The sequence below is a fragment of the Loxodonta africana genome, chromosome 3 (assembly GCF_030014295.1).
Source record: "Loxodonta africana isolate mLoxAfr1 chromosome 3, mLoxAfr1.hap2, whole genome shotgun sequence".
Classification (NCBI taxonomy): domain Eukaryota; kingdom Metazoa; phylum Chordata; class Mammalia; order Proboscidea; family Elephantidae; genus Loxodonta; species Loxodonta africana.
The window spans coordinates 208,317,348-208,427,980 of NC_087344.1; the positions used below are offsets into that span (position 1 = coordinate 208,317,348).

Here is a 110,633-nt window from a genome sequence, read left to right on the forward strand (position 1 = left end):
AAACTGATGAATGTCTTCCAGGGCAGTAGGCTGTAACCTTTGGAATTATCTCTTAAATTAGAGGGAAATCATTTGTATCTCTATTGAATATAAACCTACAAGTTGACATAACTTCACAGGGTCTGAGTACCTAATAGTAAACAGAGAAGTCAGCAAATGGTAACCCTGCCTAGAAATTTAAATAATTCTTGGAAGGACTGTTAAACTGTGTTTCAGTGTGACATTGAAAGGACAAGCAGAAGCGTGAGTGGGTAACTTTCATTTAACCTGCCTATCTGTTGCGCTCTAACTTTAGGGTGGGGTGACAGTATAAAATGTGTGGTTAAGTACAGGGACTCTAGAGGGAAGGTCTGCCAGGGCTTGATTCATGGTTCCATTTCTTAGGAGCTGTGTGACCTTGGGCACGTTATATAACCTTTCTTCCTCAACTTCCTTATCTGTAAAATGAAGGTAATAATAATAATAATGCCCATCTCACAGGGCTACTCTCAGGGTTAAGTGAGTTACTGTATATTAGGTGCTCAGAACAATGCCTGGCACATAATTAGAACTGTACATATAATAGTGGTTAAGTGTCACTTGGAAAATTTGTTAAATTTGAGGCCTTACCCTGAGAATGATTTAGGACATCTAGGGTGGGACCTGAAGGAACTGAGCCTTCTGGAGAGGGTAGGGTTAATAACAACTCTTTATTAACCCTAGTTATGAGCTGGGGAATTGACTGCTGGTGGTGTAATCATTAAGCACTTGGCTGCCAACCAAAAGGTCAGCAGTTTGAACTCACCAACTGCTCCACGAGAGAAGGATGTGGCAGTCAGCCTCTGTAAAGATTTACAGCTTGGAAACCCTATGGAGCAGTTCTACTCTGCCCTACCAGATTGCTGAGTCAGAATGGACTCGATGACAATGGGTATGAGCTGGGGGAAAGCAAAGACAGAGGAGATGATGAGAGTCTTGTCAGATCCAGGCATACATGACTCATCAAGAAAGTATTCTAGGAGGAACTCGGGATTTAGGAAGTGCTTAGTGAGCGTATCAGTGGGAACCAATTCATGCTTCCCGCCTGTCTCAGTGATACCAGGCCAGTGGCTAGAGACGTCAAAGGGTGCTAAAGCAAGCAAGCTTGGGGATTTTCTGAGAATAGATGACATGGGACCACTCTGCTTGATAAATACAGGGAAATATGCCGAGCACAATTCTCAGATGATCATAGTGAAGGGGAACAGAACCTGCTGTAGAGAAGTGAGGGTTGTATGCATTGAAAAGTAGGTCCTGAAGTTAGAAGAACAAGGGGAAACAGCAAAAATTTAAATTATCAGTGACTAAGAATTAAAAAATGCATAAGGACACATGAAAAGATGCTCTGTCATTAGCCCTTAAAAAAAATTTTTTTTCTTAGAGAGACACAAATCAAAACTACAATGAGATACTACTTCACCCCTGCTGAAATGGCACTGGCAAAAAAACCAGAAAACAACAAATATTGGCAGGGATGTGGGGAGATTGGAACACTTACCCACTGCTGGTGGGAATGTAAAATGGTACAACTGCTGTGGGAAACAGTATGGCAATTTCTCAAAAAATTAAAAATAGAACCACCGTATAACCCAGCAATTTTACTCCTAGGTATATACCCTAGGGATCTAATAGAAGAGATGTGAACAGATACATGCACGTCTATGGTCATCACAGCACAATAGCAAAAAGATACAAACAACCTAAGTGCCCATCAGTGGATGAAGATGAACGGATAAACAAAATATGGTACATACATACAATGGGATACTACTCAAGTATAAAGAAAAATGAGTTCCCGAGACATTTTGCAATGTGGATGAAACTGGAGGACATTATGCTGAGTGAAACAAGTCATTTATGAAAGGACAAATATTGTATTATCTCACTTTTATGAAACGACAAGAAAAGGTATATATACAGAGACTAACGTTCATTGACATTTACCAGGGGTGGGCAAGAGGGCAAATCATTCTCTAGACAGTAGTCACTTTTTGTTTATGATGATGGGGAAGGTGGCACCAAATGTGAGTGAAGTAAGCACAGCTTGACTAATGTAACTGATACCACAAAGTTGTACACAAGAAAAAGGATTTATTGGTAAATGTTACGTAATATGTAATTTTACAATAATAACAACAACCAAATATATGTATATAAAATAAAAAAAATAGGGGCTACAGATGCTGATACTTCTTAGATGTAACTGGTCACCTTATGAGATTAATTTTCTTGGTTTGAAGACTTTGGATCATAGTCTCGTGGGACAACTCAGTCAACTGGCATAATATAGTTCATAAAGTTTATGTTCTACATCCTAGTTTGGTGAGTAGTGTCTGGGGTCTTAAAAGCTGGGGAGAAGCCATTTAAGATATGGCTATTGGTCTCTTTTCATCTAGATCAAAAGAGAAAGAAGGAAACCCAAGATCAGAGAAGGAACCAGATTACAGGGATGTCATAATTGTCTCCATGAACCACAGTCTGTACTGCGGGCCAGAAGAACTAGATGGTGCCTGGCTAACCCTACCCAACAATAGATGTATCCTGATAAAAAGGGAGAAAAAATGTAGAACAGAACTTCAAATTCTCCAGGAATCCAAACTTACTAAGCCCACTGAGACTGGAGGGATCCCTGAGGCTATTGCCCTGAGATACTTTTTAAACCTTGAATGGAAACTAGCCCCTGAAGTTACCTTTTAACTACATAGCAGGTTAGCTCAAAAATTAAAGAATGTCACCCTTGAGCACTGTGCTGTTTTAAAAGCTATCTGTATGAGACCAAAGGGACAACAGTTACTCTAAAGCACAGATGAGAAGGTTGGGGGGCAATGAGACTAAGTCAACGGGAATGGAACAACTAGAAGGAAAATGAGAATGCTGACACAATGTGAAGAATGCCACTGAACATTATGTGTAGAAATTGTTGAATGGAAACCTGTTTTGCTGTGTATACGTCCACCAAAAATACAATAAAACATTGGGAAAAAAAAAAAAAAAGGACCTTGGGGAAAGAGAGGTTGTTAAGGGTAAGATGTTCCGAGAATGTAGAAGACCTGATTGTGAGTCCTTGCCCTGCAGTGACACTGGAAGATTTTAGGCAAATCCCCTCCTCTCTTGGACCTCAGTTTCCCCATCTGTAAAATAAAGGAAGTAAACATGCAAAAAAAAAAAATGTAAAGGATTTACACACACACACACATAAACCAGGAGGGCATGGATAGACGGAGAAAAGAGCTAGCTCAGTTAAGTGAGCAAAACAAGGAAGTAGTCTGCCTAGCCCCCAGATTATCCAGTGATACACAGCAACAGCATATAGATGCTAATAGTAAGTGAGAAAGTCTCTACACGATGTTTGGCCGTGACAAGATTTTATGACATTTTCTTCACTAATCTCACAGTCCTGATCAGCTAGACTCAAACAAGGGGAAAGCCATTCTAATCCTGAAAAAGACTACCCAGTTGCATCTGGTAATGAAAGGGTGAGAAAACCCAGATATGGCAGGGTGGAATGGAGTAAATATGACATTTACAGATTTCTAAGACTAGGTATTTTCAATCACCTCATGTGCGTGTGAAAGCTGGACAATGAAAAAAGGAGAGAGAAGAAGAATTGGTGCACTCAAATTGTAGCGTTGGTGAAGAATATTGACTATACTGTGGACTGCCAGAAGATGGAACAAATCAATTTTGGAGGAAGTACAGCCAGAATGCTCCTTAGAAGCGAGGGGGGTGAGACTTTGTCTCACTTACTTTGGACACGTGATCAGGAAAGACCAATTGCTAGACGAGTTTGGTGTGATGGTTAAGATTGTGTGTCAGCTTGGATGGGCCATGATTCTCAGTGTTTTGGCAGTTGGATAATGTTGTGATCACTTCCCTGTTGGAATTTGATATGTGATCATCCCATGATGAAATCTGCCGAGTGGTACCGGCAGGGGTGGGGCCTGTGGTGGCTCACCACCTCCTCAGCCTTCATCTCTCTGCCTTCCCTAGCCTACTTCCTTTCTGCTCACCTTGCAAAGGTCGTTGGCTTGTTCTGGATCCAGCAGCTGCCTCTTGTCTGACCTCTGGTTCTTGGGACTTGAACTAGCGGCTTACCTGTCCATCTTGGGATTCATTGATCTTCATGGCCTGTGAGCAAGAGTCCTGTTCCCCGATCTGCCAATCTCGGGTTCACCAGCCCCTGCAACTACGTCAATCAGGAGAAACCTTGCAGTCTTGCCTGCTGACCTTGGGGATTCCTGTACCTTCACACCCTTTGAGCAGAAGCCCTGCTTTCTCACCTTCTTATCTTGGGTTCACCAGCTTCTGTGGCTCCATGAATTGGTAAAGGCCTCTATCCTGATTAGGACTTGGGATGTTCCAACCCTAGCAATTGCACAAGCTGTTTCCTTGATATAAATCTCTCTATGTATACATTTTGCTTTTCTGGTTTTGCTTCTTTAGAGAACCCAGCCTAAGACAGTCAGTAAAGTTGAGGGTCAGCAACAATAAAGGGAAACCCTCCACGAGATGAATTGCCACAATAGTTGCAACAATGGACTCAAACTTAACAATTGTGAGGATGTCGCAGGATCAGGTAATGTTTCCTTCTGTTACACATAAGGTCACCAGGAGCCAGAGCCAACTTGAGTGCAACTAACAAGATTAGCAAAACAGGATCTGTTTATAGATAAAACTGATTTAAAAATGCACAGTTGATTCAAACACTCTCTGGTGATGGGAAAGTTATTTAGGAGGAATACGAAGATTTTAAGATACAGAACTAAGGCCTGAGGCATGGGGAACACCTGGGGGCGGGGTGCTGAGGCTGAGAGCAGCCCTTTCTGGCAGCTTGCCTACCCTTGTCCCCTCAGGCAGCAAGCATGAAGCACGGATTCTGCACTTGTTACTTCTCCAGGATGCTCTGAGTTTGCCCCAAAAGTTGCCGAACCGCCTGCACATCGAGTTCAGCAGGACCTGCTGCCCCTGTGGACTTGCTTGATGGGTTGGTCTGAATGGTGCCTGAGGTGTTGGTGTTGGGTGGGGTTTTGGAGGCAGCAGGGAGCAGGTGGTAGACGGGGCGCTGGGGGGAGCAGGGAGTAGTAGGTGGGGTTCCTGGTGGGCCCAACTCCAGGCAATGGCCCGGAATTTCTATCTTCAGATGTAATAGAAATTCTGTTCATTTGTGGTCAATATAGCCTGTTAGTGCATCCAAGCTAAATCTAGTGTGCTCCTTCTTTGTCTTAATTTGAATTACTTGTTTTGAAAAAGTTTGATTGGATTTGAATCCATTCTCATAAAAATCTTTCTGAGGTTACATTGATCAAGGAAAGAAAAGGAAGAACTGTTAGATTCTTTAAATAACTCCACTGCTGTGATTTTTTGAATGGCTGTGAAATGGTTTTATATTATTTTCATACCAACTTGTGCCAACTTGAAGAGATCATCATTAAAAACCTTAATTAGGAATTAAACGTACAATTTCAAGAGTAAAATCTGACCTAAAATGTTATGCTCAGAGAAGCAAGCTCAAGTTTTAATTAAAAGCTGAAAATTTATCTGAAAGTGTATTATAAATTGTACATTTAATATCTGCCTTAAAATTTTATGAGTTTTTTCTGAAAATAATTATAAAATGGAAACAAATATAATATTTTTCCCTGTGCCCCTCCAGTTTATTCCAGTATAGGACAGATATTATCATTGCTTTCTACATGTGTACCAATGTGAACAATGTTGGAAAACACTGTTCTAACATACCTGCCTGAGGAGGGCCTTTGTACTTGATCTTCCTGGTGCCTGAAAGCCACCCTTTTGTGAAATATTCACATGGGTTGTATACTCACTCATGCAAGCTCTACTAAGGACATTTCAAGGTCACTTCTTCAAAGAGGCTTTGTCTGCACATCCTATTTAACCCCTATCACTCTCTGTCACTTAATCGTGCTTTTTTTTTTTTTTTTAATAATTTTTATTGTGCTTTAAGTGGAAGTTTGCAAATCAAGTCAGTCTCTCACACAAAAACTCATATACACCTTGCTACACACTCCCAATTACTCTCCCCCTAATGAGACAGCCTGCTCTCTCCCTCCACTCTCTCTTTTCATGTCCATTTCGCCAGCTTCTAATCCCCTCTACCCTCTCATCACCCCTCCAGGCAGGAGATGCCAGCATAGTCTCAAGTGTCCACCTGGTCCAAGAAGCTTACTCCTTACCAGCATCTCTCTCAAAACCCATTATCCAGTCCAATCCATGTCTGAAGAGTTGGCTTCGGGAATTGTTCCTGTCCTGGACCAACAGAAGGTCTGGGGGCCATGACCACCAGGGTCCTTCTAGTCTCAGTGAGACCATTAAGTCTGGTCTTATGAGAATTTGGGGTCTGCATCCCACTGCTCTCCTGCTCCCTCAGGGGTTCTCTGTTGTGTTCCCTGTCAGGGCAGTCATTGGTTGTAGCCGGCACCATCTAGTTCTTCTGGTCTCAGGATGATGTAGTCGCTGGTTCATGTGGCTCTTTTTGTCTCTTGGGCTCGTAATCACCTTGTGTCCTTGGTGTTCTTCATTCTCCTTTGATCCAGGTGGGTTGAGACCAATTGATGCATCTTAGATGGCTGCTTGCTAGCGTTTAAGACCCCAGACGCCACTCTTCAAAGTGGGATGCAGAATGTTTTCTTAATAGTTAATCATGCTTTTTTTTTTAAAAGGCACTTATCGTTATCCAACATTTCATTTCATATTTTATTGTTTTTGCCTCTTACACTAGGTTATAAATTCCATGAGGTCAAGGACTGTATCTCTTCTTATCACTGCTGTACCCCCATGAACTAGAATATTGCTTGGAACATAGTAAATGCTCAATAAACATTTGTTGAATGAACAAATGAATGAACTGAGCATTAAAAATGTATTTTTTCTCAAACACATATTCCTGCTCAACAGTAGAGTCTACTCTGGATGTCATTCTTACCTCTGACATGGATGTCTCTGACTGTATGATGTTGCAGATTGTACAATACAAACCAAAGGCAAAGTGAAATTGCAAATCCTGCAAAATAAGTATTTCATGATGCTGACGAAGGTACTATTAAAGCACTGCGATCCACCCGCAAATCAGGGTTTACCCGTCGCCATCAATTCGATTCTGACTCACAGCGACCCTATAGGTCAGAATAGAACTGCCCCATAGAGTTTTCAAGGAGCGCCAGGTGGATGTGAACTGCCAGTCTTTTGGTTAGCAGCCTTAGCTCTTAACCACTAAGCCATCAGGGTTTGGCAGAGTTAAATCATGTAAAATTTTAAGAATGAAATAGAGAAAACTGACAAGGATGAGGACGTGACAGGAGTTTCAAGAGACAATGATTTAAATATTTAAAAATGATTAAAGAATTAAAAGAGGTAGTTGTTAAAATCAATGAGTGCATCAAATATATGTACAAAATGGTCAACTTACGGTCTTGCTTTGAAAGTCAAGCGTGAAGTAAAGAATATTTTATCAGGTGGAGCATGTTTTATGTTGCTGTCATATAAATTGTCAATTAGGCAAAAATCTTCACGTCAACATTTTATTCATTGTTTGTTCTAGTGATTAGGACCCAGTTGCAATTCCTTAAAAAATTTGTTAAATAAAAGGCAAAACAAAGTTATTTTCATAATTTCTGGTTTCATTTCTCAAGTTGAAGTCTCGATCAAACCTAATTTTTTCCCCTTACTTGCTATGAAAATTTGATTTCCATTTAAAATCGACTCATTTACAGTTGTCTTTACCTGAACTGGGCTCATATGATGTGAAAGTACAAGTCTGTACAAAGTGTAAGGAGCCCTGGTGGTGCAAAGATTAAGTGAACTGCTAACCAAAAAGTTGGTGGTTTAAACTCACCGGTGACTCCACAGGAGAAAAGACGTGGCGGTCTGCTCCCATAAAGATTACAGCCTAGGAAACCCTATGGGGCAGTTCTACTCTGTCATATGGGGTTGCTATGAGTCGGAATTGACTCAAAGGCACACGACAACAACATTCAAGGCATAGAGGCAGCATGAAAGAGGAGGAATGAGCAGGGAAACGAAGGCTTCCTGGAGGAGGCGGTGTCTAGGTTGGGGCATCATGAACAAGCAACTTGAGGTGGAAGGGAGTAAACAGAGGAGTTGTCAGATGGGGCAACTCTTGAGGCAGCCTGGAATTTAGGGTCACGTGTGTTTGAGATCGAACCCCTATTGCGTCTCTTACTTGTGTAAACCAGGGCAAATTACTTAACTTCTCTGAATCTTTGTCTTCTCTTTTAAAAAACAGTACATAGAAAAACTAGCGACATTGCAGACCTAAGTTATTATGAACTAAAGATATTGCTGTTCTAATTTTGCCCTGAAGAACTTGGGTATATAGATAGCTTAAACATGTTGCTTCTGTTGGTCAGCTTTAGTTTAGAAGATTTGGAATTAGGTGCCCCTTTTACTAGGGGATTGATGGCATTAAAAACCCAGACACATCAACTAATCATACCAGGAGAGGGACTTGAATTGTCTTCCCCCCAAATTATGCTGTAATCTTAACCCCTGTACCTGTTAATATGACCCTGTCTGGAAACAGGGGTTTTATTTTGTTATGTTAATGAAGTTATACCAGTGTAGAGTGGGTCCTAAACCCAGTCCCTCGTGAGTGGTGTCTTATAAAAAGAGCAGAACACACACAGACACACACAGGGGAAGGCCAGCATGTGGAGAGCCCTCTACAAGTAAAGGAACACCAAAAATGCCCAGACCTACTAATAAGGAAGGACCCTGCCCTAGAACTGTTGCCCTGATTTGAACTTCTAGCCTCCAAAACCATGAGACAATACATTCCTGTTCTTTAAAGACATGTACTTGTGGTGTTTTTTTGTTATGACAGCTGGTAACTAAGACAGGGACACAAGGACAAAAGAGTGATCTTACCTGGTAAGTGCTACCAGAGAATTCATGCAACACAAAGGCCATGCTTTCTGATTAGGCAACAGGGAACAGAGCCTGGCCACAGTTTTCAAGTCTTTTAATTCAGAGAATAGAAAATGTCCCCAGTCTTAGTAGTAATTAATAGTTAATTTACTGTGTACCATACACCCTGAATTATCTCAATGTTCTCTTCAAGGTAGGTACTATTATCACCACCGTTTTTCAGGCGAGGACTTAGAGAAACTACATAACTTGGCTAAAGCCACACAGCTAGTGGCAGGGCTGGGGTTGTAATCCAGGTTTGTTTGCTTCCAATGCTCTTAACCAGCACTCTGAATTCCCAGTTAATGTGTACTTATATTGCCTGCATTTTCCACATGGTTTATTTTTTACTTATAAAATTAGCTATTTTTGGACTGTCTTTATTCATTTATGTGGCTGAGGTAATCTGAGGTAACTTATCGTGGTGCCAGAAGAAAAGGACATGAGTAGAATAGGACAGACAAGAAATGCCAGCAGTGAAGCTACTGTTCATTCATCAAATATTTATTAAACAGTACTTTCTATCAGGCAGTGTTTTAGATGAATCAGACACGGTTTCTCTTACGAACTCACAATTTATGAGGAGACGGATGAAAAAAATTTATATAGTAAGAGAAGAACAACAACAGAGGCGTACAAGAGATACAGTGGTTACATAGAGGTGATCAGCTCTGCCTTGGAGAGTCAAGGAAGGCTTCTCAGAGTGAGATAATGAAGCTTCCTCTTGAAAGAGAAATAGAAGCTCACCAGTCATGCCAGGTGTGGCATTGCATCCCTGACAGAGGCAAACATGTGGAGGTATGAAACAATAAGTCTGGTATTGCTGGATGGTAGGGTTTGCAGGCAGGGAAGCTACAGGAGAGGATACTGGTGACCTGGGTGAAGGGACTCAGATCATGAAGGGCCTCCTGTGCTCTGCTAAGGAATTTGTACAATTATCTCTAATTAAGGGAGAAACTTTGAAGGATTTTAAGCTGGAAAGGATGAGTGCACTGGATCCCTTCTGTTTGTCCCTCCATATATACTCTCGATCATCTTCGCTCTGCTTAGTGCCCTAGGAGGCTGAACTCTATGAACCATATCAGTTGGCAACCTTGCCCTCTGACTTTTGGTTTGCTTTGGCCAATGGCAGGTGATCAGAGGGAGGGACAACAGTAAAGTTAGGCAGTTCATTCCCCTAGCTCTCTACTTTTGGAGTCACCCTGGATTGTCTTCGTCGGTCTGCTGAAAGTCATAACTCTTGTTAGGTGGTCTTCTCTACACAGTTCTCTCTCTCCCTCTCTCCTTCATAATTGCTTTCTCACCTTGCCTCATTGGGTATCTCATTGCAACTAGTCTGGGGGTATTTCATTATGCCCATGATTTCCCTAAACCCTACCAAGCCTTTTGAAATAATCTTTGGTATTAAATTTTCCACACATTATCTAATTTGAGTGTACCATCTGGTTCCTCCAGGACCTTGACTGAAACAATGACCATATTTTCATTTTAGAATTATCACTTAGGGAGTAGAGTAGAATATGGATTGGGAACGAGGACAGAAAAGAAATAGACCAGAGAGGAAGACAATACGATAATTCAGAGAAGAGATGGTTGGCCCTGAACTTGGATTACAACAGTTATGATAGAGAGTAGAGGACAAGATATTTGGAGATAGAGTTAACATGACTTGGTGCAACCCTGCAAACTAACCAGATTCATCTTCACCAAATATTTATTTGGTAAGGGGAAATTCTATCCTGCAGTTATCTCTCAACAATTTACAACAAAGTGAAGATTTACAGAGAAGTAGAAGAGAGGCAAGTAGGACAGGTGTCCCCCAAACTTTTAAATAATGTGAAATGGAGGCAGGCTTGGAGGAGTCATGAACAACTCGAGTTTTTAAGGGCTTCAGTGCCCTGTCCCACTGGGTCAGGATGGCATTTCTGGCTCCATTCCATTTTCCAGGACCCATTAGACGGTACTGGTAAGGAGTACATGGTCCAAAGAAAACTTCCCAAGCTAGTCTGGGATCCTTGAGAAACAAAAGTGGTACATTGGGCTTTGAGCCTATGCATGCAGCAAGGTCGTCCAAGTAGGAAATGTAGTTGAGTTTGTCTTCACTGGTATCTATAATCAAGTTCCTAAGAGGAAAAAAGATGGAGCACTTTTCATGAATCTCCCCCTGACCTGTGTTTTTTAAGTAATAGGAACCATCCCTCCTCCCACCACTGAATTACTTTTTTTTTTTTTTTAACAGAACAAATCATGTTTGGGGATTTTTTTTATGGTGTACAGAAAAAAATAAGAGGAGTTTGCCTAGAGAAATAAGGGCAATTAAATTGGTTAAAGAAGATGGTAAAAGAAGGCAACTTGGGAGAAGCGCTTTAAATAATGTTTTAGGTTTTTGAATTTGATGTGAAGGTTAAGTCTGACCAGTCCAAATATAATAGTTGTTGAATGAATGAATGAGATCAAAAAGCATCACATACATGGGCACCTGAATTATTTTTGATATCAATTGTGAGTTGAGAGGGATATACTTGGTGTGCCAGTACTGAACATGGCACAGATACGAGTATAATGAATCATGAAAGACAAGTTGAAGGCTTTATTCATACCTATTTATGTTGTTAGTAAACTTTCATGATGTCCTAATGTTATTCATTCTTTCAAAAAATATTAAGTGTCTATAAAAAAAAATTTTTTTTTTTTTATCACCTGCCAGACACCATTCTAGGTGCTTGGAACCAAACAGTGAACAAAACAAAGTGCTTGTTCTCCAGGAGCTTATATTCTAATGGGGAGGGATCAGAAGACTACAAAAAAGAACAAACAGAGGCAGAGCCAACACGGCATTATAGATGGAAGCACCATGCCTTTCCTCTACAACAAAGACCCGAAGAACTAAGTAAAACAGACACAAACATCAATCCTGGGACCATAAGTGTCAAATGAAGGGATAAAGAACTCGATCGAGCACCAGACGGAATAAAAAACTGACAGAGAACAGGGAATGAGGAGAGCTACAGAAGAGAGGTCCCTTACTAGCTAACGTGGCACAGATTTGCCATCTTGGACTTCAGCCACCAAGAATGGCAGACAGGGAGTACAGGAAGGCAACTTCATGGAGCTCCCAACAGGAGACAGAGTACCCGCTAACCAGGGATACTTGCTTTCCCACCCCCCTCTCTTCTTCCCTTTACACGGTCTCTGAGTGACACCAGAGCAAACCACTGGACCCTGGCCTGCATTGCCACCCTGTTGGCTCCATTATATGCCACACATGACTCGTTCCTGCCACTTCCTCCCTGCTGGACCTGCCTTGCTGCACCATAGCTGAGTGGCTGGCCCTGCACAGCCAGACAAGGTGGTGAAAGTATCATGCCCACAGGAAAGCAAACAACAAAGCACGCCCAGCACATATGCCCAGACATAAACAAATAAAAAAGGACATAAAAACCAAACCAAACTTATAAGAACTATTAAAGAGATTCCATCAGTTAGAGAACCAACATCAGACAACAACCTGAATCTAGGACACAAGACAGCATCAGCCAGATACAACCTAGGTAATGAAACCTCAAGGATAAAACAAAATTAAAAAGATTTACAACAGGGTACCAGAGACGTCAATCTGTAGATGACAACAACGTCAGAACAATGAAAGAGGGAATAAATGGTGTAGGCATAGCACTTTCAAATGGAGACTAAGTCAAGGCAATATCAAGTCATAAAAGACTGGTTTCAACTTAGGAAGATATGTATAAACTTCAAGATAACCACAAAGAAAGTTAACAAACCTACTCATCAAAATAAAGAAGAAAAACATAAAGTCTCAGTAAACATAAAACCTACAAAAACAAAAGAAAGAAAAAATATCCACAAACAGAGGATTCAGCACAGGAGAGTAAGGGGAACAAAGAAAATGTCAGTACCACGATGAAAACTACAAAATGACGGCAATAAACTCACACCTATCAATAATCACACTGAATGTAAATGGCTTAAATGAACTCACAAAGAGACAGAGAGTGACAGAATGGATAAAAAACATCAGTATACTGTCTATAAGAGACATGCCTTAGAAACAAAGACATAAATTTACTAAAAATCGAAGGATCTAAAAAATATATATCAAGTAAACAGGAACCAAAAAAGAGTGGCTGTGGCAATACTAATCTCAGGTAAAGTAGACTTCAAAACAAAATCCATCATAAAAGACAAGGAAGGAGATTATATAATGATTAAAGGGAAACCCACAAAGATGACATAACCATAATAAATATGTGCCCAATGACAGGGCTCCAAAATACATAAGCTCTAACAGCACTGAAAAGAGAAATTGACAATTCCACAATAATTGTAGGAGGCTTCAACATACCATTCTCGGTAAAGGGCAGAACATCTAGAAAGACTCAACAAAGATACAGAAGATCTAAAGGTCAGCCAACTTGACCTCATATACATATATAGAACACTCCAGCTAACAGCAGCAAAGAGCATATTCTTTTCAAATGCACATGGAATGTACTCCAGAATAGACCACATCTTAGTTCACAAGCAACCCTCAACAAAATCCAAAACATTAAAATAATACAAAACATCTTCTCTAATCAGACTGCTGTAGAAGTAGAAATTAATAACAGGAAAAGCAAAGAAAAAAAAATCATATACATGTAAACTGGATAAAACCCTGTTTAAAAACCACTGGGTAATAGAAGAAATCAAAGATGGAATAAAAAAATTGCTAGAATCAAACAAGAGTAAAATCATGTCATACCAAAACCTTTGGGACACAGCAAAGACAGTGCTTAGTGGTCAATTTATAGCAACAGATGCACACATCAAACAAGAAGAAAAGGACTATCTTGGTTATCTAGTGCTGCTATAACAGAAATACCAAAAGTGGATGGCTTTAACAAAGAGAAATTTATTTCATCACAGTAAAATAGGCTAAAAGTCCAAATTTAGGGCATTGGCGCCAGGGGAAAGGCTTTCTCTCTCTGTTGGCTCTAGTGGAAGGTCCTTGTCCTCAATCTTCCCCTGGTTGAGGAGCTTCTCAGGCACAGGGACCCCATGTCCAAAGGATGCACTCTGCTCCTGGTGCTGCTTTCTTGGTGGTATGAGGTCCCCAACTCTCTGCTTGCCTCCCTTTCCTTTTATCTCTTGATAGATAAAAGGTGGTGCAGGCCACACACCAGGGAAACTCCCTTTACTTTGGACCAGGGATGTGACCTGGGTAAAGTTGGTGTTACAATCCCACCCTAATCCTCTTTCGCATAAAATCACAATCACAAAATGGAAGGCAACCACAGAATACCGGGGATTATGGCCTAACCAAGTTAATACACACATTTTTTGGGGGACACAATTTAATCCATGACAAAGACAAAATCAAAACATTAGCCATACAACTCAAAAAAATAGAAAGAGAACAGTAAAGCAGACCACAGCCATCAGAAGAAAGGAAATAATAAAGATCAGAGCAGAAATAAATGAAATAGAGAATAGAAAAGCAATAGAAAGAATCAACAAAACCTAAAGTTGGTTCTTTGAAAGGATCAACAAAATTGATAAACCAGTGGCCAAAATGACAAAAGAAAAACAGAAAAGGATACAAATAACCCAAATAAGACATGAAATGGGGGACATTACAACAGACCCAACTAAAATAAAAAGTATCATTAACAGAGTACTAAGAAAAAGTATAACACATTTGAAAATCCAGAGAAAATGGACAAATTTTTAGAAACACATTACCTACCTAAATTAACACAAACCGAGTTTGAAAACCTGAACTGATCCATAACAAAAGAAGAGACTGAAAAGGTAATTACAAAAAGTTCCAACAAAAAGAAGTCCTGGCCCAGATGGCTTCACTGGAGAATTCTACCAAATATTCGGAGAAGAGCTTACACCAGCACTACTCAAACTATTTCAGAACACAGAAAAGGAAGGCATACTTCCAAATTCATTCTGTGAAGTCAGCATAACCCTAATGCCAAAACCGGGCAAAGACACCACAAAAAAGAAAATTACAGAACAATATCTCTCATGAATATAGATGCAAAAAATCTCAACAAAATTCCATCCAATAGCATTCAGAATCATATAAGAAAAAATAATACACCCCAACCAAGTGAGATTTATACCAGGTATGCAAGGATGGTTCAACATTAGAAAATCAATCAGACTAATCCACCACATAGATAAAACAAAAGAATCAGATGATCATCTCAACTGCTATAGAAGAGGCATTTGATAAAGTCCAACACCAATTCCTGATAAAATCTCTCAATACAATAGGTATAGATGGGAAATTCCTTGATATAATAAAAGACATCTAGGTGGCTCAGTGGTTAAGAGATTGGCTGCTTAACCAAAGGATAGGCAGTTCAAATCCATCAGACAGTCCTTGGGAACCCTATGGGGCAGTTCTACCTTGTCTTATAGGATTGCTATGAATTGGAGTTGACTTGAAGGCCATGGGTTTGATTTTTTTTTTTTTAATAAAACTAACAGCCAACATCATTCTTAACAGAGAGGCTGAAAACGTTCCCTGTAGAACGGGAACAAGACAAGGATGCCCTTAATCACAACTCCTATTTAACATTGTGCTCAAAGTCCTAACTAGAGCAATAAGGCAAGAAAAAGAAATAAAGGGTATCCCTATTGGTAAGGAAGAAGTAAAACTGTCTCTATTTGCAGATGATATGATACTATACATAGAGAACCCAAAAGACTCCACAAGAAAAGTACTGGAACTAATGGAAAGATTCAGCAGTGCAGCAGGATACAAGTTAAACATACAAAAATTGGTTGGATTCCTATACACTAATAATAATAAAAAAAAAAACTACAAAAAGGAAGTCAGGAAAGCAATACCATTTATAACAGCCCCTAAAAAAAATAAAATACTCAGGAATAAATCTAACCAGGGATGTAAAAGGCCTATACAAAGAAAACTAAGAAACACTACTGCAAGAAACTAACAGAGACCTACATAAATGGAAAAGCATACCATGCTCATGGACAGGTAGAGTCAACATTGTGAAAATGTCAATTCTACCCAAAGCAATCTGCAAATACGATGCAATCCCGATCCATATACCAACAGCATTCTTTAACAAGATGGAAAAACTAATCATTGACTTTAAATGGAAAGGAAAGAGGTCTCAGATAAGTAAAGCACTACTGAAGAAGAATAATGAAGTAGGAGGCTCACTGTACTACCTGACCTCAGAACCTGCTATACATCTACGGTAGTCAAAACAACTTGGTACTGGTACAATGACAGACACAATGGAACAGAATCGAGAACCCAGATACAAATCCATCTGCCTACAGTCACCTGATCTTTGACAAAGCCCCAAAGTCTATTAAGCGGGGAAAAGACACTTTTTAACAAATGGTGCTGGCAAAATTGAATGTCCATCTGTAAAAAAAAAATGAAACAGGACTCATAACTCACACCATACACAAAAACTAATTGGAAATGTATCAAAGGCCTAAATATAAAACCAAAAACTATAAAGATCATGGAAGAAAAAACAGGGTCAATGTTAGAGGCCCTAATACACAGCATAAATAGGATACAAACCATAACTAACAATACACAAACACCAGAAGATAAGCTAGATAACTGGGATCTTCAAAAATTAGGAGACTCATCAAAAGACTTCACCAAAAGAGTAAATGAGAAACTACAGACTGGGTAAAAATTTTTGGTTACAATTAAACAAATTTCTAATCTCTAAAATCTGTGGGAAAATCCAACACCCCTACAAAAAAAAGACAAGTAATCCAATTAAAAAATGAGTAAAGGATACGAACAGACACTTCACTACAGAAGACGGCAGCTAACAGACACATGAGGAAATGCTCGTGATCACTAGCCATTACGGAAATGCAGATCAAAGCTACAATTAGACACTATCTCACCCTGATATTACTGGCATTAATTAAAAACGAAACAAAACAAAACAAAAGCAGATGATAACAAATGTGGGAGAGGCTGCCTGGAAATTGTACCTCTTATGCACTGCTGGTGGGAATGCAAAATGGTACAACCATTTTGGAAAACAATATGGCACTTCCTTAAAAAGCTAGAGATAGAAATGCCATATGATCCAGCAATCCCACTCCTAGGAATATATTCTAGAGAAACAAGAGCTGTCACATGAATAGGCGTATGCACATCCATGTTCATTGTAGCACTATTCACAATAGCAAAAAGATGGAAACAACCTAAGCGCCAATCAACAGATGTATGGATAAACAAACTATGGTACATAAACTCAATAGAATATTACTCAACGATAAAGAACAATGATGAATCTTGGAAACATCTCACAACATGGATGAACCTGAAGGGCATTATGCTGAGTGAAATAAGTCAATTATAAAAGGACAAATACTGTATGAGACCACTATTATAAAAACTCATGGAAGGTTTATACCCAGAAAGAAACAATCTTTGTTGGTTAGGAGTCAGGGTAGGGGTGAGGAAGGAAAAACACTAACCAGACAATAGATAAGTGGTAACTTTGGTGAAGGGTAAGACAGTATACAATACTGGGAAAGTCAGCACACGTTGACCAAGGCAAGGTCATGGGAGCTTCATAGACACATCCAAACTCCCTGAGGGACCGAATTACTGGGCTGAGGGCTGGAGACCGTGATCTCAGGGGGCATCTAGTTCAATTGGAATAACAGTTTTATAAAGAAAATATTCTATATCCTAGTTTGGTGAGTAGAGTCTGGACTCTTAAAAGCTTGTGAGCGGCCATCTAAGATACTCCATTGTTTCCACCCTTTCTGGAGCAAGGGAGAATGACGAAAACCAAAGACACAAGAGAAAGGTTAGTCCAAAGGACTAATGGACCACAACTACCACAGCTGCCACCAGACTGAGTCCAACACAACTAGGTGGTGCCCAGCTAAGACCCCCAACTGCTCTGACAGGGATCACAGTAAAGGATTCTGGACAGAGCTGGAGGAAAATGTAGAACAAAACTCTAACTCACACAAAAAAGACTAGACTTACTGGTCTGACAGAGACTGGAGAAACCCTGAGGTTATGGCCCCTGGACACCCTTTTAACTCAATATTGAAGTCACTCCTGAGATTCATCCTTCAGCCAAAGATTAGACAGGCCCATAAAACGAAATGAGGCTTAGTGGACACACCAGCCCAGGGGCAAGGATGAGAAGGCGGGAAGGGACAAAAAAGCTGGTAATGTGGAACCCAAGGTTGAGAAGGGGAGGGTGATGACTCGTTGTGGGATTGGCAACCAGTATCACAAACCAATATGCTATTAATTGTTTAATGAGAAACTAATTTGCTCTGTAAATCTTCACCTAAATACAATAAAAAAAGAACAAACAGATATGTAATATATCAGGTGGTATTATGGAGAAATATAAAGGAGAGTAGCACGTATTACACAGCATCACCCAAAAAGATATGCTGAAGTCCTAACCAGTGCTACCTGTGAATGTGACCTTGTTTGGAAATAGGGTCTTTGAAGATGTTTTCAGTCAACATAAAGTCATACTGGAATAGGGTAGATACTGACTGACTGAGTGATGTCTTACAAAAGAGAAGAGAAGGGGGAGGAAAACAAAGACAGGTGGAGTTCTGGGGCCATGTGAAGACAGGACTGGCCATCTGCTGGGGGCAGCCGCTGTGTTCCACTGGAAAGCCTTGGTGCCCCATGTGATGTGTCGAGGGCAGCATATCCAGCTGGAGGCAGAGTTAGGACTAAAAAATTCTTCTGATTCTACAAGCAGAGTTATTTCCAACCTGCCATACTTCTTCTCTAGGAATGGCTTTTAATTAAGACTTTTTTTTTTTTAATTGAAATATATAGTATTGCTAGGTTTTCCCTGTAGCAAGCAGTATTTCATACCTTTTTATGAGCTCCTCCACTTTAGTGGCATCAGCCATCAATTTTTGGGATGGCGGTAGCTTACAGAGTCCTATGAGAAAAATCGGAAATAACAATAAAGTCACATGTAGCTTTCCCTTAAGTTCTCCTCCCACTAATTTCTGACCTCCCACTGCCCTGCCTCAGAACACATGACAGTCAAAGCTTAGAATGCAATTGGAGATCAGAGGGTAGTTTCTGGAAGTAAGTTTCTCTTCCAAACTCACATAACTGGGCACTCCACTCTCAGAATTGTGAGAACGCCCCAGTGGCCCAGCCCTCAGCCTGCACCATGCTCTCTCCGCATCAGCACTCACCACCCAAGATGGCCGGCCCTGGCCTTCTTTCATCTGCTTTCACTGCGAAGCATGCCTAAAGGACTCCATCTGCTGTCACCAAGAAGCATGCCTAAAGGGCTCCTTCATCTGCTGTCACTAAGAAGCATGCCTAAAGGGCGCCTTCATCTGCTGTCACCAAGAAGCAAGCCGAAGGGGCGCCTTCATCTGCTGTCATCAAGAAGCATGCCTAAAGGGCTCCTTCATCTGTTCTCACCAAGAAGCATGCCTAAAGGGCTGGCAGAAGGCACACAGCCCCAAGTTCTAGGACACGGTGTGCATTATTCCAATACTTATCTTTGGAAATAATATAAAATTCTGTTTCTAGAGTAAATGGGAAGACCTGGAGCAAATAGAATAGAACACAATAGACTAGGGTCCTGAGGCTTCTAATAATTTCCATTAATCTGGGAAATCTGATTTTATTCTGTTGCCCAGATTTATTCGATTCAGAGTTCAACCTCTTTATCCAATCAGTCACATTGAGTGACATGGCACGCCTAGCATTAAAAAAAAAAAAATTACCTAACATATATAAAATTAATTATTCATTTTTTGGATATGTTTTATGTTACTTTAGCACACATCTGTTTGGTTTTAAATAAATAAAAAACCTGTTGCCATTGAATTGACTCAGACTCATGGCAACCCCACGTGTGTCAGAGTACAAACGTGCTCCGTAAGGTTTTCAGTGGCTGTGATCTTACAGAAGCAGATTGTCAGTCCTTTCTTCCATGGTGCCACTGGGTGGATTCAAACTGCCAACCTTTTATTAAATGGCCAAATGCAAATCATTTGCACTACTCAGGAAAATAACAGGGCATTTATTTTAAGATTCAGTTAATCAAATAGGGCTTTCAATAGAGTCCAGGTACCTTTGAACACTCTCGTGGCCCACCGTGCTTGGAGTTCTGTGCCTGGTAAGATGGATCCTTGAAGGCCAAAGAAGCCAATGATAGCTAATGTTGCCTTTTCTAGGTTTGAGGGAAAGACCTTCTTGTATAGGAATATCTTCTTTGTACAAAGGCTTTTTAGAGGTTCTTCAAGAAAGGGAAAAGAAAATGTATATCCTGTGGCGAAGATCACAATGTCTATGTTTTCTTCCATTGTCCCATCTTCAAAGAGAGCCGAGGTTTCTGTAAACTCCTTCACGCTGGTTTTCATAGTGACTGTCCCACAGAGGATACAGGTTGGTAGTTCATCATTCACAATTCTCTTTGATTTTTTCCTTTGACACAGAGGAGAAAATTATCCTCAGTAGGTACATACCCAAGACACTTAAGCAAATGACTTATTTGATCAATTCAGGAAAATTATGTACCAAATCAAGGGATTAAATTGACCAATTTTTAATTTAAAGTTGTTTACCTGCCACTGTTGTTTTGTTTTATTTTTAAATATTTTATTTTTGGTGAAAATATACACACCAAAACATACACCCACTCAACAATTTCTGCATGTATAATTCATTGTTGCATTCTTCACGTCATTCTTGTTATATCTACCCAAATTATCTTGCCACTATTGAGTTAGATTTAAACCAAAAAACCCATTGGCATTTAGTCAATTCTTATTCATAGTGACCCTACAGGACAGAGCAGAACTGCCCCCTAGGGTTTCCAAGGAGTGGCTGGTGGATTCGAACTTCTGGCCTCTTGGTTAACAGACAAGCTCTTAAACTTCTCACCTATGCTTTAGAGTTATTGTTGTCAGTTTGATATCTGTTATGGATTGAATTTTGTCCCCCCAAAATACGTGTTATAGATCCTAACCTCTATGTCTGTGGTTATAATCCCATTTGGGAATGGGTTGTCTTTGTTATGTTAATGAGGTGTGATTAGTGTAGGGTGTGTCTTTAGTCAATCTCTTTTGAGATATAAAAGAGATTAAACAAGCAAGCAGAGCAGAGACAGGGGAAGAGAGGTGCCAAGCCACATGAAGATCTCCAAGGTACCAGGAAACAAGCTAAAGAGACAAGAACTTCCTCCAGAGATGAGAGAGAGAGAAAGCTTTCCACTAGAGCTGGCACCCTGAACTTGGACTTCTAGTTTCTTAAACTATGAGAAAATAAATTTCTGTTTGTTAAAGCCATCCACTCGTGGTATTTCTGTTATAGCAGGAGTAGATGACTAAGACAGAATTTGGTAGTGAGAGTGCGGTGCTGCTCTGATACTGCGCTAATAGTTACCTACGATGTTGAGGTGGTTTTGGCATTAGGTGATGGGTAGAGGCTGGGAGAGTTTTAAGGGGCCTAATAGTAAAATTATTTAAAAATCTGAATTGACTTGATGGCAATGGATTTGTTATTTTTACTTTATTTTTGTTTAATAGTAAAAGCCTAGATTGCCTTGAAGAGACTGTTGGTAGAATTATGGATGTCAAAGGCAATTCTGGCGAGGACTCAGAAGGAAGTGAGGAGCGCTATAAAATCTCTGCCGTCTTAAAGAATACATATGGCACCAGCAACACGATGCTGCTCGGAATGCGGTCACTAAACGTGCTTCTGGCGAGGCTTTAGAGGAAAGTGATGAACATGTGACTGGACGACCAAGGAAGGGCGATGCTTTTTATGCAGTGGCAAAGAAATTGTCTGAATTATGTTCAAATGTTTGGTGAAAGGTAGAACTTGTAAGTGATGAACTTGGATATCTGGCCGAGAAGATTTCTAAGCAAGCTCATAAAGGGGTTGCATGGTTTCTCCTTGCTGCTTATAGTAAAATGCAAGAGGAAAGAGATGGACTTAAAAATGAACTGTGCAAAATGAAGACAGAACTGAAACATCTGGAAAATTCTGTCATACTTTTTGAAACCTAGGAGGCTGTGGCTGCCACCCTTTGAGATCTAGGAGACCGTGGCCCCACACTTTGAAACCCAGAAGGCCCTGCTTCCTGTGCTCCTTCCAATAGTTCTGCTGATCTCGAGCTTCTCCAGGGATGGTCCTTTACTTTTCTTGGAGGACAACACATGTAGCCCCCCTTGGAGTGTTTCCTGCCTACAGAATTCCAAGAGGTAGACAGCACTCTTTCCTTTTGTTCTTTCTCCTGCCCCTTCAGTCTAAGCTGATAGGTTTTCTGCTGTGGAAGTTGGTTATATCCATCATCAGCCACAGGCTCAATTTCTTTAACAAAAGATTGTGTAGCCATATCTCTGGTGAACATTCTAGGACACGTGTTCTTAGTTTGTCAACAGAATTTTCCAAATCTTTAAGCTCTGTTTTCATTCTACCAAGAGTCTCTTCAAGGCAATCTAGACTTCACTATCAGGTACCTTAAAACTCTTCCAGCCTCTACCCATTACTCAATTCCAAAACTGCTTCTACCTTTTAGGTATCTGTTAGAGTAGTGCCCCACTCTTCCAGCTAGAAGTCTAAATTCAGGGTGCCAGCTCTATGGGCAGGCTTTCTCTGTCAGCTCTGGAGGGAGGTCCTTGTCTCTTCAGCTTGTTTCCTAGTTCTTTGGCAGTCTCCATGTGGCTTGGCATCAATCTTCCCCCATCTCTGCTCTGCTCACTTGCTTAATCTCTTTTATGTCTTACAAGAGATTGACTCAAGAGACACCCTACACTAATTCTGCCTCATTAGCATAAAAAAGATAACCCATTGCCAAATGGGATTATAACCACAGGCATAGAGGTTAGCAATTACAATGCATATTTTTGGAGGGTTCAATTGAATCCATAACACTTGCCATTGTGCAGCTCCATACAGGTATATATTGAAGTATATCATTCCAGGAAATCTTTTTGGAAATTCATATCTCTAATCACTCAGCCACAGCAGACATTTATTATAGTGTGGTGAGAGCTGACCACCTTCGTTCACTGATGCTACAAATATTCTATTTCTCCAGTTGCTATTGAGTCGATTCCAACTCATAAAGACCCCAGGTATTGCAGAGTAGAACTGTACTCCATAAGGTTTTCAAGGTTGTGACCCTTTGGAAGCAGGTCACCAGGCCTTTCTTCCAATGTGCCTGTGGGTGGGTTCAAACCACCAATCTTTCTGTTAGTAGTCCAGTGCTTAACTGTTTGTGCCACCTAGGGACTGCATTTCTAGATGGTAGCAATTTCAAGATTCCTCTAAACCAATTTAAATTTCTAGATTTTCAAGCTGGGTATGAAAGTTTTTCACCCTTCATTCTTCTCTAGCCTCATGAGTCACTACTTTTGTTGCCAGACAGAAAATACTCATATTTCAAGAACCGCTGTGTTATGGATATTGTCTTAAGGAAGTAAACTTAGAACAGGATAGTAAAAGCAATGCTAAATTACATAACATTTTGATTTCTGAATAAAATAGAGCAAGAGATAATGATTTCATCATTTTCCATTAAATAAAAAAAATTCAAGTACCCCTTTATAATACTTAATCCATAATTCTCATGGTTAAATATTTTATTCATCTGCCTCTCTTGAATCCATTTTAGTACACATGAAGGTAGCATTTGTTTAATAAAATTATGAGATCTTCTTATAGCCATCATAGACAAAGGGTAGCCCCCATGTGAAGATCGGCCAGTAACCCAGGTACCAGTTCTAGTGCTGAGAAGTACCTAAAAGGTAACACAAGAAGGATAAATGCATCATTCAGTTATTTTGTAGTATTTTTGTTCAATGTGCTTCAAATGGTCTTATGACAAAAATTTGTACATAGATTTATAAATGACTATCTGTTCCTATTGCTGTTGTTGCTTTCACAAATCACTCTTACCTGATCTATATACCTGTTAAATTGTTCATCATATTTAATACAAAGAATGCAGTACTTGTAATGCATAGTATTGATCTGGCAGTTTATTATGGAGAAATAATATAGAATTTAAAGTGAACGTTTGGAAAACAATTGTTAATTGAATTAGATAAAAACCTATTCTTACTAAATATAACCTTTGTACTATAATTTATGCTAAATTGGAATAGATTTCTAATTTGTGAAACTATGCTTGGACTCTCTAAAATTGTTATGTATACTTCTTGGGCCAAGTATGGGTTGTTTTATTTTAAACCAAAGTGTTGATCTGACTTCTAATAGAAAATTGGGAGGTGTTCAGAAAACATCCTCCCATTTCTATCCTTACAAAATAACAAAGGCAGAGTATAAGAATTTGTCTATAGAAAGATAATTGGCCTGGGTGGAGCCATTTGCCCATTTCGCTTTGTTCCTGAGAACACCTTTGAAAAAAGCCTAGTGGTCTGGTTTCCATGAAACTTTCCTGGACCCTTCTCAGAGATGGTTCAATTCTGTAAAGTGTGGATTCTTAAATAGCTCAGGAAAGACCACAAGTGCCTGTAAGAGTTTCAGGGTTGTTCATTTACCATGAGCTGCTGTAATTATGCAATTGGTCAGAGTGTTTTATAATCTTGAATACTTACTCTGGCAACCAGAAATGGTGATGGGGCGGGGTGTGGATTCAGAGGTGGTATACCTGAGCTGCTGTTCGGCTGAGCTCCACTGCAATGTCCCCTCCAGTGTTCCCAAGACCGATCACTAAGACGCGTTTGTCCTGAAAGCCTTCTGGGATCTTATACTCTTGACTATGTAGGACATGGCCTTTAAACTTATTGATTCCTGAAGGGAGGGAGGAATTGGAAAATTAGAACTATCTAGGAAACCCTGGTGCTGTAGTGGTTAAGTGCTATGGCTGCTAACCATGAGGTTGGCAGTTCGAATCTGCCAGGCACTCCTCGGCAAATCTATCGGGCAGGTCTACCCTGACCTATAGGGTCACTATAGGGTCGCTATGAGTCGGAATCGACTCGACGGCAGTGGGTTAGAGCTATAATTTCCCATATGTAGGGACAGAGTTTGTGGAACAAGGGGAAGTGAGCGTGGCGAGACTTCATCTCACGTACTCTTGGACAGTTATCAGGAGGGACCAGTCCGTGGAGAAGGACATCACGCTTGATAATGTAGAGGGTCAGTGAAAGAGAGGAAGACCTGTATAATATGGACTGACACAGTGGCTGCAACGATGGGCTCAAGCAAAGCAGTGATTGTGAAGATGGGAAAGGACTGGGCAGTGTTCTGTAGTACGTAGGTTCGCCATGAGTCAGAACCGACTTAGCAACACCTAACAACAACAATAGCCTTGGTAAATATATAGGAGAACTTAAACCTCTATGAATGTTCCCTTTCAAAGCCATTACTTAAGGGACTGCCCCACAGCGTTTCCAAGGAGCACCTGTTGGATTCGACCTGCTGACTGTTTGGCTAGCAGCCGAGCTCTTAACTGCTGTGCCACCAGGGCTCCAACAACCCCATAAGGTAGGCAATAGTATTAAATTTTATTAATGATGACATTGAGGCACAGAGGTTAAGCAACTCGCCCAAGGCCATACAGTAAGCAGCAGAGTCCAGATGGGAACTCAGGCCACCTGACTCTGGAGCCCAGTTCTGAAACATTATACCGTACCACCTCCCAGAACAGCAGGTGTTACGATGGCTCCAGTGGGGCATCTGGCCTAGACTGAGCCAGGGGAGGTTTCCTGGAGGAAGTGATGTTTTCTTAATGGAAGAAATTTGAAGGATGATCAGGAATTGGAGCAGGGAGCATTAAGAAGTATCCAGGAAATGGGAACACGGTGAATTGGATACATTAGAGAATGGAGCATGGAGCCACGTAAATTCCTCGGTTACTGAGGTTTTGCTGGAGAGAATCTTTCTTGAGGACTCAGCCTTGGCTCATAGATTTTTTATCCTCCATGTTTTTTTTTTAATGTTACCTAACACAATACCTTGCAAATTACAGGTTTTCCGTATTTGCATGTTTGAGCAGGGGACCCAGGAAAAAGGTAGAATATGTAGGTAGGTCAGAGTCAATGATTATGTCAAGGCAGCACCAAAACAAGAAATCTATTTGCTAAGTCAAACTATTAATCCAGAAAAAAAGAAAATTCATTTAAATAAAAAAGGGGCATGTTTCACAATTTGTTTTTTATTGTGCTTTAGGTCAAAGTTTACAGCTCAAGTTAATTTCTCATACAAAAATTTATATACATATTGTTTTGTGACATTAGGTGCCATCCCTATAATGTGACAGCACACTCCCCCTTTCCACCCTGGGTGGGTTTCTTGTGACCATTCAGTAAGTTCCTGTCCCTTCCTGCCTTCTCATCCTGCCTCCGGACAGGAGCTGCCCATTTGGTCTTCTGTGTCTGATTAAACTAAGAAGCCCACTCCTAACTAATATTATTTTATGTTTTATAGTCCAGTCTACGTCTGAAGACTGGGCTTTGAGAATGGTTTTAGTTCTGGGTTAAAGAGCGTCTAGTCTCAGTCAGACCATTAAGTCTGGTCTTTTTGTGTGAATTTGAGTTCTGATCTGCACTTTTCTCCCACTCCATCCCGGACTGTCTGTTGTGCTCCCTGTCAGGGTGGCCACTGGTGGTAGCTGGGCACCATCTAGTTCTTCTGGCCTCAGGCTGATGGAGTCTCTGGTTTGTGTGGAACTTTTGTCTCTTGGGGTACTATTTTTCCCGTGTCTTTGGTGTTCTTCATTCTCTTTGCTCCAAGTGAGTTGAGACCAATTGATGCATCTTAGATGGCCGCTTGCAAGCTTTTAAGACCCCAGACGCCATTCACCAAAGTGGAATGCAGAACATTTTCTTAATAAACTTTGTTATGCCGATTGACCTAGATGTTCCCCGAAACCGTGGTCCTCAGACTCCAGCCCCAGCTACTCTGTCCCTCAAAGTGTTTGGTTGTGTTCAGGAAACTTCTTAGCTTTTGCTTTAGACCAGTTGTGCTGACTTCCCTGTATTATGTGTTGCCCTTCCCTTCACCTAAGCTAATTCTTTTCCACTTTCTAGTTAGTGAATTCCTCTCACCCTCCCTCCCCACCCTTGTAGCCATCAAAGAATGTTTTCTTCTGCATTCAAACCTTTTCTTGAGTTCTTATAATAGTGGTCTCATACAATATTTGTCTTTTTGCGACTGACTAATTTCACTAAGCATAATGCCTTCCATATTTATCCATGTTGTGAGATGTTTCACAGATTCATTAATGTTCTTTATCGTTGCATAGCATTCCATTGTGAATATATATCATAATTTGTTTACTCACTCGTCTGTTGATGGGCACCTAGATTGTTGCCATTTTTTTGCTACTGTGCTGCAATGAACATGGGCATGCATATATCTATTTGTGTGTCGGCTCTTATTTCTCTAGGACATATTCGAAGGAGTGGGATTGCTGGATCCTACAGAACTTCTATTTCTAGCTTTTTAAGGAAGTGCCAAACCGATTTCCAAAGTGGTTGTACCATTTTACATTCCCACCAGCAGTGCATAAGTGTTCCAGTCTCTCCACAAAGTCTCCAACATTTATTATTTTGTGTTTTTTGGATTAATGCCAGCCTTGTTGGAGTGAGATGGTATCTCATTGTAGTTTTCATTTGCATTTCATCTAATAAGCTAATGATTGTGAGCATTTCCTCATGTATGTTAGCTGCCTGAATGTCTTCTTCGGTGAAGTGCCTTTTCATATCCTTTGCTCATTTTTTAACTGGGTTATTTGTCTCATTGTTGTTGAGATTTTGCAGTATCTTATAGATTTTAGAGATTAGACCCTTATCAGGTACGTTGTAGTCAAAATTTTTTTCCCAGTCCGTAGGTTCTCTTTTTACTCTTTTGGTGAAGTCTTTTGATGAGCCTAAGTACTTGATTTTTAGGAGCTCCCAGTTATCTAGTTTCTCTTCTGGTGTTTATACATTGTTAGTTATGGTTTGTATTCTGTTTCTGCCATGTATTAGGGTTCCCAGCATTATCCTTATTTTTTTCTTCTATAATCTTCATTGTTTTAGATTTTATATTTAGGCCTTTGATCCATTTTGAGTTAGTTTTTGTACGTGGTATGAGGTATGGGTCTTGTTTCATTTTTTTGCAGGTGTTTCACAATTTTTAACCTTCAGATTATTGTAGTGACACCTGTAGACAAATTTTGTGTTGTTTTAGACAAACTTTTCCTATTGATAGGGTAGTAATAGTCCTGGTGCTAGCTACAAAGAGAAGAGTTCAGGTTCATAAGCAAAATACTCATTTTCGAGGAAGTCTTAATTTTTTTGTGAAAGATACTTTGGAGTTGGTGGAAAGTAGAAAAGAAATCTTAAAAAGAGTGGAACCATGCCAGATTTCAGGGTGGTTTTGAGGACATTTTTAAACATTATTCAAACAGCTGTCCCTCTTTAGCACTCTGTCATAAACCAAGATTGGCAGAAATTACTAAATCTACTCCCAAATTGGGTTTTGCCCAGGGCTTTGTCTTCCAATCCCTCACCATTTCCTTGAAGGAATCATACGGCTATTTGATGTCAGTTTCTGGATTGCGGAGGAACTTGAAATATTTACCACAGAGGTATGTGTTTCAGGGTGCATATGTACACGGTGGAGTTTGTTTTAGAAGGAAAGAGATTTCAATCTCAGAATAAACTGAGGACAGGGATCCTTAACAGATCCAGGAGTCATTTTCCACAATAGTTTTAATAACATTTATAGAGTGCTTGGAGTCCCTGGGTGGTGCAAATGGTTAACACACTCAGCTGCTAACTGAAAAGTTGGAGGCTCAAACCTTCGAAAGGAAGGCCTGGCAATCTACTTCTGAGAAATCTGCCAGGCAGCAGTTTTATTCTGACACATATGGGGTCATCATGAGTCAGAATCAACTCAATGGCAACTTTTTTTTAAAAATTTAATATATATTGTTGACTCATTGTTATGGATTGAATTGTATCCCTCCGAAATGTCTGTCAGCTTGGCTAGGCCGTGATTCCCAGTATTGCGTGATTGTCCATCATTTTGTTATCTGATGTGATCTTCCAATGTGTTGTAAATCCTACCTCTGTGATATTGATGAGGCACGATTAGAGGCCATTGTGTTGATGAGGCAGGACTCAATCTACAAGATTGGGTTGTGTCAATCTCTTCTGAGATATGGGGGAAAGAAGGTAGCAGAGAGACAGGGGACATCATCACCACCGAGCAAGAACAGGCAGAAGCTTGTGTCCTTTGGACCCAGGGGTCCTACATGGAGAAGCTCCTAGACCAGGGGAAGATTGATGACGAGGACCTTCCCTCAAAGCCGACAGAGAGAGAAAGCCTTCACCCGGAGCTGGCACCCTGAATTCGGACTTCTAGCCTCCTAGACTGTGAGAGAATAAATTTCTGTTTGTTAAAGCCACCCACTTGTGGTATTTCTGTTATAGCCGCACTAGATAACTGAAACAGTCATTAACATTGAACTCCACAGGAACTGGTAGTACTGGTATAGAGTACTGGCATAGATTTTCTCATCACAACCCTTTGAGTAGACATTTTTACTCATATTTTGCAGATGAGGAAACTGAGGTTTGGGGCTTTTAAGTGACTTTTTTTTTTTTTCCTAAGGTCACACTGTCAGTAAACAGGGGAGCTGGGATTTACTCCTGGGCATGCTAATGCAAGATTCTGAACTTTTAACATTTATGACTACAATAGCAGTTCTCTAATTGCTTTATGTACAGTATTGTACTGTATTGTTAGTTTACTCCAAGAATGAATTCAAGTTATACCAGAAGCTACCTTTTACAAAACATCTTTATGGAGTGAGCCAATTTTATCAGGTGTTTTCATAGGTAATCTCTCATGTAAGGATCTTAATCCTCCTGGGGGCAGACCTTTTTAATGCCCATTTTACAGGTAAATCCATTGGTGCTTAGACAGGTTAAGTGACTTTTTAAAGGCCATACAGCTAATAAAAAAAAAAAAAATCACTTTTTTTTTTTAAAGGCCATACAGCTAATAGGAAACCCTGATGGCACAGAGGTTAAGTGCTATGGCTGCTAACCAAAGGGTCGGCAGTTCGAATCCGCCAGGCAATCCTTGGAAACTCCATGGGGCAGTTCTACTCTGTCCTATAAGGTCGCTATGAGTCGGAATCGACTCAACGGCACTGGGTTTTTGGTAGGTATACAGGTAATAAATGCCAGAGGCAGGGTTTGAGCTCAGGTCATATGACTTCAATTCCAGGGTAGTTTGCACTACTTTATAGTTTTTTCTTTTTCAGATGACTTAAATGATTGAGTTTGTTCAGGAAATAGCAATGGATAACTATGTTCAATTTGATACCATTGATTCATTTTTTTTTTTTTTCTCCAAGAGAGAGGGCAGAATTTTTTCATATCAACACTTGCTGCTAACTCGTCCTGAGTACGCACTCTGTGCCTGGTCCTGTTGTGGGTACTCCATGGTCGTAGCTGATTAGACCTGAAGCAGTCCTGGGAAGAAGACACTCAATTTACTTGAATTTACAGCTGCAGAAACAGGGACTCAGAGTATGTGATCCTCCCATTGGCTAACACATTTTGGAGCCCCAACTTGAACCCAGGTCCATCTTAACCACCAGGCCTTCACTTTGGGCTATGGAAATGACTCTCAAACTTTAGTTTGTCCAAGAATCACATTGCTGAGGACTTGGTTAGACGTTCGGACCCAGGATCCCACTTCAGAGATTCTGTGCGTGCTGCATTAACCTGCTTTTAAAATAAGTGTCTCAGGTCTTGGCGGTGGTTGGGGTGAAACACGAGGTTGCAGTGATAGTCTATACCGATCATTACACTCATTCTTTTCTTTTTCAGGTTTTTTTCATAAAAGACTTGTAGGCATCTGCTTTTATTCCACGAACACATACTGAATATCTATTATATGTTGCAGTGAACTTACATAAAAGTTCAGCTTTCATTTTAACCTATTTTCCTTTTTATACCTCACATTAGTGAGGTCAGGGAGGCAAAAGAATTAGCGATCTACGGAGTGCTTCCAGGGTCCCATCCTCTCATTTTTGAGAATTGCAATGCCATATAATAAATGCATTACTTGATGCTGGGAAATACAACATTCTAGAGAGAGGAATTTTCAGATAACTGGACCATTTAGCACAGAAACATCAAAATTTTATGTTCTTTTTATTGAAGTCTTTCTGAAGTCTGCCTTAAAAGTGAAACACATTGATAATTCAAGATCATCTTTATTAGCTTCAATTACTGTACTGTGCCCTTATACAGTGAGACCCTCAGGGTCTGCTGAGGATAACAGGGCTTAGTTTGCCGACTCATAGCAACCCTATAGGGCAGAGTAGAACTGCCCCATAGAGTTTCCAAGGAGTGGTTGGTGGATTCGAACTACGGACCTTTTGGTTAGCAGCCAAGCTCTTAACCACTGAACCACCAGGGCCCCTGTCCTAATGCTACATGTTGGAAAATGCTTAGCAACTACCTTATGAGAAGGAAGACCAGGCATTTGAGTACCATCTGCGATGCTCTGAAAATTTAAGAACTTTAAGTTATTAATAATTGATCAATATAATTAGGCAATTGTCATCACCAATCTGTAACTAATGATCACAACTGATGTGTCTTTAGAGACTCTTACACAACTTCTGTGTGCGGAGTAGACTGGAATGAAGAGGTGTGGCCTGCAGTAGGACTAAAACCTATCCCAGATTCCCTTAGGAGATATGGAGGAGCTACTACTAAGAGGTTGAATGGCTGCCGTGACTGGGCTATAATTTACTAAAATAATTTTTGATCCAGTGGAGTCTCATGCCTCTTAGCGAGCAGGCTCTGTTGAACAATTCTTAGAAGATAGTTAAGAGTTAACACTGGGTCATGATGCATAACAGTAGTAGTTAATGGCTATAGAGTGCTTACTCTGTCCTCTGTACTATGCTAAATATTTTGCATGGATTATCTCATTTATCCTCATAACCACTCTATGAATGGGAACTCATTTCCGCTTCGTTGGGATTTAGAGAAGGAAAGTAATTTAACCACAATTATGCTACCAGAACTAGGATTGGATCCAGCCGTCTGACTCCAGAGCTTTGTTCATCACCACGGTGCTAAATGCCACCTGTCAAAGGCCATGGCCCCAAGGGGACTGTAGCAGACCAGGCTCCCCGGACACTTCACAGTTTACCCACTCACCGAAGCCCCTCATTCTGAGAACAAAAAGAAAATTGGGATTAATCTGTCCTGTCCGGTGTTCCTCTGCAACAGACCCTTCTGAAGTCTGGCTCATAAACCAAAACCTCCTTAGGAGTAGTATGTGGACACTATATGTGTGGGCTTCTTCCTTCTCCGTAATCTGGGTTTTAGAGCAAAAGAAGGGGCACTCCAATATTTCTATTGCAATTATTATTTTTTTCTCAGAGGCCTCTAAGATATGTAGAAATGTTTACTCTCAAATGAAACGATCCAACTACCATGCTATTCTGTTGCTGTTGTTGGGTGCCACTGAGTCGGTTCCAACTCGTAGCTACCCTATGTAGGATAGAAAGAAACACTGCCTGGTCCTGTGCCATCCTCACAATTGTTGTTATGCTTCAGCCCATTGTTGCAGCCACTGGGCCAATCCATCTTGCTGAGGGTCTTCCTCTTTTTTCACTGACCCTCTACTTTACCAAGCATGATGTCCTTTTCCTGAGACTAGTCCTTCCTGATAACATGTCCAAAGTATGTGAGATGAAGTCTTGCCATCCTTGCTTCTAAGGAGCATTCTGGCTGTACTTCTTCTGGGACAGATTTGTTTGTTCTTCTGGGAGTCTGTGGTCTATCCAATATTCTTTGCCAACACCGTAATTCAAAGGCATCAATTCTTCGTTAGTCTTTCTTATTCATTGTCCAGCTTTCACATGCAGATGAGGCAATTGAAAACAACATGGCTTAGGTCAGGTGCACGTTATTCCTCAAAGTGACATCTTTGCTTTTTAACTTTTTAAAGAGGTCTTTTGCAGCAGCTTTGCCCAATACAATGTGTCCTTTGATTTCTTGACTGCTGCTTCCATGGACGGTGATTGTGAATCCAAGTAAAATGAAATCCTTGAGAACGTCAATCTTTTCTCCATTTATCATGATGTTGCTTATTAGTCCAGTTGTGAGGATTTTTGTTTTCTTTACGTTGAGGTGCAATCCATACTGAAGACTGTGGTCTTTGATCTTCATCAGTAAGTGCTTCAAGTCTTCTTCACTTTCAGCAAGGAAGGTTGTGTCATCTGCATAATGCAGGTTGTTAATAAGTCTTCCTCCAATCCCGATGCCTCATTCTTCTTCATATAGTTACAGCTTCTTGTATTATTTGCTCAGCATACAGGTTGAATAAATGTGGCTATAATCTAGGTTTAACTGATGGTAGTCAGGAATAAAAGGTAAGATGTCACACATCTGACTGGACAGTAAATTTTAAAATTACCAATTTTTTGGGATTTACAACAGATTTTCCCATAGAAACATTGTTGCAAGAGGTGGTTTTATATTTCTTTAGTATTGTATGATTATGTATTTAGCCCCTAGCCCAGCAGCAATCCTGAAGCCCAATCACTATCTACACTATTTCTTCTTTGCAAAATCATGTATTGAGTCCCAACTCGATTCCTAAACACATTTTGGGGGTGGAGAGTATAAGATATTTTGTTTATTTGAGATTGAGTTTGTAAGACTTTTTTTTTTTTTTGGCCAAAGTTTTCAGTTTTTTCTTCACATTTTTCCTTCCTTAAAAGTTATTTCAATTTCCTGAAGTTTTGAAACTTCACTGACTGAATTGCCTTTTTGGGCCACTTAGAAGTGATAGAAGAATAGCAGCTTTACTACATTGTAGTAATCCTCGTTGTGGCTGACACTGTCTCCCTCACCTGAATTTGAATAGCTCTGGGCTTTTCAAATCAGTGTGGACCTCAGAAGACGGTGATGTGACGATTGGGAATACATCAAGAAGGTGGTGATGGAGTCAAAACAGTCCCAAAGGGAATTGCTACAACTCCTTTTTGTTGGATAATCCTGGTTCAGGAGTTCAGGAGGTGCATGGATTATTACCGTGGTGAGCATTTTGAAGGGTGAGAATATTCCTTCACGTGTATAATTTCTGGCTTGTTTCTTAACAAATCTGTTGAATTTCCTTATACACCCCCTTCCTTTAAGTTCTTAAATAACAGATCACTCCTGATTCAACTGACCTATAATTTCATCACAAAAATCAAAGCCTTTTTTTTTCATGCTAGCTCTGATAGCTTTGAATCCTATGTGATCACTGCATTTGAATTAGGCATGATACAGCTGAAATAATAACAACAATAACATTTATATTCTTAAGTAAATAATAACATCTCGCACCTACATAGAGTATTATACTTTTCAGAATAATTTTGTATATATTGTTTCTGAGGGGGAACATAAAGTTGTTTATAATTGTGAGGAAGTATTTCCAATTACAAGTTGATGACTTTTCTTCTAGAAGAACCTAAAAGAGTAGGCATGGTCCCAGGTAGAAATGACTCACCAGGAAAGGACTCCAAAGGTAAACGAGGATTCAGGAAATGTCCAGTGCAAACCATGACAGCATCAAAGACAGCTCTGTCCTGTCTGCCCTCTGTCTCTGTGATGACATCCCACTGACCACTTATGGAGAAGTCTGGACATTTTGTTACGCTGCACACGGTGGTCTGAAAGCAGAAGACAAGCCCTTGCTTCCTACCAATACTTTGGGATCTTATGCAGTAACTAGTATGGGAACAATGTATGTTATTTTAGGTGCACCAAGTCCTGTGATAGGAGGCCTATAAATATTGGTTTATCTTCTCCTCAGAGAAGTGAAATAACTTGCACAAGGTCCCACAAGTGGTAATACAGACCAGAACCCAAGACATCTGATTCTTTGGATTTGAAGACAGTTTTTATCCCTGGTGAGAAAGAAATGAATTACAATATCTAAAGCATTGCAAAAATTTAGGAAAATGAGTTTTGACTCATTATAATTTCTGTAGTTCAGACTTGTAGTTATTTCTTCACAATAGGTTTTATCAACAAAATTCTTTTTCCCTGCTTCTCAAAAAATTCTACATTTCATCCTTAATGAGAATGTTGGTGTTTAGAGGAGGAATCAGGAGATTCAGTATTTCAATGATTTATTTGAGTAAAACAGAACAGCCAGAGAAGTGAAGCAGCCCATTTCTGAGATTGTTGAATAGGGCACCCCCATTCACTAACCTTCTACAACCCAAGGTGTCTTACCTTAAACTGAATATATTTCAAAAGGTCAAAGTGCTCAGCAAATTCCTGGAGATACTGCCAAAATTTTCCTTGATTCATGTAATTGGGATAATCTTCTCGGAAGGGGAAGTCACTGTAACATGACATTTCCTTGGAGACATTTGTTACTAATGACTTGTAGACCCTGGTCATCCCATCTGTAGATGTCTCCTGTGGTTAAGGCAGAGTTAGCTTCATGAGGTGGGGAGACAGAAGGAAGAGACCAGAGACCCTGCTGGCTCACGCCAGCCCAGCCAAAAGGGCTCCACGAATTTTTAACAGTGCCTGCCTGTGGGTTTTGTTATTATTTTTAATTTGTATTGAATCTTTTGTTTAACTCCGTATTATTTTCTAAAATTAAGTATGTATTATTTGAGAATCGGGAAGGAAATGAAACCAACCACATGTCAAATTGCAGAAGGTATACAAATCAGACCCACTGACATTTGGTGGCTTGATGAATCTCACAGCACAGGAGAATAAAGATTTTTTTCCCTAGTACACTTCAATCCTAAGCTTGTGACCACTCCCACTTATATACATTTGCTTATTCTATTTTTTCCATTATCTATCAAATATCTATGCAAATGCCACCTCCTCCATGAAGCTTTCTCTCTGTCTTTCTAGTTAGAATGAGCCTCCCCCTTCCTGAGCTCCCACTGAATGATCTTCTTCCTTTCTACTGAAGAAGCATTTTGTACTTGGACCTGCCTCGCAAATCCCCACTGAAGACCCTGTAACCAGTCCTGGTCAGAGGTAGGTGGTGGTAAACCACTTCCATTCCTGCTTTCTGATGCTCAAGTCACCTAACTACCGGCCTGGCCCTCAGCTGTGCCCCTGAGGCGGCATACCCGAGTTCTAACAAGATTGGGCGGTGCCTGGGTTCTTCTTATTCTGATAATACGAAAGCCACCCCTTAGATCTTCCAAGGCCTGGGGTCTTGCCTCACCCTTGCCAGTTCTCGTCCCAAATATCTGAACAGTGCCTGGTGGCAGGGGCTCTACCTCCTTTTGCCAGAGTTCCCTCCTCCCTAGAGTGTCATCTGCTCTGTATTCACCAGTGCTGTTCGGCTTACCTGATGCGAAATTCTGTTGCTTTGGCTTAGAATGCCCGTGGTCCAGAAATCATTGTAAAACCCCCTTCATTATCAGACTTAACTTTTTCTTCCTCCCTGCCAACTGTCCCTGACCATGCCTTGCTGATTCTCAAGATGTATCACTTAGCAGACTGTCTCCTGCACAGTGCTTGGCACCATAGGCTAAAGCCATCATGCCTGAACAGGGACAATGCACACTGCCAGATGATAGTTGATAGAGGGGGAGGGTGTGAAACACGCACAGTATACTTCCACAGTCCTCCGATGTCATTACTTCTTTCAAAGCAGGTGGGCTCCAGGTCCTCATCCAAGCAGCATTTGATGGAGGAGAGGCCACTCACACCAGCTCCAATCACTGCAACTCGCTTGACCATAGTATGCTCTGTTAGAGGAAGGTCAAACAGAGCTTCTAAATACAACAGGAGTGGAAGGGAGAAGTTGCCACAGGACTCAACTTCTACAGTGATACAAATACCCTCCCTTCATCTTTGTGCAGAGAAAGAATCGGTTAAAATGCAGGCTCTGAAACCAGTTTTGGTTTAAATCCTGGCTTCAGCACTTATTAACAGTGTGACCTTGGGCTAACTGTTTGTCTGCTCTGTGACTCACTTTTCACATCAGTAAAATGGGTTGGTGATGATAAAAAAAATAGTAACTATTTAAAAGATTGGTTATAAAGATTAAATAACCGATTATGTTGTAAGGGTCTTAGAAGTGTACCTGCTACATAGTAGGTGCTCAATTCAATTTAGCTGGTATTATTACTGTTATTATTATTAGCGAGTGTAGCCAGGGCCTTGACCCCCATAGCACTCTAGATCTCCTCAGTATTAAAGGGGCTCCTTGCTGTCACCTAGTCCTACTAAATCCTAGGACCTGCAGCAAAAGCATTAGCTTTTATTTGAAGCAGCTAGAGGACTGAAGAATAGCTGGCCATGGGCCATGCCCTGCCCGAAACAAGGATATTATGTGAATTGAGCAGGGCCTTGATGTTGCACAGAGGCAAGACCAGTGGACCATAACACAGAACATAGTTCCCAAGGCAAGTCATACGGGACACTCTGGAGTTCAACACGAGGTCAAGTGGAAATGGGGATGTCCGTGTTTGTCAGGGGTAGACTGGGGGAAGAATATCTTATGGGAATTTATAGCCAGGTTTTCTTGATTTCATAATTCGGTCTTCTGTAAGCCTCAACATTGCTTTTGCTTTGATCAGATGGGTTAACCAGTCAGTTAATTCCAGCAAATCAGGTTAAGGTCATGCTGTTGCCCTCGACATGCCAGGCAGACCCACTTGCAAGTGCTGCTTTTCCCTGCAACACCCTTGGCCAGTTCAGAAAATACACCAAGACTAGTTGAGACCTGAAAGTATTTATGCATATAAAATATGTGTAACTGATTTTATCTTGCCTTTGAAGGCATGGGAATTTTTGAGGAGAGATTTTGCTATAAAATCCTTATGTGATTTTGTAGTATCATGCCACTTGCCACAGTGGTATCTGTCTTGAGTAACCAAGACAGCAAACATTTATGGAGTCCTTAGTGCCAGTAATTGGGAAAACATGTAGCATCATCATTTGATACAACTTAAGAGGCAGAGTCTCAATTTGAACCCAGGTCTCTGGCTCTGAAGCCTGGGTGTGTACTTCTCACTAGAAGAGCCTAAGGTGTTCCGTGACTCCCATCACTAAGCCTCACCTGGGCTCAGGGTTTGATGTAACACCTCTAGAGTTGGCCTGGGGGAGCCTGTCCCTATGGCTTTGCAACTTGCCTCTTGAGCAGACTGGAACGCCCAGACATAGAAACAAAGTAGATCGACTGTCTCTACAGGGGGCAGAAGGAACATTCTACACGCTCTGACCCCCTGGACTCACCTGGGTCTGCAGCAGGTCCATGGGCTTCTGATGAAGATCAGCGGGGTCTCCGAGGGTGGCCTGTTTCCAAATCTTATTAGTCATCTCGCCCTTTGTAAGGTTGAGAGTTACTTACCTGGCTTCATTACCTGTCATAAAATTCCCACCTCTTCTCCTTAGACACTTAGTTCTTTTGAATCTCTATTTGGGAGAATGGGGGCCCTTGTGGCACAGGGGTTAAGTGTTTGGCTGCTAAACAAAGGTTGGCAGTTCGAATCCACCAGCTGCTCCTTGGAAACCCCATGGGGCAGTTCTACTCTGTCCTATAGGGTGGGTTTGAGTTGGAATCAGCTTGATGGCAATGGGTATTTGGGAGAATGAGGTGGGCTGCAAAAAGGAGGGACTGTGGAGGCAGCAGAACTGGTTTGAAACCTGCCTCTGTTACTGACTAGCCATGTGACCTGAGCACCCTACTTAAATGCTCTTAGCTTCATTATTTGTAAAATAAGAAAAATCCCAGAGTTGAAGGATCGTTTGAGTTTTAAATAAGGTGATATTACTTACATGAAGTGCCCAGCACAAAGCACTCACTCATTGTTTTCTCTCCTGCCTCCCTAGTCATCTTTCCCCCTTCCCTCTTGTCTCCCTAGAAAGACAGCTCGCACAGATAACATAGATATCGCAGGCTGGAAACCTACCTGTGGCTTCCTTCATGTTGAGGAGTAGGAGGTCTCGACAGCTTCCAGCCAGGAATAAACGGCATCCACCAAAAAGAACACTTGAATTTCCAGGTATGTAGGTAGAGGTCTGGAGCTGGTAGATCTCGGCTGTGCTCTATCTTTGCAATAATAACACAAAAGAAATGGTTGCTAACTGAATTGAAAAAGTGAAAAATGTGCAGAAGTTTATAGATTGGCTGCAAATTAATTCATTAACTCCACAGATGCATTCTGGGTAACTCTAAGTGCAGGTTCTTAGCCAGATGCGGGGGCGCTCCAAGTGTGGATTAAGACCCAGTGACTAAGCAATAGTAATAAAGCCTTAAAAACAAAATGAAACCAAAAAAGACCCAGTGACAGTCCTCAAGGAGCAGACCCCCGACCCCACCATGTGTCAAGTCCTGCAATAGAAGCGCGCTCTGTGTGCCAATGTTTGCAGACTGTTGTGGGCTCTTTGGCCCTGCCTGGAGAGCTAGTAAAAGGCATAGGAAAGAAGTGGGGTAGGAGCTAAAAAGGGTCCTGGGGAGAAACATCTTGTCTTTTAGAGGCTGTGCAGGCAGCAAAAACGAATTGAGAATTTGCACCTTTTAAAATTACACCATCTTTACAGATTATGAATTTCTGAGTGGGGACAGCCATCTAAAAATACACTTTAGATCAGTAGCCGAGGTAATGAGTGAACTGGGAATTGGGAGATCTGAGCTCCAGCACTGTTTCTGCTTCTACTTCGCTGTGTGCCTCGGACACAATCTTTGATTTCTCTGTCCCATTGCTTTCACACGTGTAAAACAGAGGGCTGTGGTAGTTTTCTCTGCGTTTTGCTTCAGCTCGAAAGGACCATGTTTTTCATGCCTCAATGCCAAATAATTACAGCTTAGAAAAGAGATGTGAATTCAAACGTAGGATAAACACCGCAGGCTTGAAGGGCACGTGTAAGCTCTTTGTAAACTAGTAAATGCACTGCAAAAGCGGAGTCCTTTGTAGCTCAAAGGTGGCTTGTATTTAGTCTGCAGGCAGAAAGGAGCTCTAGTCTACTGAGCTGGACTTTCGTACATGATAATCTCACCCCACACCTGACTGACAAGTAGATGCAGGAATTCTTTTTGAGAGATGGAGACTGAGTGATTTACAAATCCTGTAAGTGATTACGATTTCTTGAGTCTGGAATCTGTTTATCATTGCCACCAGTGTTTTCTCTGGAGTACCTGGCATTTCCCAACGCCCGGCACTCCCACTTCATACACAAGAGGAACACAGAAGTGATCTTAGAATCACCCAAAGTCCCACGATTCTGCTGTTGACACCCACCTTTCAGACGGTTCCCCCATGCCATAATACTCCCTGCAGCTTTCCTCTGCTTCTGCCTTTCTAACTCTGTTGCTTTAACTCTAAATCAAGAGGCTTCAGAAGAATGGAATCACATTCTTAGGAATGCACTCACCAAGAACTTTCACCCTCTGCAAAAGCAGCTTCTGCAAATATTTCCCCATTAAAAAGAAAAACAAAAAACACTTACCTTGTTGGCATAAAGCAGAGACGCTGACTGAAGCTTTTCTAAAAGCCAAAAAGGCAAAGATAGTGTTTATCTTTAAAAAGACAAAAAACAAAACAACAAAACCAACCAAACAAAAAACGTTGAAACCCAAATACTTTGTTCTAAAAGCAAAATAAATGGAAACTGACTTTGACCAAAGTATCCTCAGTTTAAAACAAAGCCACTGTCCTTTCTGTCATATGGGCGACAGACAGTAGAAGGAAAAATAAGTTGTGTAAGACACAAACTTGGTTACTTCCGCGAGGAGGGTAAATTGAGTTAAAATATGACTTCAGATTCGTAGGACAGAAACCACTTCCTGCCCCTTTCCCCGCCCTCCTAAACGTCACAGTTCTGGCCTAGCCCCCAAAGTATAGAAAGCACGCGGTAGCCCCGTTGTTCTCAGTGTAGCCTTTAGAGGGCGCCAAGGTACCAAAATCACAGCCTTCCCAGTGAATCAGGTGTTCTACTTAAACTCTCAGGGAAACAAACGTCTATTGAACCATAAAAGGAGCTATCCAAGAGAAAAAGTAATTTAGGTGACTCATCAAGTTCTTCCAGACCAGGAGGTCTCTAACCCCAGAAGTGTGAATTAAAATTCAGAACTCATGAAGAGTTTAAGCAGTTTCATCCTTTTAGATTGGAATTCACCTAGGAACACAGGCATTTCATCTTTGGTAACAGAAAAGAGAGTATGTGGGCATGGCTGCAGGTGGATCGGGAGATGTGGTGGTGGAAATTGACTGAAGTTCTCTGTTACTGTTTTCTCATCTGGGAGTGAGGTGGGGAAGAGGAACTGGTGGAGGGCTGTGGTGAGAGATGATGTGAAATAGCCATCAATGAGATCCAGGAGTAAAGTGATTAGAGATTTGGGGGCAGCTGGATAGTCACGAGTTGAAGTGCTATTAGTTAGAGTGCTGACTGTTTTTCCTCTACCTAAGCTCAGGTGTTCAGGTGGTGGTTTGAAGTAGGTGGAGGGTTGAGTTGAGACCATAGTTTGAGTCCTGCCATGTAACTATGAATGAGAGAGAGGAAACCATGGAGTTGAGGGTATATTCAAATATGAAATTATATAATTGTGGATCCTAAGCTGGGTAAAGAGGGAAGTGAAAAAAATGAGGTGAGGTGGGACAGTGAAAGATGGTAGGTGTTGTATTGGAAATCCCAGAGGTTTGAAGGGAGTATTGTATAAGGAGTTAGGTGGAAGAATGTGACATGGTGGGTGAAGAATGGGATGCTTATAATTCAGACTGTGAAGTGTTACACTTGTTGAGAGTGACAAGGTCAAGATCTGCACTATCTAATACAGTAGCCACTAACCATATGTAGCTTTAAAATCTAAATTAACAGCAAACAAAACTAAGAATTAATTTTCTCCTTGGACTAGCCACATTTCAAGTGCTTAATAGCAGACGCGGCTCCCATATAGGAGAGTGAAGAGTAAACATTTTCATAATGGCAGAAAGTTCTATTGGACAGCACTGGTCTAGAGTAAAAACAGAGTAGAGGGGTGGATGAGACCAGGTGGAGGATAGGATGGTTAGAGGAAACCAGGATAAGGAAATGAGAGTACACGACATGGAAGGTTTGTCTACTTGGATTTTAAAATCACTGAAAATTATGACAGGAGTTCTTGTGAAAACAGAGGCATTGAGCCAGAGATCCATTCATGGAACGCGGGAAGATGGCCTGGAAGTGGGTAGATGACTGCAACAGAGGATGGTAGCAGGTGGTATATTGTGATGGCCTGAGCTTCAAAGGTTCTTGGGTTTTAGGGAAGAAGAGGGAGAGATGGTCTCAAAGCTTCAGGAGGAACAAGGAGAACACACGCCTCAAACCAGACCCAGTAGTCAAATACGATGGGGTCATCCCCACTGCCCTATCTGCTGGGCACAGAGAAGGACACATAGTTCTGGCCCGGCTGTAGCTTCTGGGCCTTTGGGGGCATGGGAAACTGACCAGCAGAGGAGCCTGTGTTCCAGACTTGCCAGCTTCTCCTAGAACCCAGGTCAGCCTTCTCCCAGACTCTCCTGTTTTGTTTTATGGGCTGGTCTATTCTTTGGCGAAAGGGTGAACTTCAGGTGTGACTTCATTACTGAGCTAAAAGGGTGTCCAGGGGCCACTGTCTTGGAGTTTCTCCAGTTTCTGTCAGGCCAATAAGTCTGGTCTTTTTTTGTGAGTTAGAATTTTATTCTACATTTTTTCTCCAGCTCTGTCTGGGACCCTCTATTGTGATTCCTGTCAGAGCAGCTTGTGCTGGCAGCTGGGCACCAGCTATCTGTACTGAACTTAGTCTGGTGGAGGCCATGGTAGCTGTGTCTATTAGTCCTTTGGACTAATCTTTCCCTCGTGTCTTTAGTTTTCTTCATTCTCCTTTGCTTCCCAAGGGGTGAGACCAGTGGAGTATCTTAGATGGCTGCTCACAGGCTTTTAAGGCCCCAGATGCTACTCACCAAAGTAGAATGTAGAACATTTTCTTTATGAACTATGTTATACCAGTTGAGCTAGATGTTCCCTGAGACCATGGTTTCCACAGCCCTTGGCCTAGTAAATTGGTCCTTCAGGAAGTTTAGATGTGTCTATGGAGCTTCCATGACCTTACCCAGTACAAGTTGTGCTGGCTTTCCCTGTATTGTGTACCATCTTACCCTTCACCAAAGTTACCACTTATCTATTATCTAGTTAGTGTTTTTCTCTACCCTCCCTCATAACCATCAAAGATTATTGCTTTTTGTGTGTAAACATTTGCATGAGTTTTTTTGTAGTGGTCTCTTACAATGTATCTCCTTATATGATTGACTTATTGCACTTAGCATAATGCCCTCCAGTTCACCCATGTTGTGAGATGTTTTGCAGATTCATCATTGTTCTTTATCGTTGCATGGTATTCCACTGTGTGTATGTACCATAGTTTGCTTATCCATTCATCTGTTGATGGGCATATAGGTTGTTTCCATCTTTTTGCTATTGTGAACAATGCTGCAATGAACATGGGTGTGCATATGTCTATTCGTATGACGGCTCTTATTTCTCTAGAATATATGCCTAGCAGTGGGATTACTGGATCATATGGTATTTCTATTTCTAGTTTTCTAAGGAAGCGCCATATCGTTTTCCATAACGGCTATACCATTTTGCATTCTCACCAGCAGCGCGTAAGAGTTCCAGTCTCCCCACAGCCTCTCCAACATTTGTTATTTTCTATTTTTTTTTTTTTTTGATTCGTGCCAGTAATGCCGGGGTGAGATGGTATCTCATTGTGGTTTTGATTTGCATTTCTCTAATGGCTACTGATCACGAGCACTTCCTCATGTGTCTGTTAGACACTTGAATGTCCTCTTTTGTGAAGTGCCTGTTCATTTCCTTTGTCCATTTTTTAATTGGATTATTTGTGTTTTTGTTGCAGAGGTGTTGGATTTTCCTGTAGATTTTAAAGATAAGACCTTTATCGGATTTGTCATAGCCAATTTTTTTTTTTTTTTTTTTCCCAGTCTGTAGATTCTCTTTTTACTCTTTTGGTGAAGTCTTTTGATGAGCTTAAGTGTTTAATTTTTCGAAGATTCCAGTTATCCAGTTTATCTCCTAGAATTTGTGTGTTGTTAGTTATGGTTTGTATCCTGTTAATGCCAGTGTATTAGGGCCTCTAGTGTTGATCCTATTTTCCTTTCTATGATCTTTATAGTTTTTGGTTTTGTATTTAGGTCTTTGATCCATTTTGAATTAATTTTTGTGTGTGGTGTGAGGTATGGGTCCTGTTTCATTTTTTTTTTTTTTTTTTTTTTGCAGATGGACATCCAATTTTACCAACAGCATTTGTTAAAGAGACTGTCTTTTCCCCATCTGATGGACTTTGGGCCCTTCTCAAAGATCAGATGACCGTAGGTAGATGGATTTACATCTGGGTTCTCAATTCTGTTCCATTGGTCAATGTATCTGTCATTGTATCAGTACCAGGCTGTTTTGACTATTGTAGCTGTATAGTAGATTCTGAGATCAGGTAGTTCTGGTCCTCCTACTTTGTTGTTCTTCTTCAATAATGTTTTACCGGACTTCTGGCCAACATGGTGCCGTAGACAGAAGCACCACACCATCCCTCCACAGTAAAGTCCTGAAAAACTAAGTAAAACAGAGACAAATGTCATTCTTGGAACCTGAGGTGCCAAATGAAGAGATAGAGAACTCCGCCAAGCACCGAATGGAATAAGAAACCAACAGAGGATGGAGAGTGAGGGGAGATATGTGCTGAAGGCCCCATCAGCTAATGCAGCTCGGATCAGCTATTTTGGACTCCTGTCAGGAATCGGCAGACAGGGAGCACCTGAAAGCAGCTTCGGGGAAACTCCCAGCAAGAGACAGAACACCCAGTAACCAGTGATACACGCTTTCCCACCCCCCCATTCTTTCCCCTACTCTACCTCTAAGCTTCCTGGCTGGCTGCGGTGGCTGCTGGCCAGGAAGTGCAGCATCCGTGCCACTTGGATTCGCCCCACCTGCATTGGAGATCAGCAGACAAGGAGCACAGGAAAGCAGCTTCATGAAGTTCCCAGCAGGAGACAAAGCGCCCAGTAACAGTAAGGAGTGATACACGCTTTCCTAGCCGCCCCCCCCACCTCTCCCAGCCTCCTCTGCTTCCCACCAGCCACAGTCTCTTGGCCAGGAGGCAACTGCTTTGGCCTCAGGCTGCTTGGATTCACCCTGTCCACACTGGCTGGGCCTCTGAGCTGGTGTTATTGGTTCTTTCTGTCTCTTTTGGTGTCTTCTGTACCTCCTACAACCTCCCCCTCACTTCTCCGGAAGACCTGGCTCCACATGGCATCTTTGTTGCTTTTTGGAAGGCTGTGAAGCCAAGCTCCACTGGGGAACCACTTCCCCGGCCCACATTATGGCACAGGACCAGGTAGTGTTTCTCTGCTGTAGGATAGGGTCATTATGAGTTGTAACCAACATGATGGCACCTAACAACATGGCTGGAATTCATGGAGGTGTACAAGGCATTCTTAAGGGAAAGAACAAGAAAGGTATTTTTAATGGCTGTGTGGACCATTTGCTTAACTTTTGAGGTCAGCCCTCTTTTACTGAAAATGCATCGTGTAGGGCATTTTTTGGAACTCTTAAGACGATGTTTTCTTTCTTTACTGCTTCCATCCATTGATGGGATGTGTTAATTGACTGTACTGGAACGTCAGTGAAAAGGTTATCAGCAACACCCTGGAGCGAGCATCGTGCTGCAGTGAAGCCAGTTACGAAAAGGTGGGTAAGTTTATGGTGGCCATTGAAGTCCTTCGTGATCCGCATGAAAATTTGGACTCGAGCAGTGCAAAGTCTTTTTCCTGCTGTCTGTGATTTCACTTTTCTGTGCTACCTGTACCTCTGGTGTGATGTACTTCAGGAAGTTAATCTTCCACAGCCGCACCTGCAGACTAGGGGCTTAACTGTCGACGAGGTGGTGACAAAGCTTGAGGCGCTAAGTGGAGCACAAAGTTGAACAGGTGCTTTTGAAATCAGACGAATATGGAATTGCAGTAGAGAGAAAAGCCAAGTTCAAAAGAGAATGGCAGGGGATAGGGAGCAGGCAAGCAATGCTGGACTCACTCTGCAAGAAGAAAATAAGAGAACAACGCCCGAGGGCATTGACTGCTTTCATTCTGAACTCCAGATCAGATCAAGAGCCATCAAGGCAGTAGCAGCTGTGTTTGAGGCTGTTCAAGGAAGAGTGTCATATCTGCCACTGAAGAAGAGTTAAAGGTATCCATTCCAAGACTGACCACGCTCTATGACAAGGTACCCAAGAGTGACCTTTTAATAGAAATATCAAGGCTGAGAAGGCACCTGAATGCAGCACAGATTGAACTGGAAGAAGCCAAACCTTGGGCTACATTAGGCGTTTTGACATTCATAGCTGAATGGGACTTTGTAGAATTTCTCCCAGCCCTTTCCCTAAGCCTATTATTATTTCTGATGATATGTGTGTTTGTGGCTTCACGTGAGAGGAGCTTTACAAAGCTGGAACTAGTAAGTATTTTCCATCTACCATGGGACTTTTTTTTATGGGACAGTCAAGGCTTTCTGATCTTGCAAAATCAACTGAAAGTCAGTTGGCAAAAGCCATTGTTCAGTCAGCGCTGAAATGCTTGTGCATTTTTCCTGTTTATTTTTATGGTATTATTTCATTTTATGACTATATTTCAATATGCATTTGTCTGCAACTTCTACCTTATTTGGACCGTTATTGGTTACACAGACCTAATCCATTAATGTGTCTGGTGTAACAGTAAAGTTTAATGTTACAATGAATGTAATTTTGATGTCATTCTTAAACGTTTTTACTTTGAATTCTATTTTCTTTTTTTTTAACCAAATTTTCACTTGAACCACAATGAAGCTGTGTAAATGTAAATACATTTAGCCTGTGCGTATGATATTGCAATTTCAAGGTATAATTTGAATTTTGCTAGTTGTTTGTAATGACTACTGCTATTACATTCAGTGTGATATGGGAATTATGATTTACAAATAACAGTACAAAGAATTACTAAGGATTCTCTCCGGGCTGGTATGGGAGAAAGTCCATGGGGAGGGAGTGTGACACCATGAGTTTCTGCACTGGGTGACACCAACCCTAGTGATGCCACTAGCGTGCTAAAGGATACGTGCATTTAAAATTTTGTGAAATACTGCCAACTTGTCCCAATATGCATTTGATGACATCTCTAGTCCACAATACCCTCCTCCTCCTCTAATGTCCTGAGGTATCTCCCCTTGACCACTTGCATGTCTTGACTTGGGAGTACGGCTTCTGCAGAGAAGCATTCTGGCGACATGCACTCTCCCCTTTTGCTGACATTCAGGCTCAGCTTCCTACCGCAGCCTCAGGTGCACTTGCTCCTTCTCTGTTTCTGGTTCTGGCCGTAACTGTAACCAGAGTCATACTCTTTATAAAGGCTGCTTGCCCTTTCAGGAAAACAGATGTCAGGAAAAAACAAACCAAAAAACAAAAACCTTACCTAGTTAAATAATATAACTTTTACTCTCTAGGAAAATTCATTCAGTCTTATCTACTGATACAAAGGTGATTGTCTCATTACATTTTTTCTTAAAAATTTTTTAAGTGTTTAAAGAAATTCTTGCAGATAAAGAATTAAGTACAGACTTTTAATTTTTCAATCGAAATGCTCTCGGGTTGGACTATTTGTGAAATAATAACATATTCTACCCTATCAAGGACAGGACAACCTAAATGGTGTTTTTCTCAGGTGTCTGTAGCCTCCATGGGTAACTTCTTAAATTGGGAAGTAGTGATTGGAAATGTGTTACCGGAGTTAGGAGAAAACAAGAAGCTCTTTATTTCATCTCCTCTTCGAGGGCACTGGGTTTTTTTTTGTTTTGTTTTCTTAGACCACTACAGGGGCTGGGAGCACCCACCAATTATTCTGGAAGAGTATGAAGAAGGGAGTGAAGAGGGTACAAATGGGGTCAGTCAGAGTGGAGGCTAGGTAGCAGTAACCTAGACAAGGAATGTGTAAATCCTGAACTAGCCAGTGAGAAAGGGGAGGCTAAGGAGAGATGAATATGTGAGATATTAATAATAGTGTCAAAATATTTGAAGTAGAATTAAAGCAGTTAATCCGTACGCATACAGGGAGACCTTTTCTGTTCAGAAAAACAGGAAGGCTCCTGTTAGGCCAGTTCGGATGAGTTTTTAAGGAAGAAAGGAGAAAAAGAGTAGAAAATTAACCATAGGCTAATCTAAGCATGACTAAATCATGCTCCCCTTCCCAGGATCAGCTGATATCAGATTACTAGGGGGTCTCTGTGGCCTGGCCAGCTCCCATTCATTTGCACAAATCCTCAGATATAGTTAGGAGGTTTTAAAATAAAGGCACCTCAGCTGCTCAGGAAAGCCTAAAGTTTTAGAGTTATCATCTCAGGAAACAAGGGCCAAGACCAGATTACTTTGGGTAAAATTAAATTCTTTGCAAGAGGTAAACTTTAAGCGAGTTCGAGGTTAATGAATGTCTTGTCTTAAAGGAGTTTGCTCAATTTTACGATCACTCCATCACATCTCATTTGTTCCTGTTTGTCTGTTCTTAGGTACATTCCTTATTGGCCAATGACCTTTGTGAAATTTCCTTTGTACTCACAGTAATCTGACAATTTTTCTGGTCCTCAGTTTCTGTCTTTAACAATACCTACCTTTAGGTGAGCACTTACTATATATGTATCAGGCACTGAGCTAAATGCTTTACCTGTATTATCTTCATGCATTGCTCCTCACAACCGTGCTAAAGTATTATTCCCACATTTTACAGAAGAAACTGAAGCTAGATGAAATTATAACTTGCCTGAGGTTGTGCTATAAAATGATAGAGCTGGGATTCAAACTCTGGCAGTCCAACTCCAGAGCCTACTGGTTACACACAGTGCCCCTGTCACCTGACCCTACAGATGCCAGTAAATTTCCATTAGTCCTTAGCCCAAGCCAGAGTTGGTCTGCCTTGCATGAACAGAAGGGTCAATTGACTTCAAAAGAAGATGCAGCAACAGGTGGAATGAATCAGAAGGAAAAATCATCACCTGGACCCTATTCTGAAGCGGGAGGTCTACAAGAACCATGTCATCTCCTGTTTCCTGGCCACCTTCTAGAATTTTCCCTACCCAGTATGTCTGTGTGGCCGCCGTCTTACTGCCCAAATCACATGTAAGCCCTGTTTCCCTGTAGCTTGGTGAGTCAAATCTGAGGAACTTCCTCCTGGTTCCTTGCTCTGTGTGTTGCAATAAAGTTACTTTCTCAAAGACCCGTGTCCAAATAATTGGTAAGTCTGAGTGCAGGACAAAGACCCATCTTCTAGGCTTTGGTAACACTCCCCCCATCCCTGCTCTGCCTCAGGACTTGCTAGGGGCTTGATTACTATTAGATGTGAGGTGTGAGGATCAGAGGGCTAAAGGTGACTTCCTTCATGTTTCAGTAGAAAACTATGCATTTTTTCTGAGTGGATGAATAGTGTTATTATTCCTTGAGAGAGGTGTTAAAATCTAATTTTCAAAGGAGATAAAATCATGACTCTCATACAAATATAAAATGAACACATTAAAGATTTTATTTAGCTTGTTATTAAAACAGGAATTGGTAACGTGTTACAACCAGATCAAAGGAGACTGAAGAACAGACACACATTTATAGATCAGAAACACTGAAACGAATGTGCAAATGGAGACAAAACTAGCTTTTTCCACAGTGGGGAAGGGAAGCCAATTAAACATCTATGGGCATAATTTGCATATCTGTAGACAAGAATTATTTTGCTTTGCTATGAGTTATCTATAATTAATAGAGTTGGAAAACAGTATCCACAGAATCAAAATCAGATAATCCTGAAGGGTGTTCTCTAGACAATGCACAGTTATTTACTGGGATACAATTTTTTTCCCTACACAGGGAAGAAGGATGATACTAAGAGATGGAGATAGGGGCTGTTGGGGAAGATAATGAGGTCAGTTTTAGACACATTGTGTTTAAGAAGCCCATGACATATTCTAGTGGAAATGTCCAATGAGAAGCTAGGTACCTAGGTCTACAATTCACAAGCAAGCAAGCAGCTGATAAAACATGAATTCTCTGTTGGCAATGGTAGCAATTATAGCTACCAGTTATTGAACAGTTTCCATGTGCAGGGCTTCTGTGGGTCATGCCATTTAATACTCATAACATTCTCATGAAGTGGGATGAGTTTTAACCATCACGTTATAGAAGGGGAAACTGTGGCTTAGGAAAAGTAAGTAACGTGTTCAAGGTCATATAGCTAGCAAGCAGCAGAGCATGTGCTCCTAAGCACAAGCTCCATTGCTTAAGATTCCCCTACAGCAGAGCACATTGAAAGATCCAGAGTACATACAGTGAGATGTTGTTGTTAGTGGCTGTCGAGCTGGCCTCTGGCTGAGCATGAAGTACATTGGTTGGGAATCGAACCCAGGTCTACTGTTTAAAAGACGAGAATTGTAATGCTGAATCATCAATGCCCTCATATAAAGGGATAGACATCTTTATTTAAAACTGGTCCAGCAGGAGATACTTTTTGTATACATTGAAAATAATTTTTAAAATGTAAAATTACCCTTAGAGATGAAATGCCTCATGACTTCCTTCTGATAAAAGATGTACAAGAAGCAGAATCCCCAAAGCCCAAATTTTTAATATGTTTCCTCTTTTGCTAAACTACAGGGAACCAACTAAATTAATTATTTGTTTTTCTGAATGGGAAAAATTGATGATGTTTCCCAGTGTGATTTATGGAGTATCTTCTAGACTAGGAAAGAGAAACCTTTCTTTCCACTGAGTCTGTTCATACTATGGCGCTAGAGTAGGCCTAGCCTAGTCAGAGTCAGAGAAGAGGGAGAGGTCAACAGGAAAAAATGCATGTGGAGACTCAGACCTATGAATTCAGAAACATAGAGATATACATAAAAGGAAGGACCTGCAAAATCCCAGACACAGTGGGAAACAAGAATTGATAAACAGACAGGCAGACAGACAGGTCCACACATACGCATAGGGACATGGAGTAACACCCTTCTAATATGACTGTCGTGTTATCACTACAAAGACTTTTGAAATCATTTGAACGTTGGAAACCTCAAGCTTAAAGGGTGGAATAAAGAGATGTTTTTTTTTTCTTTATGTCCTGACTCAGCCACTTATTAGTTCTGTTGTTGCCGCCGCTTTGCCTCTGACTAATGGCAAACTTACGTATAACAAAATGAAATGTTGTCCCATCCTGTGCCATCTCCGTGATCTTTGATAAGTCTGAGACCATTGTTGTGGCTATCGTGTCCATCCATCTCGTTGAGAGTTTCCCTATTGTCATTGGCCCTCAACTTTATCAAACATGATGCCCTTTTCTTTCCTGGTGACGTGTCCAAAGTAAGCAAATCAAAGTCTCGCCATCCTTGCTTCTATATTCTGGTACTGCTGCCTTCCCAGCCACGTAATTACTAGTGTGAAGATTTCATTCTAAAGAAGTGTACAAGGCGCAGCATTAAATTTTTGCTATAGTCGTTATGTTACCTCTTTATATAGCACGTTTTGTACTGTTGAAATAATGAAAACTAGCAAGAGCAAGAGATGCAGTCACTGTCACTTGAGTTTGGCAGAGATTCAAAGGCAGGCAGAGGAGTGGAAAAGCTTTCTCTTGAAAAAAGGAGGGCTTCAGGTATGCTGTGATTGGAGGTCACAGGCCTGGGGAAGTTGGAAGGTGGGCTAACTAGCAGTGGGGCGTCATAGCTGATTGGCTTGGGGAGCGCTTTTGGCTTTCTCTGGTTGGTCCTGAGTTGGAAGTGGGACAAAAATTGGGAAAGCTGTTACCGCAAATTGCGGGTTCGAGCCGCCTGCTGCAAAGCCAATACTGAGACAGGGGGAGGTAAGCAGTAAGAAGGCTTTATTGAATACTGGTATTCAAGAGACAGAGGGGGTTAAATTTCTCCCAAATTCTGTCTGCCCTAAAGGGTTGACGGGAGGGTTTTATACAGAAAAGATCACATATACTTAATGTTTGAGCACGTAGTCCACAGATGGTCTTATACATCACAAAACAACTACAAAAACTCTATTAAACTGAAGATAAACATGTCAGGCACCTGGACTCTAATCAGTATATTTATAACAGGCTGAAAAACTCTCCTAAGAATCTCTCTGCTAGTGGGGCTGTTTTGCCAAGTCCATTGTGGCTGAGATAGGGAGCAAGACAGCAAACCTTCTTGACGGTTTTTAGGCTGAAGGCCGTTTCTCAAGACAACAAAGAAAGGAGACATCAAAGCCACAGGAGCTGAGATAGTTCCATACCCCTTCGGAGGAGACCGGTGCAGCTGGTGCAATTAAAAAATGTTTAGAGATTACTTAGAGCATGATTATGGCGTCAGCCATGTCAAACTCTCAATCGCCTATTTTGAACAAGGGAAACTATGTTGTAAGGTATTAGGGTGTTTGTTATGTTTAAGAGCGAACAGGTTGCTAGCTATATTTTGAACAGAGCCTGCACCATTTTCCAAGGACTAGAGATTAATCACAGCTTATACAGCTATATTAAAACAAATGAGAAAATACATTCTCCCTAATATTAAAGCACTAAAGAAAAAAAACATTTTCACTACTTCAAAGCTGTCAGTCATTGACCAGGCCCTAACTGTTCTGGGCCAGTTGCTGCTGAGGTCGTGATTTGGCTTCCTGGGTTGGTTGCTGCCGAGGTCGTAGGTCAGAGTTCTGTTGTCATGGATGATCCGGCTATTGTCCTTTTGTATATTCAGTTTCTCAGTAGGGTAAATGAGATTAAGTTCAGGAACAAGCCTGTGTCCCCATGGTTTACCCCTGTTTCTTGCCTTAGGCACTGAGTTTCCCTTCAGCCACCTTCATGAGGAATGCTAAAATGTCAGCTCCGCTCCAAGGGAGAGAAAGCTTTCCCAGGAGTAACCTATATTATAATTAGCGGAGCAATCTTTCATTATGAGTTGCTGTGTTAAGAAATGAAATTGATTAGGGATTAAGTTAAGAAATGGAAGAACACTGAGGAGATACGATTGACTGAAGAGAAGGTTGAAGTTGAGAAGGTGTCTGCATCCGTCCTCCCTACAGAGCTCATTCTTTCCTAGCCTCCATAGTTTTTTAACCACCTCCCCTCAATCCTAAACCGTGCATCTCTCTGTGAAGTGAGATTTGCTCTCTGGGGTTTGCCATCTGAGCCCATCAATGAGGTAAAGTGAAGGCATAACCTTTTCTGGCTGTGATGTAACTGTGAGAAGGATCAAGGGCCGAGTCTAGTTTGTAAAAACTGCTTTTACTTCTCTCTTTCTGTTTCTTCCCCCTTGCTGTCTCTCTATAAAAGACTTCTTGGCTATGCCCTTTCCCCGTTGAATCCCAATTGAATTTGATTGGATTTGTTCCAGTCTTAAGAGGAGGTAGCCCCATTTGTTCTTTAAAGCAGTGTTGTAAGGAGGGTCTGAGCAGGAGGCCCACTCCAGGAGTGGGGGGTGGTTGTTTTCTGAGGGGTATGTCTGATTTGTGTCTTTGTTATGCCAGCTGGTGCACCCTGTTTTGTTGTAGAGTACATACGAGAGGAATGAGCAGTCTCAGACAGGTGAATTTTTTTTTAAACACTATAACTTTGTGCTGTTGTTGCACTAACTCATTGATCTCCTATCCCTTTATGGGCTTCATAAACAGACTCCTAGTTTTCTTCCTTTCCATTCGTCTGTTCCCCAACCCTTAAAAAGAGAACAAAAGGCCACTTGAAACAGTTTCTTTTTTAATCAGCTGAGACCATAAGAGCACGATTTCGGTACAACCCAGTCTTTTGCTAAATAGAGAGTTTTAGTTGAGATTTATGAAAACAGCTTATATGAGAAAGAGGTAGAGCACCAGAACAGCTCTGTCTTCTACAGTAAACTTGGAACCTTCCAGAATCTTTGAAGTGCACAGAAAACAGTTATCATCCTCTAGCATGAGGCACAGATGAACTGGGAGAACTCATGAATGCCAGTGGTAGACCTGGAGCCAGCCAGAGAAGGGCAGGGGTGGCCTTCGCAAACTGGATCTGGTTTATTGCCACGAAGGTGATATTGCGGCAATGGAGGAGCTATAAGATTGTAAATCTACTCTGTGCATCTAGAAAAGCCAGTAGGAAATACTTTTCTTACAGGAAAATCAGGAAAATGGCTATGAGCAAAGCCAGAAAGCTAAAGAGTTTAAGTAAGTTTTCAAAGGTAGTTGGGGGTTTTTGTACAATTCGAGTTTTGGTGGCCTTGAATGTTCGATCCCACTGGGTCATGATGGCATTTCTGGCTCCTTCCCATTTCCCTGGACCAGTCAAGCGGAACTGGTATGATGAGCACGGGCCAAAGAAGATGGTCAAAGCCAGGTGTGGATCCATCAGGAGCATAGAGAACAAGTTGGGCTTTGCATTGATAAAGGTCAGGAGCTCATCCATGTATCGGATATAATCTGCTTGTAAAGCCTTGCAGTAGCACAAGCCAAACCTTTAACAAAGGAAGATTGGGGAAGGAAAAAAAAAGATAAAGCAATGATAATCTTAGAATAGGAAAACAAATGCCGCTGCAGAAATAGGTAATTATTTCTGTGTTCTCCCCTTAAGTCCCATAGCTGTCTAGTGGTCTCATTTCTTTCTTAAATACAAAACAGTCCACTTGAAAAGACACTTTATACCTATGGCTTTCAAAGGGTTCTTGGAATGCTCGCAGTGCATCTAGTGTTGCTGTAGTTGTTTTGTCCAATGATTAGCAATTTTTAGAGGAAAATAATAGTTCACATGACTTTACTCTGCCCAGATCTTTCTAAACCTCAACAATGAAATGAAAAAAACAATGAAACAATGAAAAAAGCCACAAAAGTCAAGAGTAGAATTCCCTGTTATGCTGGTATTAAAATTGTTGGCTAAACTGTGAGACAAGAAGCTTTTATATTGTGTAGTTGGAATTGACTCGATGGCACTGGGTTTGGTTTTTTTTTTTTGGTTTAGTTCTACTCATAAAGAGTTTTCTAGCAAACTTACTCCGCAAAAGTCCAGATGGTAAATACTGTAGGCTTTGAGGGCCTGTGGTGGCCTCTGTCTTAACTCCCCGGCTCTGCTGCTGTAGTGTGGAAGTAGCCAAAGACAAACAGGAAGGAACGAGTGTGGCTGTGTTCTAATAAAATTTTCTTGTGGGTTTACGGCCACTGAAATTCGAATTTCAGATGATTTTCACAACATATTATTCTTCTTTTGATCTTTACAAACTATTTAAAAATGTAAAATCCCAAACCAGGTTATCTGCAGGATTTGGCCACAGGCTCAAGTGTGCAGACGCCTGCTCTAGAACAGGGATCTGACTAGAGACAACAGATCTGAGTAAGGGTTTGTTGAATGAACGAGCAGTTACTTCTAGAGTCAGTGTGGAACTGTTTGCCTGCTGATTATGGATAAGATGGACTAGCGTGCCTGGCAGATGGCGTACGCTAGAATCACAACTCCATGTGGTGCTAGGTAACCGTGAAGCGATGGCTGCTCAAGGACATTAAAACTTCTCAATTACCTGTTCCCTCCTTTCTCCTTAAACAAGCTATCCGTTTTTTTTTTCCCCTCTAAGATGCTTCTTTTCTCCAAATCAATAACTCTTATCTCTCTTTGCTATTGTTTTACCAATTTCAGGTTTGATTCAAGTAGAGTGCACAAGTCGTTGACTTACCCACTGGGCATGTTTTCTTTCCTTGCATTAACCTCCTTTATCATGACACTCGGTGGTGGTAATGTATTCACACCTATAAGACAAACAAAAATGTCATTTGCCTTAAGGTCTAGGTGTGTACATAGTGGGTAAAGACGTTTCACCACTGCTCATCTTTCTGCTTCCGATACCCAGCTACTCATCTGTTCTGGCCAACATTTTAGCAGCCTGAGCTGGCTGGTGGTATCTCCTGGTAATAATGTCACCAGCTGAAAAGAGGAGCATCTGGCCATCTCACTAGTTATTTGATATGACAGGACCTCACAACTGGTGTGACTGGATTTTGTCACTCAATATCCTGAACTTTCTTATTTAAATTGAAACAGCTGATCCTGTCAAGTAACTCAACAGGTAGACACAGCTTATATTTTTTGTCTTCTAATTCAACCTTTGAGTTGATAATGGCAAAAAATCATTATGATACTGTAATTCAGTGAACAATAGAATAGGTCCTTCTAAAGAATCTGTGGTCCTAGATAGGAGACAGGGATGTTCTCGACATTTCTGGTATCCAAAATCATGCGTCACACTGAAAACATAAGTTCTGCTACTTCTCAGACCCTTACCCTTCAGGACTCGAACAGCCCATCGAGCTTGCATTTCTGCTGTGGGTATCATGGAGCCCAAGGGTTTGATGAAACCAATAACAGCCAGGGTTGACTTTTGCAGATGCGTGGGGAAGATATACTTGTACAGCGATGCCTGGCCATCTTCAACTTTCACTACAGATTCGTCAAGGAAGGGGAAAGCAAAAGTGTACCCAGTGGCAAAGATGATGATATCAATGGGCTCTTCTTCTGGGGTGTTGTTAAATATGACCGAGTTTCCCTTCACCTCCTTTATGCTCGGCTTGATGAGCACTTTCCCGGTGATGATACGGCCTGGGAGCTCATCATTTATCACAGGCTCTCTCAGCTGAACCCTAAACAAAAACAAGGAACAGGAAGTGATTTGCCAGTGAACAGCGCAGCCGGTCCCCCCTCCTCCTTCTCTTCCTGTCTTCAGTATGGGGCTCTCCTCTCTGGCTGGCTAGGAGTAGATAGTCTTGGGAGAAGCTATCTCTTTTGAAGAGGATACGTGAATATCCAGGAAGGATTATAAAATGTGCTTACCATTTACTAGAGTTTGGAAGCCCAAGAAGGAGGCCAGACCTGTCTTTAGCTCCTTTTGTCTTTGCTGAATTTTAGTGTTCAGTGGTGACTGTAATTTTAGAGATAGCTGAGTGCTGAAGAGCGACAGGGAAGCCAAGGACTTCTATATCTACTGAGAACTGCTGGGAGCTCTCTGTCCCTCCCACTAGGAAGCAATTCCGTAAGGAAAACATGCATGTGCTTAAAAGGAACAAGGGCAGAATTGTCTTTTTCTGGCTATTACTTTGGAATCATAAGACAAACACTTTGAGAGATTGTTGTACATAAGCTGAACCATTTTTTGCTTATGTCAAATGCACAGAAATGGAAAGAGCACTGGGTCAGAAGGAGGAAGGGTGGCCTCTTACTCAAATGTTCATACATACTGGGGTGTAGGCTTTCCTTTATTCATGTATTAAATAGGGGTGCTAACACTTGGCATCCTTAGTTCACTGGGTAGAATGAATGTATATGAAATAGTATATATGCAAGAACTTTTTTTTTTTTTCTAAGGGAGCCCAAACCAAAACCAAACTCGCTGCCGATGAGTCAATTCTGACTCATAGCGACCCTATAGGACAGAGTAGAACTGCCTCATATGGTTTCCAAGAAGTGGTTGGTCGGTTCAAACTGCTGACCTTTTGGTTAGCAGCTGGGCTCTTAGCCTCAGGCTCCTTCCACATTTTCTAGGTTTATGGGATTAGACAGGCTTCATTACAGTTCCATGAGCTACCGTTCACGGTAGATAAAACTTACGATAGAAAAATCTCTGATAGAAAAGGCTAAAACCCCTGAGATGCCTGCAGATAGAAGTGGAACAGGGTAGGTAAGAAATAGGTGGTGGTGGGGGGAATGAAGATGATAATGAGGAGAGCAGGGGGAAGAAGTAGGTATGCAAGAGAAAGATGAAGGGAGCCGGAAGAAAGCGGGAGTGCATGTACTAGAAGTGGTTCATGTGCCATCAGTGCTGGCCTGAGTGCCACCTTAAAACCAAAAAAACCAAACCCAGTGCCGTCGAGTCGATTCCGACTCATAGCGACCCTACAGGACAGAGTAGAACTGCCCCATAGAGCTTCCAAAGAGCACCTGGTGGATTCGAACTGCCGACCCTTTGGTTAGCAGCGGTAGCACTTAACCACTACGCCACCAGAGTGCCACCCTAGATTTGATTAATTCCTGCTGGTCCAGAATGAAATCTGAAAGCAAGCCGGACAGGATCTCCAGGCTGTAGTGTCACCCTGGATATAGAATGTCATTGTACAAACTTAACCAATGAGGGAATAAAACCTTTGGTTCTTCTTAATGGAATAAGTCATAGGTTGCAACTGAAAGGCCAGGCTGAAATCAAGACCATTTTGACAAGGGCAAGAAGGCACTGCCATTAGAGAGATGTCGAAGGACAACTATAACAACAACAATGAAAATAAAAAAAATTGCCATCGAGTCAATTCCGATTCAGAGTGACCTTATAGGATAGAATAGAACTGCCCCATAAACTTTGCCTGCTGAAAGTGAGGAGGACTTGAAGCACTTACTGATGAAGATCAAAGAGTACAGCCTTTAGTGTGGATTATACCTCAGCATAAAGAAAAAAAAATCCTCACAAATGGACCGATAAGCAACACCATGGTAAACGGAGAAAATATTGAAATTGTCAAGGATTTAATTTTACTTGGATCCACAATCAATACCCATGGAAGGAGCAGTCAAGAAATCAAACGTATTGCATTGGGCAAATCTGCTGCAAAAGACCTCTTTAAAGTGTTCAAAAGCAAAGATATCACTTTGAGGGCTAAGCTGCACCTGACTAAACCATGTATTTTCAATCACTTCATATACATGCAAAGGCTGGACAGTGAAAAAGCAAGACCGAAGAAGAATTGATGCATTTGAATTATGGTGTTGGTGAAGAATATTGAATACACTACAGACTGCAAAAGAACGAACAAATCTGTCTTGGAAGAAGTACAACCAGAATGCTCCTTAGAAGTGAGGATGGTGAGACTTTGTTCTCCTGTACTTTGGACATGTTATCAGGAGGGACCAAGCCCTGGAGAAGGACAACATGCTTGGTAAAGTCGAAGGTCAGTACAAAAGAGGAAAACCCTTAATGAGATGGATTGACACAGTGGCTGCAACAATGGGCTGAAACATAACAATGCTTGTGAGGATGGCACAGGACTGGGCAGTGTTTCATTCTGTTGTGCATGGGGTCACTGTGAGTTGGAACCAACTTGGTGGCACCTAACAACAACAATCTGAAACAGACTGCCACATCTGGCTATAACTTTGGAATCATAAGACAAACACTTTGAGAGATTGTTGTATATAAGCTGAGCCATTTTTTGCTTATGTCAAATACACAGAAAGAGACAGTATGGTCAAATGGAAAGAGCACTGGGACACGAGGAGGAAGGGTAGCCTCTTACCCAACTGTTCATACATATTAGGGCGTAGGCTTTCCTTTATTCATGTATTAAATAGGGATGCTAACACTTGGCATCCTTAGCTCATTGGGTAGAATAAATGTATATGAAATAGTATATATGCAAGAACTTGGAAATGGTAAGGAATTAACCAAATCTAAGGGATCCCAAGTCAAAACCAAACCCGCTGCTGTTGAATCAATTGTGACTCATAGTGACCCTATAGGACAGAGTAGACCTGCCCCGTAGGGTTTCCAAGGAGTGGTTGGTCAACTCAAACTGCTGACTTTTTGGTTAATAGCTGAGCTCTTAACCTCTGGCTTCTGCCACATCTTTCTCCTGTGGAGCAGCTGCTGGGTTTAAACCATGGACCTTTCGGTTAGCAGCCAAGGGCCTAACCATTGTGGCACCAGAGCTCCTTGAAGGCCAGGGATTCAGTTTTTCTCAAACAATGAGACAAGGAAGTGTGTTGCCTCTGTCAACGAAGTCCAAATCCTTCCCTCTTGTTTGCAGCAGCTGAGGCTTTAGTTAACTTGTCCAAGGTCACAGAGCTCACTACCAAATGATCTTGGGAATTGACAGGACTCCACAAAGCCTCGGTTACTCCACAATAAAAGTAAGATAATAGTAAGACTTAACCTACAGGGTTGCCGACAAGTTGAAAAGACATAATTCACTCATTGAACATTCAAGAACAGTTATTATCATGTGAATTTGTCCAAAGTTTTCCTTTGTATTCAAACATGTTGCTGTGTTATTGTCTGGTTGGTAGGTGTCACTGGAAGCACTGGGCCCGTTTTTGCCAAGAGCCCTTAGCAGTGACACTATAATTACCTGTCTTCCGGAAATAAGCCATAATTTGCATGATTGAACCAGCTGTTCATCTTTCTTTCAAGCAACCAAGACACAATCGGAGTTGGGAGAGAATTTCTGACCATGTTCTGAAATCGTGTCACGAACACCATGTCCCATGGGTACCCTGAGTCATAGACTCGGCTGATCGCCCATGCCCCTCCAGTTGTGCTGAGGAACACCTGGAAGACATCACAGAGGTCACTCAGTTTGAAGGGGTAAGAAGTGCCAAAAAGTCTGCTACTCTCAAAATACATTGCTGACCATATAGTTATGATTCCTCTAATTCCTGTTTTAAAATTGTTCTTTTGAGATAGTAGTTTGCAGATCTAGGGTATTAAAATACCTTAGAACATATTATTGAGCCAACCTATTATGTGCCAAGGAGTCCCTGGGTTGCACAAATGGTTAAGCTCTGCTACTAACCAAAAGGTTGGCAGTTCGAATCCACCCAGAGGCACCTCAGAAGAAAGGCCTGGTGATCTTCTTCTGAAAAATCTCAGCCATTGAAAATGCTGTGAAGCATAATCCTGCTCTGACACACGCAGGGTTGCCATGAGTCAGAATCGACTTGACAGGAAATGGACTGGGTTCAGTTTTTTATTATGTGCTGGATTTGATGCTAGGCACCACTATGAATGAGAGACTGTGGCAAGCCATAGGGAGCACAAAATCTCATGTGGGGAGACAATGAACAGTTGATGGCAACTTTGTAGCCCTGGTGGCACAATGGTTAAGTGCTTGGCTCTTAACCAAAAGGTTGGCTGTTCGAGCCCACCCAACAGCTCTGAAGGAGGAAGATCTGGCAATCTGTTCCTATAAAGATTACAGCCTAGAAAACCCCATGGGGCAGTTCTAGTCTGTCACGTGGGGTCGCTATGAGTGGCAATTGACTTAATGGCCCCTAACAACAGCAACAGATACTAACTATAATTGTAGGCAGTAAGGACTGGGCAAGAGCAACTAGGAATCGTCCGCCAAGGGTTTCCACACAAACCACCGTTTGAACTGACGGTAAGATTCAATAACACAATTAGTTTTTTCCCAAATTGTCCGACTATTTGAGTTAGCCAGCTGAATGAGTTCATTAAGCTAATAGTTGTTTCGATGACTACACAGTAAGGAGTTGCCTGCACAACTGTTTAAAAAGCAAAAATTTAGCTAACCAATCTGCTACTTGCAGATATAAAACAACTGATTTAACAGGTTGTTTTTTCCCTCACCAAAGTGGGGCACGGTGGCCACAGCTACAGTGTACTGTTTCTGTGCGAATGTTTTGTTTGGCCTCGTAACAAGATGGCGCAGCACGTGCAACACGGGAAGTGTAGTGGCAGGAACTGTGGATGCATCAGTGGGTCTGACATTAGACATATTTGCACTGAGCCTGCCTCCCAGGTCATGATGCAGAATCAGATATGACATTTTGGTAGCTATGGATTATGTTCCGAACTGAGGGGCATTTCTTTATTGATGTAGAAATGATAAGATGTGTGCCAAAGCATGTTTTCTAAAGGAAGGAATTTCCAAATGATCAGAGAAATAGAAACAATATGTTACCTGCGTATGGTGGTCATAGTGGATGGATCTGCGTTAATTTTTGTTTAGGGCCTCCTTTATCTTCCTTCGGGATAACGCCTCCAAATTGCTAAGTGTCTCCAAATCAATTAATCAATCTATCAATCAATGAATCAACCAACAAGAGATTTTTGAAGTTTCCAGAGGGGAATTTCAAAGTTGCTACACACTGCCAATTCTTTTTCTTTCCAGCTATTTTCACTCTTGCAATTACTTATCTGATTAGTTCTATTTATTAATTTGGCACTTGTTTGTTTACAGTCATTTGTTTGGCATGACTGTATGCTCCATGGCAGTGGGGATCTCATTTTTGTTCATGTTTTGTTCTTGAGGGTATCCCCAGTGCTGGCGCTATACCTGGCACATCAGAGACCAACAACTCACATGTATGCGTTTATGGCACAGTTGGAAGGATGACATGCACTATGAGAAGGTAGTTAGGAATGCTCTGAATTGAGTGATGCCAACTAAGGGATGTAAATGAGCATTATTACATAAACTGTGAAGAGGCAGAGGTTACTCTTTGTTGGGATGAGATGCTGAGAGAAGGAAAGGGCACTGCGGGAGGGAGAGGGAGTGGTGTCAGAACAGGTGAAAACAGAGACGGGGGCCGGGAAGGATGGCTGGAGTCTGGGGCCACAGAGTAGGCCATTAGATTGCAGTTGATGATCCAGGAAGACCCTGGGGGATAAAATTAGAATGGCATAAAAGTACTCGGGCCAAGTTGTGGAAAATTCTGTAAGGAAGGGCTAATATAGCGACAATTTCTTGTTTTAGGTGAGGCACACTACTACTAGTTTTTCAACATGACAGTTTCGTGACGAGGTTTTCAGAAGATTGTTGGTGCTTGGATGGATGATTATTGGTGGGAGAATGGACTGTAGGTGGGAGTTCAGAGATATGGGGCACAGTTATAGCTGGGGCATGGGCTTTGAGTCAGAGACTTGGCTTTGATGACTAGCTCTACTGCCTACAAGTTATGTGACTTGAGGTGGGATACTTAACCCTGTAAGCCTCAGTTTCCTCACCTGTAATCAGGGATACTAATAGTACCTAAGGAGCCCTGATGGTGCAATGCTTAAGTGCTCGGCTGCTAACCAAAAGGTTGGCGGTTCAAACCCACAAGCCACTCCACAGGAGAAAAGACCTGTCAATTTGCTCCTGTAAATGTTACAGCGTTGGAAACCCTGTGGGGCTCTTCTACCCTGTCCTATTGGGTCATTATATGTTGTAATCGACTCGATGGAATCTAACAACAACAACAATAGTACCTACTTCAGTCTCTTGTTCTAGTGATTGGTTGAGGTGATGCACTAAATCTCCTGGTGCAGTGCTTGGCACAGTAAATCCTATCCACAATAAATACTATTTCTACAACCATTGCTGGGAGGACAAGGTGAGAGTGGTGGCAACTAATAAGAAAAGGAATGGACAAACGGGAGAATTTTGCAAGGAAAAATTGCTGGGATTTTCTGACCTGTGGGGCTGAGTGAGGACAAACTCTCTCTCGTGGCTCTTGTTGGATGACTGGGAAAATGACCAGCACGGGAAGGCTGAAGAGCTGTTTTTTGGAGAAGGCTGACACTGGAATTTACTATGGAATTTATGGACATTCAAGCAAAAATAAAATAAAAAGTACTTTTAAAACCTGTTTTTTTTTTTTTATGTGTTCTAGGCATTTTTATTCTTTTTATTCCTTATTACGGTGTGTCAAATGTTGCTTGCCTGAGGCATGCATCTTCAGATAAAATTCTTCAGTGAGTAACATCAAGAACTGTACCTTTTTGGCCACGTGGCTGGCCTCCACAGCAATGTCTGTGCCGGAGTTACCCATTCCAATCACAAGGACTCTCTTGTCCTTGAATATATATGGAAGTTTATATTCTCGGCTATGAAAGTATTGGCCTTTAAAGTCATTTAGACCTATAGAAAAAAATAAGAAGTAACATAGTGAATGAAACATAAGTATTGTTCGGTTGATAACGTCCTCTCGAAGGATGATTCAAATTATTTTTACTAGCTTTTTCAAGTATAAGAAAATCTGAAATATGAATATGTGATGTTAAAAGATACAGAAGCTAGCAGGCGGTTGTTTAACGGGGGTAATTACTTGCTTCACCTCACTGAATAGGGCTCCAGCTTTACCTACTAGAACACTAAGGACTGAGCTGAAATACTGCAGCATGAAGACATACTAAGCAAAAGGTGTAAGGAGCCATTACCATTTACAGATTGATAGAAGTCAATGGGACGATAATTTTCTATTTACTAATTCTTGATTTATATACAGCTTTTTCACAAACAAAGATTCTGTGGGTGGTGCAGACAGTTAAGTTCTTGGCTGTTAATCAAAAGTTTGGAGGTTCAAGTCTACCTAGAGGCACCTCAAGAAAAAAGGCCTGGCAATATACTCCTGAAAAATTAGGCATTGAAAACCCTATGGAGTACAGTTCTACCCTGACGCACACGAGTCACAGCTGTCTCAACAGCAACTATATACATTTTGGAGTCCCTGGGCAGCTCAAGTGGTTAAGCACTCAGATAGTAATCGGAAGGTTGGTAGTTCAAATCCACCTAGAGGTGCCTCAATCTATTTTAGAAAGATAGCCAAACCAGCCCATTGCTGTAGGCTCTATTCCTACTCACGGTGACCTAGGGTAGACCTGCCTCGTAGAGTTTCCAAGCCTGTAAGTCTTTACGGAAGACCGCCACATCTTTCTCCCGTGGAGTGGCTGGTGGTTTTAAACCATCGACCTTCAGGTTAGCAGCCCAGCACTTAACCACTGCACCACCAGGGTTCCCTGCTGAAAGATCACAGCCATTGAAAGCCCTGTGGAGTGCGGTTCTACTCTGACACACATGGGGTTGCCATGAGTCAGAGTCAGCTGAACAGCAACTTTTTTTTTCTTTTGCTTTTGCACAAACAAGAAGAAATAGCAAGAAAATAAAGGAAACTATGAGTCAGTGCTTCTACTCTAGTTACCAAACTGTTTTAGACACCAGTGCCTGGCACTGTGCTAGATGATGCAGGAGAAATAGAATAAATACAATACGGTCCCTGCTCTTAAGGATCCGTGAGGGTTGGGGCAGTTCACTGATAGTTTGCCTTGGGGACTGAGTGTAACTCAGGTCATGTTTTCTGAGTCAGCCAGGATTGGCTCTGAGAGAAAAAGGGATTGCACTCTTTGCATCAGGATTAGCTCTATTGATCTCACTAAATAGGATATCTTAGGTAATTGATGCCAAATCTCATTGAAAAATCAAATAGGAATGGAGAGAGTTTTGAAAAATACTCTTCAGGCTGCTTTACACAATCAGAACTATGTGCAGGACAAAGAGACTGTTTTCTCCAGGAACAGCGGTAAGACATCTAGACTCTCAGAGGACAAATGTGGATGCTGTGGGAGATGGCCTGACCGAGGCCTGGTGGCTCTTTAGCTCACCTCCAGTCATTAGAACTCTAACATGAATCCCAGTTAAAACCCAACCACAATGCAGAGCATTTAGGATTTAGCAAGGATGCAACCAAGTTCAAATATTAACTCAGCACAGTGATCCAGTATAGATTAGAGAACTGCTGAGAAGGGGAGTCACAGAATTCACCCTGAATCTCAGATTACCTTATATTCTCTCTGAATCAGACTGTTTTGAGTCACAAATGGGCAAAAGCAAGACTCTGTGGCTGAGCCTGCTGTGGGGCACTTTCCCCTACTGTCTCACGGGAGAACAAAGTGAGAAATTTTATTAGCAGGATTGATTTTGTTAGTAAACATGCCGGCATGTAATACCTGAATGAATACAAGTAACCATCTTGGGAGGTTACACATTTATTCTCACTATAATGCCCATTATTTTTACTGAAACTTTTTGGAACTTCTTTGGAATTGCCTCCAGAGTTCATGACACATTTTTTTTTTATTAAAATATCTTCAGCAAAATTGAATTTTTTAACACTTAGCAACCATTCGAGGAGTATGTACAGACTAAGCATGTCTGCTCTTAGGTAGGGAGGGAGATGGTAGGATTGGGAGGATTCTAGTTCAAGTCTAAAATTATATACTTTGGAAACTCAAAGGAGTCTTAGCACTCAACTGGGCAAGGATTTCAATGGCCAGTTGGTAGTGCCTGGTGAGGCAAATATTGAGAAGGTTTACGAGACCCGTAGAGCACTGCATGTTTGACCTATGATATACACTGTTGGCTAAGGTGGTCCAAGGCTTGCAATTTACAGGTGAAAGAACAGAAGCTGAGAAAGGTTACATGGTAGGCCCAAGACTCCATAGCTAGATAATGGTGTAATCTAGAAAACACACCTCCTGGGTCTCAAGATCATCCTTTTCAAACTGAGCACATTGTTTCAGTGGTTTTCAGGTTATACATTATCCTAACATGCTCTGACTTGAGTGACCTTTGGAGGCAGATCAAGGACCATTGGAGGTATGTGAATTTATTATAAGATGAATCTTGGGATCACTCCAGGCTATATCAAGACTGTACTTCCTCTACTGGACTCCCATAAAACTCTATTCATCCCTCTAATAGTCTCATAGACTGAACCAGTCTGTCCCTGGTTCAGTTGCCTCCCTGCACAACAGAATGAAATGCTGTCCAGTCCTGTGCCATTACCATGATTAAGATAGGATTGCTGTAGTTCACAGATTTTTCATTGGCTGGTTTGTCAGAATTAGATTGCCAGATCTTTCTTCCTAGTCCATTTTGGTCTGGAGGTTCCACTAAGACCTATTAAGCACTGTAGGAACACACGAACCACCACTGATGGACAGGCGTGGCTGTGCATAAGCTGCATTGGCAGGCTATCAAACCTGGGTCTCCCCCATGGAAAGTGAGAATTCTACCAATACAGACTACATGTTGTCTTATTCACCTGTATATGCTTAGCACCTAGTACTGTATATCATAGGTGCTGAATATAGTGTAAACCCTACACTGTGGAACTTTCTGTAACGGGCACTACTTCCTGGGAGCATGAAGTGGCTGGCTGCTCAAGGCTTGGCAAACAAGAGCTGACAAAGGATCAAGTTGTCTTGCAGCGGGGTGACAGTCCATTGTTGAAGGTGTTTAAGTAGAGGCTGTTGAGCCTTTGTCACGGATATCGGAGAAGCATCCTCTGTATCGGGAAGAAGACTGAACTTGGTGCTTTCCAGTTCAATGATTCTATTCTGTGACAATTTCAGTTTGGCTAAGGAAAGGAGCCCTGGTGGTGCAATAAACAAGCACTGGGCCGCTAACTGAAAGGTTGGTGGTTTGAACCTACCAGCTACTCCACAGGAGAAAAGATCTGTCGATCTGCTTTCATAAAGATTACAGCCTGGGAAACCCTGCGGGGCAGTTCTACTCTGTTCTATATGGTCACTATGAGTCGGAATCAACTCAGCAGCACACAACAGCAATGATTCAGAGAAAATTTTCCTAGAGTTTTAACATTTTGAACCCTCACCGCAGATGAAATAAATCAAACCAATTGAATTTTGACATGGATTAACATGAATCATGGTTGTGAAATCCAGATGAAGAAACTGAGATCCAAAGATGTCTTACCTTCTCTCTCAAGATTTATCTCCCTGTTGACTCTTGAACCTGTGCCATAAACCTCTAATCTAGCTAACTGCTGTGGCACGTATCAAACTACAAACAAAAATGACCTTTTCTTTACTCATAGATTGACCTTTGTAGCCTTTAAGCTCAAGTTTGGTTATACAGCTGCTGCCGAGCTAGCAACTTGTCTAACTGTCCCTGTCTGAGAAGACTTCCTGAGCGCCATCACTCACATAAGGAGGGACTTTGAACTTCAGTGAAGCATAAAACCACTTATTAAGTTATTCATTCTGCTCTTCTGTACTCATTTGTTGTTTGGAATGAAATACTCCAAATGAAAGCCAAAAACTGGCCAGAAAAGTGCTGGTTAGAAAGAAAACCCTGTGACCTTACAACTTCAACTACTTAGTGGCTGAGCCACAGGAGTTTGTCCCCAGGCCAATCACATATCAGGATGGCTCTCAGAAGACAACTTAGGGTCAGTTGCAGAAATTGCTGTACCTGGAAAGGAGTCCAGAGGCAAATTTGGGCTAGTGAGAAAACCCGTGCAGACCATGACAGCATCAAAGACGGCTGACTCTTGCTTCCCTTCATGCAGAGTGACCACGTCCCATTGACCAGAGACAGTAAAATCTGGGCGCTTTGTTACACTGCAGACTTTGGTCTGAAAAAGAATCATAGACATGATCAGCAGCTGGCATGGTTCCAGTCAGGGTTAGCGCATAGAAGGAAACCCTGGTGGCTTAGTGGTTAAGTGCTATGCCTGCTAACCAAAGGGTTGGCAGTTTGAATCCGCCAGGCACTCCTTGGAAACTCTATGGGGCAGTTCTACTCTGTCCTATAGGGTCGCTATGAGTTGGAATCAACCCGACGGCACTGGGTTTGGTTTTTTGGTTTAGAGCATAGGAAAAAAAAAAAACAAAACTAACAAACAAACTCATTGCCGTTGAGTCAATTCTGACTCATACTGATCCTATAGGACAGAGTAGAACTGCCCCATAGAATTTCCAAGGAGCCCTGGTGGATTTGAGCTGCTGACCTTTTGGTTAGCAGACGTAGTTCTGAAACACTACGCCAACATGATTAATAAGCATAGTCCTAAAAACCTAATCGGGTTACCAGATTAATCATGATTTCCTGGGTGGAACTTTTCTAAGGCTGGAGTTGTAGAGGAGTTTCTAAGAGAAGTAGTGAGGTCAAAACATTTGTAAGTGATTTGCTCCAATTCTCACAGGAAGTGATAGAATCAAGGTTATAACCTATTTCTTCTGATGTCTTTTTCATTATGCAACCCTGTTTTGTGTAAAGCTTTCTCTTTAAAAACAGTTTCTTAATAGAAACATGTATCATATGTAACTGAAAAAAGAAATTTGGTCCCAAACCCCTCCTCGTCAAAAAAAAAAATAAACAATGCCATCGAGTCGAACTGACTCATAGCAACCCTACAGAACAGAGTAGAACTGCCCCATAGTGTTTCCAAGGAGCAGCTGGTGGATTCAAACTGCCTACCCTTTGATCAGCTTTGCCTTTTTTTTTTTACCCTTTAATCAGCAGCCTGAGTTCTTAGCCACTGCGCCACCACTTGGTCCCAAGTGGTACAGAATAAGTCTTATGGAATCTATTGCTGAAATTTTCCCAGATCTAGAAAACTGTTGAAATGTGATAACATTATAGCCTGAATTTTCTGGGAGCAGCCCAGATTTCAAAGAGTCTGTTTTTTGTTCCCATTGAGCACGTGTATGTCCATGAGTACTAGATTCTGGTTCAGGAAATGTATGTAAAATAAATTTAAGAAAAGTCGAATTTAAGAGCATACATAATCCACCAGCCAAAGGGTCTTGCTGCCTTTCTTTCTTTTTCAGAATTTTCAAAGGCAGGGTTTTCAAGTTTTCCTTAATGAGTTTGCTGCTGGATTTATACTATTTGAAGTGCTTGTTGGGTTTCTACATTTGTGTTAGTAGACGCGCTCACGTCGTCATTTTAAAACACACATCTTTTTAAAACATGCGTCTTCAGCTAAGTTAAAACCTTTAAAAATAAAGTTTATCTTTAGTTTTTAAAATGATAAACTTTCATACTTGAAAATGTGGAATATATAGACAGGAAGGAGGCAGAGCACCAAACAAAAATCAACCTCAGGCTACCTCTCAGAGACAGGGGCTTGAATGTCCTTTCTTAAAACTTTGGTGACTTCATCTGGCTTTTTTCAAGCTGTTTTAAAGTAGGCTTGAGTGAGCACGTAGTAAAGGGAATGCTTCAGATTCAGATTCTGGCACATCTATTTCAAAGATTGTTGTAGGTCGTATCTACTCACTATGATAGTGCTTTATTTTTACTGTGTCCCTTTCAAAATAAGAAAGTGGGATAAAACACTCCTTGGAAAACTGGCCAGGAGTATTTTTAAGACTGTGAACCTTATTTGCCACTTGTTTTATTCAAGCTCTTTATTCTTGTTGTTTTCTCTGTGTAATTCCCTAGGATGTCTCACCATCCCCATCTCTGATAGGATAGGAAGATAGGAAGTGGGAAACACATGGATTCTCATGTGTTTCTTGGTGAGGGGGATGTAAAAGGAAAAAGAGGATAAAGAGAATATATTCATTTCTCCCCGTCCTGCCTTTCTCCTGTCTCCATCCTCTGAGATGGGAAGGGAAAACATCAGCGCCTACGAGAGGAATAACAATCAAAGATTTTTCTAGTCCCAAGAATATCTAGAACAGATTGCCTTCAGGTAACAAGGTGCTCTTGTGTATGAGCCATTGCTCAAATCCATTCCTATAAAGGGACACTTGGGAAGAGGTATCCAGGGGGCTGGTAGGAGTTCTCAGGACTCCTATGTGCAGGGATTTAACATGAGCTGAGAACGTAGTTTGAAATTTTTAGGCCCTTTAGAATACTTAGATCTAAGTATTGCAAACTAAAAATGCTAAAAGTTTATGCATGTGAGTGTTTACACAAATAAAAGTCTCCCCCTCTACTCCAGATTTACTTGGGGTGAGGAGCGAGTACAAGGGTTAAAGGAATCCAGCCAGGCATTATTAATCTCGCCACTTGATTATCTTATATAGAAAGCTAGGGCTAGGCTTTAGGGAGATAACAGAAAACAGGTAGGAAACACTTCCTGAATGCTGACTGACGGTTAGTGTCTCACCTTGAATTGAATGCATTTGCGAAGATTGAACCGGTCTGCATACATTTGGAGATACTCCAGGAATAGAGAATTTGGCACATAGTTTGGATAATCTTCTGGAAATGGGAAGTCTGAGTAACAAGACATCTCCTTGCAGCTGTTGGAAATCACAGACTCGTAGATACTGGCTCTGCCTTCTTCAACATGTTCCTGTACAAAGAGTGGGTACACATAAGTGTGCACGTATGCATGCATGTGCGCATGTGCACACACGCACACATACACAAGGAAATGAATGTTAATTTTTAGAAATTTCAAACACTGACAAAGTTTCAGGTGACACCGGAATATGTGCTACCTGCCCCCTTTCCAATGGGATTTGCTATACTTCACTTGGGAGGTGATGAGTGTTGATCCCAGTATGAGTTGCATGATCGGAATTTCAGTTTCATTAATTACATGTTAACAAATAAGACTGGGACCACCTCACATGTCCAGATTCACATAGTACCACTGAGATATTGACTGCAAGATACAGGATAATATGAAAACAGATACGAGCCAGGAAGTAGTGTTCGGATGATGGACAATTTCCAGGTATTTTAGTTTCATAGAGGTGTTGTTGAAAGGATTATAGAGAAGTTTCAGATTATGAGAAGTATTGTATCCAAAATTAAGGAATTTAGGTTTTATAGGAAGGTTATGGTAGTCTACTGTCTCAGTTATCCAGTGCCACTATAATAGAAGTACCACAAATGAATGGCTTTAACAAACAGAAATTTATTCTCTCATAGGCTAGGAGACTAGAAGTCCAAATTCAGGGCACCAGCTCCAGGGGAAGGCTTTCTCTCTGTGTTGTCTCTGGGGGAAAGTCCTTGTCATCAATCTTCCCCTGGTCTAGGGGTTTCTAAGCTCAGGGACTCCGGGTCCAAAGGATGCACTCTGCTCCTGGCTCTGCTTCCTTGGTGGTAGGAGGTCCTCTCTTCTCTGCTGGGTTCTATCTTTTATATCTCAAAAGAGGTTTACTCAAGATAAAAGCTAATCCTGTAGATTAAGGCCTGTGTCATTAACACAACTGCCTCTAATGCTGCCTCATTAACATCACAGAAGTTAGGCTTTACAACACATAGGATAATCACATCAGAGGACAAAATGGTGGACAATCACATGATACTGGGAATCATGGCCTAGCCAAGTTGACTCACATTTTGGGGGGATAAAATTCAATTCTATAACATTCACCAAATATTTTAAGTGTGGAAGTGATTCATATTAGGTTTTGGAAAGATAACTCTGGTTCTACAGAAGATGAATTAGATGGGACTGGAAAGGAAGGAAGGGAGGAGGTTAGTTAAGTGTGTAGAACTCGAAACCATGCTAATGATGGTCTGAGTGGAGGCAATGGTGGTTGGACTTGAGAGAGGGGGGATTTGTGAGGTGGCTGAAAGGAGGAACGCATAGGGTGGTGAGGCCAGTTGGATTTAGAGCGTGGGAGATGAAGGTGGTAAAAGGTGTCCAGATTGAACAACTATGTGTATGACTCACCACTAACAAAGTTCACATCCCCAGTTTTGACTTAAATATCTAGTGAACATCAACATCTTAATAAGATTATCACCAGGTTGAATACTGAGCTGTTTTAGTAACATCTTTGATACTCATTGCCTCTGTCTTTTGAATGGTTTTATGGATGACTTTTCTTCTGCTTTTAATGAGAAGGTCCTTAGTATCTTAATATTATTTACCATCTTGGATATGTACAGCCTCTTTTTCCAGTGAAATAAAAAATTATTTTATTTGTGGACCCATAACCCATTGCCGCTGAGTCAATCCCTATTCATAGTGACCCTTTAGGACACAATAGAACTGCCCCATAGGGTTTCCAAGGAGCAGCTGGTGGATTCAAACTGCCGACCTCTTGGTTAGTAGCCTGAGCTCTTAACCACTGCACCATCAGGGTTCCTCCTTACCGGTGTGAACTAGTGGAAACACAAATATAGCCGCGCATTTGGAGAGGGCATGTGTCTAAATCTGCATGAAATGTAGAGCTATCACACAGAATAAGATTATAAGGATAACTTGGTGGTTTGAATGAATGCTGCTGATCTCATCAACTGATATGACTGACTCTTACACAACTTCCCGCTTGCCTGTGGCCCCACATCTGACATCCTCACTTATCCAGAATGTAGCTGGAAAGCTGCAGACTTTGACTTCTGAGAAAGATGACTAAACCCTGATCTTCTATGCTGCAGGAAGGTCTAAAGCAATTCTGTTCAAAAGTGGAGACTGCAAGTGTCAGGATACAAGATAAACATACATAATTCAGTTGGATTCCTCTACACCAACAAAAAGAACATCAAAGAGGAAATCACCAAATTGATACCATTTTTACAGTAGCCCCCAAGAAGATAAAATATTTAGGAATAAATCTTACCAGAGATGTAAAAGACCTCTACAAAGAAAACTACAAGACACTACTGCAAGAAACCAAAAGAGACCTACATAAGTGGAAAAACATACCTTATTCATGGATCAAACCAAACCAAAAACTGAACCCACTGCCGTCAAGTCGATTCCGACTCATAGCGACCCTATAGGATGGAGTAGAACTGCCCCACAGAGTTTCCAAGGAGCGCCTGGTGGATTTGAACTGCCGACCTCTTGGTTAGCAGCCACAGCGCTTAACCACTACGCCACCAGGGTTTCCACTCATGGATAGGAAGACTTAACATTGTAAAAATGTCTATTCTACCAAAAGCGATCTGTAGTTACAATGCCATTCCAATCCAAATTCCAATGGCTTTTTTTTTTTTAATGAGATGGAGAAACAAATCACCAACTTCATATGGAAGGGAAAGAGGCCCTGGATAAGTAAAGCATTACTGAAAAAGAAGGACAAAGTGGGAGGCCTCACTCTACCTGGTTTTAGAACCTATTATACCACCACAGGAGTCAAAATAGCCTGGTACAACAGACACATAGACCAATGGAACAGAATCAAGAATCCAGACATAAATTCATCCACATATGAGCAGCTGATATTTAACAAAGGCCTAAGGTGTGTTAAATGGGGAAAAGACAGCCTCTTTAACAAATGGTGCTGGCGTAACTGGATATCCATCTGCAAAAAAAAAAAAAAATGAAACAAGACCCATACCTCACGCCATGCACAAAAACTAACTTAAAATGGGTCAAAAACCTAAATATAAAATCTAAAATGATAAAGATCATGGAAGAAAAAATAGAGGTAGAGGCAATGTTAGTAGCCCTAATACATGGCATAAACAGAATACAAAACATTGCTAACAATGCACAAACACCAGAACAGAAGCTAGATAACTGGGAGCTCCTACAAATCAAACACCTATGGCTCATCCAAAGACTTCACCAAAACAGTAAAAAGACTACCTACAGACTGAGAAAAAGTTTTTAGCTATGACATTTCCAATCAGTGTCTGATCTCTAAAATCTACATGATACTGCAAAAAGACAACCTATTAAAAAATGGGCAAAGGATATGAACAGGTACTGCACTAAAGATGAGATTCAAGAAGCTAACAGATACTTGAGGAAATGCTCACGATCATTAGCCACTAGAGAAATGCAGATCAAAACTACAATGAGATTCCATCTCACTCCAACAATGCTGGCGTTAATCCAAAAAACACAAAGTAATAAATGTTAGAGAGGTTGTGGAGAGACTGGAACACTTCTACACTGCCAGTGGGAATGTAAAATGGTACAACCACATTAGAAATTGATTTGGCGCTCCCTTAAAATGCTAGAAATAGAACTACCATATGATCCAGCAATCCCACTCCTTGGACTATATCCTAGAGAAATAAGAGCCTTTACACGAACAGATATATGCACACCCATGTTTGTTGCAGCACTGTTTACAATAGCAAAAAGGTGGAAGCAACCAAGGTGCCCATCAATGCTTGAATGGATAAATAAATTATGGTATATTCAAGCAATGGAATATTATGCATCGATAAAGAACAATCATGAATCCCTGAAACATTTCATAACATGGAGGAACCTGGAAGGCATTATGCTGAGTGAAATTAGTTGCAAAAGGAGAAATATTGTATGAGACCACTATTATAAGAGCTCGAGAAATAATTTAAACAGAGAAGAAAATATTCTTTGATGGTTACGAGAGTGGGGAGGGAGGGAGAGAGGGGTACTCACTAACTAGGTAGTAGACAAGAACTATTTTAGGTTAAGGGAACGACAACACACAATACAGGCGAGGTCAGCACAACTGGACTAAACCAAAAGCAAAGAAGTTTCCTGAATAAACTGAACACTTTGAAGGCCAGCGTAGCAGGGGTGGGGGTTTGGGGACCATGGTTTCAGGGGACATCTAGGTCGACTGGCATAATAAAATCTATTAAGAAAATATTCTGCATCCCACTTTGGAAAGTGGCTTCTGGGGTCTTAAATGCTAGCAAGCAGCCATCTAAGATGCATCAATGGGTCTCAACCCACCTGGAGCAAAGGAGAATGAAGAACATCAAAGACACAAGATAATTATAAGCCCAAGAGAAAGAAAGGACCACATAAACCAGAGACTACATCAGCCTGGGACCAGAGGAACTAGATGTTACCCAGCTACAACCGATGACTGCCCTGACAGGGAACACAACAAAGAACCCCTGAAAGAACAGGAGAGCAGTGTTATGCAGACCTCAAATTCTCATAAAAAGACCAGACTTAATGGTCCGACTGAGACTAGAAGGACCCCAGAGGTCATGGTCCCCAGATTTTCTGTTAGCCCAAAACAGGAACCATTCCCAAAGCCAACTCTTTAGACAGGGATTGGACTGGACTATGGGATATAAAATGATACTGGTGAAGAGTGAGCTCCTTGGATCAAGTAGACACATGAGACTATGTGGGCAGCTCCTGTCTGGAGAAGAGATGAGAGGGCAGGGGGGGAAGAAGCTGGCCTAATGGAAATGAAAATAGAGAGTGGAGGGAAGGAGTGTGCTGTCTCGTTAGATGCAGAGCAATTTAGCAAGGCGTATATTAGTTTTTGTATGAGAGGCTGACTTGGTTTGTAAACTTTCACTTAAAGCACAATAAAAATTAAGAAAAACAAACAAACAAACAAACCCTTGGCTACTAACCAAAGGTCATTGGTTTGAACCCACCAGCCACTCTGCGGGAGGAAGATGTGGCAGTCTGCTTTCGTAAAGATTTACAGCCTTGGAAACGCTATGGGGCAGTTCTATCCTGTCCTATGGGGTTGTTATGAGTCGGAATTGATTTGACGGCAATGGGTGGTCGGGGGTGGAGCCCGAGAATCTGCATTTCTAACAGGCTCCCAGGCAGATTCTGTTGGCCAGCCAGGCCATGCTTTGTGTGACAAGGCTTTACAGCAGTGCTGTTCAGTGGGGATGTGACCCAAGCTGTACGTGTAGTTTTAAGTTGTCTAGTAGCCGCATTAAAAAAGTAAACCAGTGAAATGAATTTTAATAGCATATTTAACCATATATATCCAAAATATAATAATTAAAAAAATATATATATTTTTTATAATAAATATAAAATTATTAATGACAGAGTTTACATCCTTTTTCTCGTAGCAAGTCTTTGAAATCCGGTATTATTTTACTCACCTTAAATTCAAGTGCTAGCTTTTTATTGGAAAAGTAGATTCACATACTCAAGTTGTTTCAAACATAGTTAAATGGTCTCCAAAAACTGAATTACGTATCAGTTTTAAAATTAAAATTCAATTACCAAGAAATAAAACATTCAGCTTCTTAGTCATACCAGCTACATTGCGTGTGCTGCACAGGTGTGTGTGGTGATGGCTACCTTACTGGACAGCTCAGTGTTAGAACACCCTCAGACCTGAGGCAGGCATTCCAGGTGGTTTGATTTAACTAAGCCAGGAACCAGGTGTCCTCTGGGTAACACAAAAAAAGAGGATAGGATCAGCTATCCCTGAAAAGGGAGAGCTACCAGCAAGGGAAGAAACTGCAGTAACAGCAGAAAAACATCAATTATAAAACATTCTGGGTTCAATTACTGTAGGGCCAAAGTTCCCTCACTTTTGTCTGGCATCTGAGAACATCACATAGTAGATAATACTTTATTGTGAATGCTGTCGGTTTTTAGTTAATACTACTAAAAGGCTAAATTTGGTAGAAGGTGCCCTGGGGGCACAATGCTTAAGCACTCAGCTGTGAATCAAAAGGTTGGTGGTTCGAGTGCACAGCGGCTCTGCAAGAGAAAGACCTGGCAATCTGCTCCCATAAAGACTACAGCCTAGTAAACCCTTTGGGGGCAGTTCTGCTCTGTCACTTGGGCTGCTATGAGTCGGAATCACAACACCCAACAAGAACACTTTTAGTACATATCCTGTTTAAGGAGGTAGAGATGTGAATAATACACTTTGTAAAGACTTCTATAAAAATGGTTCAAAAAATCTTAAAGCATTTGTAATGGCACATTTAAACATCCGAGAGTAACGAAGCCTCATTAGAATTGGATAAGCCAGGGAACCATGTATCTATGAGACCTTAGAACAATGAAAATAGAAGAAATCAACAACTCTGGTTTGTAAAACTTGGGACAATAATTGTAAAGGCAGGAAGAAGAAAAACTTCTAGGAAACACTGGAGCCTGTTGTGAAATAATGTATCTCTGATGTTAGCAGATGAGAAACTAAAGTTTAGAGTAGAAACTTTGCATTCAGGGTGGAATCCAGGACCACTTCCTTGTTCTTGTCTCTCTTGTCTTACTGTTTGTTTATTCTGGAAGGACAGAAAGTCTGGAATGTTTAGCATAGGAACCGAGAGTATGGGTCCATGCCATTTCTGAGTGGTGTTTGCGGGTCCTGAGCCTTCCACTCCAGTGTCTGCCTCAGTGATCGATCTGCCCCAGAGATTCCCAGGCTCTGCAGGAGGCCCCAGGCTGCAGGCACTGCTGACATTGTTACTCTGTGGGTCTGTCCATTCAGACTCAGAGCGGAAGCACATGCCCCCTGGGAACTGATGGGACTACATATGGGAAGGCCTTTGTCATCACAAAAGGAAGAATGAGTGGGAGAGATGGACCTTGGAGAAAGGGAAGATAATAAGAGCATGAATGGAGGGGTTTATGGCTTCCTGGTCCACACTGGGAGGACCACCATCACCCACTGAGGCACTTGGTGGGACTCCATGAGTTACAGCCCAGGATTTGGCTGCCCTTCTTCTTCATACCTGCTTGACAGTTTCTAAATGTACAGTTCAGTGCCATTCTTCATTCTTCACATTATGTCACCATTCTCATGTCTCTACACATACCGTTTCACTGCACTTTTACTCTGTATGCCCCTTAAAGATCTCATCTGTGCTTTGGAGTTACTGTTGTCAGTTTATCTCATAATCTCCATGGTGGTTGTAGAAAAATAACACAAGCAACAGTTAACATTTAAAGATTACTTCAGGACAATAGATTTGGGGGTTCCCCCAGCCTCAGTAGAACCAGTAAGTCTGGTTTTCCTAAGAATTTGACGTTCTGTTCCACATTTTTCTTCCTTTTGATTCATGAGCTGTGAAACAGATGCTGGAAATACATAAGTGTGTAGTTGTTGACACAGCACACACCCTGGAGTCAGACTGCTGGGGTTCATATCCAAGTCTACCAGTTTTTAGCTGGATGATCTTGGGAATTTTCTTAACCTCTCTGTGTCTGTTTCCTTATCTATAAAATAGGAGTAATAATAGTACGCAAATGATAACAGACATAATGCATTAAAAGAGTGCTTGGTAAACTCTCAATAAATGTTAACTGTTGCTTGTGTTATTTTTCTACAACCACCATGGAGATTTGCTTTCTTGAGCTCCGTGTCAGAGAGGGGAATGGGCAATAGGAGGAATATTTTGTGAAGTCAGAGCTCTCCCTTTCTCATTTTAAAATAGGATTTAAAATGATAACAATGATCACTGCTAAATAGAATTCAATCTATGCTTGGTGAATATATGAATAAAAGGAAAGCTACCAAGATGGCTAACATTTTATAATAAGGCTTTTAAAGGAAAGATTGTAGGAAACAGATAGATTGAAGCCTAAGGAAAAATAGCTCACGAGCAATTCCTCAATGATTTGGGGAGAGGAAATGTTTTTTATTTTATTGTGGTAAATCTATTTTTAAAAGTTGGCCATTTTAACCGTTTTTAAATGTACAAGTCAGTGACATTAATTACATTCATCGTGTTATGCTACCATCACCACTATGCATTTCCAAAAGAAGGTGAAGCATTTTTAACGTCATCGTTGCCCTCGCTGAGTCTAAAAATGTGTGCTATGTGAGGCACATCAGACAGACAGACAGACAAACCAAACCAGCTGCTGTCCAGGTGATGCTGACTGACGGCGAGCCCACGTGTCACAGAGCGGACCGCCCCATGGGGTTTTCTTGGCTGTAATCTTTATAGAATCAGATCACCGGACTTGGCTTCCGAGGAGCCGCCGGGTGAGTTCAAACCGCCAACGCTTAGGTTGGTAGACGAGGGCAAACTATTTAAGCCACCCAGGGACCTGTTGTAAGGTACGAAGTAGATGCTCTGTAGATGTTTGTTGAATAAATAAAACAATGAATGCACAGATCTTCATGCGTGTAAGGAAGGACATCATTTCAGGGAAGGGTATTAGGTCCTGGAACACGTTACAGGAGTGTGAACAACGGAGGCAGAGAGAGAGGCCGAAAATGTGTTTCTACCAGTGTAGACTGGTTAATCGTTGCTAGATGGTGTCTGTGTGGTTCTGCCTGAAGGCTATAGCTGCTCAATTTCCTTTCCTACATTAGAATTCTCTAAAAGTAATATTAATTTTTACTGGCAGGGCAATTACTCAAATGTTGCTTCCTCAAGTATTACTTTAGAATCAAGGTAATCAACCTGTGGGCACTGTCCTCACCGTCCCTTCCCCTCCAGGGCCTGAGAGGGTTGATCACAGGCACAGCAGTCCACACCTGCCTCTTGTCCCCACTTGAGCTGGTGGTCAGACGTGGGCTCTTAACAAACATACCCCGTTTATTTTTAAGGTTGCCCTCCCCCAAATGTGTGATGTCCTTCTTTTCCATTGTAATCTTTGCCCACTGCCTCTTTGCTTAAGGCTGTGGTAGCTGGAGCAAACCAGGGTCATGCCCTTCGTGAATGCTCAGTTAAGTATGGTAATTTAGAGTCTCTATAATCTTTGGATCTTCTCCCTATTTGGAAATGGAAAACCCTTCCACATGTGTTTTATTGAATTTCTGGTTTGCCTCTATTTTTATGTAACGGTCCCTTCTTCCCATAAGAGGCATTAAGGATCCCCTTTGTATACTTTCTGGCAAACACGGCCATTGCTGGAGCAGGCTTACAATTCTGCAGGTGTTGAATGGGACACCTGCTTTGAGTGCCAAGACACCTCTAACCAAGCTTTTGTGGTGTGTGTGTGAGTAAGTGTGTGTGTGTGTGTGTGTGTTGGTGTGGAAGGAATGTCTCAGAAAGACCTAGGGAAATCACAGCATGCTAGAACTGGAAGACACCTTCAAGATCACCTAGCTTAGGGGTTTTCAATCAGGACTTAGAGGAGTCTCAGGGGATTGCCTAAGGGGCTGCCGTGCCAAAGGAAGGGTGCTGAATGAAGGATGGACAGTTTTTCCTACTCCCAGCCCCCTGGTAGTTCAGTTTTTATCTGTTTTTATTTTATAAATAAGGTAACAGAGGTGAAATGACTTTATGGGGTGCTTTTTTATTTTATCTCAGCTATTGCTTTTTTTTTTATTGCTTGATAACAGTTTTGCTCATCTTTTTGATGTTCAATCATATACCCTACCATGTTTTTTCATTATCTTTTCTATTTTTTTTTCTTAATTCTTCTATCCCATTGACCACCCCACTCCCTCTTCACCTTCCACAGATGCCATGTTTTCCTACAAGAATTGAGGCCGCTGGGGTATGCTCTTTCGTCTTCTTTTCCCCCTGTACTTAAACATTTTTCTTCCATGTTCACTTTTTCTTCACCTCTGGTCTCTGAGGAACTTGAGTCTTTCCACTTTCTAAAGCTAACCCTTCCATGTGGGATTATAATTCCACTCCTTCCTCTTTCTGCCAGGATCTTGTCACTATTTGGGCTTACACATCTTTTCCTACATCTGTATATTTGTGTCTTCACCTCATGCAAACAAAACAAAAATAACAAAAACAAACGTCTCCTTAATTTTGCTCCCCACTTCCCATTGCTTTCTAAATTGAGTATGAATGCCTTATGCAAGCATTCGAGCCACCTGTCTCCCCATCCATTACTTCTCTTACATATACCACATGCACCAATAAATTATTGCCCTGGTGGTGCAGCGGTTGGTAGATCAGCTGCTAACCAGAGGGTTGCCAGTTCAAATCTACCAGCTGCTCCTTGGAAACCCTATGGAGCAGTTCTACTCTGTGCTATGGGGTCACTATGAGTCAGAATTGACTTGACAACAACGGGTTTGGGTGTTTTTGGTTTAATATGTCTGGTACTTTTCTTTACTGGTTCCCTCTCTGGTTTTTCTTTGCTCAGTCTCTTCTGTCTGCCGAAATCCTTTAAAGCCCATCACACACCACATCCTCTATGGAGTCTTACCTGGTTTCCTTCAGGTGGGTGTAACCCTGCCTTTGTTTAAACACCCACAGTGCAGTTTCTGACTTGCAAGATCCTAGCCTTCTTCTGTCTACCTGGCTTGCTCCTTGCGGGCAGGCTGAGTGCTTTCCAGTTTGTGTCCCCTCTGCACTGCTTTGTGGCCAGGTGTCTCACCTGCCCAAGCCGCACAGCCAGTGGGCACAGCTGGATCTAGACTCATTTCTTTTGGTTCTTAGATCAATTATTTTTTGAGTTAATAATTAGGTGTCTGTGACTTATATAACAAGCATTTTTGTCTGGTTCCTCAAGAGGTTAAAGGCTCCAAGAGCCTTTTGTTTCTGGACTCACTTTTTCCTTTGAACAAGAGTACTTTAACAGAATCACTTTGCTAATTACCCCTGCAGTTGGGCAGTTTCATCCTGCAAGCCAACTCTCAACTCTGATGGAGTAGTAGCGTTTGTCTGAAGCATTGTGTTGAGAGGGACTGAGGCTCATCAGGGGAAGGGTATCGTGTTTGATTAGCAATGCCTTTTGTGGGCATAGGTCTCAGGTTACTGCTGTTCTGTTGGAACCTAGACAGTGTGAATCACAGAAACAGATGTGCTCTTTCACCTACTCCCTTTTGGGAAGTCTATATGCATTGATGAGGTGGTTGATCACATTTCAAGTTCTGTTTGTGAGCCAGGCTGGCCACAGATGGGAGTATTGACCAAACTAGCAACCTTGGCATCTCTGGAACTTTTATAACTGAGTTAGAACATAATTACTTTATCCCAGTTCCAAATCCCAGCCTTTTTGTACATGAGAGAATGTTATGATTTTTTCTCAGCCCCTCAGGGGAGCTGAGGCCAGGATATCTGATGCCTTCCTCCTTTTTGCTATTCTTGGCACCTTTCTCCTCAGCACGTTTAAGCTTGTGGGAAATGTTCTTGTCCTTCCTAGAAAGAAGGCAAATAGGAGCTGCGGGGAGATTCAAAGTAAATGCTTCTCTGGCCAAGCCATGGTGCTCACAGGACACTTTCTCCTCCTTGCTTCAGGGCCTCAGTGGGCTCCATTCTAGTACAGGGCCCCTGTGATACTTCTGGGCCCCATTCCAGTACAGGGCCCCTGTGATCCTCCTGGGTCACACTCCAGCACAGGGCCCCTGTCATCCTCCTGTGTCCCACTCCAGTACAGGGCTCCTGTCGTCCTCCTGGGTCTCACTCCAGTACAGGGCCGCTGTGATCCTCCTGGGTCCCACTCCAGTACAGGGCCCCTGTGATCCTTCTGGACCTCATTCCAGTACAGGGCCCCTGTAATACTCCTGGGCCCCGTTCCAGCCAAGGGTACAGTTTCCAGTTCCCTCTCCTCATTTCTCCTCCCAGCCCCCTCACTCATCCAGACTGCAGCCCTGCTGAGATTTGAGAACATTACTTCTCTTTTGCTCAGAGGAAAAAAGACACTCCCAAACCACATTCTGTACTCCAAATCAGGGGCAAAGTCCTAGGCATGGACTGGGATTGTCTGGCCAGCGGGACCTTGAGTATGGGATTCCTCTACACTGAGCCCTGAGCCCCTGGAATGCAGACACAAAAGGGCTGGAAAAAGAAACAGGTCAAAGCAACTCAGTCTTGCAGGTAGGGGCTGAAACTCCTGCTCTGTGCTCCCATTCTTGCCCCAAGCACTGCAGTCTCTGGCCTGGCCCTGGTTCTATTCTCCCTGTTCTGGGTTTTCTTTGGTCTGTCCTAGTTGGTCTGTCTTTTTCTACCTTTCATGGGCATCTTTGGAAACATTTCTTCCTCTTAGCTCTGTATAGAGTCTAAAGCAGCTGACACACCTACCACCCAAGCTTAGCTGCCCTGCTTCTTTCTTTGATATAGTAACCCTCCCAGGTCCCCTGTTCGAGCCCACATTTCTAGCCCCTCCCCAGGCAACTGGCTCTTGTGGAATAAATACATGTATCTTTTTGCACCAGTCATGCCATTTTCCAATAGACAAACAATAAAGCTGTCGAAACCCCACTTACAGTGAATCTCCACAGCCCCCCAAGGTTGTCGCTCCTCTCAAAGCAGGTGGGCTCCAGTCCTTCCTCCAGACAGCACTTGATGGAGCCCAGGCCACTGACCCCGGCTCCCACAATTGCAACTCGCTTGGCCATGTTGTCCTGTGCAGGGGAAATGAAGCAGAGCTTTTTATTTACAAGTGAAAGCCCTCCCCCATCCCTGGCTGCTCTAGCAAATCAGAAAAAAGAATCCAGAAGATTAAAGGGTTTGCTCAGTTTGAATCCTCTGTAGCTGGTCTCTGGTATGTGAATGTGAGAAGAGAAATGTTCAGGTCATTGGTTTAGCCTGTACACTCTCTATGTTCCCACCCCTCACTCAGAGCTGCTGCCGCCAAGTGTGTTTGTATAGTTGATGAGCCTGTAGCTTCTGGCAGGGTGGCCAAAATTGGACACCAGACTCAGGTGGACAGAGTTTTGCATTCTGGACCATGCTGCTGCCTCCAGTCTCCCTTCTCTGATCCCAGAATCAATTAGAGCAGGAGGTCAGGAAAGGGTCATCTTATCCACCATGCTGTCTTAATAACATGCAACACTGAAGCTCAGATTGGTGTGTTGACATTGTACAAGGCTACACAGCTGCAACTGATGGAGTGGAATTGGGACTAGGAGCTAAGACACTTGTGGCCACTGCAGGTGCTGCCACAGCGCTGCCCTGGGTGAACCCTGGTCCATGGCATCCTGCGGGGCTCCAGCTGTGCTGCTGGTGCATCTCCCTCCCACCGGTCACCAGGGGATGCTCACCAGGGGCGGAGGGAGAGGAGCTAATGCTGAAGGTTTCTGATGGCAAGAAAGGCATGAAAAACCATCACTCTTTCTCAGTCTGATACTGATTCACCCCCAGGGAACACGACAGAGTCGCCATTGGCACAAATTGGCAAATCATCTGGCATCAGACTAAGTATTAATAACATGGTCTTGTAAGAAGGCTGAGAGATGGTATAGTGTATTGGTTAAGCAATCGGGCTCCGGGTCCAGGCTGCCTGGATGCAAGCCCAGCTCAGACAGCTATTACTGTGTGATCTTGGGCAAGTTATTTACCTCTCTATGTGGCGTAACTCTGTTGCTGTCAGGTCAATTTCAGCTCACGGCGACCCCACGTGTGTCAGAGTAGAACTGTGATTCATAGGGTTTTCAATGGTTGTGACCTTTTGGAAGCATATTACCAGGCCTTTCTTCTGAAGTACCACTGGGCAGATTTAAACTGCCAATCTTTCGGTTAGCAGCTGAGTGCTCAACCATTTGCGCCACCCAGGGACTGACTCCATGTGATATAAAAATGGAAAAAAATAGCGGTAGCTTCCTTTCAGTGTTTTGTGACAATTAAGTGAGTTACACACGTTAAGTGCTTTAGAACAGTGCCTTCCAAACGGTAAATGCTCAATGAATGTAAGCTATTGTAACTGTAAAAACATTTTCCAAAATTGCTTCCCCCATCTTCCTTTCACATCAATGAGCCTCTGTTCTTTTAATTTTGATAGCCTTTTTTAGGGTCAATAGCACACACAGCTGTAAATCATGCTTTGTTTAATGTTGTTTCCTAATAGGTTTTTGTCCTGAAGTTTGTAAGTTTTTAAAGCAGAGGGGTTTTCTTAGTTATCTAGTGCTGCTATAACAGAAACACTACAAGAGGATGGCTTCAACAAACAGAAATTTATTCTCTCACAGCCTAGGAGGCTGGAAGTCTGAATTCAGGATGCCAGGTCCAAGGGAAGTCTTTCTCTGTCTGTTGGGTCTGGAGGAAGGTCCTTGTCGTCAATCTTCCCTTGGTTGAGGAGCTTCTCAGTGCAGGGACCCCGGTCAAAAAGACCTAGCTTTTGTTTCTTCCTGGTATGAGATCCTCACATCTCTCTGCTAGCTTCTTTCTCTTAAATCTCAAAAGAGATTGACTCAAGATAAAATCTAATCTTGTAGATTGAATCCTGCCTCATTAATGTAACTGCCACTAATAGTGGCTCATTACCATCATGGAGGTATGGTTTACAAACACACGGGAAAATCACATCAGATGACAAAATGGCGGACAGTCACAAAATACTCAGAATCATGACCCGGCCAAGTTGACACATATTTTGCGGGGACGCAATTCAATCCATAACAGGGGTCATGTCTTTTTGGGCACAGAGCAGGTCTAGAAGTGCCCACAAAAAGTTTCCCTGAACATTTGCTAGTTCCTTATTTCACAGGTGGATTTGCTTCTCAAAGCTGAATATGCATTTTGTTTGTTTGTTTGTTTTAGGATTGGGAGCCTGAGAGAACAGGCTCACTGAGATAAAAAATTCATCGTGCTCAGTGAAATAAAAAATTCACTGTGCTCACTGAAATTAAAAAATTCTTTGCCATTGAGTCAATTCTCACTCATAGCGACCCTATAGGACAGAGTAGAACTGCCCCATAGTGTTTCCAAGGGGTGGCTGGTGGATTCGAACTTCCAACCTTTTGGTTAGCAGTTGGGCTCTTAACCATTGCACCACCCGGGCTCCACCAGTGAAATATAAGCAGCTCAAATATAGGGACTTCATCTGTTTTGTTCACTACTGTGTCCCCAGTATCTACAGCAGCACTTGGAACATAACGTAAGAGATGCTCAGTAAATATTTCTTGAATGAAATGAAAGGGCCCATTTCTTTTCAGATGTTACTTTCCTGAAGCCCAAGCTGCAGGATATGACTGACTAGGGCAGGGCTAGTAGATTCCACTCAGGGGAAACAATGCTGTATGGAAGCAACAGCCTTATATAATTTTCCACTCCCTGGGCCCTAGGGTAGTAGAGTGATCCTACAGTCAGAGAGCCAGATGATATAATGAAAAAAGTATGGGCATTGGGGCCAGGCACATCTTATTTCAGATCCTGGCTTGCTCTGTCATCTACCAGCTTGGTGACATAGGAAAACTGCCTACCCTTTGAAGGCCTCAACTTCCTCATTTACAAATAGGATGTCAATGCTGTTCATTTTGTGGGATGTAGGACATGAAATCGGACTCGGGACTGGGATGGCCAGAGTCTTACATTCTGGACTTTGCTGCTGCCTCCACTCTCTCTAATCCTAGAATTGACTATAGCAGGAGACCAGGAAAGGATCACCTGTAAACAATAGCCACTTTGCTGGGAAAATGATTCTAGGAAAAAAGAGGTGGGATTGCACATATAAATAAGATATTTGCAGCTGCTTACAGGAGCCTGCTGGGTTTATAAAAACAGATCTAATTGTAGCAAGATGGGCATGCACTCAGCAACGCAGCAGGAAACAAAGCAGCTTCCTTTCCTTAAGGGAGAGTGAGGAGCCATTTCCAAAAGGTGGACTGAGAAACAGTGTGTGGCACTGTTCCCAGCATAGGCTCCATGGAAACTAAAGTGGAGGTCACCGGGGGGAGGTGAAATTCACCAGGAGAGTGGCCAGTAGTGTTCGTCCTGCCATAGTGACCGGGGGAGCTGTCATGGGGCAGAAAGAAAAGGGCCTGGTGTAGAGAGAACAAGTGTTGTGTATCTGCCCACCTAGGATTTTGTACTGTCAGATGTGCAGAGCTGATTGAAAACACTGGGCTGCTGTCATGAGAAAGAATGTATCTCCTCCAATTGTGAATTCCATCAGAGTCCAGCCTAGACCTGGCTTTTCTGGGAACACGTGTGGAGGTCTTGGGCAGAGAAATGAACTGCCCTGGGCTCACTTTGCAAAAGAGGTCATTAGTGTTAACTCTTGCTCCAAGGGCCTGACACAGTACTGTAAATACGTGCCTTTAAATGTTTGAAATATCCTCAGGTAGAGCTGTGGCTGGTGGTGGAACTGAAGAAGTGGTGAGGCAAGCAGTGGCATTCTGGATGCGTTTTCCACATCGGGAGAGACTGAGTGGTGGAGAGTCCACTCATGTCTCCAGAATCAGCAAAAAGTGGCACATAATTGGCAAAAGATAAGTACTTCCGGCTAATCTACTGTGCAGAGCAAAAAACAGCCCTTTGGGGAAAAAACTCTCTTCCATTTACCTGACTCCTTTCTGCTCTGCACTGTGTCCCAAGTCAGCTTCAGGGATAGCCACTTTCTCTGGGCCAGGAGTAGGAGATGTGGCTTGCCCTGAGTCATTCTCCTGGCCTTAGAAAAGGAACAAATTAACAAAAAGGAAAAAAAAATCTGCTGGGTACCCTAAACTGGGAACTGAGGGCAGAAACAGCTCCTTTGCCTAGGCACAGGCATAAGGGGTCCACAGGCTTTGAATACCTTTCACCACTGCATAGACCTGTGTGGGTCCATTTCAGTGGTGTATACCCTCATTAGCACAGTACAACAGGGTATATACCTGAAGTCTAACTTCAACTGTTTCAGCTATATGGTGGTGAGACAGGTTCGTGACAGTTGACACCACTCTGCCTATTAAGCAGGGTCCTCACCTACCCACATCAGAGGCCTGAGGACTGGTGTCTCCACCTATGCTGCTTAGCCACCCGCAAAAGTTGTCTAAGGATAAGTCGTGCCTCCCAGTCCTTACAACAAACAGCATTGGGTGCACATAGCCTGGCGGCAAAACCCACCCACCTATACATTCTAGGGAACAGGGACATGATTTCCTCACCCACTCCAGGGTCAGACGTCAACCCACTGCCTTGCTCAACACGTGACCACCTACTACAGCAAGATATCTGTGCCTACACCAATCACCCATGCCCATCTAAGACTGTAGGTTGAGAGCCTGTACCACACTCTTAGTGACTGACTACCTGGACGCTTGAGCTGAATCCATACAAGAAAAGTAAATGGATACCTGGGCTCATATACCTAGTAACAGCTCTAAATACCTGGTGACAGGATGTTAGACCTTCAAAGCTGCCAGTAATCAAACTAGCTCACCTGAGCAATCTATTTGGGCATATCAAAACAAAACAAAATGAGAGGCTAGGACACAGTAAGCAAACATAAAATAAATACATACTACAACTTATTGATGGCTTGGAGGCAACAGTCGGTATCAAATCACGTAAAGAGGCAGACCATGATGGCTTCAGCAAGATCCCAAAACAAAGAATCAAGAAATCTTCTGGATGAAGACAACTCCCTGGAATTACCAGAGGTAGCATACAAAAGATTAATATACGGAACTCTTCAATAGATCAGGAATGAGACTGGGCAAAACGCAGAACAAGCCAAGCAGCACACAGACAAAGGATTACAGGAATTTAAGAAGATTAGAGAACAGGATAATGACAAATTTAAAAGGCTGCAAGAATCCATAGAGAGCAAACAGAAATCCAGAAGATTAACAATACAATTTCAGAATTAGACAACTCAATAGAAAGTCAGAGGAGCAGAACTGAGGAAATGGAAGTCAGAATTAGTGAGATTGAAAATAAAGCACTTGACATCAACATATTTGAGGAAAAATCAGATAAAAGAATTTAAGAAAATGAAGAAACACTAAGAATTATGTGAAAATCTATCAAGAGGAATAACCCATGAGTGATTGGAATACCAGAACCGGGGCGGGGGGGCGGATAACAGAAAACACAGAGAGAATTTTTGAAGATTTGTTAGCAGAAAACTTCCCTGATATTGTAAAAGATGAGAGGATATCTATCCGAGATGCTCATTGAACTCCACACAAAGTAGATCTCAAAAGAAAGTCACAGAGACATATTATCATCAAACTTCCCAAAGCCAAAGATAAAGAGAGAATTTTAAGAGTGGCTAGAGATAAACAAAAAGTCACCTATAAAGAAGAGAGAGTCAGTAAGACTAAGCTTGGGTTACTCAGCAGAAACCATGCAGGCAAGAAGGCAATGGGTTGACATATATAAAACCTTGAAGGAAAAAAATTTCCAGCCAAGAATTATATATCCAGCAAAACTGTCTCTTAAATATGAAGGCAAAATTAGGACATTTCCAGATAAACAGAAGTTTAGGGAATTTGCAAAAACAAACCCCAAATTAGAAGAAATACTAAAGGGAGTCCTCCAGTTAGAAAATCAATAATATCAGATAAAAACCCAAGACTAGAACACAGGACAGAGCAAGCAGATATCAACCCAGATAGGGAAATCACAAAAGTAAATCAAGGCTAAAACACTTAAAACAGGGAAATGGAGATGTCATTACAAAAAAGATGACAACATTAAAACAAAAAAGAGGGGTTAAAACATGTAGTCATAGATCTTTCATATGGAGAGTAAGCCAAGGTGATACAAAGAAATACAAGATTGGTTTAAACTCAGAAAAATAGGGGTAAATATTAAGGTAACCACAAAGGAGACTAACAATCCTAGCACATCAAAATAAAAAACAAGAAAAACATAAAGACTCAGCTATACAAAAAGCAATAACAATGAAAAAGAGGAAAAGAAAATATATAGAGTAAAATTACTCAGCACAGAAAACTAAGTGGAAAAAAAAAAAAGAAACTGTTGGCAACACACAAAAAACATCAAAATGACAGCAGTAAACTCATACCTGTCCATAATTACGCTGAATGTAGATGGACTAAACGCAACAGTAAAAAAAACAGAGAGTGGCAGAATGGATAAAAAAACACTATCCATCTCTATGCTGCCTATAAGAGACACACCTTAGATTTAAAGACACAAACAAACTAAAACTTGAAGGATGGAAAAAATATATTAAGCAAATAACAATCATAAAAGAACAGGAGTGACAATATTAATTTCTGACGGAACAGAATTAAAATCCATCACAAAGATAAGGAAGGACACTATATAATGATTAAGGCATCAATATACCAGGAGGATATAACGATAATAAATATTTATACACCTAAAGACAGGGCTCCAAAATACATAAAACTCTAACAGCATTGAAAAGAAAGATAGACAATTCCACACCAATAGGAGGAGACTTCAACACACCACTTTTGGTGAAAAGGACAGACATCCAGAAAGAAGCTCAGTAAAGACATGGAAGATCTAAATGCCACAATCAACTAACTTGACCTCATAGACATATGCAGAACACTCCACCCAACAGCAGCCAAGTATACTTTCTTTTCCAATGTACATGGGACATTCTCCTAATAGACCACATTGTAGCCATAAAGCAAACCTTAAAAGAATCCAAAACACTGAAATATTACAAAGCATCTTTTCTGACCATAAAGCCATGAAAAGTAGAAATCAATAAAAGAAAAAGGAAGGAAAAACAAACAAACACCATGGAAACTGAACAACACCTTGCTCAAAAACTACTGGGTTATAGAAGAAATTAAGGACAGAATAAAAAATTCATAGAATCAAATGAGATTGAAAACACTTCCTACCAGAACCTTTGGGATGCAGTAAAAGCAGTGCTCCGAGGTCAATTTATAGCAATAAATGCATACCTCCAAAAAGAAGAAAAGGCCAAAATCAATGAAGTAGTCCTACGATTCAAACAAACAAAAAGAGAGCAGCAAAAGAAGCCCTGGGGCACCAAAAGAAAGAAAATAATAAAAAGCAGAGCAGAATTAAATGAAATAGAGAACAGAAAAACAATTGAAAGAGTTAACAAGACCAAAAGCTGGTTCTTTGGAAAGATCAACAAAATCAATAAACCATTGGCCAGACTGACAAAAAAAAAAAAAAACCAGAGAGGAGGCAAATAACCTGAATAAGAAATGAGATGGGTGATATCACAAAAGACCCAACTGAAATTAGAAGAATCATAACAGAATACATGAAAAATTGTACTTCATCAAATTTGAAAACCTAGAGGAAATGGATAAATTTCTAGAAACTCACTACCTACATAAACTAACACAAAGAGAGGTAGAATAAATAAACCTATAACAAGAGAAGAGATTGAAAAGGTAGTTAAAAAACTAACAACAACAACAAAAGCCCTGACCCTGACAGCTTCACTGGAGATTCTACCAAATTTTCAGAGAAGAGTTAACACTACCACTACTAAAGGTATTTCAGAGCACAGAAAAGGATGCAATACTCCCAAACTCATTCTATGATGCCAGCATAACCCTGATACCAAAACCAGGTAAAGACACCACGAAAGAAGAAAATTACAGACCAATATCCCTTATGAACTTATACGCAAAAAATCCTCACCAAAATTTTAGCCAATAGAATTCAACAATATATCAAAAAAATAATTCACCGTGACTAAGTGGGATTCATACCAGGTATGCAGGGACAATTTAACATTAGAAAAACAATCAATGTAATTCATCACATAAATAAAACAAAAGACAAGAACCACATGATCTTATCAACTGATGCAGAAAAGGCATTTGACAAAGTCCAACATCCATTCATGATAAAAGCTCTCAGCAAAATAGGATTAGAAAGAAAATTTCTCAACATAATAGAGGGCTTTTATACAAAGCCAACAGCCAACATCATCCTAAAAGGAGAGAGCCGGAACACATTCCCCTTGAAAACTGGAACCTGACAAGGATGCCCTTTATCACCACTGTTATTCAACATTGTGCTGGAGGTCCTAGCCAGAGCAATTCGGCTAGAAAAATAAATAGAGAGCATCCAAATTTGTAAGGAAGAAGTAAAAGTATCTCTATTTGCAGATGATATGATCTTAAACACAGAAAACCCTAAAGAATCCACAAGAAAACTACTGGAACTAATAGAAGCGTTCCGTAGGGTATCGGATACAAGATAAACATACAAAAGTCAGTTGGATTCTTCTACACCAACAAAGAGAATGTCCAAGAGGAAATTGCCTAGTCAATAGCCCCCAAGAAAATAAAGTACTTAGGAATAAATCTAACCAGAGATGTAAAATAAAACTATAAGACACTACTGCAAGAAACCAAAAGAGAGCTGTATAAGTAAAAAAACATACATTGCTCATGGACAGGAAGACTTAACATTGTAAAAATGTCTATTCTACCCAAAGCGATCTATAGGTACAATGCAATCTCGATCCAAATTCCAATGGTATTTTTTTTTAATGAGATAGAGGATCAAATCGCCAACTTCATATGGAAAGGGAAGAGGCCCTGGATAAATAAAGCATTACTGAAGAAGAACAAAGTGGGAGGCCTCACACTACCTGACTCTAGAAACTATTATACCTCCAAGATAGTCAAAACAGCCTGGTACTGGTACAACAGATACAAAGACCAATGGAACAGAAATGAGAATGCAGATCTAAATCCATCCACATATGAGGAGCTGATATCTGACAAAGGCCCAAAGTTCATTAAATGGAGAAAAGACAGTCTTTAACAAATGGTGCTGGCATAACTGGATATCCATCTGTAAAAAAATGAAACAAGACCCACTGCTTACACCGTGCACAAAAACTAACTCAAAATGGATCAGAGACCTAAATATAAAATTTAAAACGGTAAAGATCATGGAAGAAAAAATAGGGACAATGCCAGGAGGCCTAATACATGGCATAAACAGAATACGAAACATTACTAACAATGCACAAACACCAGAAGAAAAACTAGATAACTGGGAGCTCCTAAAAATCAAACATTTATGCTTATTCAAAAACTTCAACAGAACAGTAAAAAGATAACACATAGACTGGGAAAAAACTTTTGGCTATGGCAAATCCAAATCAGCACCTAATCTCTATAATCTACAAGATACTGCAAAACCTCAACAACGAAAAGAGAAATAACCCAATTAAAAAATGGGCAAAAGATAGGAACAGGCGCTTTGCCAAAGAAGAGATTCTGGTGGCTAACAGATACACATAGAAATGCTCAGGTTCATTAGCCATTAACAAAATGCAAATCAAAACTACAATGAGATATCATCTCACTCCAACAAAAACACAAAATAATAAATGTTGGAGAGGTTGTGGAGAGATTGGAACACTTACACGCTGCTGGTGTGAAGGTAAAATGATACAACCACTTTGGAAATGGATTTGGCACTTCCTTAAAAAGCTAGAAATAGAACTATCATATGATCCAGCAACCCTACTCCTTGAAATAGATCCTAGGGAAATAAGAGCCCTCACACAAATAGATGTATGCACCCTTATGTTCATTGCAGCACTGTTTACAGTAGCAAAAAGATGGAAACAACCAAAGTGCCATCAATGGATGAATTGATAATCAAATTATGGTATATTCACACAATGGAATACTACACAACGATAAAGAATAATGATGAATCTGTGAAACATCTCATAACATGGAGGAATCTGGAAGGCATTATGCTGAGTGAAATTAGTTGCAAAAGGACAAATATTGTATAAGACCACTATTATAAGGACTCAAGAAAAGGTTTAGACACAGAAGTAAACATTCTTTGATGGTTACGAGGGTGGGAAGGAAGGGAGATGGGTATTTACTAATTATAAGAACTCAGAAAAAGGTTTAGACACAGAAGTAAACATTCTTTGATGGTTACGAGGGTGGGAAGGAAGGGAGATGGGTATTTACTAATTAGATAGTAGATAAGAATTATTTTAGGTGAAGGGAAATTCAATACACAATACAGGGGAATTCAGCATAACTGGACTAAACCAAAAGCTAAGAAGCTTCCTGAATACAAACAAATACTTCGAGGGACAGAGTAGCAAGGGTGGGGGCCTGGGGACCATGGTTTCAGGGGACATCTAGGTCAATTGGCATAACAAAGTGTATTAAGAAAACGTTCTGCATCTTACTTTGGTTAAGTGGCATCAGGGGTCTTAAAAGCTAGCAAGTGGCCATCTAAGATGCATCAATTGGTCTCAACCCACTTGGAGCAAAGGAGAATGAAGAACACCAAAGACACAAGGTAAATATGAGCCCAAGAGACCAAAAGGGCCACATAAGCCAGAGGCTACATCAGCCTGAGACCAGAAGAACTAGATGGTGCTCAGCTACCACCAATGACTGCCCTGACAAGGAAAACAACAGAGAATCCCTGATGGAGCAGGAGAAAAGTGGGATGCAGAACTCAAATTCTAGTAACATGAACAGGCTTAATGGTCTGAGTAAGAGTGGCAGGACCGCAGAGGACATGGCCCCCAGATTCTCTGTTAGCCCTAAACTAAAACCATTACTGAAGCCAACTCTCAGATGAAGATTAGACTGGAATATAAGACTTAAAATGTTACTGATGAGGAGTGTGCTTCTTAGCTCAAGTAGACACTTGAGACTATGTGGGCAACTGCTGTTTGGAGGTGAGATGAGAAGGCAGAGGGGGACAGGAGCTGGCTGAATGGACATGGGAGATACAGGGTGGAGAGGAGGAGTGTGCTGTCACATTATAGGGAGAGCAACTAGAGTCACGTAATGATGTGTGTATAAGTTTTTATATGAGAAACTGACTTGAATTGTAAACTTTCACTTAAAGCAGAATAAAGAGAGAGAGAGAAAAAAAAGGCCACAGCCTTCATTAAGGATTACACCTCAACATAAAGAAAAAAAAATTCCTTACAACTGGACCAATAAGCAACATCATGATAAACAGAGAAAAGATTGAAGTTGTCAGGGATTTAATTTCACTTGGATTAATAATCAATGCCCACGGAATCAGTAGTCAAGAAATCAAAAGATGCATTGCATTGGGCAGATCTACTGCAAAGGACCTCTTTAAAGTGTTAAAAAGCAAAGATGTCACTTTAAGGATTAAGGTACACCTTACCTAGGCCTTGGTCTTTTCAATCGCCTCATATGCATGCAAAAGCTGGACGTGAATGAGGAAGACGGAAGGAGAACTGATGTCTTTGAATTGTGGTGTTGGTGAAGAATACTGAATATACCATGGACTGCCAAAAGAACGAACAAAGCTGCCTTGGAAGAAGTACAACCAGAATGTTCCTTAGAAGTGAGGATGGCAAGGCTTTGTTTCACATACTTTGAAGGAAGGATTAGTCCCTGGAGAAGGACATCATTATTACTGAAGTATGATGTCAGTGAAAAAGAAGAAAACCCTGAATGAGTTGGATTGACACAGTGGCTGAAACAATGGGCTCAAGCATGAGAAGGATTGTGAGGATGGGGTAGAATCAGGCAGTATTTCGTTCTGTTGTACATAGGGTCGCTGTGAGTCGAAACTGGCTCTATGGTACCTAACAACAACAACAACAACAACAACATAGATTCAATGATTCAGTCTCTGATTAATTCAGGCATCAAACACTTACTGAGTGGATTCTATGTTGCTAAGCCCCAGGTGCTGTATACTAAGTTCACAAGTTGTTAAGGTAAAGGACTGTTTGGAGCAAAACACAGACTAGGTTGCCTTCTAACGGTGCGATCAACAGGTGTTTATTGCTCACAGAATAAACAGGACAGGGATGAGCAGAACAGCAGACATCATCATGAGCCAGGGTTACCTGAACTTAGGCTCCCATCCCAGGGGGAGATGTCATGATTGCATCCACGCGTGCCACACTTTGCACCATGGGTGAGGAACGCAGAAGCCCCTCTCTCCCAGGGTTACTATACTAGCAACTACAATGATTACAGGCTAACCGGAGAGTAGAGGAAAGGGCAATAAAGAGAAAGGCTCCCCTGCGGGCAAGGACACTGGTCAACGCCTCCTGCTCAGGGCACATGACAATATCCTGATGGCCGTTCTAGACTTCCTGGTGTCAGTGAACCTTCCTTCCACCTTTACTCCACTAAGATAGATGATACCGTTGTGGGTCTCTCAAAGGACAATCATCTCCCCCAAAGCATATACTTTGTGTCTGTTGGTAACTGTTGTGTCCATTCGTAGCTATGGAGATAGTGCTGGGTGATTATAGTACAGTACAGCACACCTGTGCACCCAGAACGTACGCTATGCACTGGGGGTGCAGAAGATGAATAAGGCACAATGCACTTTCTAGAGCAGTCCTGAGTCTGGGAGGATGTCAGACTTATAAATAATTACAATATTCTGAGTAAAGTGCTAAGATAGAGTAGGTACAAAGTGCGATGAGACCGTGCTGATTCTGACTTTGGAATGATAGGAAAGAACAGAGGAGATATTATTTGCTCCAGGTTTTGAAGGATGAATATGACTTCAACAGGCATAGGAGGGGACCCAGGAACACAAAGAGCAGTGAGATTAAGGGCTGGATATGATTCATGGAGATGTTGTGACTGCTCAGCTCCATGGTGGGCTTGCCATTCTCCTGACTCCTAGAGAAGACAGCTGGTTCTTTTTACGCCATCTGTTAGTCTTCTGTCTGCCTAAGCAGAGAGAAAAGCAGCGGTGTGTTCTTTGACTTGCCTCTTATTTTCTCACGGGTCCGCCAGCAGCATGCAAACTTGGCCTGTAATAATTGTTGCATAAATATTTGGCAATGGGCTGATTTCCTGATGGGTAAAATGGATTCCTTTGTCACTTGTTGCCGTTGAGTTGACTCCAACTCATGGCGAACACATGTATGTCTGAGTGGAATTTGTGCTCTACAGGGTTTTCTTGGATTATGCTTTGAAAATAGATTGCCAGGCCTTTCTTCTGCGACCCCTCTGGGTAGACTCAAACTTCCAACCTTTCAGTTTGCAGCTGAGTGCTTAACTATTTGCACCACCCAGGGGCCACTATCATTTTTAATTAAAAAAAAAAAAAATTTACTTGGAGTTAATATTCTCGACTGATTCCTGCCTCCAAATCACTTCTTATCAAATGTACAACAAAGGGAAGTTCTCTCTCAGCTCACCACTGTAACTCAGTGTGGAGTAAATGTAGTCAGCCTTCTGAACAGTCAGTTTCTCTGGGGCTTTCTGTGGGACCGTAGAGGGCTATAGGGAGAGATCTTTCGGGTCACTATGAGTTGGAATGAACTCGACTGCAATGAGTTTGGTTTTTTGGTTTTGTAGAGGCCTTAGGGGGCCCAGTGTTGGCTGACTACCAGCTGTGTGACTTAGCAAGTAATGTAATGTTTTTGTGTCCCATTTTTCTGCTCCCTAAAATGAAGCTGGAAGTGGAGCCTGTCTCAGAGGTTTGTTATAAGAACTAATTAACTCATGTAAAAAAAAAAAAAAATTAGCATAGTACTGGGACATACTAGGCCCAAAATAAATATTGCTGTAATTATTTTCATATGTTTAGATTTTTTTTTTTAAATCTGGAATTTTTGTGGACATTTGCCTTGACAATTTCAGGTTTGATATTTACAGAGACAGAGTTACAGAATGTCTGGAATCAGAATCATAGTAGAAAATTAGGAATGTATATCTAAACGTGGTCTACCAGAAAGTGAAGAAAATGAGTGAGGATATACAAGACTAATGGTGAAAGAAAGGGAAAATTAGAAAACGGGAGGGGGCAAAATAGGCCTAAAAGTCAGCCTCAAGGCTTTTCTTTTCTGCCTTTAGTTTTTCCTCTGCTTGGGCATAGCCTCATTTGAGTTGTTTCCCTGTTTGGAAAAACAAACACAGGATTACATGAACACACCAGCGAAACACACCCTCCACTCACGGACAAAAACAAATGCTTCCAAACACAAGTGATTTTAGAAATTTAAACAACTGCTTTTTGGAGAGTTTTGTTCTTTCTTATATTTTTAAAATTAAAAATAATTTTTAATCAGTGACTATTTTACTTTAACAGAGTGATTGATAATACAGGAGGAAATACTATTGGGGTAAAGAACATGCTAATGTGGCTGATGCTATTCCATATGACAAGGCAAAAATCGTACTGAAAATGTGATGGGAGAAGTCGATAAAAATTTGGCCATCCCTTTGTTGGAAGTTTTTAAAGAGTTGTATTGTTATTATTATTTTAATCAAGAAAACCTTGTCAAAGTCACCTAAATATGAAATAAATAAGTAGTAAAAATTGAGAAAAAGTGATGAAATTGGTAAGGCAGGAGCCAGTGGCTAAAAGTGAATTTATAAAACATAAAAAGTAAAATAATTTAATCAACACAAAATTGCCAGATGAGTTGGGAAATCACTGTTGGCTGCATAAACGTTACCAATTTTTAACCTTGGAATTAGAGACAGCTCTTGTTTTCCTGTGGATTGTATACTGCTTCATCTACTTTGAAGAAATCAAATGCAAATGTGTAATTTACCAAAGTCAGACTGAGCATCCCCTTTGGTTTATTAGGATGAGCTAGAAGGTCAGAACATCAAGCTAGGACTGTCACTACCAAAATGCACAGAGGCGCACTGAGTTATTTTACATTTTTGAGGAAAGCACAGTGCCCCTTGATGTCTGTGAACCCTGTGCTAACTATTAGCTGGAGGCAGTTCACAGTGTTAATATTCTATAGTACTGCGGCCCTTTTGATGACGTCCTGTCTTTGTAAAGCTGAGTTTTCAGCAGTTGCTATGATAAAAACAAGCTCTGCATGAAAACCGAGTGGAACAGGAAACAAAGGGATGATTTCCAATCTGATTCCATGGTTTGAGAAATTATGGCATGCCCAACAGGCACATACATCTCATTACTAAATAATTGTGATTATTTAAGGCTGAAATATTATTTTTCAATTTACATGTATCATTTTTTCAAATAGCTGCAAAGTTATTAGAACATAAGTTCTTAAGTTGTTTGAAGCTAGGGGCACCATGAAAGAATTACTCACATGCTAAGGGCCCCTTGAGCCTAGAAATTTTGGGATCCTCTGGGTGAAAGTCTAGGCTAGACATTAGGCTAGACATTACCTTCCGGGTATTTTCTTCTTGACCCCAAAACCTTAACTTATTGGTGTCAGAATAATGCAAATTATCTTATATCAGAGCCCAGCATGCTATCATAACTGTTGTTGTTAGTTACTGTCAAGTCGATTCCCACCCGTGGTGACCCCATGTGTCAGAGCACAACTGCTCCACGGGGGTTTCAAGTCTGTGATCTTTTGGAAGCAGATCGCCAAGCCTGCCTCCGGAGTCTTCTCTGGGTAGGTTTTGAACTGCCAAACTTTTGGCTTGTAGTCAAGCACTTAACCATTTACATTGCCCCATCTTCCATTGCCTTCAAGTGGATTCCAACTCATAGCGACTCCTATATCAGAACTAATGTTTCCTAATTGTTTCGAGTCTGTGACTCAGCCATTTCCAATGGTGCTGTCAGCCTTGTTCAGTCCTTTATCTGTTCTCCATTCCTATTTCCCTAAATATACCCCTCTTGCTTTCTTTCTCTCTCACACACACACAAACACCACACACACCACATATACTTAAACCTTCATAGCACATGCAAAGGCCTCAAAATACTGATTGGCACAGATGACACAATGATAGCTTTTCCTTAAGTGGACTGTGGTGCTTCATGGGTAATCATCGTTAGTAGACCCAGCTGGATGGTAACTGGGGGTGGGTGAAGGTGCCTACTTAACCCCTGTGAACAAACCGGCACAAGCTGCTAAGAAAGCTGAGTTGGAGCAAGGGCATGCTTTGGGATTTCTTTCCTCCAGCTGCAGCTCCCACCTCCTCAAGCCTAGTCCTAACTACAACCATCAGATAACAAAAATTCTGCCAGGCTCTTAAGTCTGTTTTGACAGTTACAAAGCCATAGCAAGGCTGGAGGCAGGGGCTGATGATCCAGTGAGCAGGGTAAGCACGGGCTTACTTACTAATCTGTAGTGAACAATTTCACGTTTTTCGTCACTTGAAAAACGTGAAATTGTTCACTACAGATTAGTGCATAAGCACAAGTAAGCCTGTGCTTACCTTTCTTACTGGGTCATCTGCCCCTGTCAGGGATTGTATATTTGAAAAAAGGCTTCGATTCAGTAGGAAGGTGCTGTGGGATTGGAAGAAAGACAGATGCCAGTCATACCTAGAAGCAGAATCTTTGATGTGGTGAAAAGTGTGAAATTATTCACTACGGATGAACTAGTATGTACAAAATATGAATCTAGGAAAATTGGAAATCGTCAAAAATGAAATGGAATGCATAAACATTGATATCCTAGGCATTACTGAGCTGAAATGGATTAGTATTGGCCATTTTTAATTGATAATCATATGGTGTCTACTATGCCAGGAATGACAACTTGAAGAGGAATGGCATTGCATTCATTATCAAAAAGAACATTTTAAGATCTATCCTGGCATACAACGCTGTCAGTGATAGGATAATATCCATATGCCTACAAGGAAGACAAGTTAATATGACTATTATTTGAATTTGACACCAACCACTAAGGCCAAAGATGAAGAAATTGAAGATTTTTACCAACTTCTGTGGTCTGAAATTAATCAAACATGCAATCAGGATGTGCTGATAATTACTGGTGATTGGAATGCAAAAGTTGGAAAAAAGAGGAAGGATTGGTAGTTGGAAAATATGGCCTTGGTGATAGAAACGATGCTGGAGATCACATGATAGAATTTTGTACGACCAATGACTTCTTCGTTGCAAACTTTTCTCAACAAGATATACAGCGACTATACACATAGACGTTGCCAGATGGAATACACAGGAATCAGATTGACTCCATCTGTGGAAAGAGATGATGGAAAAGCTCAATATCATCAGTCAGAGCAGGGCCAGGGGCTGACTGCAGAACAGACTATCACTTGCTCATATGCAAGTTCAAGTTGAAGCTGAAGAAAATTAGAATGAGTCCATGAGAGCCAAAGTACAACCTTGAATATATCCCACCTGAATTTAGAGACCATCTCAAGAAAAGATTTGAACACTAAGGACCGAAGACCAGAGGAGTGGTGGAACGACATCAAGGACATCATACAGGAAGAAAGCAAGAGGTCATGAAAGAGCCAGGAAAGAAAGACCAAAATGTATGTCAGAAGAGACTCTGAAACTTGCTCTTGAATGTAGAGTAGCTAAAACGAAAGGAAGAAATGACAATTTTTTAAAAACACTGGACAGAAGATTTCAAAGGGCGGCTCAAGAAGACAAAGTATTGTAATGACATGTGCAAAGGCGTGGAATTAGAAAACCAAAAGGGAAGAACAAGCTCAGCGTTTCTCAAGCTGAAAGAACTGAAGAAAAAATTCAAGCCTCGAGTCACAATATTGAAAGACTCTAAAGGAAAAATATTAAGCAACACAGGAAACATCAAAAGAAGATGGAAGAAATACACAGAGCCACTGTACTAAAAAGAATTGGTTGATGTCCAACCATCTCAGGAGGTAGCATACAATCAGGAACAAATGGTACTGAAGGAAGAGGTCCAAGCTGCACTGAAGGCATTGGCAAAAAACAAGCCTCCAGGAATTGACGGACTACCAACTGAGATGCTTCAACTAACGAATGCAGCACTGGAAGTGTTCACCCCTTTATGCCAAGAGATTTAGAAGACAGCTACCTGGCCAACCGACTGGAAGAGATCCATATTTATGCCTATTCCAAAGAAAGGTGATTCAACCAAGTGTGAAAATTATCGAACAATATCAACAATATCACATGCAAGTAAAATTTTGCTGAAGATCATTCAAAAGTGGCTGCAGCAATACATCAATAGGAATTGCCAGGAATTCAAGCTGGTTTCAGAAAAGAAAGTGGAACCAGGGATATGATTGCTGATGTCAGATGGATCCTGGCTGAAAGCAGAGAATACCAGAAAGGTGTTTACCTGCATTTTATTGACGGTGCTAAGGCATTCAAACGTATGAACCGTAACAGATTATGGACAACATTGAGAAGAATGGGAATCCCAGAACAGTTAATTGTGCTCATGAGGAATCTATACATAGATCAAGAGGCAGTCATTCAAACAGAACAAAGGGAATACGTGTGGTTTAAAGTCAGGAAAGGTGTGCACCAGGGTTGTATCTTTTCACCATACTTATTCAATCTGTATGCTGATCAAATAATCTGAGAAGATGGACTATATGATGAAGAACTCAGCATCAGGTTTGAAGGAAGACTCATTAACAACCTGAGATACGCAGATGACACAACCTTGCTGGCTGAAAGTGAAGAGTGCTCGAAGCACTTACTGATGAAGATCAAAGACCACAACCTTCAGTAAAGATTACACCTCAACATAAAGAAAACAAAAATCCTCACAACTGGACCAATAAGCAACATCATGCTAAACAGATAAAAGATTGTCCAAGGTTTAATTTTACCTAGATCCACAATCAAAGCCATGGAAGCAGCTCAAGCGTAGCAACAATTTTGAGGATGGGACAGGACTGGGCAGTGTTTTGTTCTGCTGTACATAGGGTCACTAAGAGTCAGAACCAACTCAATGGGACCTAACAACGATTGGTTGGTTGGAGTATGTGATGCTCTAGAGGGACATTTCTTGGCATTTTATTATATTTCTAAATATCTTCTGAAGTCTCTCTCCTTTCCTTTCTTCTGCTGCTCTGATTTGTGTTCAGAATCATAGAATCTTAGAGTTGAAAGAGAGCATAGTCTGGCTTAGTTTTTGTCCCAGTTGTAAAGTGGACATACCCAGAGCAATTTTGTTTTCTTTATCCCTGCTAAAAACAGCCACAACCCCAAACCCTGCTGGTGTACTGGGTGAGAGCTACGGCTGCTAACCAAAAGGTCAGCAGTTCGAATCCACCACGTGCTCCTTGGAAACCTTACGGGATAGTTCTACTCTGTCCTATAGGGTCACTATGAGTCAGAATCAACTCATTGGCAATGGGTAAAGGGTAACCCTATCCTGCATCCCTGCCCCCCAAAAATAACCCCCTACCTGCACAATCTTCTCCACAAGTATCTTTCTCTTTAGGGTTCTTTTTAAAATGCACATGTGATGGGCGGTGAGGGGCGGTTAATTCCCTAAGTCCCTTATACGTTGAGGTGGTTGTTTCTCTTTTTGTGAGAACACATCTGCAGACTGATAGCGCTGATGAAAGAGGAGGTGGAGGGAGGACCAGGCCTACTGGAAGCCATTTATTTTTCCTGAAATGGGTCTTCTCTCTGCCAATAGTGGTGATTCAGTGGCTCGCACCTCTAACTTCTAAGGACTGGAGTAAATGGAAGCTTTATTGTTATTAGCTGGCGTTGAGTTGGCTCCAACTGTGGTGACCTGATGTATGACAACAGGAGGAATCGCTGCCCAGCCCTGCGCCATCTTCACGGTCGTTGGTATATTTGATTCCGTTGCTGTGGCTATTGTGTTAATCCGTCTCATTTAGGGTTTCCCTCATTTTTGCTTACTCCCTACTTTACCGAACATGATATCCTTTTCTAGCAGCTGCCCTTTCCTGATAATATGTCCAGAGTAAGCAAGTAGGTCTTGCCATCTTGCTGCTAAGGAAACTTCTGGTTGTATTTCTTCTAAGACTGATTTTTTCATTCTTCTAAAAGTCCAGATTATATTCAATATTGCTTGCTGACATCACAATTCAAATGCATCAATCCTTCTCCTGTTTCCTTTTTTTATTAGCCAACTTCTGTATGCATAGGAGATGATTGAAAAGACCATGGCTAGGGTCAGGCACACCTGAGTCATCAAAGTGACATTTTGCTTTGTAGAACTTTTAAGAGGTCTTTTCCAAGAGATTTGTCCAATGCTGTATGTCCTTTGATTTCTTGACTGCTGCTTCTATTGACATTGATTGTTGATTCAAGCACAGTGAAATCATTGACTTCAATTTCTTCTCAAAAAATAAAAGGGGGGGGGCAGCTACTTTCTTTCTTTAAGCTAGCTTCTTAAATGTCTTTATAACTCCATCAGAATTTTGTGGGAAAGCCTGCAACAGTACACTTTAGGCTGTCGTGTTACTTATGACTCTATCCTGCATCTACCCATGGGTTTTGTAATTGACAGGAAAAGCTTTCATGGTGACGTATTTATTATTATACTGGAGAGAAGCAGAAAGGGCACTAATAAGGAATATTAATATTCTTATTTGGTAGAGTAGCATAATCTTATTTGCTTTGTCTCACTCTCCAGCTTGTGGTGGGGATTAGGTGAGATAACATTCGTGGAAGTGGTTTGTACCACACAGAATTCCTTTATCTAAGACTCGAAGGTTTCCATCTGCTTTTTCTTGTTTATCTTGGTATCCCCAGATAGCACAGTGCCTAATATGTATTGTTGTATGTCATTAAGTCCACTCCACTGTAGGTCAACTCATAGTTATCAGGAGGGACCAGTCCCTGGAGAAGGACAGCATGCTTGGTAAGGTAAAAGACCAGCAAAAAACTGAAAGACCCTCAACGAGATGGATTGACATAGTGACTGCAACAATGGGCTCAAACATAACAATGCTTGTGAGGATGGGGCAGCATTTAGTTCTGTTGTACGTAGGGTTGTTATGAGTTGGAACCTACTCAATGGCACCTAACAGCAACAATAACAACAATCGGATTGCCAGGTCTTTTCTCCAGTGGAGTGGTTGGTGGATTCCTATTGCCAACCTTTTAGTTAGCAGCCAAGCTCTTTACCACTGCACCACCAGGCTTCCTGCCTGATATATAACCCAAACCAAACCCGTTGCCATCAAGTCAATTCTGACTCATAGCGACCTATAGGACAGAGTAGAACTGCCCCATGGGGTTTCCAAGGAGCAGCTGGTGGATTCAAACTGCCGACCTCTTGGTCAGGAGCTGAGCTCTTAACCTCTGCACCACCATACATGTTTAATGAATGAATGAACTGCAGGCCATGCTTCCCTACTTGAGGAGGATATACAGGGTTTTTCCATAATGTTATGAGTCTTACAGGAGTAAGAACTCCAAGCTGGTCTTTTGTGTAATACGCAGACCCTTTTAAAGGACTTCTCTAAGAGACAACCTGAGAGCTCATTGGGGATATAATATATGTAATTTAGGTATCAACTGGGGTCTCCTGGTTCCTTGGAGTCCTCCCCCGCACCCCATGATTTCTGCTTACTTCTTCGAGGTCTCCTTTGTGTCTGACATTGGCCTCTGAGGGTTCAACCATTATGTTGCTCTATGCCAATCTAAGCATACCACTTAACGCCTCTGTATTCTACAAAAAAGCCCACTAAATATTTTATGAGTTTGATAACTTTACTGAATATTTGTGGGGTCACAGGGAAAGGTCATGTTGCACCGTACTTAGCATTCTGCTGTCCCACTAGCTCTGCTCTTTCTTTTTGTTCTAGTTTTCTTTCCTTCCGGCCTCCCTCAAGGAACCTGAACATTTTTCTTTTCTCTAGAAGAACCCATTTTGTCCAATTCCAGTTGCACAAACTCTTTCCTTCTTTCCCCAAGCATTTGTGAGGATATTTTCCTGAACAAACGCATTTCTTATTTATATATCTTAATATCTGAAGTAATATACTGTTTATGACTATAAACATGAGTGTGTTACATTATTAGATACAAAACATATGAAATAATTTTCAAATCTTCTTTGACAACTTGTAGTTCATCAACTCAGATCTATTTTTGGGATATAGAGAGAACAAAACTGATCAACAGAGTATTCTATCTTGGGTATAAGAGAGACATTGAAAAATGCAGAAATAATATATGCTTTAAAAAAAATGGATTTTTCAGCCTGTACGCCGTCATTTAGCACAGGCTTAAGAATCAGCTAATCCTGAGAGTAAAACTCAGCTAGGACCACTTATAAGCCACTTGGGAGAGCCAATTAACTACTCTGAACCTCAGTTTCCTGATGCATAAAATGGGTTGTCGGGGTTACATATAATTAATGGATATAGAATTATGTAAAGCATCTAGAACATATTAAGTGATCAATAAATGATGGCTTTTTACTATTTTATCCAGATTACTTAGGCTGCTCAAACCTGAAAGAGATGAACATAAAGAGAAATTGATGTTCTTATGTAATCAATTCTTTTCTACTGATTAACAGCTTGAAGTATACAAATCTCTAACAATAAAATTCTTTTTATTAGTTATAATTAAGATCCTCCTCCCAGAGTGTGTAATGTATGCAGACACATATTTAGGTATAAAAGTACAGTTTTTCTTCACAAGAGTCAAGCAGCCAGTCCTTACAATGGCTTATTTGGGCTGCATAGAGGGAAGTGTTTCAGCTGGTGTTTAGGAGACCTGACTGGCCACCTGAGCCTGGGCAGTGCCTTGGGTTCTTTGGGCCTCTGTTTTCTTATCCGAGGGTTTTATGTTCAGTCCCTTCCATCCCTAAAATGGTGCAATGACTTGCAGTGACTCTTTACTCCAAAATGTAATTTCTGTTATCACATCACCCTGAAAATTGCAAAGTATTCTAACTCGTGTGTTTTTTAGAAGTTGGATTTTGTTTAGACACAAAATTACCTTCCTTGCCATTACCATTTGCTGCCAAGTCAATTCCAACTCATGGCAACCCTATATGTTTCAGAGTAGAACTGTTCCACACGGTTTTCATGGCTATGGCCTTTCAGAAGCAGATCACCAGACCTCTCTTCCAAAGCACCTCTGGGTGGGTTCATCCTTTTGGCTAGTAGCCAAGTGCTTCACTGTTTTCTGCCTCTTTGCCATTAGTCCCACTGAACATGATATAAATGACATTCAATTTAACCATCGTTAAAAAATTGACATGGGTTCTTTTCTCAGAAGGCTTAAAGCCTAGTAGAGGAATAACATTAGGATCATAGAATATTACATTGGATGATTGGATGGACTTTAGAGACCACAGGACTCCCTCTTTTATTCTCATATGAGAAAATGAAGTCCCAGAAAGCTGAAGGGACTTGGCTAGAAACTACAAAAGCAGCCTAATAGTAAAAAGCAAAAGTGTCATCATTACTACAGAGTTAAGACAAAATTGTTGGGTAATAATACTGTGGAATAGGAGACCTACTTTGGCAGGAGTGACTGAGAATAGCTAGATGGAGAATAGCATTGGCCTAGGCCTTGAGGCAAGAATGGGATCTCAACAATCAGAGCTTGGGAGTCAAAGATGGAGAAGCGGGAGGCAAGACCAAGTGCAGCGATCCTTTTAGAACAGTAAGTCATGGAGTTTGACGGGAGTACAGACGTGTTGGACACAACAGTGGGAAGTAAAGCTGGAAAGGTAGGTTGGAGCCAGAGTGTGGAGTGTCTTGAATGACAAAGTTGGTGCTGGGAGTCACTGAAGGCTTCTGAGAAGAGAAGTGAAGTGGCAGTAGGGAAGGAGGCTCTGCAGCCCTCTTTTCTGGCACTGCCCCAAACACCTTCAAGCCTGGATTTTCCAGGGAACTGGGACTTTAGGAGTAAGGGGAAGGCACACCTATGTCTTAGAGGTGGCTGTGGAAGCAACAGATGACTAATCAAGTAAGTTAACTGAAAAACTACAAATTGATTAATTTAAAAATACAAAACTGGTGTTATGAACTTTTGGCAGCCATGAGAAATGCTTCCTAGATCTCCAACTACAGGGTCTTACCTGCTGCACTTGAGATATCTTTCTGTGCTTCTGCTAAGGGCATGTTTCTCATGAGTTGCTCCCAGCCAGTGACTAAATGCAGCAGAGAACTGAAGTGACCCATTCATGAGGGATTTGGGCCTCCTCTGATGGCTAGTTTTGGCTTGAGGACCCTCCAATGACTTTGCAGCATCTTTCTTAGACAACACAGCGTTCTGGGGTGTTCCCACCCAGCCTTTCTTCCCTCTTGCCTTCACTTGGGGTCAGACTTTCATTGAGGTTTGATGACTCAGCTCCCTTTCTGTTTTTTCTTCCACAGCCATGTCCCTTAATGAAATCTTTGCGTGTTTAACCCCATTCTGGCATCTGTTTCTTAGACGACCCCTATTAATAAGAACCAGGGCTTCGAACCAGTTAAAGCCCCTGCTGAGAATTTGAATTTCTAACAAGTTCCCAGGCATGCTGGTTAAGAACCAATACTGAGAACCACTAGTAGAGCAGTGGCTCTCAAAATTTATTATACATTAAGAATCACCTGGGGATCTTGTTAAACTGTAGATTCTTATTCAGTGTATCTGGGGTGGAAATGCAAATTCTCAGCAGGGGTTCCAACCAGAAGGAGTCACTTCAAAGCTCTAATAACAACTCGATCTCTGGAGACTTTCTCTTATTAGCATCACTGATCCACAGTAGTGGCCCTAATGCAGACTGGGCTAGACAGTGAGGACTTTTCATGGTAAACGCGTTCCCCCTCCAGGGAAATAGCCAAAAGCTTTGCCCTGGGGATGGTAGGTCAATAGCAGCATCTTCAGAAGGAGACCTGGTGGTGCAGTGGTTAAGTTCTCAGCTGCTAACTGAAAGGTCAGTGATTCGTACTCTTCCAGCAGCTCCATGGGAGAAAAGACCTGGCAATCTGCTCCCATAAAGATTACAGCCTAAGTTTCTATAGGGCAGCTCTACCCTGTCATATAGGATTGCTATGAATTGAAATCGACTTGATGGCACACAACAACAGCAGCATCTTCAAGATGAAAAACTGATTGTCAGGCAGAGTTTTCTCATGCCATTCTCATTCTAATGCAGATGCTGGATTCTTCCTGGGATAAGCTTTAAAAATCTTTATCATTTGAAATTATTGTTTGCAATTTTCTTACATATCAAGGTCCTAGTGTTTCACTTTAGAAACATCTCACTTTTTTCTTCCTGTAAAGAACAAATAGGATACTTTTGGTAAAGAATACCAAGGAGCTATCCTACAGAGAATAGATAGAACCAAAGGTTAGTGAAGGAGACCATCTCCAGGAAGGAATTTTGTGGGAGGTGGAAACCAACTGAACATCCTTTGCAGGAATAGAGCAAGTATTGCCAGATGCAGCAGGAAGCCCCACGGCTGAACCTAAGGAGGGATTTGGCCCTGATGAGTGGAAAATATCATGGCCTTATTTCTGAAAGCAGCTTTCCTGCAGAGACCACAAACCAGTGGCTCTGAAATTTGATGTGCACAAGAATTTCCTGGGGAGCTTTTCAGATTCCAACAGAGATTCTGATTCCATAGGTCTGGATTTATTATTGAAGTTATATTTAGGAATCTGCAGTCTTACAGGCTCCCTGAGTTATTCTGATGTAGCAGGTCTGTGGGTCATATTTTGAAACAAACTACCTCAGACAGGTTGTCTGGGATGGCTTCAAGTTTCGGGAAGTATGGAGGTAGTAGGATAGGCTGAATGTCCTCTTTAAGCCTTGAATCAACCTCAGAAGCAGTGGTCTCTGGAAATGAGCTATTTATGTTTTCGAGAGGGTGTCAGATTAAGTGGAAAGATTGCAAGAGATCATCCTCTTTCTAAAATGTTTGAAGGATATAAATTTAATAATGATTTGGGCTTAATGGAGCTTTTTTCCCCACTGATTCAGCATCCATTTGACATTGTTCCTTCCATTGTAGGGGAGGATAACAGCCATAGCTACTTCACTGGGTAGTAATGACGAGACGAGACAAATTATGCAAACAAATAAGACGATACCAGCTTGCTATAAAGCAAGGGTTGGAAAACTTTTTCTGTAAAGGGCCAGATAGTAAATATTTTAGACTTTGTAGGTCATGCAATCTCTGTTGCAACTGTTCAACTCTGCCTGTTAACTCCACTACTCAACTTTGTAGCTTGAAAGCAGACACAACAGCACATAAACAAATGGCTACGGGTGTTCTGTGGATTGAATGATGTCCCCCCAAAATACGTGTTGTAAATCCTAACCTCTATGGCTGAGGTTATAATCCCATTTGGGAATGGGTTGTCTTTGTTATGTTAATGAGATGGGATTTGTGTAGGGTGTTTGAGTTAATCTCTTTTGAGATATAAAAGAGATTAAACAAGGGAGCAAAGCAGAGATGGGGGAAGAGAGATGCCAAGCCACATGAAGATCCCCCAGGAGCAGAAGCTGAGAGGAAACAAAGACCTTAATCCAGAACTGACAGAGAGAGAAAGATTTCCCCTAGAAATGGCACCTGCATTTGGACTTGTAGCCTCCTAAACTGTGAGCAAATAAATTCCTCTTTGTTAAAGCCACCCACTTGTGGTATTTCTGTTATAGCAGCATTAGATAACTAAGACAGGTGTGTTCCAATAAAATTTCATTTACAAAAATAGGTGGTGAGCTGGATTTGGCCCACTGACCCCCCATAAGGGCTAGATAAATTATTATTATTAATATGTTGTTGTGTGCTGCTGAGTCGATTCTGACTCATAGTGACCCTATATGACAGAGCAGAATTGCTCCATAGGGTTTCCTGGGCTGTAATCTTTACAGGAACAGATCGCCATATCTTTTCTCGCATGGAACTGCTGGTGGGTTTGAACCACCAACAGCTTACAAATAATCCTTAATAATTAACAAAGTAATCAGTTTTTATCAAGAACTAAGTATGTATTTTCGCTATGAGTCGGAATTGACTCGATGGCACTGAGTTTAAGTATGTATGCCACCTGCAGTTTTTCTTCAAAGGAATCTACTTACAGGAGCAATGAAAACAAAACTTGCATTCAGATGGTGTTGCCATCTCAGTGGGTTCTAAAGAAAAATTTCTGCTGACAAAGAGATTGCCACCATATTGCTGTAGGGCCTTGAGGGAGAAATCCAGGCCAAAACTAAGTTCGGTGTTCACAAAGGCTTTGGAGAAACAAGAAATTTGGCTAAATCTTCAACATCTCTGACAGTCGCCCTCTCTTTGAAGATCTTGGTCAATAATGAGGTATGTTGGGGCTCAGGGCAGAGTCTATCCCGCAAAGCATAGTTCATGGAAAGGGCAGATGATTATCTACAATTTTGTTCCATGTCCATTGACAATTCAACTTGTTGCTTTCAGAAAATGTTCTTCTAACAAACTGGAGTGCTTTTATCAGATGACAAAGGTTATGTAATTATTTGGCTTTTGGTTTTGGGTATCTGTAAGGTTAGACCTAAATACAAGGTTCAATCCTTGTAACGCTTTTCACCTGTGTGGGAGGTATACTTTTCTCCCTTAATTTTTAT

The 110,633-nt window shown here is 41.4% G+C and overlaps 2 protein-coding genes across 2 annotated transcripts; both read right to left on the bottom strand.

Annotated features, from left to right (window-relative positions):
* Window positions 1-5,943: 5,943 nt before the first annotated feature.
* Window positions 5,944-40,803, bottom strand: LOC100673593 (flavin containing dimethylaniline monoxygenase 4). Its single transcript, XM_010595054.3, has 10 exons — window positions 40,441-40,803; window positions 38,904-39,043; window positions 36,595-36,734; window positions 35,239-35,427; window positions 34,508-34,670; window positions 24,630-24,772; window positions 23,557-23,756; window positions 20,082-20,434; window positions 18,854-18,923; window positions 5,944-11,084 (listed from the first exon to the last, which is right to left on the bottom strand). Exons 2-10 carry the CDS (start codon window positions 38,917-38,919, stop codon window positions 10,676-10,678), a joined length of 1,683 nt encoding a protein of 560 aa, XP_010593356.3. The 5' UTR covers window positions 38,920-39,043; window positions 40,441-40,803; the 3' UTR covers window positions 5,944-10,675.
* A 13,040-nt stretch (window positions 40,804-53,843) lies between these two features.
* On the bottom strand, window positions 53,844-83,145 carry FMO1 (flavin containing dimethylaniline monoxygenase 1). The gene is made up of 8 exons (XM_003414876.3): window positions 83,011-83,145; window positions 70,416-70,604; window positions 67,766-67,928; window positions 63,489-63,631; window positions 60,116-60,315; window positions 56,292-56,647; window positions 55,687-55,759; window positions 53,844-54,480 (listed from the first exon to the last, which is right to left on the bottom strand). Exons 1-8 carry the CDS (start codon window positions 83,140-83,142, stop codon window positions 54,138-54,140), a joined length of 1,599 nt encoding a protein of 532 aa, XP_003414924.2. The 5' UTR covers window positions 83,143-83,145; the 3' UTR covers window positions 53,844-54,137.
* Window positions 83,146-110,633: the final 27,488 nt, after the last annotated feature.

What these genes read in the sequence shown, in the direction of transcription:
- LOC100673593 (XM_010595054.3), bottom strand. An exon ending in ACCTTTGGAGTCCTTTCCTG is followed by an intron (nt 24,773 to 34,507) that starts GTGAGTCATTTC and finishes CCCTCCCTTCAG; the next exon opens with GAATCAATAAGTTTAAAGGC. An exon ending in GGCCACGAGAGTGTTCAAAG is followed by an intron (nt 18,924 to 20,081) that starts GTACCTGGACTC and finishes TTTTTCTCATAG; the next exon opens with GACTCTGTAAGCTACCGCCA.
- FMO1 (XM_003414876.3), bottom strand. Translation starts at nt 83,142, where the DNA reads ATGGCCAAGCGAGTTGCAATTGTGGGAGCCGGGGTCAGTGGCCTGGGC. An exon ending in CCAGCCACGTGGCCAAAAAG is followed by an intron (nt 60,316 to 63,488) that starts GTACAGTTCTTG and finishes GATGTCTTCCAG; the next exon opens with GTGTTCCTCAGCACAACTGG. An exon ending in GGCTTATTTCCGGAAGACAG is followed by an intron (nt 56,648 to 60,115) that starts GTAATTATAGTG and finishes GTTTTTGTTTAG; the next exon opens with GGTTCAGCTGAGAGAGCCTG.